Raw genomic sequence first — 144,179 nt, 5'->3', positions numbered from 1 at the left:
AGTGTTTGTAGCTTCATAGGTGTCCAATTATTTCTCATATTTCTGCAAAATTCTCTTTCATCAGAAGCTCTTTTCTGTCTACAGCCATATCACCCTGAATACGCCCAATCTTGTCAGAAGCACTTTTCTTATTTTAAAATAAAATAAATGCATTTATTACTTTATTTTTTTCTATTTTTTACAGTATTGGGGATTGAACCTAGGATCTACAGACCAAGCTATGTCCCCAACTGATTTTCAGCTTTTATTCTGTGGCATGGTCTGATTATGTTGCTTGGGCTGACCTGGAACTTATTATTCTTGCCTCTGCCTCATTGAATATTAAGACTACAGGCATGTGTCACCAAGCTAGGTTGAATATTGTGATGGTTATGCATGCTGATACAGGTTGTCACTAGGCCACAGGGAGTAAGTCTTAACTATAGTGTGGAGACTATTCTATTTGCACTGGTAGCTTTAGTCTTTTCTAGTGAGATAGAAGGCTGTTGTATTTCATATGACTGAGGGAAAATGTTTCTTTCAGTGAAACACAAGAATTGTGCAGTAACACGGTATTTGGTGGGATCCTCATACATTTTTACATTTGAACCTCCATGTCTTCCTCAACTTACTTATAAATGGTTAAAAAAAAAAAAGGAAGGAAGAAAAGTGGCATGTTTTGTCAAGTGCTACCTGTTTGCAGCAGTGCTTTGCCCTTAGAAATCCCAAATTCTTAATCTTGGGGTGACCATGACGGAGAGGAGATTGCAACCAGATATTGTCAGTGCACACAGCTCTACCATAGCACTCTTATGACATTGCCCTTACACCTCTGTTGGAGCTATTGAAGTTGAGTACATGTGCAGTGCAGTGGCATGGTCCGGGCATGGCTGAATTGAGAATTAGGAGACACCTCATGGAGCAAGATAGACCACAGCTGAGGACACCTAGAGACTTTCTCCTAGGATAGTTTTCCTTAATTAACATCGTCTGTAGCTCTGAGGAGTTCTTGAACCCCCACCCTCAAGGTCCTGCTCAGGTTTCCTGCATTTTCCACTCTAACCTCTTCCTTGTTTGAATACTAAATAAAGACAGGCCCTAGAGACATTGTCTCAGCCACCAGAGTTAAGAACTCTACAGAGGGTCTTGGTCTTCCTACAGCCCTGAAAATCATACCACATTTCTCATTTATTTGGCCCTTCACCATGCACTCATTTGGGAGACTGGGGAACTAGACACAGAGCCCAACACACCTCCCCTTCCTCTCATTCACTGCCAAGATGACTGAGGCTGTCACTCACTAGGAAGAGTTCAGTCCATCTTATTATACAGATGAGTCAATTTTTAGGAGCATCCATGTCTTCTCATTTACTGAAATACTTATCTCCCAGGACTGGGGATTTAGCTCAGTGGCATAAGTGCCTGCCTTGCAATTGTGTGGTCGTGAGTTTGATCCCTGGTACCAATAAAAAACACACACACAAAAAAAGAAATACTTATCTCCCAATTCAGAAGAAATGCACAGTTATAAGGAAATAAAGATCTGAAATTGTAGAAATGACATGCATAAAACAAAACACATACAGAGAAATATGTTTCTTTGTTTGTTTGTTTGTTTTAACAGAAGCTCCTATCCCCAGAAAGGAAAATATGCAGAAAAGATTGTAAAGCAACCCTCAGCTTCACTCCTTTTTGAGTAACAGGCTGAGGACTCAAAAATTCCCATAGATACAATCTATGGATAACTGTCTGCACCTGTATCCACTATAGGACCTTCCAACATTACTTAGAAACCTCTCAGTGACTGTCATACAGTCTTGTATTTCTGCTACTATAGGATTAGGACGTAGATTTACAAACACTCCAGGAGGTGTGAATGGCCTCAGCCATGAGGTGCCTTCTGCCTGTAAGATTATGCATAGACAGAGAGCCACACACAAGTCTCTCTCCATGAAGCAGCACCATTCATGGACTGCAGAGAGAGAGAGCCAGGCCCCATGGGAGAAGATTCCAGCCCAGATACCAGCACAATGAGTGGGCTGCTGCTGGTCTGGGGAAAGCCAGACCCAAGCTTCTCTCTGTGACTCAGTGCCATTCAAGGACTGCAGAGGGAGAGGGCCAGGCCCCATGGGAGGAGACACCCACAAGGAAACCATGTCATTTTCATTGCTTTGTTGAGCTTTTCTTTTCTCTTGTTTTCTTTATGTTAACTCTGATGGCATTAGCAGATGTTTGAAAGGTAGCAAGATGTTATGGAAGCCATTATGTATATACTATTAGCTTGTTTTGATGTTTTTTATTGCATTCATTGTTTTGTTTGTATTGTTTTTATTCTACTCTGTTCTGATCAATTTTTAACATGTCTGAAAGTGTTTTCTGCACCTATTTTGTAAATAAAGGCATTGTGAAAACTAATTTTGATTTCATAAAGTTTGGAAGTCCTGTATCATTTATTCTGGTTTTATTTTGATTGATTTTATTGTTTTATTTTCCTTGGTTTCACATTTTTAAAATACAATGCAATTAAATTAAGTTTAAAAAATTGTGCATAGACAGTAAATAGTCATTGGTTCCTAGAGCCATTACCAATGGTGATCAGAAATTTCTCAGTCAGGGAGAAATTTCTCAGATGTCAGAGAGCTGACATCTTCATAGAAATAGAAACAAGATCTTTAGTACAGTTTTCCAGGTGCCTGAGGTTGATGCTGGCCAAGCTCCATCCTGACTCAGTTTCTCCATGTAAAGACTATCACAAAGCCATAATTCCATGGAGTGAGACACAATTGTTCTGCATACAATGACGCAATAAGCATTTTTCAAAGAAGCTCGAGGTCTAGGTAGTAGTCACTCTTGTTATCCTGTAATTTAGTTGCTGCAGGATAGCAAGTATTAAAATGCATAAATGGCATGATGAGAAGTTAATTGATTTTGTTATATAAAAAAGAAGATAAAAAGAAAAAAAGGTCTGATGCACACACAAGCAGTAACAAGCAATAATCAAGACAATCACAGTCCTCATTTCTGTATCTTATCATGCAGTGATAGCTGGTTTTTAGACTCACTCATTCTTTTACTAACTGCTTTGAGTCAGAAGCAGCTCAGCTGGTTGTGCTTCTTTTGCTGGTGAGAAGATCCCAAGGTTTCTTTACCAAGAGGGTTTGGATATCAGTAGCACTTCCTGAATTCAGTTCGTAATGCATTTAGCAGCTATAAGAAAATATTGATCAAGTGGCTTACACTGTGGCAATCAAATCACAGTTTTGGGAACTGAAAATCCAAAGATTAAGATGCCGGCAAGACCTGTGTTGTGTGAAGGCTCTGCCCTTGGGGTTCAGCTGGCAGCCTCCTTCTTGCTTGTGTTTCCTTTGCTTTGTGAAAGGTCAGGGAGAGAGAAAACTTTGGTGTCCTTTATTATAATACATGAATTTTTTAGCTCAAGTCCCACTCTGTGACAACATGGAACTAATTTACACAAATGTTCAGTCCATAACAGGCATGTATTTTTCCATTGACACACAGGACATGGCAATTTTAAAAGATAGCCCAAGGGATCTACTGTATCCTAGTAGTGATTGTTATCCTAGTAGTGAACCTTGCACTCTACCTATCTTGGGTATACCTGTATTTGTAATTCCCAGGTCAAGCACCTTCTTTTTCATTCAATCTTGCTCTGTAAAAATGTATAAAGCATACCTTCCCTAATTTATACAGCATAATTTTTAAAGAACGGTGTGTATCTTTGTTCTCCTGGTAATTCTAGGTAGCCATTCTGAGTTTGAAATTAATGAAAAGAAAGGAAAGTACAAGAGGTGGTAACTAACAGTAGTAACTAACAATAGTCATCCAGGGGGGTGGGGATTTAGCTCCGCAGCATAAGCGCCTGCCTTGCAAGCAGGCAGTCGTGAGTTCAATCCCTGGTACCGATAAAAATGAAAAAGACAAAAAAAAAAAAAAAAAAAAAAAAATAGTCATCCAGTAAATGTCCTGAAAATATCTACTCGAAGACTGTGGCTTGTAACAGCTGTTTCTAGAAATGATTCCTTTTAGGGAACATACTATGGAAACTCATTCCTTCATAGTTCTCTGGCACATGCATCATAAAGGGCATTAAAAACAGTATAAGCCTCAGTAGGAAAAGTTTTATAAACCAAAACTTGAACAGAATAGGCTTAGCAGGGAAATCTGAAACTTGAAAAGTAAAATTTCAGCACAATCATTATTATTGTGAAGGCACAAAATTGATATGTAGGACAGTAACAGAGGTTATAATTTTCAGTACTCACAAAGGCAACTATTTACTATTACATACTAAGCATTTTACATTTAGTGAATAGACATTTTACATTTAGTGATATTTTGCTTCCTCACAATGCATTTAAGTGTAAATTCCAATTTGTATTTTAGAAAAAAGAAACCCAGAATTTATCCAAGACCAAAATTTCACAGAGCTTATAAAAGAAGAGACAGGATTTGCACTCAAATACTCCAGACATAACTCTGGGTATGTCTACCGCTTATAATTATTTTCCTCTCCTGCAATCCGAGATAAACTTGGGGTATCATAAAGTGGTATTTGTTTAATGAATTTTAAGTTCTTGTGGCATGGTTCATGAGGGTTATTCTTATGGATTACTGTAAAAATAACATGAATAGCTGGCTAACAGCTTTTGTCAGTTATCCTCAGATCAGTGATAAAAAGAAATATGGAGAACTGGAAGATTATAGATCTTACACAAATAGAGACCCATCTTTGGTAGGGATTGATGTCTATGAGAACATGAAGTGGAGTAAATTTACTTCTCTCTTCCTGCAGCAAGATACAGTGTGTGCCTTGAGGATGAGTAAAAATTCCCAAGTAGTGAAGGGAAACCACAGGGAAGAGGCAGTCTGAATGTACAGATGTGCTCTGATGCCAGAGATGAGCTGAAGACAGAGAAAGGAGTCCTACAGGTAGATGTAGGAATGGGGAAATTCAGGAGCTCGGAGGGCACAAAGTCAAGGGGGCTGGACAGTCCCAAGGATTGAAATACGGATAAACAGGCCGAGAATAGTAACATTTACAGAATCTGTAGATGAGAGACCCATGGTTTGTGATGTTGAAAAAGGAGACAGTGCCTGCTTCAAAGTTGAGGAAAACCCCAACACGATGGAGAGGAAGAGCCACAGAGAGAGCCAGAACCTTAGGGTCAAAGGCAGAGGATTCATCGAAGGCATAATACTCAAGTTTCTTTTGTAAGCCTATAACCCAGTAGCCATGCTGAGGTGTGTACCTAGAGAAAGGATTTGAAAGGATTGTGCTGCGATTAACAGCAAACTTTACAGGTTTTCTACAGTATATGCCCAGGACCCAGGCAGTCTTGCTAGACACATCTATTTCCCAATAATGTTTTCCTGAGGAGAAACACTGGGAGCCTAATATACCATAATTATCACACCTAACCGGCCAAATTGGCACAGGTCTCACTTGTCTGTGATCTTCCGACAGGACAAGATTCAAATTTAAGTTGACTGGATTCAGTGTAAAATCCACTGCAGGAGAAAAAAGGGAAATAAAAGGTCAGGTGCAGAGATAAAGCAGGTTCATCCGGTGACAGTGTGAAGAGGGAACTTGGGGAAGATTGTGTTAGTGGTCTGGGGAGGAGGTACAATGCTAGAGAAACGCATTTTGCACTGGTGAGAACACACAAGACAAGCTGATAAAATTATGTTGAAGCCACAAAGTTCTAACAAATTATCAGACCATAGTGATTTGTGTGTGTGTGTGTGTGTGTGTGTGTGTGTGCGTGTGTGCGTGTGTGTATCTGTGTGTGTTAGTGAGGAGAGAACTCAGGATGTTTTGCACTAAGCTACTTTCCCATCTCTTCTTAATTTTTTTTTTTTTTTTTTGAGACAGGATCTCACTCTGTAGTTCAGGTTGGACTGGACACACTATGTAACCCAGTCTAGCCTTGAACTTGTGGCAATCCTCCTGCCTCAGCCTCCTAAGTGCTAGAATTATAGGAATGCACCATGATATGCCCAGCTTGTGTGTTTGTTTGTTTGTTTGTTTTTGAAATGATGTCCCTAAGTAGTCTTGGCTGGGCTTTTACTTGCCATCTTCCTGCCTTATTCTCCCAGAATACTAGGATAGCAGGTATGTACCACCACTTTCAGTAGAATACATGATTTCAAGACCCAACAGCTTCTTACCCCAGTAGCCTTGGATATCTTTGAGCTCTGAAATGATAAAACATTCAATGATTTTGATTAGAAGCATGAAAAAAATCGAGGCACAATAGCTCTTCTCTGAAGTAGAGACTATGGAGGGAGAATTGTGACAATGCATACTGGTAAATGAGAGGCTCAGCCAGATGCCTGAGACATAACTGCAACCTCTTCAGCACAGAACACCTCTTCCCCATCTCCCACCGTAGCTTTTTAACTGTCCCACATGCCCTGATGTCACATAGTCCCACATCTGCTCCCTTCCCCTGGCTTCCTCACCTCTATTCAGTTCCAGCATCGTTGTCAGGTCTGAAGCACAAAGCCCTCTCTTCTTCAATCTCTTGGAAGGAGTTTTTGGCTTCCTTAGTGTCCAGATCTCACTCCTAGGGATGACAAAGCCTCCTAAGCTCCATATTTGGCTCATCTCTCCAAACCGCCCACTTGCCTTCTGTCCTCATCATAGATGCATTTCATGCCTCCTCTCTGGGGAGACTGAGGACAGGCCTGACTATGGATTGAGGAGAAAGGCTTGTGTGGATGATGCTTGCACTAACTTCCTTTGTGACCTTGGACCTTATTTCTTGAAATCACAGTTCCCTCTTCTCAAAGTGTAATTACCCTTCCTTGGATATTTGATGGAAATAATACAAACTGAGGTGAAACAGTATGTAGAAAAGGCCTTTGCTATGGTGATATGGAAAAGTTATTGCTTCTCCATGAGTCCTCCAGAGAAGGCTAGAGAGGTGGCAGCCTAAGCAAATCAAGCGATGGCTCTGGATCCTAGCTCTGCTGTGGGAATCCATAGAGGATGTCTGTGAGTCTGTGCAGCCTGGACACCAGTGGTGATCCGTAGATTTCACATTATTCTTGTGGGTAGGGGGCACATTACATATACTTTTCAAAGCAGGAGTTATGACTACAAAAATAAATATGGTTAGACTTTCTTGTGTCTGCATGGGATATGATGCCAACAGGTGGGTTACACAGAAGTAAGCACTATATCACATGAGCTTCTGAAGTATGGAAACAGAAAGAGATTCGTTATTAGCAGGCTAGGTCAAAGCCAATCAAGGCTTACATTTGGTTTTAGGTATTCAGTGGGGAAGTATGAACCGTTCTCTTCTCTCTCATACAAGCAAATGCATATAAAGGAGGCATCCCTGTGGCATCTTTCAGGACTTGACTAATCCCTTTTACACTATCAAACAAGTATCTAAGTAGTGGAGGATATAGGGGCAGACGGTATATTAAATGAGTGAAGTCTCAGAAGTCTGATTGTGAAACCTCTAATCATCAATATCCTCTCTAGCTGTAATCTTGAATATCAAACACCAAATTCACCTATCATAGCAATTTCCTCCATTTTCTAAGTAGATGGGGACCACACAGACCCTCACTGTGACCATTAATTTAAGGTAATATCACATTCAAATTTCCTTGATCTGGTGGGTTGTTTTTTTTTTTCACTTTGAGCAAAATGCTTCTAATAATACAAACCTCTCTTCATAATACAAAAGCACCACTCCTGCTTACCCATACATACCATTTCATAATTCCACTCATGTCCTAGGGAAAAGAGAGACAATGTTAATTGAAAAATAAAATGACTAGAACAGAACTCATGAATAAAAAGTGAAGAATAAAGAACAAAGAAACAAATCAGAGAAATTAAAGTATATCATTTAAAAATAAACCTGTCAAATGTTTCAGTAGGCACATCAAGAAAAAAGAGAAAGGAAGTGAATTACTCAAATCAGAAATGAAGTATAGGATACTATTAACTGTTCTTAGAAAATGAAGATTTACCAGGGGTGGGAATGTAACTCACTGGTAGATCCCTTGCTTAAGAAGTGCAACACTGTGTGTTTAATTGCAAGTATAACACACACACACACACACACACACACACACACACACAATCTGTAAATTATAAATATCTGTACACCAACAAATTAATTTCGATGAAATGAAAAAGTTCCTGGAAGCACAGACACTACCAATAGTGATTCAAAATGACAGAAAAGGTAAAGAGACTTAAAATATTTAAAGACTCTCGATTGGAAGTCACAGACTTCTTAAAAAGAAAAGCCAGACTCTGAGAACTTCATAGGTGAATTCTGCTAAAGGTTTAAAGGCATAATAGTTATAACTCAGAAATTCTTCTGAAAAGTAAAAGAGGAGGGAACCAAAGAATTATATGAGGTCAGTCCCACCTTGATACTAAAATCATACAAAAGTAACACAAAAAAAGATAGGCCAAAATTCCATATAAATATAGAAAAAAAATGTCATCAAAATAGTAGAAATTTGAATACAGAAAAAAAATGTTGGTCATTATAATAATGGTCAAGTGAGATTTGACTTAAACAAGAAATGAAGATTTGGTTTAGCAAAAGGAAATTTAGATAACCCAACTTATATTAGACTATAGAATAAAAACCATACAGCAATTTCAACACAAGGCAGAAAAAATGTCTGAAAAAGTCCATACATTTTCAAGACAAAAACAAAAGTAAAGAGGTAACAAACCCAGAACAGAAAGGAGCAAAAAAAAACTGGAGTATTTGGTTTCACGAATTCTTTCCACCCAGAAAACTACAGCCCAAATAAAAGACAGTAGCAGACTGGGTTTCCAACACAACAGGTTTCTTGTCCATGCTCACCTGCAGCAGCTCCACTGCTGACCACAGACTGCGGCGCTCCAGATCTGAGATTAGCTCTGTCACCACCTGGCTCTGCTGTACCAGCTCAGCCTCAGCTTGTGCCAAAATATCCAGTTTCGCCTTCTCTTCTTTCTCCAATCTTCGCAGCTCCCTCTGTTCCTCATTTTCTAGGATGTGTCTAAACCAGTTAAATTCTACTCGTATCCTTTGTTTCTCATTCTGCATCTGATACTGCAAGGACAGGCAAATAGAGATACAACAAATCCGTCAGACTGAGGGCATACCGTGCAAGAATTTAGGAGCCAGGGGGATAATAGCTTTCAGGGACTTCAAAAACAAGGAGGGATGAACAAGCTAGAGAGCAATTAGCCAGGGGTGGGGGGAAGGTTGTGTTTTTTTCCACTTTTATCTTTAGCAGCTACCTAAAGACTCCCTCTATCTGTCTTGTCTAGGGCAACCCTTACAAAACAGCCAACTGAGGTCTCTGTGGTAGACAGTAATCTTGGGCACTATGGTTCCCTGCAGTATTGCACTCCCCATTTTAAGCCAGGAAAACTTTAGTCTTTTCCTAGTGTCCTCCCATGAAGTATGAGAGCATCCTTGGAGAATAGTGTCCTCCAGCCTCACCCCCATCACTCAGTCCATTTCTGTACTCACTTGCAGGTATCTATATGCAGTGATAACATGTCTGCGCTCTACACCCCCACCCCCACCCATACAAGGACAAAACAAAGAAAAGGACTAATCTGATGACTTCTGAATTTATGAAACTTTGCAGAATAAAGATAAAGGGACTCCTGAAATTAGAACCAAAGGTCCTGTCAAGAGGCTGGTCTGTGAATGCCTCATCTTGCCTTCCAAGAAAGTTTGTCTTCTCTGATGTCAGCTTTCAATTTCTCAGCTTCCTGCTGCTCTTTCCTCAGCCTCTTGAGAGCTGCCTGTAGCTTCTCCTATAAGGAAAGAAATCACACTGGAGTCAAGTTTTGAGCTTTCTCAGTATCCAAACAGAGGGTTAGTAGGAAGTAAATCAGGTTGATTTTAGATGAGATTAATTTTTAGGAACTTTCAAGTTGATGATTAGAATTCTGTGAAGAATTCTGAGGGTGTGAATGTATTCATTATTCCTGAGAGAGAGAATTCATAATCCTCTCACCAGCAGGAGCCTGCACCTCCTTTTCCTCTGACCCTGTTGTGAGTGCAATTACTCTTTCCAGTACCATTTCCACATCCAATCTACAATGCTCCCCAGCAATCATCGAGCCAAGAGGAACACTAAGGGCAACACTCAGGAAGAAATCCCCGCTGACGTAATGAAGTGAGGCAGAAGTGACTCCAGACTCCCTACTCTGAGCCAACATACTCTGATTATGTAAGGTTCACTCTCTTATGTAAAAGGAAAGACTACACTGAAATGTACCCTAAGTGGTAGAAGCTGAATATAGAATAAGAGACATGTAGGAAAGTCATCCCAAGCTTCTGGGTTTTGGTGTCAATGTGAGTAAGGAAGGAAAAAAGATGATACTTCTTAGCAAAGCCTTGCTCAGTCTCTCAGTCAGCCCCATACCTGACACTCCTGGGCTACCTCCTCCATGAGGAATGTATGGTGACCACGGTGCTCCTGAGAACGCTCGCAGAGCCAGCAAATGACTTTTCCATCATCCTTACAGAAGAGTTGAAGTTTCTCTCCATGGAGGGCACAGAAATCTCCCTTCTTTCCAATGCCAGTGCTCAACTTCACCTCCCTGAGTTTCTCCACTATGTCAGCCAGGTGGTGATTAGGCCACAGATTTCCACGGGGGTCCCTGATTCCACACACAGGACAGCCGCTGTCTTTTCCTGTCTTCTCGTTGTGCAGAGTGACGCAGGCTTGGCACAAGCTGTGGCCACAGCCTAGACTCAGGGGTTCTGTCAGCAGCTCCAGGCAGATGGGGCAGGTCACCTCCTTCTCTAGGTTTGCCAGGGTTTTGGAAGCCATTATAACTGCTCCCTGGGCTTCTTCCTGTCCTACCCCGTGAGGTTCTTCTCACTTAAAAGATTTCTTGGTGGCTACATAGATTAAAAAATAATGGCGTTAGAATAGTAAAAGTAAGGAGGAGTCTAACTGTGCAAAGATTAGTAACTGGACAAGAGCACAGAATTAAACAGTAAAAATGACAAGGGAGAAAAACTATAAGCAGCATTCAAAGGACTGTGTAAGCCATTAATGCTGAGAACCTCTGCTGTTCCTCCCATGTTACTTAGATGACTTCCTCTCATCTTTCATTTAGCTCTTTACTTGCACAGCCCCTCATCAGAAGAGCAGCTCTGACCTAAGAGAGCACAACCACATACAACTTTCAGTGTACAGTTGCTATCTTTCTCTTATCATTACAGTATCTATATCTATTTCTCTTTCTAAAATACAATATATGCACAAATTCAGCATTTTTCTCCAAATGATTTCTTGCCAGCCCCTGGAATGCACAGGAATATGACATTTAATTGTTGGGAGCCATTGAAACTGGTTGTGGACCATGTATGTGGGGCTAAGGCAAGGTCAGCCCAGAAAAAAACAGAGACCAAACCAAGCTATGTAAACAAGTTGTTCCAGCAGCAAGAAGGCAAGGGGCCCAGGCCTGCCAGGCTTGGCTGCTAGGCAGAGGGGCTGAAATTGACATCAGCTTTCCCAATATATACATAAAGGTGCTACAGTGGTTGAACAGTTCCTTTCCTCCCATCAGGAGGATATGGGCTCCACCTGTCCCCAGCTTTGTCTTTTCTTTATTTTTCTCATCCTCTTGCCAGTCCTTAACCCGAAGAACCTTAGGAGTCACATTGGGTCACGGCACTTAATAACTAACATAAAAACCTGTCTATAATTCGACCTTTCTGATTAATGTTTCTTTTAGCAGTCTTCCAGGAACTGAGCTTTGGAATCATAGGGGTGGTTTCCAGTGAAGAAGTATTGCTCTTTTAACTCACCTATGTAAACAATCCCCCTTATGTTCTCACTGGCTTCCCAGAGATATGATTGAAACAGGAAATGACCACCCCAGAGAGACAATTTTATCACAGTTTTATAATCTCTTTAAAATTTGGTCATCATTTTACTAATTTATTCCTCATATGAAAACTCTTGAGAAGTAAAAGTCTTTTTTTCTAATGAATGAATAGTATTAAAAAACTTAGAGCAGTGGTGTCAAGCCTCCAGCACGCATGCTGCAACAGGCTGTTTGTATCACTAAAGCTCTAAAAGGTTCATCATCACTGACTGAGAGTATCATCAGCTCAATAGGTACAATTAGAGTAAACACGTCCTTAGGCTCGTACTTCAAATGGATGCATGCTACCCCACATATTTCAGCAAAGATAGACGGAACCAAAGTCTAAAAGAAAAACTATCCAACTACTACAAATTAACAAAACAGTGCAGAAATGGAAGGGTTCGGGTAAGTTTGCAAGGTAGGAGAGGTCTTATGTTTGTATCCTGATCTGGAAATAGGTTTAATTTTTTTTTTTTTTTTTTTTTTTTTTTTGAGACAAGGTCTCCTTATGTAGTTCAGGCTGGTCTTCTATTCAGTACGAGCTTAAACTGGCCTTGAACCTGTGGCAATCTTCCTGCCTAAATTTCCTGAGTGCTAAGATTACGGTCTGTGCCACCACACCCAGGTGTCAAAGATATTGATGGGAGCCTCAATCTGTGTTTTTGGGAGAAGGGAGAGATGATACACATAATCACGGAGTAACACCCATTTTAAATATATAAGGAACACACATACTATTGAAAAGGCTCTTGGTCATATGAGAGAAGTTTCAACAGACAAAGGGAAAATCCACATGCACAAGGTGAATGCCAGTTATTCTTTCATTCATTCATTCAGCAAAATATTAGCACAGTAGATTATCAATTATGCTCCGTGCTTAAAATTCTGGAAAAGGGTAAATATTTAAAAATCAAAAGTTGAACATGAACAGATGATATTGCACATAATAAAGTTACAGTCACCTAAGCTAGACATAAAATAACTAAATAATCTTTCCTAAAAATGTTAAGTGTCAAGTGGCAGAAACCCTCTACACAAAGTGATATGGTTTGGGAAATCCAATAAAAGACTCCTAGGTCCAAGAGGTCAGAGTACCATGAAAATGTGGGGAAGGGAGACATAAGTTTTTAAAATCTAACTAGTGCTAAGAGAGATGGGATCACCACAGCCTGAGAATGCGCTTTGATAGCTGGGCTTCCTTCTCTGAGCGGCAACTGTCACCTAGATCTTCTGGGGCTGCAAGGAGGACATGCAGCACCACAGGGATTGGGACAGGATTTCACCTAAAATATCAACATGCATTTAAGAAACTAATTTGGTCTTTAGCTCTTGGAGACCAATAGCTTATTACTAACTTCCTTCTGGCTTTTCTCTCTCTCCGGCTCCTACCTTTGTAATTAAATTTAGATATAAACTTTCTATATCCTCATTCTGCAGGGCCAGTAATAGATTTATTTTTGGTACGGAGAACTGAACTCACAACCTCACACTTGCCAGGCGGGTGCTTAACCTGCTGAGCTAAGTCCCCACCTCCTTGTAATTAAAATTTGGAGCATCTAATACTTTTTCCTTCTCACTACAACAGGTGTTGTGTGCTGCTCTCTGTCACCTAAGTCCCCTCCTAATATCTGGACACATGATGTCATAAACTCTGTGTCTTTGTTTCAGTTACATGGTAAAATCAAAGTATGTCTAGGAAGTATGGGGAAGTTTTAGATGTTATCCTGGAAAACACTGATCTCTGGGCACTGCTAGTGAAGAAAGTAGGGGGTGTGCCTGCACCCAGGGACCTTGCAAGCTCAGAGCGACTGCACTCCCTTCTGTTTGCCCCTTTCCTCTCTGCTCAGAGGTCTGTCAACCACCCCACAGAGTCTAAAGCTTGTCTTTTCCACAGGAATCACCCTTCCTCAAAGAGCTCTAGCTTCCAGTTAATACGCTTCAGTCAAACATGGGACCATTTTTAGTAAGCAAGCCCTATACTGATCCTGTTCTCTCAGTTCCTCAGAATAGGCTGACAGTGTTTTCTTCAAGTTAGCTCCAGCCACTGCCACTGCTTGCTCTCTAAGAGAATTTACCTGTGTCTGCATTCTGGATTCCCGGAAACTGCTCATTGTCCCCAACTACTCCATCTTCTCCATCCTTTCATTGGCCTTTCTACTGTGCCTTCACCATTGTTCTTAGGTTATTGGCTCCAGCAATCTCTAATATCAATCATGTCACACCTCTGTCCAAACTCATAGCATTTGGTGTGAGGCCAGCCTTAATCAGTTCCATTTAGGTCCAAGTTCCAAATCCCCCTTAGTGTAGTACCCCCTCGAATCCCACCCTTTTCTTCTCCTCACACTCCTCCCAGCCAGTACCATCCTTTAGGCCCAAGGAAAACTCCAAACCTTCTTAAATTCTTTACCATTCAGACAGGGAGAGTTGCTCATGCCTATAATTCCATCACTCTAGGAGACTGAGGAACTAGCATCCCAAGTTGGAGCACAGCTTAGGCAGCAGTGATTTAGAAGGCTCTTTCTCAAAATAGAAAATAAAAAAAGGGCTGGGATATAGTTCAGTAGTAAGGTTCTGAGTTCAGTGTCCAGGATCACACACACACACACACACACACACACACAATATTTTTTTTTTCTCTTTCACCCTTTTATCGGTACTGGGGATCGAATTCACTACTGCCTGCTTGCAAGGCCAGTGCTTATGCCCCTGAGCTAAATCCCCAGCCCCCCCCACACACACACACAATCTTTATGAAGCTGTTAAAAGGTTTTCTCCCTAAAGTTACTTAAAGTTGAAAGAATTGGGCCAGGGATTTAGCTCAGTGGCAAAAGCATCTGCCTGGCAAGTGCAAGGTCATGAATTCGATCCCTGATACTTAAATAAAATCAAAATAAAGCAAAGCTGAAAGAACTTTATCAGGTTTATTCAGAGCCCTTATCTTACTTCAGTTTTTAAAATATGTGCTTCCATAGCACCAGCTACCTTCTTGTACATTCTATCAAACATTCACTGTTTACTGTCATTCCCTAACAAGAAGCTAAGGGTTTATACATGTTATATTTATTGAATGTTGAATGGATATCATATTTATTGAATGCTGAATGAAATATTATTCATACCAGAATTCTGTTAGTTACTGTCAATTAAATTTTTATGAAGAAATAAATAAATCCATTGTATCCCGTGGGGTGGGTTTTGTGCATGACCTGCTGAGACAGCTGGAAACTGGACAGAAGTGTCCCTTCTGCAGCAGTGCAGTGGAGACTCCCAGCAAGGCCAGCATGGTGAATTCTGGAATAGGCAAGTGTGGCAAAATGATGGCCATCAGAACGTACCTTAAATACCTGGGAAGCAGAAAGTTAGACACTAGCAGTCTAGAGACCAGCTGCTGGGGATTTTGTACAAACACAGAAGACATTTGGTTTTCCTTTGTCTTTTATCTCTAGGCACTGTTTTCTTAATCAGTAGCTAAAGATGAAATCATAGCCTGTGAGAATGTAACCTCCTCTGAGTGTGCTGATAAAGTCCAGGCCCAGATAAAGCTCAGACCAAGGACCAAGAGGTAAAACCTCAAACTCTCAAAAGAAGCTTTATTGAAAATATCTCCTTTACTCTTTAGGAGTAAACAAGAAAAATTCTTCCTTCTGAAATTGGTCAAAAGAGCCCATTGACCTAGTAAAGAAAATGACCTTGGAGAAGGAAAATAATATTTCTCGACCCACTTAATCTGATTAATGTAGTCTGACCTTTAATCTCATGCAACTATGATCCTGCTGCTTGCACACCTTCATATGAAGGCGTATTTTCTATCACTGACAATCAATCACTTTGCCATAAATTTGCCTATATTCTTTATGAGTGGCTAGATGACTTGTTGAAATTCTTTTGGCAAAGATACAAAAACACTCAAGCATAGTTGCTGGGTCTTAGTGATTTCAGAATCTCATGGTGTTAGAACCTGGTCCCTGGTGACAATACCCATAAGATGTAGTTGTCCCCCCGTGTGCCAGCAGAGGCCCTGCCGCCTGGAGAGAACCAGCAAAGAAGCCCTCCCTCACCCAGTAAGCAACAGGACATGACACAGGCTGAGAGGAGAATAAGTGAAGCAAAGAAGCAACCTGACTTTTATGTTGTTTCATTGACTTTGCAGCCAGGGTCCTGCTAGTCTGAGCAACTGCTTAGAGAATAACAATATGCAATATAGAAACAACTGTAGATTTCCTACTGTCCCTTCACTGTTTTATTTGTTTTGTTTCATTTTACAGTCCATTTCACTCCCTTAATAAAACAAATTCAGGGGTCAGGTCAGGGATTTAGCTGCTAAGGTTTTAACAGAAGGCTTAAAAATATGAAGGACATATGACTTAGAAAAGAAACAAATGCTGGGCATTTAGCTCACAGCGCCAAGGTCATGAGTTTGATCACCAGTACCAACAAAAAGAGAGAGAGAGAGAAAGAGAGAGAGAGAGTTAGAGAGACAGAGAGAGAGAGAGAGAGAGAGAGAGAGAGAGAGAGAGAGAGAAAGAGAGATGCAGTTGTCCTCAAGTGAGCCTAAAATGGAAAATGCTCAGAGACAACAGAAAGCCAGATTCATAGTAAGGTTGTTGAAACTTCAGGCCCTTCCTGAGCAAAGCCAACTCCTTTTCATGAGCTCTGAGCAAAGAAAACTGGTAAATGGTGGTAACAGTCAGTAGAAATCTGTGCACAGTGGGAAAGATGATGCAGTTCTAGAGCAGGTGAGGACACCAGTGTTCGATGCACACTACTCAAGCGAGCAGTAGCAAGTTAGGCCTGGCTCTGTGTCAGTTGTTCCAGCTCCTAAGAGGGCTGAAACAGTAGGATCATTTGACTCCAGGGCCTTAAAGTCAGCCTGGACAACATAGGAAGACTTGTCTGTTAAAGGAAGAAGAGTAACAGGTTTACTCAGAGCAAATCAAGTGGATCCTGACACTGGCCCTCCAGGACATAGGATAAAAGGAATCACACAGCAGCAGTCAGGGGTCATCCTGCTGGCTTCTGGCAGGCCAAGGGCTGACAATATCACAAAGGCCCCAACAACCCTTCCAAAGTTGTCAGCTGGAAGAGAAACAACGTGCTTCAGTGTCCACCCTGACTGCTCCAAGGCTGCAATCTGCCTTGGGAGCAGATTGGAAGGCAGGGGCCTCCCCCCAGCTAGCCTTCTGGGTAGTGAGAGGGGTCAGCAAAGGCCAAAGAGAGGGAGAGAATAAATTCCAGTTTCCCTTGGAAGACAGAAAATTGAAACTACAGAGCAGGAAGCCTGTAAGAATGCATTCAACTCGAAGAAATATGGGCTCTTTCAGGCTCTTCCTCCTCTGACTTTAAGGTGGCCTCCTGTGCACTTGGTCTTTTATTGCCTTCAGAAAAACCTCTGAGCACAAATTACACTCCACCAACCTGGCTTAGTGTTTTGATTTTGGACTCTCCCACCCTGGAGCGCCCCCTACCCCAGACTTCCCTACACACCTTCAGGCCTCAGTGGACAAATCTTCACTCCTGGTTGAAGTGGTGAAGTCAGGGTGGAATTCACCCACCCTCCAAGGGGCTTGGCCTGCCCGAGGTCCCTCCCTCCTTCTGTGGCTGCCTGCTGACAAATGAAAGTGAAACTCCTGTGGCTGGCAGGAAAGGGAAAGAGGAAGAAGCCTCAAAACTGTCAACTGCAGTCCTCTGCCCCGGAGAGGGTAACACGTTAACTCTACATTCTCTCCAGAGGACCAAGATTTGCCCTTCAGGGAAATTTCCCGGTGTTTGAAGAGGCTTCTGGGTGTTCTAACTAAGAATGGCTTCTGACCTCCAGTGGGTAGGGGCCAAGTATGCTGCTAAACCTTCTACTTTGCAGGGAAGAGTTCTCAGCACAGAATTAGCTAGACCAAAATGTCAGCTGTGGTGGACTCTGATAAATATTATTTAACCCTTTCTGCTTCCTAAGCCAGAAAGGCACTCACTGTCTTCTCCTTGCCCCTGCAACTTTAATGGCTATACATAGGTTCCCAAATCCATGTGCAATTTGTTCCAATTGCTCCTTAAAAATAATCTATTAAAAAAAATCTATAGTATCAACTTCAAGGGGATGGGAGATAGAAAGTGGGTGGAGTAGGAGTAGGCAATGCTGAGAAGCATTAGCTACAGGGACCAATCTGGGGAGCTTTTTACAATGTCATAAATGCTCAAAGTATTGATTATGCGGTCATTAAGCAGGCATAAAACTTATGCAAAACCCAGCCAGGTGTGGTTGTACAATACTATAATCGCAGCACTCAGGAAGCTGAGACAGGAGGATCCTTGCAAGTTCAAGACCAGCCTGGGCTACAAAGTGAGCTCAAAGTGAGACAGCCTGAACTGCTGCAGAGTGAGACCTTATCTCAAAAAGACAAAAAAAAAAAAAAAAAAAAAAAAAAAAAAGAAAGAAAGAAAGAAAAGAAAAAAAAGCCACTCATCAGACTGCGCATGCTAAATGAGTACATGTAACATGCCCCTCAGTAACACTGATCGTAACAGGAGTTTTCCGGGTGAATTCTTCTTTGTTTACTGCTTGTTTGGGAGGGAATTGGTTGTATTTTGAGACAGGGTCTCACTGTTTACTTCAGGTTGCCCTTGAACTCACTATGTAGCCCAGGCCGGCTTGGAACTCTTTCAGCCTCTCAAGGCTGTCGTTACAGGGATGTTGTCACTACTTCCTTCTTTTTTCTAGGTGAATTCTTAGGTAAACCTGAGGTTGAATATGACTGACCTCAGGACTGAATATCACTGACCTTGACAATGTTATAAATGCATAAAGTATCGATTACAGGTCTTTCAGGCCTTAACAGGGCATTGAAAGTAAGATAACCTTGAATCCTCTCCTTATTGGGGCAAACTGGAACAGGAGAGTTCTCTCTCGGATCAGAACAATCTCAGCTCTGTAAAGAACTTGCTGTTTTCCATGAAGAAAATAAGTGAATGGATTGTCTATGGTGTAGACAAGGAGATTCTACCTACCTACCTCCTTTACAGCTTATTATGTAAGAGCTAATTTGTTTGGAAACTGCTTGCCAAAGTACAATTGCCCATTCTGCTTCTCCCACCCTCTGAATCCAAGCAAAAGCCCCAAGCAAAAGGACAGTTACAAATTTTGGGGAAGTTTAGCAACCATCTTGATTGTAATCCCAAATATTGATAGAGTTCTCCAAGTATTGTAACCCCTTTTTCAGTCTTCCTCACAATCTAAAAAGCTATATTTATAATCCCATTGAGACATTATTGGAATCCCAGCAAGTTAATTCCAAGCTAGCACCTCTAATGCAACCCACAGCAAGAGTAAAGACACCAAGACATATTCAAAGTTAAAGGTGGCCAAGGGGCCCTAAATCCAATCCTCATGAGGATGTATGGACAAAGGCCCTAAGCCTAAACCTTTCCCAGAATTTATTATCTTCTGAAGAAGGGGATGGCTTGAGGAATGAATGACAATGAGGATGGTGGGAACCAAGTGAGTAACTTGAGCTGACTAGTCAGGTAGTGAGAAAAGCATCTCTGCAAAATGCAGAGATAAAGATATGCAGAAAGATCAATGTGCATAATTCAACTAAGGTAGCAACTGAATTGTTTATGGTGGCTGTTGCGTCAGTTTCTTTTTTTTGCCCTGGGGAGTCATATTTTCTTTACCCTGAGGCTCATACTCAGTTGACATTCCTGGAGCTGATTGGTTCTACCATCCCATTGTGCCCATATCTTCTATAGAGAACAATATTTGAGGAAACAGAAGACTGTCTGATGGCTTTACAGATTACACACCAGTACCTTGACTAGCTTTATTTGCAATGATTAGAGCCAGTTGAAGAGAGAAGAAAATACCATAGTCAGCTCTATACATATCAGCATAAGGAAATAAGTGTCCATATAATCAAAGTTGCAGCAATTGTTCTACATTCAAGGGGAGTCACTCAAGTTGTCTCCTGTACATCTCGGAAAAATATCTGCACCCAATATCATTGAACATATACTTTAACTGTGTTTAAGGGAGTATTTTACTTTCTTGTTTCTGGTTTCTGCTCTTTTCTCAATATGGGGTGACTCATCATTCAGATGGTAAATCATTAGCTGAATATGTGAAACCATTAGTCAAGATGTTTATTAACTTAGTCCATCAGTTCTGTGTGTGTGGCAGTATTTCATCACTAGTTTTGTTCACTAAATATTTTCCTTTTTTTGGTTCATCTATGTATGAATTCAACAGACTACAATGATTATGTGCTTTTAATGTTTTTATTTTCTTTTTTATTATTTTGAAGATAGTAAAATACAACAGAACAAGACAGAAAAAAGCCAATTGAGACAATGCAGTGAAATTGGTACAGAATGTCACAGCACGTTACCAGGATAACAGTAATAGGTACCATACTATATCTCATTATCTTCACAATAATTGTCCTTTCGATCAGGTATAGCAAAATCAAACCAAATACAGAACATTATAGAACTTATAAAAGAGAATATTGAAGAGAATTAATCAAATACAATTAATCAAATATAAGCAAACTAGTTATAACAATATTTGCCTGCAAAGAGATGGTAGAAGGAAATCCCCTATATTTGCTACATTGCATATGGTAAACCTCCCAAGAGATGCTCAGGTCCCTGGCTCCCATTTGCTAAAGGGAGGAGGGAGGGGGAATTTGATTCTCAGCCTGCATGCCAATAGGCTCAAGGCTGCTTAGCAGGAGGTGAATGTGTTGCTTTCTTTCCCAGCACCCTAAGTTCCTCCATGGCAGGATCTCAGGAGATGGTGGCTGGTTCTCTTCCTGGGGAGCTCATCACTTGCTTGAACCATGGCTGCTTACCTCAGAGTCAAGGGGAATGGCAAGATCTCAGGAGACTCTGGATAGTTCTCTCCCTGGGGGAGCTGCCCCTTGCTGGAACCAAGGCTGCTTACCAGGGAGGTGAGCAGGTTGCTTTCTTTCCCAGGCCCTAGGTTCCAACTGTTGCTATTTTCTTAACAACTATCCACCAGCATATGTTAAATGTAGAGAAACCACCCCTTTAGAAGCTGCCCTATGGGATCAACAGTTCCTCAGGTCCTTTCCTCTCAGCTGAGCCACTTCTGGGGGGCACCAAAGGCCTAGACAGGAAAGTGGACAAGTTCAGTGCTTTCAGGAATCTGGAACTGCAGTTGGAACTCTAGATAAACAGGGGAAAGACTGAAAAATGAGGAAAGTTCATATCCCCAAGAGTCATTTCTATAGGTGGAGAGATATAAACAAAGGGCTGGGAATTATCTGCTGATATCAGTGCAGAAATGCAGCATCAGTTTTCCTTGATCTCTCCAGGTTTGCTCATTCATTTCCCCTCAGTGCATAAGCCTCCCCAGAGCAAGGCAAAGCAGAGCTCTCATCTCAGCTGAGGTCTGCTGCAAAACTGGTTCAGAATCCTTGATTCTCACAAGTGAATAATTGTGTGTATCCTTCAATTCATATTATCTTAGGAAACTTTTCAGCAATTTTGAAAATATTGGACTTTTAGAAACTTATTTGCTTATTTATTTATTTTGGATGCTAAGGGTTGAATTCAGTGACTCATGCATGCTAGCCAAGTTACATCCCTACATAATTATTTTACAGAGATTCTATAGCTTATTCACCTGAAAATGTATAACAACTATTAGTATTGCAATTATACTCAACACTTCCCTTTTTTTTTTTTTTTTTTTTTTGGTCTTTTTGAGACAGGGTCTCTCTATGCAATTGAGGCTGACCTTGAGCTCACTTTGTAGCTTAGGCTGGTCTTGAACTCACAAGGATCCTCCTGCTTCAGCCTCCCCAGTGCTGGGATTACAGGTGTGAGCCATGACACCCTGCTTCAACCACTTTTCATTTGCAATAATATTGAACGTGCTAATTTCTGCATTGTTTGCAGATGGGTAAAATGTACTTTTGGTCCCACTAAAATTTATATTGGTATTTTATTCAATACTTTATTCCATGAAAAAGCAAGTTTTTAGTTTGGCTTGCTATTGTATTCTTGAAAGTCAGGACTCAAGAGATTAAGGTAGAAGGACCACAAGCTCTTGGTCTTTTTCCTTCTTCCTCCAATTTTTTAACTGTGCTTGTGCAATTGCAATTGTGATATGCAATAAATATATACTATTATATACAGCTAAATTAGGTAAAAATATTATAGGCAGTCAGAGAAGTCTAAGCCCAAACCAGAGTCAGTGCAAAAGATGAAAGAAAACACATTACAACTGTGACTAGAAATATATTTGCCAAAGGCTAGGCTTCAGTTAAAGACAAAATAGCTGAACTTGGTGGTGCACACCTATAATCCCAGTACTTGTCAGGTGGAGGCAAGAGAATTGCTGAGAGTTGGAGGCCAACCTGGGCTACAACAGTAAAAAAATTGTTGCAAAATGAATAAATAAATAAGTAAACAAGTACATCAAATCCAAAAACAAAAAATATAAAGACAAAATGACCAGGCCTGTATGCCTCTCTGAGCAAGATGCAATAAATGAATGATTACACTACAATTGATAGCACTGGGTCCAATCAAATCTAAACAGATATCAGTCACACAGGTGGGTGACCAAGACCTCCTCAACTACCACTTCCCAAAAAGTTCTTTGTTCATTCCATGCACATTTGCTATGTGACCTGCTTTACCATTGGACCGATATTACTTAAGTGGCTATACTTGTAGGTTGATCATAATTTTGACCCACATTATACCTGATTTGGGAATTCCTATATAAAACTCCCTCTGTGATGTGGGGTCTATGATAATCCACTTTTAGGTCCCTCCTATGTCTTAGGAGTTATTTCTCTTAATAAATTTTTCCTACTCTTATCCTCCATTGTTTCTTAAAATCCATTCTTCGATTTTAAAAATATATATACCAATGGCATATCTGATGTCTAACAGGTTGAGAGTTATATTATTTCCCCTACAACAACAAGTCCTGGGAAACTGATGCCTAAACATATTGTTACAGGCAACTGAGTTAGATAGAATATAGGCAGTCAGACAGGGCTAAGTCTTCAAAGGAGCCAGTGCACAAGACAGATATCTTGCAACCTGGGAGGAGACAGACACCTCCCACAGTGGACCACAGCTCAAGACAAAAGATCAAACAAACACATCCACATCCTAAGAACTGATATTCTAAATAGGTCTCTATGACCCTGAGGAAGCCTGGAGTCACCATTCCAACCCCCTACAGGAAAAGTCACTGTTCTTTAAGCATGCCCACTTGCTACCTGACTCACTTCCCCATTTGTACCTGATTTAATCAATTTTACCTGAGCAGTTAATCTTACTGGTTCACCACAGTTCTGTCCCACCCCATGCCCACCTTGTCAGTTTTGTTTTCCCCTGCTTAGATCTGCCTCATTTTGTGGTTTCACTCTTCAAAATTCCCTAGAAAAGACATAATCCTTGGAAACCCACTTGGGAGCCCTTCTGTCACCTTCTCGGACAGAAGCTTTCTTGCTCTCAACAAATACATCCTGCTCTTATCTTCCATTTTCCCTAAAATTCATTCATCAATTTTAGAGAACACAAAGTCAACCAGAAATCTCGTAGGTTGGGAATGTCATTCTCCTATATCAATATGACATCTTGATTTTCTAAAATTTCCCCTCTCTTCCCTCCACTCATCCACAGAGCTCCTTCTAATCTTTACAAAGTCTCTATGTTTCCTGTCATCTTTCATTTTGTTTTTAAATTATTATATTTTGGGTTTCCTATATGAAGGAAATTGTGAGATATTTAACATTTTTGCCTGATTTATTTCACTTAGCATGATGGTCTCAAGGTACATCCATTTCCTACAAAAGACTTAAATGCTTCCTTCTTTATGGCTGAGTAATGCTACTATAAATATTATAAATATTACAGGCTACTAAGTTAGGCAGAAATTAATATGCAGTCAGAGGGGAATTTGATGCTTTGAAGAATTCAGTACAAAAAAATAAAGGCATTAGAGTCGTGGCTGGAGGCAAACATGAAGTGAACCAGACTTCAGGATGGAGACTCAATAGCCAGACCTGTAAAATAAAGAGCAATTTGAAATTATACTGTAATTAGCACAACTGGTCCAATGAGCTTAGGTGAGCATCAGACTCCTAGTTGGATAGACAGAACATCCAGAACCATACTCTCCTTTTCCGAAACTTCTTTTCATCTTTCCATCTACCCTTGCTGCATGACTTGTTTTCCTATTGGATCAGTATTAGCTAAGTGATGATAACAGGAATCCTATAGGCTGGTTAGAGTTGGACCCACCTTGTACCAATGTTGTGATTTTGCTATATAAATCACCCCTGATAAAGGGCTTGATTGGTCATCCTTTTGAGAACTTGTCTTGACATCCAAAAGCTTTTCTTCTCCCTTTTTCCAATAAAACTCTCCTAACTTCCTGTTGGGAGCTGTTGAAACTGGAAACTGAATATCAAATGCAAAGCTGCTATATGGCTGGGGTAAGATAAGATAACCACTGGCACACCTGGCTCCCACTCCAATTAACAAAATAAAGACTGTAGCCACAGGCATTTCATCCCTGTAGTGAAATGCAACATGATTTTCTCTTAAAATACTTCTGCTTAATATAATTTGTTACTTGCAAAGTCCTTGAACCTTGAACCAGCCCAAGGTTTCAGTTTCTTGTGTTGATTGAAAAAAAATTATAAATATTGGCAGCCCAGAGGCATTCCTTGTCTTAGTCATCAGAGTCCCAGAACTCCGAAAAGTTTTGATCCTCCTGGAGCCCTAAAATAATACCACTTACTTCATTTATTTAAGCCTCTGGGAGGCTCCTTTGGGAGATTAGAGATCTAGACCAGGTCCTGATAACCTCCTCCTTTGTTCTCAACTTCATTCCTCAAGGTTGTGAAACCACCAACTCTTCACATTTGATATCTAACGGGTTAGAAGTTGTATTTTTTCCATATTGCATATATTACATATAACCTATTCATTCATCTGTTGATGGGCAGGTAGGCTGCTGTGAAGCCAGCCTGTTACATAATGAGATACTGTTGAACATAAATAAATAAATAAGCAACTCTTCCCTGTTTGAACCACGTGACAGGACATATCAGTTTGACTTAGAGAGTCTGGGGTAACTTCTCCCAACCTCAAACTGTGCAGTTGTTTCTCCTAGTGACAGCAGCCTGGAGTGGTTTGAGAGGGAATGACTCGTGGTGCGGGGGTCAGAACAGGGTACTAACCCTGCATCACTCCTATGCATGCAGCTCTAGTCCCTCAGAGCAGGAAAGAGATCTTTCATCCTTTTGTGCTGCACAGCTACACAAAGAAGCCCAATACTTGGAGGAGGAGGAAAATCTGGGGCCTCTGAGAACATCTCAGTGCCACGCATGGATGGTACCCGTAGAACTCCATCTACTCAATAAAGCTTTCCTACCAACATCAAACAACACAAACATACTTGAAAGGTGTGTTCTGAAATTATATGTTTTTTAAAATGATGACCTGGGGAAACAGAATGTGTGATATAGAAAGATCAAGCTTAATTGTCTACTATCTCATATTTTTTCCTTCAAAACTTTAAGGTAGCATACCTGTAATCTCAGTACTATGGAAACTGAGACAGGAAAGTCTCTATGACTTTCAATCCAGCCTGAGCTATATAGTGAGTTCCAGGCCAGCCTGGACTACATAGCAAGACCCTGTCTCAAAAAACAAACAATAAACAGCGAACTTGAAGATAGTATGACTTTTGACATTGTTTCCAAAATTCCAAATATTGGCACACTTAAAAGCTAGGACCATGGGGCTGGGGATTTAGCTCAGCGGCATAAGCACCTGCCTTGCAAGCAGGCAGTCGTGAGTTCGATCCCCCGTACCTATAAAAACGAAAAAGACAAAAAAAAAAAAAAAAAAAAAAAAAAAAAAAAAAAAAAACATAATTCTCCTTGATAGAGGAGAAATGTGATCCTGATCCCTTAATTTTGCTTTTTTAAAAAAAATTTAATTCTCCTAACTTCTTCCTTTGGTTGGAGACTTCATTCCTCCATGCTGTGGGAACACAGACTTGGTACATTTGATATCTAAAAGGTAGGATTTGCCAAGTCTGTGATCTCACAACTTTGAGGAACAGTCTCCAACCAAAGGAAGGAGTGAGGAGTGTTTTATTAGAAATAAAGAGAAGAACAGAACTTGGATTTCCAGGAGCAGTTCCAAATGGGTGGCCACCGGGGTCAGATGGATTGCTACAGCAAAGTCACAACACGGGTACAACATGGGTCAGACTGCAGCCAAACTACAGCATGACAAGTATAGCTGCTTACCTAATATTGATCCAATGGGGAAAGAGTCATGCAGCAAGGGTGCATAGAAAGAGCAAAGATATTTTTGGGAAGGGAAGGGAGTGTGAGTAGAATAGTCTGGACACACCTACCTGTGTGTCTGATGTGTGTGTCTGGGCTCAGGGAACCAGCAGGTACTAATTACAATAAAATCTCAAGTTGCCATTTATCTTCAGGGAGATATGCAGGCCTGGCCACTGCATCTCCATTTTACCTCTAGCCACAATCTTGACGTCTTCATTGATAGGATTATATCCAAAAGATGAGAAGTATAAAACAAAAGAGGCCTTTATTCTCAGAACACGGAGAGAGAGAACTGACATCCCCAAACACTGGAGTCCAGCCTTCTCTCTGGCGGACACATTGCATGGAGGGTATCTAAGTAGCCTCGGTTTGGGGTGGAACCTAAGGGGGCATCAGGGATGCACGGGTAGCCCATTGGTCCTAGGTTTGGCACCATAGGTAAGTTCCCAGGGGCAGGGAAGATGGTGTCACAGGTAAATTTCTAGGGCTGGGAGAGATAGGAGCTCTTTGGTTCCGCCTTTAAGGCTTCACCAGCTACAGTGTAGTGTCTGGGCCAAAACCGTTTCATTCTTGAGGGCTCAATCCCTCTGACTCTGTATTAATTTCTGTGTAACTTACCTGCTGGAATACTCTCTTCCCAATGCAGGGAGAACAGGTTGAGCCACTTGAACTGAGAGGATGCTAACCTCAGGAGAGATACTAAGGAGGTGGAAGGTTGAAACTGGTGAAATTCAAAACAAAACAAAAAGGTCTGGGGTTCCTGGAGTCAAGATCATTGTCTGCACATTAAAAAAAAAAAAAAAAAAAACCTGAAATCTCATGAAAAATGAATGCACACGGTGTACCTAATACAAGGATGGTTTGAGATTCCCCAGATAATTAACTCTGCTCATGATCTAGCAGTGATGCTAGCTAGTGTTAATAAGAAAGACTGGTCCTGTTTCTGGGATCAACTAGCATTCATGAACCTCTTTAGTCCTTGATGAAAGAATCCAGGCAAAACACACAGGCAGCTACGCAGAAGTATGGCTAGGATTCATAGTAAAGTAGAAATAGAGTTAAGTTTTCAAGGAAAAGGCTGCTAGTGTTATGAAGCCACCTGCCTCATTTAGAAACTAGAATATGGTGGGCACATAAGAGTTACCCTGGGGGTCAGGGACCTGCGGTAATTGGGACCCTTAAGGACCGATTCTTAGAAAGCACTTTGGAATTCCAAAAAATCTTCCTGGCCTCTGCAGATGGTCAGAGCTCCCTCGGAGGCGTTAACCATGTAAACTCACTAACCAAATTTACAAAAGTTTTCAATTTAAAGACAGCATCACCCAGGGCTGGAGTACATTTAAAACATGTGCAGATTTGGTTTGTGCTGCAATTTGAAGTATTTGTTTTGAATGACCAGTTTTTTATCTTGCCTAGGATACACAGAATTTTGAGAATGAAAGTTGTCAATATCCTTGGGAGTTATTTGTCAATAATTTCAATGCAGATGTTCCTAGGGAATCAGTCTCAGGCAGAGTAACAAGAGAGTGACAAGAGCACAGAGGTTGAAAAGACATTTAAATGACTTTTCCCATTTCCTTTGATTCCTAAGAATCACTTTCCTACCCAAAATCACCAAGAAATGGAGACTAAAAAGGCCCTGGTAAAACTGACAACAGAGCAGGAACTCAGCAATGCGGCCCAGGTAGGTAGAAGAAAGAGCACAATAAAACACCGGAAGAGATGTCATATGAAGAAATGCAGCAGCCTTTCCCCTTCCGTATAACTGCAGGGCAGAAGGAAGACTTTCCTTCATTCCTAAGCCTGTTCACCTTTCCATTCACTGAGGGCTGGGTGTGGGGCCTTGACTGGAGGAAAGAAAGCCTGGCTGACTTCATTGCCACCAAGTCCAGGACAACACTCTTTTTTCTACATTCTTCTTTTTATTTATTTTTTTTTTTCTTGAGAATACTCTTTGCTCTCTGTTATCACTGTGAGCCTAAGATGAACCAGCAACCTAAATAATGGAGACACAGGTGGGCAGAGAATGGGGTTACCAACAAAAGAGTTACTGCACACTCAGAAACTTCCAGTTTGAGTTGAGGCTCATTATTCTCATCCTTTAAAAAAAAATTGAGTCAATCAAATGACACCTTTCTTACACTTATCAGAGAATTAAGGTCACAGTGCACAATGGTCTTAACTGTCACTAGGATATCCGGAAACACAAACATAGAGAAAATAAATATATAGAGAAAAGCAGTTTATTGTCTATATCTATAGAAGTTGCACGTTCCATTAAGTAGTTGTTGTAATCAGAGTTTAAATGGGAAAAAATTTAACACAGGACACATAATTTATAGGATGATTATGATTATTTTTCATCCCGGGAATCCAACTTACAACCTTACACTTGCTTGCCACACAGTAGTTGTGCTCTGAATTATATTCCTATGAGATTATTTTACAATGACCTCTCATAGAATTAAATGCAAAAGAGTTAGGAGATTTGTTTGTACACTAGAGGCTCAAAGAATCCAGCTGAGGTGTTGGATCTGATAGCAAAGTTCTACTCAAGTCCTAGAACTCAAAGCAATGTCATCCACAAATCTAATTGGAGGCCTAGAACCAATAACATCTCACACAAGTATGCATCAGAGATCTGCATTGGGAAGGCCCGAAGGTCACTGCAGAGCCTAGAAAGTCTGTGCCAGTGAGATGAAAGATCTGTGTGTGCAGGCTGAGGGAACTACAGTAGAGCCAGATAGTAAAGCTCAAGGTAAGGACCAGTGCTCCCCCAAAGAGAACCACAGTGACAGTGAGGACAGGAGCTCTTCTGAGGATGAGAACAGCTGAGATCTTACCAGGAAAGCCAGTGTGACATGCTTCATCAGGAAGACAAACAGCACATCATCTTCCCCTCTAATTCTGCTTTTATGCTCTTGGCAACAGACCTCAGGTAGGCCTTCCACAGCTAGCATCATGCTGATTCAGTTCAGCCGGTTGTTACAAGTTATCCATTAGTGAATCTATCACATTGACCACAGTTGTAAGGGCTAATTCAAAATCTTTGTCAGTTGATTCAAACACTGGCTCATCTTGAAGCACTTGCTTGATTTTTACTTGTATATGCATAATGCTACAAGATTGGTGTTCAAATGGTTCTACTGGGGAGTGGGTGAAGCTTCAGAACATGGGACCTAACTAGAGGACCTTAAATTACTGGATGTGTGCCTAGCTTTGTACCTCCTTTTGTGGCCTGAAAGGAACGGGTACAAACAGTGAATACGAAATTATGGGCCAAAATAACCCTCTTCATAAATTAATTATTCCAGACATTTTGTTACAATAATGGTAAATTGAGAAGTCAAGGAATTACATTGTTCAGTTATATTCTATAATATTACATTATGTCAAAACCCACATACATTTCAGTCCACTATCCTGTATGTGATGAAAATATTTCAATCTGTCTCCTGTCAAATGAAAACATTTTTTTGGATAAATGAAAACTAAATCTATAGCAATTAGATCATAAAGAATGTGAGAGAGGAAATGCAAGTGCTTTGTTTAACAAGTTCTGTTATATGCAAAGTGGTACTTGAATGTAGATAATGGATTAAGAGATTAACATATATCTGTGTTTAGTAGTATAAACAGTAAACCACTCCATAAATAGGAAGAGAAAAAATAAATAAACAGGAAGAGCATCATCTCTAAAATCTCTGAGGATACCAATGCCACTTTGAAAGCACCATCAGTTTCTATAGATGTCTTAAAATATACACATATGTATGAGTCAGCATTCCCATTGCTGGACACCCAAAGATTTAAGAAGCAGCATGTGGTGACAGGGCACAGATGAAATTCCAGTCTAGTGATGAATGGAAAATTAGCTCACTTCAACCTCACTGTCATTCCAGTGGATTGCTAAAACCTCTTGTGAGGAATGTCCCATTGCTAGAATATATAATTGGAATAGACATTCACCACATGGCACAATCTCAGCACTTCTGAGTGGGGGCTTATGAGATAGAAAAGGTGAAATGCAGTCTTTACCTAAGAAAAAGTAACACTAATTCCTCAATCGATTATACAATTTAGTGCCACATTAGGGATTTAAAAGATGTAGGAAAGGTGATTCTCACCCCATCTTCTACAAAGTGACTCATTTCGACTGTGCACAAGATAGACTTTAGAAAAGCATAGCAGATTATTGCCAGTTTAATCAGGTGGTAAGTACAATCACAGCTTCCATATCAGGTGTGCTTTTATTCCTTCAGCAAACTAATGCATCAATCTATAGATATTGGTGTAACTCTCTTTACCCAGGCACCTCTGTGATTATCAAATGTATCCATGAACAAAATGAGAGTAGTGCTAGGAATGGAGGTCAGGCATCAACTCAGTAACTCAGCTTCCAAAACTGAGAAGGCTACAGCTATTCCTCCAGTCTCTCAAAAGTCAAGACTATCTCCATTCCAAAAAATACCACTCTCCATGGTGGTCATCCACCATCATGGTTTCAGACTGCAGTACTTCCAGTAGAGCAGGATTAGCATGTTCCTTCTATTAGAATGCATCCTCTGAATATAGACTTGTCTTCCCCACATGCAAATCTTGAGCCAGAACTATTATCCTTAGACTTATAAAATGTCTTACCCTCTATCAAGGTACCTTACACAAGATTGCTTTCTATTCACAGGAAATGCAAGGTGACAGTTGCCTTGTCTACCTTTCTCCTTGCATCCTATTGAAATAGGAATCATAGAGAACTGAGTTTGTGTTCTCTAAATTGAAGAATAAATTCTAGGAACAATGGACCTTTAGAATAGGAAGTATTTTTAAAACAACAAAACCCTTCTGTCTGAGGGACACAGAAGGGATCCCAAGTAGGTGGCCAGGACCCTTCTCAAGAAGCCTTATACAGCAAAACCATGAGGTGAGGAGGACATAAATATTAGGACATAAGTACATTCAACCAATAAAATTACAAGTATAGTCGTGTAGGTAATATTGATCCAATGGAAACTTCACAAGGTGGGTGTGATGTGGGACAAAGCTCTGGTTAGCCAGCCAGTATAGTTGCTTAAGTAATATTCAGTAAATGGAGATAAAACTGGGAAGCAAGTCACATAGCTAGCACCCAAGACCTTTCCCAGAAAGGCTGGGTTAAGGAGGTCTAGTCCCCGACCTGAGGTGATTGAAGCCATTTTAGATTATCAGTCACTGCTGTTCATCCAAAGGGAAGTATGTGGACTAAATCTTTCCACTTTCCTGCAGCCTTCCAGGGAATGGGACGACAACTTCAGTAGTCTTTTGCATTGACCTGTGCAGAGCCCATCCCTGTCTAAGTGCCCAAATATTTTTAAATAGTAGAATAGTATGTGCCACCCAAAAGCAAAACGCAGCTCACAGATCAGAAACAAGAGCAGCCCGTGGCAGGAATTCCGTTAAGGGTCACCTCTTCTAATTTACAATATTTTGCAGGGTTAATATGAATCACGGCAGATAAAGTAAAAAGGTAATTTCTGAGACCCTTGGGAAAAGGAAATGTGGTGGAAGGGGACAGAGGGCAGGTGTGATAGAGGAGGACAGAGAGGGTGGGAGCTGGGATACACAGCATCCATGAGGAGGTCACTGCAGAGCTAATTTGTGGAGGATTTGAGGGGAGGGAAGGAGAATAAAAGAAACAACTACTCTGTTATATACAGGTACCAACTCCCCACAGTGAATGTAATCATAATGCACTAAAAATATGCAGCAGTAAAAGCTTTCAAACCAGTGATTTACACAATTAAGACATCTTGATAATTACAATTTAAAAAATCATTTGTGATAACAAAATATACCGTCGCACAAAAAAGACATTAAAAGAATAATATCCCTGTAAACTGCATCAAACACCTCTCCCCCTCTCCCCTTCTCCCCCTCCCCACCTCTCTCTCTCTCTCTCTCGTCTTTTTCAGACAGGGCCTCACCATGCTGTCGGTTCAGGCTGGTTTAGAGCTCACTTTACAGCCCAGGCTGGTCTGGAACTCACAATCATCCTCCTACCTCACCTACCCGGTGCTGGGATTACACGTGTGCGCCACCCGCCCGGTCATATCAAACATACTTCAAAGCTTCACTAATCAGGACAGTGCCCGAGCCACAGACACTAGGTTGAAACAAGGCAAGAGAATCAAAAAGAGCCTCTTTCTTTGGCAAGCGCTCGGCCAGGAACACCCCGGGACTCACAGAGCCCGCCTGGCACAGGGGCGTCCCACTGGCCCGCAGCCCCACTTCCTTCTCCTGCAGCCACTCGCGCCCCGCCCCCTCCCGCCCCGCCCCGCCCCGCCTCCTCCCGCCCCGCCCCGCCCCGCCCCGCCTACTTTTTTTAGCTTCCCGCCTGGCTGCCTTTCTCGGTGCGTAGGTCCGGGTCGGGAGGCAGGCTGGGTCCCTCTTCTGCCCGGAATCGCGACTCCTCAAAAGGTGTCCAGTCCAATCCTGTGTTAAGCAGTTCGTGGTGGGCAGAGCTCCGAAGACTTACAAGACAAAGCTGCATTTCCTCGGGTGCGTTTCCTTCCTGGTTTTGAACCCTTTCTTGGAGCGGCGGGAAAGGCCAGCTATCACTGCACAGATCTTGAGAGCGGGAAGCGGGGAGGTTTACAGCAGGATTCCCACTTCCTGAGGGATGGCTCTTTCTCCAGGCTGAGAGCCACTCCTCTGCTCCTTCCTCTCCTTGCTAGCCTGTACTTGTGATTTCATCTTGGCCAAGTGTGCCAGGATCTTGACCTGGACAAATAGTCATATCCTCACCCCCTAGACAAAGTTAGACCCCCAAGGATGTTTCTTTTGCAAACTGACACTAGAGGCTTTCGGGGTCACAAAGTCTTTCCACCTGGCTGTGCTCATCCCTGTTTGCCTGGGAGGTGGAGTACTTGGCATGATAACTGACAGTGCTAATTGCTCCTTATTCTCAAAGAAGGTCCCTCAGTGTTTGGTCTCTTGAGAGGTGAGACGTTTTCTCTTCCCTGTAGGCTTATCTGGTACTCCTAACCTAGCAGCCCTTTTCATAGTAGCCATACTGGCATTATCAAAATCTTTGAGATGCTTTATTTCTAGCAACAGGCCATTTGTATGTGTCATTTCTTCTCCTAAACATTTGTCTCCTCTTTAACTCTAATGTCCTTCATATTGTTTTGCTTCTGTTAAAACCTTGTATGTTGTAATTCTAGGATAATAAGTAAGACCCACCGTTTAATTTTGTAACTATAGATATATTTTTCTAGCACTGTTTTTCACTTTTTCTCTTTCTGATTATTAAGTTCCTATGGTTTTCAAGGTGAGTGTCAAGTCCATAACAGTGCTTTTACATCATGTGTGTCCTCTTTTGGGCATCGTCTTTTATTTTAGATTTAAGTCTGGCTGCTAGGACACAACCCATCATTAACAATGATTTCCCAGATGATCACATCTACTATTTGGGGACTTCTCTAAAATACCAAAGTCCAGGTTCTCTAGGATTCTTTTTGTCATGTCATTGACACATGGAATTCTGCAAGCATATTTATGTCATCTCCCTCCCTAGAGTACATATGTACACATACCTTAAGGCTCCTTTCCATGTCCTTGCTAAATTTCAAGGACAAGATAAAATCCTACCGTTTAGAGTCATGATTCTGCAGAACCAATAATATTGAGAAGCCTACTTTACATCCATATTGTCCTGAATGTTTTTATGCCTATGTAGTTACCTGTGTTTTTTAATTCTGTGAGGTAGAGGAGACACTTTTGATTAATTCCAGCTAAGAGTAATGAAAACATGTAGAGGTACCTGGGTGCACAAGCTCAACTTTCTCCACACTTCAGGTTGAACACCTAACTGGATGAGCACTCAATCAGATTCCCCCATAAGGTCAGCATTAAACTTAACAACTGAATTTGATTCTTTTCTCTTCCAATTCAGTTTGCAACCAGCGTCATTCAACCAATCAAGTTCATGAACCAAGTTACCACCATACTGTTTGGAAGTCATTTACAGTTCTATTTTTACATCTTACAAAAGAATTAACTATTTTATCTTATTGAAAATACAAAACTGCATATGAATAGCAAGCAGTAAAACCATTTAGATGAGGAAGTTAGAGCTGCTGTGAGAAGATGACTTGGACAGGAAGTACAAGAATGGTAACATGTTGCTAACAAAGCTATCACATGAGTTCTGTGGTATAAGAAGTTTGGTGGGCAAAGGGTTTAGCTTAGCAGCATAAACACCTGCCTGGCAAGCATAAGGACTTGAGTTTGATCCCTGGTCCCAAAAGAAAAAAAAAGAAGTTTGGTGATTTCAACAGGAGCCTGTGATTTTGGTGGGGGAAAGAAAAGTGAAGATTATGCAAGAATTTTGGTAGAGAAATATACTACATTTATCCTGTGCAATAAAGAAAGGGGAAAATAAAAATCATTCTAGATACAAATTTGATCATATATAAACTGAGACTAAAGTACCTGAAATTACTGTGACATAATTGGTGTGATGGCAGCAGACAACTTTTATTTAACTTCTGGGATTTTGTTTTGTTTTTGAGTTTTACTATTTTGATCTTGATGCCTATGTGATTTTTGCCTACCCAGTATTCATTCTACTCCAATCTTTGTTAATCTGTCCCATTTTAATTTTCCCAACTTCAGGATTCAGAGCAGAAGAAAGCTCAGAGTCAGGACAGAAAGGAGCACAGAACCAGCATCTATGGCTTTATCCATGCTACACAGTGTCAAGGAGGAGGTGACCTGCCCCATCTGCCTGGAGCTCATGACAGAACCTGTGAGCACTGACTGTGGCCACACTTTCTGTAAACCATGTATCACTGCAAACTACGAGTCCAGGGAACATGAACAAGGAGTGAGCCACTGCCCTGTGTGCCGAGTCCCTTACCAGTTTGAAAATCTGAGGCCCAGTCGCCAGGTGGCCAACATAGTGCAAGGGCTCAGGGAGTTGACACTGAGCCCAAAGGTAGATCACTGTGACCTCCATGGGGAGAAACTGCTGCTGTTCTGTAAGGAAGATGAGAAGGTCATTTGTTGGCTGTGTGAGCGTTCTCAGCAGCACCGTGGTCACAACGTGGTTCTCATGCAGGAAGCTGCACAGGAATGTCGGGTGAGAGATCAGGGTTTTGGGAAGATAGAACAGCAAACAATACCTGGGAGAAAACTTCCATTTTGCAGTATCATTTAATTTGTTTGCAGCATAGAACTGAGGTCTGTCATTTCTGTCCATTTCTTTAACTTCTGCAGTCCTATAGACATATTGTACACTCTACTTAATTGCAATAAACAAAGGCTAGAGTGAAAGTTGCTAGACAAAAGCAAAATTGTTTTAACTGTTACTTGATGGCTAGATATTTGGTGTCTACTGATCACCTGTTTAAGCAGAAAAATAAATGAGATGGGTTCAGATACAGATTCTTTCCTTGGTATAGAGTCATTTCTGGGACAGAAAAAAATCAGTCTACACTTGGTAAAGGGGACTTGACTTTACTATTTGAAGACAAATTACCTAGAAAGATTCAGAAAACATTCACCCCTCAGAACAAATTCACCCCACATTGCCTTTTTCTTCGTTTTACTAAATTCAAGTTTCTGCGTAGTTCAACCAGATTTCATGTATATTTATCCACTTTGAGGTGCTGAGAAGGTCATGGCTTGACTGCAATGTGATTCCTCTCTCACAGGAGAAGCTCTATCTAGTGTTGGAGAAACTAACTAAGGATGAGAAAGAGTGTGAGACGTGGAAAGCTCACATCGAACAAGAAAGAACTTCTTGGAAGGCAAGAAATTACACTTGCTAAGGCTGGTAGCCATAAATCTGACAGGATCTTGGGAAAGAAATCCTTTCTTCTTTATTCTCTGGCACTTGTTGAGTCCAGACATTTGATGAGTCCTATGCATGCTCTTCCTTTTGGGAGTGTGGTCTGGAGCAGGACTGTCACCAATGAGTACTGCTGTTGGGAGGGAGGTGATCACACTGAGGGTTCAGGGGAACACAGCTAATGAACGCTGTCCTATGTGCCTGTGGCGGTTGTTGAGACGGACATTTGACAATGGATTGTGATTCTGTCTTCTGTATTCAAGTTCTGGCAGAGAGTGCACAAAGGGAGTGAGGAGTACAGCAGGGAAATGGGAAGTGCTGAATAGCTGGGAGTTGTGGGTGTCCCGTTTGGGGAAGGGGGAACCTTGATGAGGTTGATTTATTTAATGGCAGGAAGAGAAACTCACAGGAACACTGCTTCCCTAAGTACTTCTCCTGGGCTGGAGATACGGCTTAGTTATACAGTGCCTGCCTGGCAAGGCAAAGTTCTGAGTTTGATTCCATGTATACACACTCCCCCACCCCCACCAAAAGAACTTCTTCCCTCCCTTCTGAGAACTTCCCAGTGAAAAGAATTAATTTTGCTGGCTTGCAACCTCGCATGACAGAGTATGTCTTTCTTTCTCATCCCTGAAGCGTCAAATACAGGGGGAGATAGAAAGTGTCCAGACTGCGTTCAAGCAAATGAGAGCCACGCTGGACTCTGAGGAGGAGATACAACTGCAAAAACTGAAGACAGAGGAGGAAGGTATTCTGAATGGCCTGGCCGAGTCTGAGAGGGAGCTGACCCAGCAAAGCCAGCTGGTGAGAGAGCTCATCTCAGATGTGCAGCATCGGCTGCAGGGGTCAGTTATGTCCATGCTGCAGGTAAGACCTTACAGGAAGTTCCACCTTCTGAGATCCAGAACAGATGGAAATTATTTCCCTCTCTCTTCTATTGCCATACTTTCGAGTGATAGTAATAAAGTCTTTTGGGCTAATGAGTACCACACTGAAGTAATTCAGTTCCAGAGTTTATGGGAATAATGGCATATATATATATATATATATATATATATATATATGACCAAGAATTCCATTTCAATTCTTTATTTTATTTGGTACCAGGGATTGAACCCACAACCTTGTGCTTTTTTGTGTTAGGAATTTTGTGTCAGGATCTGAGTCCCTCATGCCTAGCAGGGTTTGAACTTGCTATCCTCCTGGCTGTCTTCAGTGTGCTGGAGTTGCACACATGGCCCACCACACCTGGGTTTCCTCTTTTCTTTAGTTGAAATTTGTCGTTTTTAAGACCCAGCAATCATGTAGTAGTTAAGCACCCTACAGTGAGGTGTGTACCCTTCTTCCCGATTGAAAATTGTTTTTAGACACATCTTCAAGTTCAGCCAACCTTTCATCCACTATCTTTTTTGTTTTGTTTTGTTTTTTGTCTTTTTCCTTTTTATCAGTACCAGGGATCAAACTCACGACTGCCTGCTTGCAAGGCAGACACTTATGCCACTAAGCTAAATCCCCAGCCCCGATCCACTATCTTAATGTGTTGTTAAACGCATCTAGTATTATTTTGTTGTATTATTTTACTTAAAACTCTAAAAAACTTTCATTTTCAAACATGTCTTCTCCATCAAATCTCTACTTTGAGTACTTTTTCATGCTTTACTTCCTCTAGCATAGAGTTCTCTACACTTTTAACCTAATTAGAATAGTTCCTTGGGAGTCTTTCTTAAATCCAATATCTGGGATCACTGTTATTTCCAATTTATTCTGTTCATCATTTCCCACTGTCTCTGGGTTGTACATCATTTTTTTCCTTGTATTTCTCATTAATTTCAGATGTAAAATTGATTTTTTTTCTTTTTTGTTTTCATACTGGGAATTGAATTCAAGCCCTGGCACATGGCAGGCAGGAACTTATGTCATTGAGCTTTATCCCTGATTCTGCCTGGTTTTACATTTTTGTTTGTTTGTTTGGGTTTTTTTTTTAACTGTTTAGTAAGATTTTATTACTCTTGCTTCTTATTCTTCCTTCCTAAAAAAAGATAGTTTTTCCTCTCCTATATAGTTATATTCCTTTAGTCAATGTCTCTGCTGAGTTTGAAGATAAAGACCCATTTCTAAGGGTGGTATTCTAGATTGGCCTTTAGTGTCAGTGTATCCTTAGGTGACATCCACACTTACACAGAGGCTGTGCACCATTCCCATTAAGTTTATTGCCCACATGGATGCCCATTTAGGTAGGAGAATACATTCAAATTGTAAGCTACAGCTCTAAGAGAAGCAACAGGCAGCCTTGCCCCTGCACACACACAGGGCAAACACTGATAAAGCTTCAGGCAGGTAACCAGCACCAACCAGGAGAAGCAGCAGCCAGCTTTGCACCTACATACACACTAGCCACCAGTGCCCATAGAGAGCAGGACCAAGAGAACAGATCAGCCATGCTTCAGAGAAGTCATAGCAGATGCTGCAAGTGCCTGGGAACCCATAATTATCCATTGAGAGAAAGCCAGGAGAATGTCAAGACAAAGAAGCAAAAGGCAGTCTCTGGCCTCCAGTCCTTGCATATCAACTCCAGAAGACATAGACATGGAAGACAATAGAAGTTACATACCTAAAGTTTCTGAAGTGCTGCAGACTGAAGTCACGAAAGAACTTTATGAGGCTATAAAAGAAATCAGCTCAGAAGTAATATCTGAGGTAAAAGAAGGAATGGAAAACATAATAAAAGATTTGCTGCAAGCATCTAAAAAGAGATAGATTTTAAAAACAGGGGACCTTAGAAAAATGAGGGAAAGCATGAATGGAAGAAAAAGATTGAAAGAGATATCCAGGAATTAAGAACTCCACTGAAAATTGGCTTAGACACTTGAAAGAAACTGAAGATAAACTTTCAGATCTTCAAGACAGGTTTGAGCTAGTGATTGTGAAAGGAAACAGCTCTTCAAAATAATAAGGAACCAGGAAGTAATAATGGGAAGGCTGCAAGATGATGCAAGGAAAAATAACCTAAGAGTGATAGGGATCAGTGAAAGAGGAGGGGTCAACACAAATGACATTAAAATAAAACTACAGAAGTAATAGCAGAAATCTTCTCATCCACGGAAAAGAAACTGACATACAGATACATGATGCATATAGAACTCCAGCAAGTCATAACCAAAATAAATGTACACCCAGACATAAGATCCCAGAAATTCAGCACAAGGACAGAATAAGAAACATCAAAAAAAGAGGAAAAACCATGAGAACCACAGCAGCCCTCTCAACACAAAACATCAATGGAAGAAGAACATCAAGTGTTTCAAGTTTTGAATGAAAACAACTTCCAACCCAGATTGACGTACCCTGCAAAGCTACCTTTCACAGTTAATGGAGAAGTAAGATACTTCCATGACAAAGAACAACTGAAGGAACTCATGACCACCAAACCAATCATGCAGATAATACTGAAGGCTATTCTAGAGAAAGATAGAAGTGATCACAGCCCCAGAAATAGTAGCAGAGTGTGATGGTTGAGCAGGATAAACAGTTAAATAGACAGGGGAGAAAACTAGGGAGTCAATGGCAGAAAAATAACAAATCAGAGACAAGCCAGTGCATGTTGACTATGACTTATTAACTGTATGGCCTCAGTTCAGGAATTAAAAGAAACAGGCCAGCAGATCAAGAAACAAAGTGCTTCAATATGTGGAATTGAAAAAACATTTAGTTTGAAAGACAATTCATAAACTAAAAGTCAAAAGAAAACAATTCTGCAGGTGACAGGGTACCCGAAAAATGCTGGGATATCTTGCCCATCAACTGATAATGTCATTTTTATTCAATGGAAAGCTACTCAGCTATAACAAAGTGTAACCCCGAGGCTCTTATGGGTAAATGGATGCAACTTGAGATCATGCACGTTGGTGAAATGGTTCAGACTCACCTGGGTGAATATTGTGTTTTCTCCCTGGTGAAAAGAAAACTGAAGGACTTAGTGGGATCTAAAATGGACAGTAGGTATTATGAAAGTGAAAGGGGAGGAAACATCTAATAAAGAGAGTTGGTAGCCATTGTTAATTTCAGATTGTTTTGAAGTCCTGTATTATTTTCATGGTTCTGTTTTGTTTGGTGGTATTGTTTTGTTTTTTTTTATTTTATTATATGTGATGATATGGATAGCTTTTTTGAAGATAACAGGATACATTATGGTAGTCACTGTTGATTTCCTGTCATCTTGTTTTAAAACGCTGTATCACTTTTGTTGTTTTGTTTTCATTCATTTTATTCTGCTTTGTTTTTTGTTTTGTATATATATATATATATATATATCTGCTGGTATAGGCAGCTACTTTGAATATAACAGAAGGCATTGTGGTAGCCATTGTTGACTTCCTGTTATCTTGTCTTGAAGTCGTATATCACATTGTTTGGTATTGATTGACTATTCTGTTTTGTTTTGTTGTTTTCTCTTCAAAGTAAAAAAATTAAAATTAAAAAAAAAAAAGAAAGATACAAACTCGAGCCATTTTCAAGCTGGCCATACCTTACCTGATGCATTCTATGCTCCTCTTTTATTCTTATGGGTGCATCTTTAGCTTGTTCAGAATTATGTGCCACGTAGTCCTCATTTAGCAAGTATATCCACTTCCTGTGTTTGTAGGAGTAACACAGGTGGATTTTAAGATGGTAGCTGTTGTGATGCAGACAGGTGTCATATATGCTCCACGCTTTTTGTAAAGCTTAGTTAAAGCTTTGTTAAAGCTTCCGCAAAGTTTGTATCAGGAGAGTCCCATTGCCTTCATGTCCTAGGAATAAAGTCCATGTGGATGGAAAACTTGAATTTCAAGAAACTGCTAGACCCAACTGTAAAAGATAACATTGAGCTATTAAACTCAGCAGTTGCCAGAGTTATAACTTCCTGCAACAGACCTGTTTTACTTCTAAACATAATTTTCTTTAGTTTATATAGAATTTTGTTTGGGTTATACTACCTTATTGTGAAGAGCAAACTCTGTACATGTACTTAGACCCAGCTAGTGGCTTATTTTTTGTGTAGACTTACAGGGAAGAAGGACATCTAGGGCAAGAGCAGCAAGTACATTCCAGATTTCTGTCCAAACAAAGGTGTATCTGCAATGGTAAAATGAATAAAAACCGTGAAGGATAAGGCCTGAACTGGGCTAGTACAGCTGGAATACAGGGTGAATATTACAAATTTTAGGAGAAAGAATTGTGAGAAAGAAGGCCTCATGGTTACTATTCAGTATTACACATCCTAGTGTTTATTTTATGGCTTCATTATTGGTGAGATTGGGCATGTTTGGGGAGGTATGGCCATAGACTTCTTCATTACCGAATATATTAAACTGCATTTAACTGACAAAGCTAAGTAGAAGTAGATTTGGAAACAATTTCCTGTATATGTAATTCAAGTAATGGTTAAGTCCATTTGAGTTAATATGTAAAGTCAGAAGAAATCCTTGTTAAAATACTTGTTTACATGTCCCCTCAGCAAAAACCATATAAATATTTCTGGCATTATTATTTGTTTATATTTGATTCTGCAAGGCATATTCATACCCTGAAATTATAGTATGCATGTGTAATATAAGCAAAAGAACCACTTATTAATTTAAACCATCTCATGGGTAGCGACGGGTGGTTGGATTTAGTTTTATCGTAACTCTGTTCTCTTTCATACTGTAAAATCTCCATTTCCAATGTATCAGGTGCTCCTTAGAATGTGATGAAACTTTGTAAGTGAGGAAAATCTATTATTTTTCACTGATGTTCTTTTTTCTCACTAGGATATGAAGGACACAGTAGAAAGGTACGTGAGTGATGGCAAGGACTGAAAGTTTGTACAAAAGACTTGTGATTATTAAAATTAAGGAATGTTCACTGGGAATAGAACATTTCCAAGGTGAGGGTATTTTAGGTGCAGTGCTACATAAATGACTTGTCGTAGAGTTTTAGTGTTTTGTTACTATTGAGAATAAACTGCAATGGACCAAATTATATAGTAGGAATTTGATTTGCAGAGTCATGGTATAAATAAGTAGTGGAATTAAGCCTAATGTGTTACATCATCAACTTTCTTGCTGTCACCATTTTATTCCCTGTGTATCTCCCTAGCTCTAGGCTTCAGATTTAATAGGGGCTTGATTTATTGTAGATGGAATACATCTTCCATACCAAGTGGCAAGAGTTGTCCATTAGAATAATGCCTACGTAAAGTATTTATATTTTGCTCCTGAAAATGGTAGAGATTACTTCCAGAAACCTGAGTGTGAAACAGAATTTTGGCCCAGCTGCAAACAAATGAAGCACCTTAGTCTCATCATTGAGGAGAATTTGGGAAGATCTCATCCTGCTGGCTACAACTGCATACCTGCCTGGCAGCATCAGGCTTTTCCAAACTCACGGAATTCAGATCAGTATTAATTTGGTTTTGTGAAGGTTTGCAATTTTTCCCAGGGGTTTTGGGGGCTTGAAACATTAGGTGATCTCTGAAGACCTTTCTGTTGACAAAGAACTTTGCAGTTCTCCAGGTGGGGTTCCTTCTCATACGCACAGACCCATAAGAGCCGGGTGTTGCAAATATACATACTGATCCATTTCTCAGGAACCCACATCCATGTCAGAACCTCTGCCATGCATTAGTTTGTTTTTTTTAATTGTAGGCAGCAGTTGTTTTTTTTTTTTTTAAATCCATCAGAAAGGAAAACTCTGTTTCTGACCAGTTTCAATCTTCCAAAGATCACACAGAAAGACTGAGAAGGCAGGTATGTTTCTTAGGACATAGGATCAGTAAAGAGTTTGCCTTGATCCTTCCTAGGATCCCCAGGGAAGAATTCAAGTGTAAACATGAGCAGTGCTGGGCATGGTGGTGTATGTCTGAAACCCCTGCACTTGGGAGGATGAGACAGAAGGATGGTTGCAATTTTGAGATCAGCCCGAGCTATAAAGTTAGTTCAGTGCCAATCTGAACTACATAGCAATAGCCTGTCTCAAAAAGACAAAGAATGAAGAAAAATTAGATGAAATGATAGATGTGAGTCGTGTTTGTGAAACAAGCAAGTATAAGATGTGGAGTTCACTGTTCTTCCCTTCTTAGGAGTAGGTTATTGACTGTGAAGCAACCGAGAACTTTTCCCAAGGAACAGCGGATCACGTTCCAAGCTCCTGATCTGAAAGGGATTCTCCAATCACATCAAGGTGAGTAGAGCTAAGTGGATGATGATCCATGCCTGCCTATAATCCTGGCTGCTCAGCAGGCTGAGGCAGAAACATTACATGTTCAAGTTCAGTCTGAGCCTTTTAGCATGTTAAGGAGACTGTCTCAATGTAAAAATTTGAAAGGGATGGAGATGTGCTTGATGGAAGACCACTTACTTAGCATACAGCAGGTACTGGGTTCAATTACTAATACCACCCATATGGGAAGAGAGTGTAATGAGGAAAGGTAGGCTACGTGTCTGATTATAGGATTCTAGAAAGATGAGGAGCTAAGTGAGAGCGTAGTGTATGTACTGGAGACAAGGGAAAATTAGTGTCTGCTGATGACGTGATCGTCTTATTGGGAACTGACCATACATCCTCATTCACCAGTTCACTGACCAAGTGTAGTCTGTTGCCTTCTGGCATACTGGAGAGGAAAAAGATGGGAATGTGACTCCTTTGTCTACATATAGTGTTATGAGTTTTTGTCATTTCAAATTTAATGGATGTCAGTAGTTGAGAGTTGAACAGCGAATTCCAAAGATGCCGCCCAAAGGAAAGAGTTGTGCTGGAAAAGGTAGGGGAGGGGTGAGCAGCCTCTGGAGTGATAGTGCTGACAAGAAGGCTAAGGGTTCCAAAGGTGGTGGCAGTGCAGTAAAGGTCTGGCACAATTTATGTGACAAACCAGCAAAAGTATGGAAGACATGGAGTAGTTAAATTCAAGGAAGTGGCTGCACAATATAGTGAAGATAAAGCCAGGAAAGAGGGTAACTTGGGTTGGATGACCAGAGGGTCCACGGTAGGACCACTTCAAGAAGCAGCGTTTGCCTTGCCTGTGAGTGGAATGGATAAGCCTATCTTTACAGACTCGCCAATTAAGACAGAATTTGCATATCATATTAGTATGGTTGAAGGGAGAAAATAAAATTATACAAAGTTAGTGGATGTACTGATACAATATCATCTTACTCTGAAGGCCTACTATGCTGTTGATCTTTGTTTCCATTGGCTCTATCATGTACCTTATTGGATTGTATTGCATGTGAAAGTATAAAAAAATTTCCTATGGAAAAATGAGATACTATAGTAGCCATTGTTTGTTTTCTGTTATTTGGTTCTAAAAGCCCTGTAATACTCTCATTCTCTTGAATGTTTTTATACCATTTTGTTATGTTTGATACTATTATATATGAAGTCATACTCAACTATTTCAAAGAAAGAGACATCGTGGTGGCTACTGTTAATTATCGGTTGTCTTCTGGTGAAATACTGTATTGCTTACATTGTTCTGTTCTGATCTACTCTGTTATGTCCTGTTTTGTCTTAATCTCTTTAAAATTTAAAAAAAAAAAAGATAGTGGATGTCCAATGCTACTGTTAAAGGGAAATCATAGTTTCATAAGCCTTCCTCTCTTCAATATATTTCATACTTTATACCTCGTATTTTGATACTTATATTTCTCCTTTTCACACACACATGCAAATGTACTGCCCCTCCTTCAGACTACTAAATCAACTTCCTTCTAGTTCTTTTTTAAAGTCTTCGCAATGATGCTCTTGTAACATCACACATGGTATATTATCATGTCCTATTGTAATCCCGAATACTGCGTATTATAACCCAGGTATTGGAATTCCTTCTTCAGTCTTCCTCACAATCCAAAACATTATATTTATAATCCTATTGAGATGTTACTGGAATCCCACCAAGTTAATTCTGATCTACCACCTCCAATGCAACTCAAGGTGAGAGTAAAGGCACCAAGACATATTCAAAGTTAAGGGCAGCCAAGGGATCCTAAGCCCAATGCTAGTAACGATATGCAGACAAAGGCCCTGACCTAAGGCCTCTCCCAGAATTCATTATCTGGTGAAGAAGGAGGTGGCTTCAGGATGAGTGATGGTGAGGAAGGCAAGAACTACATGAGTAACTTGAGCTGCCTAGCCAGGTGGGGTGAAAAGCATATTTGCAAAATGCAAGGACAATGACATGTAGAAGGTTCAATCTGCAGAATTCAAATAAGGTAGCAACTGAATTGTATTGGGAAAGTGTTGCATTAGTTTCTGATAAGTAAAGTTTTGGCCCTGGGGAGTCATAGCCTCTTGCTTTGAAGCTCTTACCCAGCTGACATTCCCAGAGCTGATGGCTCTGCCATCCCATTGAGCTCATCTTTTACAGAGAGCACTATGCACAGAAATAGGAGACTTTAGAGATTTCATATCATTACCTTGGCTAGCCTTATTTGCAATGCATATAGTCAATTGAAGAGAAGGGAAATACCATAGTCCGCTCTGTACATAATCAGTATATAGAAATAAGCCTCAGTATAGCCAATGTTGCAGCAGTTGTTCTGGACTGGAGAGGTGTTGCTCAAATTGTCTCCTACAATGCCCTTCACCAACTTTTTTAATTTTTCCACAGCTCCTGTGACACTGACTCTAAGCCACTATCCAAGTGGTTGTTTTTCTGTATCTAGCAAACCGAAAAGAAAACCACACCAATCATCTGGATTCTCATTCCTAAGCACAACTCAAGGCACAGTCCGGAACAGCACAAGTCAAGTCAACACACATTACAGGAATAACACCCCCTTTAACTTCAGTTTTCCACATTAGCAACCTAAACATAGCTCCTGGGTCATAGGGCTGCTGGATAAAGTCAAGTCCATGCTTCTGGGGAATCTGAAAACTCTGATCCCTGGTCTCTGGCCCTTTTGCTGCCTGTTCCTCCAAGTTGTTTGGGAATTTTTCCAGACTGTCACACTGCCTCATTCTACAGTGTGACTGACCATGGATTTCTCCTCTAAATTCTCTCAGTGTTCCTTTCCTAGTAATGTTGTTCCATTTGTCAATCCTGAAGGATGTTCAGAGCCTGTGGCATTATGTGGGCCAAACATGTGACCTTTCTTAAACCCTCTCCCTCTTCCCATCCATCCCTCTGGCTGAGGTGTGCATCTCCTGCCTCTGAGTGCCCTGCTCCATTTTAACTACTTGTCTCCTCGTCTTCCATTTGGACGTCCTTCACTCACTGTGGGATCTGTGCATTCTCTGGCACCATTTTCTTCTCAATTCATCATTTGCTCAGGAAAGAATCTTTATTACTTTCCACATTCCCAAGGAAATGACTGAGTCCTCTTAACAAAGACCACTACTGAGGTAACTGCTGGGCCCAATTTTTACAGCCTCATTCTCTGCCACTGAGAAAAGATGAAGGAAAGTGTTCACCTAACTTTCTGTACACTGAAAACTATGCATTGGAGTGTTATCACTAAACAATGAGCCTTAGGAGTAGAGTAGATCACTTTCATCCAGGGATTAAAAAAAGTCTCATACAATTGTGTCATCGGTGTTTTTCAAACAGGACAGGAACTAAGAGATGCTGGTGGGGAGAAGGGAACATCAGAAAATCACAATGTTTTATATCTGTGTACCGTCTCCCTATGATGATTTTAACATTATATACTGCAAATGCATATTAATAAAAAAAATTTTAAATATTATCTTTGATGTATACTCCAGAAAAACAATGTTGTTTTCATAATATCCTTGTTCAAATCCTATTTCTGCATATCTGAGCAGTGTAACTTTGAATAATATGCCTAGCTGCTCTGTGTGTTTTCTTTTAAGAGTTTTGCATAAGCATTGTACCAAATAAATTTGATCACTGTGAGAATAAATTGAGTAGAAGCACCTACTGAAGTGTCTCAATAAATACTTGTTCTAGTAATAATAGAAAAACAAAAACCACAATAAATAATTCCAGTAGTCAGGAGACTGAGACAAGAATCAGTGAGAGTTCTAGGCTAGCCAATGCTACATAGTGAACTCAAGGCCAACCTGAACTATACAGTGAGACCCTGTCTCAAAAAAAAGCGGTCACCCTGTCCCATGGAAACAGGTTACCCAAAGGGGAATTACAGCTGACTCTAGTGAAGCCTCGTTTTGGTATCATTATCAACTCTACTAATATTATGCCATATATATTTTTTCTCAAAACTTTATAGAATGTTGGGTGCATGTATAATACTGGTATTAACCACATATTGATCCCCATGAAGTACATTCTGTAGGAATCTGGTTACTATTTACAATTAATAAAGAAATAATAGTGAAATTTATCTCATAGCATTTTAAAAACCAAACAACACACATACTTTTAAGTGATTGGCACTCAAGTAATATCCCAGCTTGGTGTCTAAATTTTTGGCTCATTCTCATTTGACTAAAATAAATGATTTTAAAGCATGTGTATCAGTTGACTTATGGAAACTTCACACACACACACACACACACACACACACACACACAGTTTTTCTAAAATTAGAATACAGATAGAGATCACAGATTTAGAACTTAGGATATAGCTCAGTGGCACAATGCCTTGTAGCAAGTATGCTTCCCAGTACAAAAAAAAAAATTTTTTTATTAGCAAGTTGGATGTTTTTGTTTATTAAATGAGTGTTTCTAACTTCATAGCTACCTAGGCCATGTGGAATAAATCTCAACAATAGTGTGTTGAGTTTTGTTTGCCCTGCTTAGCTTTAGTAATTCCACTGAGGTAGAAGGTTCTGGTATTTCAAATCAGTGAGAAGAAACTTTTGTTCTCCTTCAATGAAAGAAAAGGAGAATTGTGCAGTGAATACAGTGGTGAGAACTTCCTATATTTTTACACTTAGATCTCCATCTCTTCCTGAGCCTAAGGTGAACTAGTCACCTGAAAAATGAGACAGCTAGGCAGAGAAAGGAATTGCCAACAAGAGTTACTGCAGACATAGAAAAGAACATCAGAAACTCCCAGTTTGGGTTCCAACATGTATCAGGCTTGATACTCATTGCTCTCATTCTTTAAAAAAAAAAAAAAATTGAACCAACTAATCTCAACAACTTTGCTTAGACTCATGAGAGAATTAAGGTCACAGTGTACCATGACATTAATTGCCACAATGATATCTTGAAACATACGGGAAATAATATAGAGACGAGAGTTCATTATCTATATTCATAGAAGTTGCATGTTACATAAGTTGGTTGTTATAATCAGAGTTTACAGGAGAAAAGATTTAATACAGGACACTGAATTTAAAAGATGATTTTATAATGACTTCCCAAAGAGTCAAATGTGAAAGAGTTCAGGAAATATGTCCAAACCATAGAGACCCACAGTATGCACCTGAGAGCCTGGATTCCCTGGCAACATTCAGATTCAGTGCAGGTGGAGACTTACAGCTCAAAGCAATGTCCTCCACAAGTCCAACTGGAGGCCTAGGACCCATGAGGTTTCATACAAGTCCATATCAAAGATGTGCATTGGGTATTGGGGATTTAGCTGAAAGGCACAAGCACCTGCCTCACAAGCATGAGGTCATGAGTTCAATCCTCAGTACAAAAAAAAAAAAAAAAAAAAAAAAACAATGAATCCATGTTTAGCCAGGCATGGTGGCACACTCTTGTAATCCAGCATTTGGGAGGCTGAGGTAGGAGGATCATCACAAGTTTGAGAGAAGCATGGGCTACAAAGCGAGCCGAAAGCCAGCCTGAACCACATAGCAAGATTCTGTCTCAAAAAGACAAAAATTTTAAAAGGATCTGCATGGCAAGGTCCAAGAGTCGGTGGTGGAAGCTAGAAAATTTGCAACAGGGGGATGAAGGATCTGTGTGAGCAAGCTGAGGGAACTACACTGGAGACAGGAAACAAAGCTAAACATAAGGACCAATGTTTCCCAAAAGAGAACTGCAGTGACAGGACCTGAGGTACTCTGACGGTGAGAACAGCTGAGTTCCTATCAAGAGAACCAACATGACAGGAGGACCAACAGGACACCAGCTTCCTCCACAGTTCTGATTTAATGCTCTTGGCAACATTCCTGAAGTGGACCTTCTACACACAGAACCACACTGATTCAGTTCAGCTGAGTGCTACAAGTAGACTATTGGTTAATCTACCACATTGACCACAGTTGTAAAAACTAATTTAGAATCTTTGTCAGTTGAATTAACATCTGGCTCATCTTCAAAGAGTTGCTTGGTTTATCCTTGCATATGGGTAATGCTAGAGGATTGGTCTTCAAGTGGTTCCATAGGAAGTGGGTGAACCCTCAGAAGATGGGGCTTAATAAGAAGTCCTTAGATAAATGAGGTGTACAGGTTTGCACCTCCTTTTGCTACCTAACAACAGTGAGTCCACCCACAATGTGAATACTCAAGTTATCAGCCAAAATATCCCTCTTATTTTCGTAAGTTAATTATTCCAGGTATTTTATTATAGTAATGGAAAACTGAGAAGTCAAGGAATTACATTTTTCAATTATATTATATAATGTTATATTAAAGCTCACATATTGTTCGTTCCACAATCCTGTATATGATAAAAATGTTACAGGCGGTTGAGCTAGTTAGAAATATTATAGGCAATCAGATAGGGCTGGGCTCTCCATCAAAGGAGCCAGAGCAGAGTTGAGATATCTTGCAGCCTTGGAAGAGACAATCACCTCTTGCTGTGGACCAGAACTCAAGACAAAAGGCACAGCAAATACAACCACATCCTATGGATCCACAGTCCAAGGTGTTCTTTATTACCCTGAGGAAGTCAGGAGTCAGCATCCCACCCAGCAACAGGAAGAGTCACTGCTGTTAAGCGGGCCCAATTACTATGTGACCCGCTCCCTCATTTGCTCCTAATTTAATCAATTTTACCTGAGCAATTAATCCTATTGGTTGACCACAGTTCTGTCCCGCCTTATGCCCAAATTGACAAGCTCCTATTTTCCCCCACCTTTGACTATCTAACCTTATGATTTTACTCTATAAAAGTCCCTAGAAAAGAAAGAGTCCCTGGCAACCCGCTCGAGACCCCTTCTTTCAGATAGAGGCTTTCTTTCTCTCAATAAATATATTCCACTCTTAACCTCTGTTGTTCCTAAAATTCACTCTTCGATTTTAGTGAACACGAACTTGTACTGGACATACAGTAGGATGGGAGTTTCATTCCCCTGTATCAAAAATATTTCAGTCTGTCTCCTGTTAAATGAAGATATTGTTTTCAGATAAGCTAAAACTAGCAATTAGAACATAAAGAATGTAAACAACGAAGTGGAAGTGCTCTGCTTTATAAATTCTATACACAAGGTAGTACTTAAAGGCAGATCATGGGTTAGGAGACTAACATATATCTCTGTGCCGGGGCCTAACTAGTAAACTGTTTCTATTGCTGTCTTAGAATGTATAAATATGTATGTCATCTTTCCCATTGCTGGACACAGTACTGGAAAACCACAGATTGAAGGAGCAGGGTGTGGTGATGAGGCACAGCTGAAATCTGAAAGGATTTTGCCCTGGACACTGCAGCAGTGGGAGGCTGAGAGGCTGAACCAAGGGGCTCTGTCTTGAGGTTACCTTCCCCGCCCCTAGGCAATTTACCTGTGGCCCGAAATGAGTTCCAATGGGGCTACTTGTGCATCAGTAATGCCCCTTAAGCACAACCCAAGATCAAAGCTATATGTATGCCCCCACAGCACATACCCAGCAGAGAGAAAAGCCAGACCTCAGTGATGGAGGTGGTGGGGGGGTTCTCTCCATATTCTTAGAATAAATGTCACTTTTATTTCATATTTCTATCTTTCTAGCCATGCCAAAAATGCTATCAAAATCCAGTGATGGATGATGGTTGGAAAAATAGCTCACTTCTGCCTCACAGTGGTTTCAGAGTCCCTGACACCATCCTATGATTCTCATCCCAGTGCTGGAATACATAATTGGATTAGACAATCAGCACATGGCAAAATCTCAACATTGGTTTTCTCACTTGTCCAATGAGGGCTCCTAAGAGAGAAAAGGTAAAATTCAGGCTGCTGGATCTGACTTTTCACCTGAAAAAGTACACAAAAGTAGTAACACTAATTTCTCCATTCATCATACAGATTAGTGTCGCAATTAAGGATTTAAAGAAGGCAGGAGTGGTGATTCTCACCTCATCCTCTTCAAAATGACCAGTTTACACTGTGCAGAATAAATATCACAAGGCAGGTATGAGGTGGCACAAAACTATGGTCAGCCAAGATTATAAGAGTAGTCACTTAGATAATACTGAAGAAGTGGGGATTAAATAGGGAAGCAAGTCACACAGCAAGCTCACAGGGGAAGGACAATGACTTTCCTGGATGGGGTGGGTTAAGAAGGTTTTGGTCTTACACCCTGATAGAATTTTCGGCATGACTAAAAAGATAAGAAGTATGAAATAAAAGTGGCCTTTATTTTAAGAATGTGGAAAGGGATTCCATGACCTCCCCGGGGTCTGGCATTCTCTGGGCCGGACAAGTGGTGTGGAAGCATACATGTAGCTTAGGTTTGGGGTGGAGCCTAAGGGGCATTACTGATGCCCATTGGAATTCATTTCCCGCCACAGGTAAATTGCTTAGGGGTGGGAAAGATGACCTCAAGATAGAGCCTCTTGGTTCTACCTCCCAGGCTCCCACCGATGCAGCTTCCCATCAAGAGCAAAATCCTTTCACACCCAAGGTGGTTGATGCCTATTTAGAATATCAGTCACTGCTATCCATCTCTAGAGGAAATATGTGGGCAAAATCCTTCCACTTTTTCCTAAAGCCTGGTCGGCAGTGAATGGGACTCTAGCCACAATTCTCTTCTGCACTGACCTGCCCAGGGCCCTCCCATGTCTAACTGCCCACAGTATTTTTAAAGAGCTTAGCTGTATACAATAGTATCTGCCACCCAAGAGCAAAACACAGCTAACAGATCAGCAGCAAGGGCAGACCATGGCAGGAACTCCCTAGAGAGGCACCTCTTCTAACTTCTAATGCTTTGTAGAGTTAATATGAAATATGGTAGAAAAAGTACAGTGATAATTTCCCCTTCCACCCCATTTCCTTTTTCCCAAGGGTCTCAGAAATTATCACTGTACTTTTTCTACCATGACCCTTTGGAAAAAGGAAATGGGGTGGAAGGGGACAGAAGGCAGGTATAATAGAAGACGACAGAGAGGGTGGGAGCTGGGATATGCAGCAAGATAAATGCATCCATGATGAGGTCACTGCAGAGCTAATTTGTGGAGGATTTGAGGGGAGGAGAAAAGGAGAATAAAAGAAACAACTATTCTGTTATGTACAGGTACCAACTCCCCACAGTGAATGTATCCATAATGTAATAAAAATACGAAGCAATAATAAAAACTTTGAAACCACTAATTTGCACAATTATGACATTTTTTTTTTTTTGTCTTTTTCCTTTTTATTGGTACCGGGGATCAAACTCAGGACTGCCTGCTTGCAAGGCAGGCGCTTATCATGCTGAGCTAAATCCCCAGACCCCAATTATGACATCTTAATAATTACAATTTTAAAAATCATATCTAGGTAACAAATACATCATCGAAGAGCAAAAGACATTAAGTGAATAACATCTCCGTAAAATACTTATCAAGCAACTTCAAAGCTATAGTAATGTGGACAGGGCCAGGGCAGAGACTGGAGGTTGAAACAAGGAAATAGGGGCAGAACTTGTTTCTTTGACAAGAGCTCCTGGCAGCATCACCCCGGGGATTCACAGTTCCAGCCTTCTACACAGGCACCCCATTGTTAGCCAGTGGGTCTTCCAACTCCACCAAACCCACCCAGCCCTCCTTACTTTCCTTTCTTGCCTGGCTACTCCCTTGATCAGAAATGGGAAACTATGTAGATTGGTCTCCTTCTCTGCACTAACTCACAACTTCTCCTCAGGTATCCAAAGCTATGGTAAGCAGTTCCTGGTGGGCAGAGCTGGAAGACTTTAAAGACAAACCTGCATTTCCTTGGGTGCGGTTCATTCCTGTTTTGAAATCTTTCTTGGGAATGGGGGAAAGGCCCAGCTTTCCAAATTCCTGCTATGCAGATCTTGAGGCCTGGGAGGAGTGAGGCTCACAGCACAAAGGATCCCTCTCCTTCAGACACAGCTCCTTCTACAGCCTGAGAGCCACACCACCACCCCTTGCCTCCCTTGCTAAACTGTACTTGTGATTTCACCTTGGCTAAGTGTGCCAGGATCGTGACCTCCAGGGCAGATAGTTGTTTCCTGGAGCTAGAGGGTCAGAGACCCCAAAGCTGTTTCAGTTGCAAACTGACAGGGCCTTGCTTTTCCATCTGTAACAATGTCTTTGGACCTCACTCTACCTGTGACTTTCCCAGTGGGTCCAGTAGTTAAAGTAATAACTGACAGAGTAAATTACTCCTAATTCTTAAGGAAGAGTCCCTAAGTGTTTGCTCTCTTGAGAGGTGACCCATTGTCTCTCTTTAGGCTTATGTGGTACCCCTAACCTAGAAGGTTTTCATTGAGTAACCATACTGGCATTTTCAAAATCGTTGAAGATGTTTTACCTATATCCCCAGGCCTTTTATCTCTGTGATTTCTTCTACCTAACGCACTTGTCTCTTTGTTTTGCTTTTTGTGAGTTGGTTGTTTGTTTGGTGCTAGGGATGGAACTCACAACCTTGCAATTGCCAGGCAGGCACTTATGCCTAAGAGATAAATGCCCCCCACCCTGCATTTGTCTCTTTTCTAACCCATAGGTCCTTCATATTCTTTACGCTTCTGTTAAAACCTTGTATGTTTAGGTTGTAATTCTAGCATAACAACTTTATTCCGGCATTTAATTTTATAACTACCAGAATATTTCTCTAGTACTGTTTGCCACATTTTATGTTTCTGATTTTTTTTAAAAGATTAAGATAAAAGAGGACATAACAAACCAGGTCAGAACAGAACAATTTAAGCAACATAGTGTTTCACCACAAGACAACCTAACATAACAGTAGCTACCATACTGTATCTTTCCTTGAAATATTTGAGTATACCTTCACACACTATAGTATCAAACAAAACAAGACAGGGTAAAATCATTCAAGAGAATGAAAGTATTACAGGGTATTCAGAACCAGCAAACAGAAAACCAACAGAAAATGGTTACTATATTATCTCCTTGTCCATAAAAATTTTTTATACTATCACATATAATAAAATCCAATAAGATACAACATGATAAAACCGATGTAGACAGAAGAACAAAGGCTTGGTGACACAAGATGAAGTTAAATCAGCACCAGCTATTATATTGTCTTGTTTTCTTCAAAATAACTGTTCATACCATCACAGAAAATAAAATCAAACAACACAGAATAAAACCATTCCAACTAATGAATGAAAACATTATAAGGCTCCAAAGCAATATAATGGGGAATCGAGATTACCACATACTTTTATGTATTCTTACCATTTCTTACAATAGGGAAATTATTCAGTATTTATGCATGTGAGTTTGATTTATTTCACTTATGAGTATGGTGGCAAGCCTCATCCATTAATTTATAAATATCTCAATGTGATCATTCTTTATAGCTGAGTAGTACACCATTGTATAAAAATACAACATCTTTTTTATTATTCCTCAGTTGATGGAGATATAGGTTGTTTCCAAGATCTGGCTATTACAAATTGTGCTGCTACAAACGTGGGTTCACATACATCACAGCGGCATGATGTTTTCAGTTCTTCAAGGAATATGCTTAGAAGTGGAATAGCTGGGTCAAGTGGGACTTCCAATCCCAGCTTTTTGAGAAATCTCCAGACTGACCTCCACAATGGTTGCACTAGTTTACAGTCCCACCAACAGTGCAGGAGAGTTCCTTTCCCACAACCTCTCCAGCATTTGTTGTTGGTAGTTTTCATGATGCTGAGAATTCTTTCAGGAGTGAGATGGAATCTCAGTGTGGTTTTAATTTGCATTTCTCTAATGAGTAATGATGATGAACATTTTTTTTAATGTATTTATTTGCAATTTGTATTTCTTCACCTGAGAACTGTGTGTTCGTCTCAGAAGCCAATATTTGGATTGGATCTTTGAATTTTGGGTTCTAACTTTTTTAAAGTCTTTGTATGTTTTAGACAGAAGTCCTTTGTCTGAGGGACAGTTCACTAAGATTTTTTCCCTGTTTTTGAGTTTTCTTTTCACTACTTGGAGATTTCTTTTGACATGCAGAAACTTTTTAATAAGACATGATTCTAGTTATTGATTCTGGGAAGTATTTCCCATGCAGTTTGATTCCGGATCATGAATTCTCTACCTTACCTTACATCTTCAAGGTTTTTACTCAATTTGTCTTCCAATAGATTTAGTGTTTCTGTTTTAATATTCAGATCTTTGATCCATTTAGATTTTAATTTAGTACATGGTGATAGGCATGGGTCTACTTTTAGTTTTTGGCATATGGAGAGCCAGTTTTTCCAACACCATTTATTAAAGAGACTGTCCTTTTTCCAGTGAAGATGTTTGGCCCCTTTATCAAAGGTAAGGTGGTTGAGTGTATTTCTAGTTGTGGTTGTATCTTCTAATCTATTCCATTGATCTTCAGCTCTGTTTTGATTCCAATACCATTTTGATTACACTACAGTTGTTTTGTAGTATAACTTCAAGTCAAGGATTGTGATGCCTCCTGCCTTGACTTTGCTGCTTAGAACTGTCTTTGCTATTCTAGGTCTCTTCTGGTTCCAGATGAATTTTAGGAGTGATTTCTCTAGATCTATGAGGTATGTTGATGGTATTTTTATTGGGATTGCATGGAATCTGTAAAACAGTTTTGGGAGAATGACCATTTTCACAATATTTATTTTTCCTATCCATGAGCAAGGGATGTCTTTCCATTTTCTGAGATCCTCTTCAATTCATTTTTCAGAGCATTTTAATTTTCCCTATGTAGATCTTTCACTTCTTTTGTGAGAATAATTCTTAAGTATTGCATTTTTTTGGATGCTAGTGTGAAGGGTGTGGCTTTTCTTATTTCTCTCTCTGTGATTTTGTTTTAGTGTATAGAAATGCCATTGATTTTTGAGTATTGATTTTATATCCAGTTACATTGCTGAATTTATTTATTATATCTAAGAGTCTTTCAATGGAGTTTTGGGGGTCTTCTATGCAGAGTATCATGTTATGTGCAAATAATGTTAATTTATTTTCCTCTTTACCTATCTTTACCCCTTTTATTTCTCTCTCATCTAATTGCTCTGGCTAGTATTTCCAGTCCTATATTAAATAGGAGCAGTGATTAGGGATATCCTTGTCTTGGGCCCGATTTTAAGATAAATTCCTTCAGTTTTTGGCCATTTAGTATGATACTGGCTGTTAGTTTGTCATAGATGGCCTTTAGTATATTGAGGTAAAGACCATCTATTCCAATTTTCTGTAAGGTTTTTACCATAAATGAATGTTGGACCTTATCAAAAGCTTTTTCTGCATCTATAGAAATGATCATGTGATTCTTACTTTTGGCTTGATTGATATTGTGGATTACACTTATTGATTTATGTATGTTGAACCATCCCCACATGCCTTGGATGAATCCCACGTGGTCATAGTGTATAATTTTCTTGATGATTTGCTGCATCACATTTGCCATTATTTTAATGAGGATTTTTGCATCTGTGTTCATTAGGGAGATTGGCGTGTAGTTCTCTTTTTTAGTTGGGTCTTTCTCAGGTTTTGGTACTAGAGTAATATTTACTTCCAAGAATGACTTAAGAAGGATTGCTTCCCTTTCAATTTCATTGAATAGTTTGAGAAGTGTCAGTATTAAATCTTCTTTGTATTTCTTGTAGAATTCAGCAGTGAATCCTTCTGGGCCTGGGCTCTTCTTTGTAATAAGAACTTAGTTACAATTTCAATTTCATTAATAGAAATTGGGTTATTCAGCAGTTTTACATCTTCTTGATCTAGATTTGGTAGTTCATATGTTCCTTGGAATCTGTCTATTTCTTCTGTGTTATCAAACCTATGAAAGTAGTGGTTTTCAAAATAGGTGTTGATGATCTTCTGTGTTTCTACAGAGTCTGTAGTGACTTTTCCTTTTTCATTCCTTATTGCATGAATTTGAGCTTTTTCTTCCCTTTTTTAAATGAGATTGGTTAGGGGCTTATCAATTTTATTTATTCTTTCAAAGAACCACCTCTTTGATTTATTGATTCTTTGGATTGTTTTCTGAGTCTCTATTGCATTCATTTCTGCTCTGATTGTTATACGTTCCTCCCCTCTTTTGGCTTTGGGCTTGACTTGCTCTTCTTTTCCTAAATGTTTGCGGTATAGCATCAGGTAATTTATTTGTATTCGTTCTCTTTTTCTGATATAGGAACTCAGTGCAATAAATTTTCCTCTGAGGACAGCTTTCATTGCATCCCACAGATTCCGGTAAGTTGTATTGTATTTTTGTTTGCTTATAGGCATTGTCTAATTTCTTCTTTAATTTCCTCTGTAACCCACTGATTGCTCAAGAGTATGTTATTTAATTTCCATGTGTCTCTGGGATTTTTGCAGTTTCTTTTATCATTAATTTCTAGTTTCATGTCACTATGGTCTGATAACATGCAAGGAATAATTCCAGCTCTTTTGCATTTATTTAAATTTTTCTATGGGCTAGTATATGGTCTATTTTAGAGACTGTCCCTTGTACTGCTGAGAAGAATGTGTATTCTCATGTTGTTGGATGCAACACTCTGTATATGTCTATCAAGTCAATTTGTTCACAGGTGTGATTCAGTTCTATTATTTCTTTGCTGATTTTCTCTCTTGTTGATCTGTCTCTTGGTTTTAGTGGTGTGTTGAGGTCTCCTGTTATAATTTTGTGTTATTGCTAATTTGGTTTTTCATTTCTATTTATACTTGCTTTATATAACTGGGTGCACTGGAATTTGATGCATATATATTTAAGATAGTTATCTTTTCCTCTTGAAGTTTTCTCCTAACCAGTGTGTAATGATCTTCTTTATCTCTTCTGATCATTCTTGAAGTTCACATTATCTGAAAACAGAGCAGCTACCCCATTTTTGGGGGAGGTTCCTGTTGCATGAAGTATTGTGTTCTGTCCTTCAACTTTCAGTCTGTGAGTATTCTTTTAGGTTAGATGGGCTTCTTGTAGACAGCATATGGTTGGATGTTGTTTCTTGACCCATTCTGCCAGTCTGCTTCTTTTAATTGGTGAATTGAGACCATTTTCATTAATGGTTATAACTGTTATATGTTGGTTTATTGTTGACATGTTATCTTTCTGCTGTTTCATCTTTATCTTTCCATTCTGGTTAATTGTCTGCTTTGCTTAGTGGTTTTTTCCTAAGTGTATCTAAACTGTCTTTCAGTATTCTTTGCAGGGTTGGCATTGAAGTTCGTCAAGCTGTTCTTTATCAGAGAAGTGTTTTATTTCTCCATCCATTTCGCAGGGCACTTTTCAGGATATGTCAGTCTAGGTTGGAAATCATTTTCTTTAGGATCTGAAATACTTCACTCCGTGCTTTTTTTGACTTTTTTGTTTGTGCTGAGAAGTCTGCTGTGCTTGTGATAGGTTTTCCTTTATAAGTGATCTGTCTTTTTTTTTTTTTTTTTTCTTTTGAGACAGTGTGTCACTATGCAGTTCAGGCTGGCCTTGAGCTCACTTTGTAGCCCAGGCTGGTCTCGAACTTGCATTGATCCTCCTGCCTCAGCCTCCTGAGAGCTGGGATTACAGACATAAGCCACCACACCTGGCTCTAATATTCTACTCTTATGTTGGATTTCTGGGATGGTGATTATTATATTTCTAAGTGTAGTTTTATTTTGGTTATGGCTATTTGGGGTTCTATATGCTTCACTGATCCTGATGTCAGTTTCCATTCTCATGTTTGGGAAATTCTCAACTATTACTTGTCTAAATATCCTTTTGACATCCTTTATGTTGTTCTCTTCTTTTTCATTTATACATATTGATCTTATGTTGTTTTTTCTTTGCATCATCTTGCAGCTGTTGAATTGTTATTTCCTGATTCCTGCTATTTTTAAAAGATCCTTTCTTTCCTGTTCACTAGCTGCAATCTTGTCTTTGAGGTCTGAAATTCTACCTTCACTTTCATTGAGGAGGTTTTGACAGCTTTAAATCAAATTTTTGATTTCCTGTATATCTCTTTGAATCATCTTCATGTATTCTGTTTGTTTCTTATGTTGTTCATCCAGGTGGTCTATCTTTTTGTCTTGTTCCTCTAATTTTTTAACTGTGTCTTGTTTAGATATGTTCAGCATCTCTTTCATTTCTTTTATCATTTCTTCTTTTACCTGGAACATTATTTCTAATTTGAATTCCTTTAAAGGTTCCCAGAGTTGCTTCTTTATTTCAGTTGCTATTATGTCTGATACTTCAGGTGTATGTCATATATTTTCTTCTATGTACATTGCTCCCAAGGTTTCCTGGGATGGGCTGGAGGTTTCAGATTGTATTTTCATCTTTCATTTTGTCATTTTCCTATATTTCCATGTTTCAAGTACATATTCCAAGGCTTTCCCTGGGCCTGTTGGAAATCTTCTTCTCTGCCCTCAGCTCCTGGGACTCTGGCCACACAATTCCCTGGATTGAGAGAGGGTCACACAGGGTGGGGCAGGCAGGCCCAAGACCTGCAGAGCCCTTCGAGTGTGGCAGGAAGCTGGGAAGTTCCTTGAAAAGAGGGTGCGATGATCCCATACTCCTGGGGGCTTGGGATGGTGTGGGGACACTCACCTCAGGCTGCCCAGTATCCAGAATTGAGTGTGCAAGCAGGTCCAAGATCCCCGGAGCCAGCAGAGCACTGCAGAAAGCCATCTTTCTGATTATTTAATTCCTATGATTTCCAATTGAATGTCAATTCCATCAAAGTGATTTATACCATGTTTGGCCTCTGTTTGTTATCATCATTCATTTCAGCTATAAATAAAGCTGCTAGAACACAATCCATCATTAATAATGATTTCCCAGATGATCACATCTAGTATTTGGGAAATTCTCTAAAATACCAACATCCAGTGTCTCTGACATTTTGTTTTTCATGTCTTTGATATCTGGCCATCTAAAAATATATTTTTTCATCTCCTTCCCTATCACACATATACACAGATACTTTAGACTCCTCTCCTCATTAATGGTAAAGTTCAATATTTTAAGACCAAGATTAAATTCAGTCAATCAAGTATCAATAACTGTAATTTTCTTTTAATTGTGGATAGAGGAGAGACTTCTGAAGGGAGAGTGAATGTGTTACCTCCAGGTGAAAGTAATGAAAACTCACAGTAGAACATTCACTCAAAAATCATTTTTCTCTCGGATTCAAGTTGCAAAAAAACTGAACTGGACAAGAATTAAATTAGCCTTGTGGTGTGTGTGTGTGTGTGTGTGTGTGTGTGTGTCTGTGTTTGTACTGCGAATCGAACTTCCAACCTTGCACTTGCAAGACAGCTGCTCTGCCACGGTGCTAAAATCCAGGCAAGAAGTACACTGCGTTTTTGTATAATTGAACTTGATTCTGTTCTTCAACTCAGCTTGCAGCTAGCATGGTGTAGAAATTCAAGTTCATGGACAAAGGTACCAGTCTTTTTTCTTTGGAACTCATTTACTGTTGTATTTGTATGTTTGCAAAAGGATTATCTAATGTTTTCTCATTAAAAATAAATTACTGCATATGAATAACAAGTGGTGAAATTGTTTAGAGGAGGGAGTTCGAGCCGCTGTGTTGGAGAAGATGCCTTGTACAGGAAGTATAAGAATGGGAACATGTTGATAGCAAAGGTATGACAGGTGTCCTGTGATCTAAGAAGTTTGGTAGTTTTAAAAATGAGCCTGTGATTTTGGTGGGGGAAAGAAAGGAAAGGATTGTGTAAGAATTTTGGTTGAAAATGACTCCATTTATTCTTTCTAGAAAAGGAAGGAACATTAAAAATCACTTTGTATATAAATTTAATCATATGAGGAACATGAAAAATCACTCTGTATATGAATTTGAGAATAAAGTGCCTGAAATTATTATGACACAATTAGTATGATGTCAGTAAACTCCTTCTGTAGTTTCACTCCTTTTTCTTTTTGACTTTCAATATTTTGGTCTTGATGCCTATATGATTTTTGCCTACTCACTTTTCATTCCATTCCTACTTTTCTTACTCTGTTCCATTTTAATTTTACCAACTTCAGGATCCAGAACAGGAGAACCTCAGAGTCAGGACACATAGGAGAAGGAACCAGTGTCCATGGCTTCATCCATTCTGGAGAATATCAAGGTGGAGGAGATGTCCTGCCCCATCTGCCTAGAGCTCATGACAGAACCTGTAAGCACTTACTGTGGCCACAGTTTCTGCAAACCATACATCACTTCAAACTATGAGTCCATGGAACATGAACAAGGAGTGAGCCACTGCCCTGTGTGCCAAGTCCCTTACCAGTTTGAAAACCTGAGGCCCACTTGCCATGTGGCCAACATAGTGGAGAGGCTCAAGGAGTTGACACTGAGCCCAAAGGCAGATCACTGTGACCTCCATGAGGAGAAACTCCTATTATTCTGTAAGGAGGGCAGGAAGCTCATTTGCTGGCTTTGTGAGCATTCTCAGGGACACTGTGGTCACAATGTGCTTCACCTGGAGCAGGCTACAGGAATATCAGGTGAGAGATCAGGGTTTTGGGAAGATAGACCAGCAAACAATACCTGGAAGAAAACTTTCACTTTGCACTATAGTTTAATAAGTTTGCCACCATTGAACAGGTCTCTGGTTTGTGTCCATTTGAGCTCATTTTCTACAGTCTAACATACATATCTCTGCACTTCAGTTCATTGCAATAAAATAACCCTAGAGTAAAATTTCCTACAAAAGAGCAAAAATTCTTGTGACTTCTACTAGTTGGATGGTTTGTTGCTTAAGACAAGCTCTGATTACCCCTATTTCAGCAAAAGTATAAAGGAGATGAGTTCAGATACAAGTTGTTTCCTTGATGCAGATCAAATTCCACTTCTAGGACAGAAAGAATCAGCCTACACTTGGTGACGTGGAGATGAATTTATTAGTGTAAGAAAAGTTAGCTGGAGATAAAAGAAGGCATCTGCTCATATGTTTTTGTGATGCACTTTTTCTCAGTTTCAATAAACTCTATTTTCTGTGGAGATCAACCAGATTTTTTTCCTTTTTTTTTATTTTAAAAGAATCAAAAAGAACAAAACCAGATAGATTAAAACCAGTGAGAACAGCATAATGAAAGCAATACAGTAATTCAAAATAAGATAACAGGCCTGGGGATTTAGCTCAGAAGCATAAGTGCCTGCTTGGCAAGTGTGAGGTCCTGAGTTCGATCCCTGGTACCAAAAAAAAAAAAAAAAAAGATAACAGGAAATCAACAATGAATGCCACAATGCCACTTCTTTTCTTCAAAATAACTGTACAAAGGGGCCAGGGATTTCGCTCAGCACCGTAAGTGCCTGCCTGGCAAGCACAAGTTCGTGAGTTCAATCCATGGTACCAAAAAAAAATAGTTGTCCATAATATCAGACATAATAAAATCAAAATAAATAAAACATAATAAAAAAATCAAAATAATATAATAAAAGGATTACAAGACTTCCAAACTAAATAGAATATCATTATCATAATATATCTTGTTATCTTGAAAATAACTGCCTATACCATCAGATATAATAAAATCAAAATAACAAGACAATAAAATCAAAACAATTGAAACAACAAAAGTTCAAAACAAGATAATAAGAAATTTACAATGTTACAATCTTCAGTCTTCCCTTTTTACATATTTCCTCTGCTTTGAATTTCACAATATATGTTGTATATGTTGACTCCCACTAACGCCTTCAGTTTTTCACACTAGGGAGATAACATGATGTTCACCAATGTGAGGCCAAACTCTTGCACCCATAAGCATGATTTCAACTTGCATCCGTTTACCTACAATATCCTTAAGATTATCCTTCTTTATAGCTGATTAGTGTTTTATTGTATTAAAATACTGTCTCTTATCAATTTGTGGTTGATGGGCAAGCTACCACTGTTTTTGTCTGATTTCCTGTTGCATGGAACCTTGTTTTCTCTCCTTTGACTTTCAGTCTCTGAATTGCTTTTTGAGTAAAATGATTCTTCTATAGCACATATAGGTGGATCTTGTTTCTTGATCCACTCTACCTGAGTTTCTTTTAATTGAGTCCATCTACATTAATGGTTGCAGCCAACATGCACTGGCTCATCTTTGCCTTGCTATTTTCCTGCCTTTGTGCCTCTACTACTCACCTCTATTTAATTGCTTGCCCCACTCAGTGATCGCACTCTGCTGCTTTACCTCAAACCGTGATAATCTTGATCTTTCTGGAATATCCTTTGTAGAGTTGGTTTGACAGTCATGAATTCCTTCAGTTGTTCTTTGTCATGCAAGTGTCTTCTTTCACCATTAATTCTAAAAGGTTGTTTTGCAAGGCATATCAATCTGAGTTGGAAGCTGTTTTCATTCAGGACTTGAAACATTTCATTGCGTGCTCTTCTTACCTTGATGGTTTGTGTTGAGAATTCTGCTGTGGTTCTGATGGGTTTTCCTTTATAGGTAATCTGTTTTCTCTAGCATCCTTCAATATTCTGTTTTTGTGCTGAATTTCTGGGATGTCTTTTAAAATTTTGAGATCTTGATTATTATATCTGTCAGTGTAGATTTGTTTTGGTTATGTCTAGTTGGAGTTTTTTATGCCTCTCTTATCAGTATGCCAGGTACATTTTCCATAATTGGAAAGTTTTGTGCTATAATTCTGTAAATACACTTTTTATATCATTCCTACTAATCCTTGCTTTTTCACTGACACCTATGATTCCAAAACTATTTTTTTATTACCTTGTAGCTGTTAAACTGTTATTTCCTAGTTTCTTGTTATTTTTAAGAGTTCTTTACTTTCATAATCACTGGCTGAAAACCTTACTTGAAGGTCTCAATGTCTATTTTCAGTTTTTTACCAATAGTTTTGCCTGGTTTCAGTGGAGTTTTTAATTTCAGGGATATCTCTTTGAATCTGTTTCATGCATTGTAATTCCTTTCTATATTATTCTTTCAAGGTTACTCTAATTTACCTATGCTTTTTTTTGTACCAGGGATCAAACTCATGACCTCACACTTGCCAGGCAGGCACTTTGTCATTGAGCTAAATCCCTGGCATTGCTCTTCTTTTTTATCTGAGTCTTTATTTTAACTATACTCAGCAATTCTTTTTTTATGTTTGTGATTTCTTCTTTTACTTCAGACACTATTTCTGACCTGAATACTTCTACAGTCTCTTAAAGTTGTTCTTTTGTGTTAGTTGCTATACATTCAGAAATTTTGTGTGTGACTTACATTTTCTTCCATAGCTGTATCCCTTAGACTTGTTCTGTGTGGGTTTGAGGTCTGAGATGACCTTTTTGTCCTTCATCTTGACATTCTCCCAGGATCTTCTGGACAAGCTAATTGTGGGACCCCAGGCACTTCCCATGTTGGCTGACTCTGTGATGTAGGGGAATGTACTGGGCAGCTCGGTTTCTCTGAACCCAGGTTCCTGGAGAGGCAGTGGGATGTGGGGTGGGCTTCTCCAGACTCATGCATCTACACCAAGGTTTTCTTGATGACTATATGTGTTTGGTGGTGTGGCTGCTTTTTCTCTCTGGCTGCATGACTACATTGAAATTCCCACGATGGCAGCACTCATGCAGGGGTATGTATGGCTGTTTCTCCTGGCCCACGCTCACTGTCTTTAGGAAACAAATGTCCCAATACTAACAGGCAACCAGATTTCATGTACATCTTTCCACTCTCCATGTGCTGAGAAGCTTATAGCTTGTTTTTGGTATGATTCTTTTCTCAGAGGAGAAGCTGTGTGAAACACTGGGAAAGTTCATGACGGATAAGAAAGAATCTGAGAAGTGGAAAGCTTACATCAAAGAAGAAAGAACTTCCTGGAAGGCAGAAAAAAACACTTTGTAAGGGTGTTAGCTGACAGGATCTTGGGGTGAAAGTCGCTTTTTCTTTATCTTTGGCCACATGTTGTATCCAAAAGTCATTTGATGAGTGCTGTGTACACTTTTACTTTTGTGAGTATGGTCTGGAGAGTGATTATTACTATTCAGTATGGCTGTTTGGAGGGAGGTGTTCACAGTGAGGAGTGTTTGGGAAGATGTCTAGTGAACACAGTTCTATATGACTGTTGGTTTTTGAAACTGACATTAGACATTCGGTCATGATTTTGTCTTCTACATTGAATTTTTGGCAGGTAGCGCACAAATGTGATGAGAAGTAGATCAGCAATATGGGAGATCCAGATCAGCTGCAAGGTGTGGGCGTCCTGTTTGGGGGCAGAGTGAGCCTTGATAATGTTGGCTTATTTAATGGCAAGAAGGGAAATTCACAGGAACAGTATTTTTCCTTAAGAACTTCCCTTGGGGGGTACATGGCAGATAGATAACAGCAGCTACGGAGGCTCCCTGAGATACCCAGCTTAGAATCCAGGAATGGTGTGGTGTGAGGAGTCCTAAGCAAGGGGCGATATACCCTGCTGACCCAGGAATGAACTAAGCTGAGAGAAACCAATTGGAAATGCAATCCCAGTGTTATAACTGGAACAGATAGAATCTCAGTGCTGAAGCTGGAACCCTCACCTCTGGAAGCCGCGATTTGAATTTCCTGTTGCTGCTGCTACATCTGAACTGCCATAGCAGGGACAGAGAGGTGAAACCTCTGAGAGCAGGAATCTGTGAGCAGAGTTGAGAGTGGGACTGGCTGGGAGCCCTGCATCATCCTGAGGTGAGTGACGGGAATGAGGACCCTTCCATAGACTAGGGAGTCTCCAACAGAGGGCATTCTGGGATGGGGCAGACTAGCTGGAACAGGATGTTGCAGTGACATAAGTCACATATTCCCCTCTCAAGTGGGACTGGTAGAGAACACTTGGCCTGGGTGACACTGTGGACTAAGTCCAGTCGGCTAGCCCAAACCAGGTCCCAGTGCCCGGTGGTAAACCCCAGCAGGGAAGACTTCAGTAGGTTGACTGACCTGGAGGGGTGGGCCCTGCAGAAGCTGCCCGAGTCTGTGTCTCCTTAGTACACTGCTGTGGGTGGGAACACCTAGCTGGTGCAATTCAAACAAACTGTAACCAACAAAGAAAGAAACTGGGCCTCCTATATACGCTTGTATGGAACAATCAAAAGTATGGGAAGAGGGAGCAACAAAAAAGGTTCCTTGGCCCCCAGTGAGAACACTGATCCAGGAAAGGTAAATGCAAAGGAGAATGATGACAGAAAACATGCAGTATCAGACACGGCACCAATAGACATAAAGGAATATCTCCGGAGCCTCATAGACAAGTTCAAAAGTGAAGTATTTAATGACATAAAGCAAGATATAAGTAGAATAGTTAGAGAAATACTAAGCACCGCCCAAGAAAACACAGATGGTGGAATGGAAGAACAGAAAAAAAGGGGAGAATTGTTTGATAGAGAAAACATAGAATACGTGAAGGAGATTCAAAGAGATTACCAGGAAACTAAAAACTCTATTGAAAGCTGGCATAACAGTTTGAAAGAAACTAAGGATAGATTATCTGAACTGGAGGACAGATTTGTAATGTGGGAGCATCAAATGAAAAACTTCTTAAAAATAACAAGAAAGCAAAGCAATAATATAAAGGCTTGAAGATGATAAGAGGATCTATAACTTAAGAATTAAGAATGTAAAAGAAGAAGTGGGGACACAAACAAATGGACTCCAAAAGCTATTCACAAAAATAATCCAGGAAAATTTCTCTAATTTAGCAAAAGGTAAAGATACTCAGATATATGAGGCATACAGGATCCCAGCCTATAACCCAAACAGAACAACACCCAGGCATATAATAATCAAAATTTCAGAAATCCAATATAAGAACAGAATATTAGAAGCTGTCTGAGACAAGAAACAGATCACTTACAAGAGAACACCCATCAGAATTACAGCAGACTTCTCAGCACAAACCATCAAATTACGAAGAGCGTGGGGGGAAATAATTCAAGCTTTGAAAGATAATAACCTGAGCCAAGATTGATATATCCTGCACAACTGTCCCTAAAAATTGATGAAAAAACAAGATGCTTCCAGGATAAAGAAGAATTAGAGAAATTTGCAACCTCCAATTCAACTCTACAGAAAATACTGCAGGACGTTCTACAAAAAGAAAAATATCAAGATTCCAGAAACAGTGGCAGAGAGGCCACAATGAATAGAGCAGAAAGCAAAATGAAGAAGACAAACTGACTAATGACAGAGAAAGAGCTCAACAGCAATGAAGCAGAGGAGGTTGGATGGTAGGAACAGCTATTTTGGAGAAAACAAGACATCATAATAGCTAGTGCTGATTTAATATCATGTTTTGAAGTCTCATCAAGCTTTTGTTCTTCATGACTCTTAACATGTTGTATCTTATTGAATTTTATATGTGATAATATAAACAAAAAATTTCATAGACAAGGAGATTATACAGAAACCATTGTTCATTTTCTGTTAGTTGGTTCTAAATACCCTGTAATACTGTCATTCTCTTCAATGGTTTTACATTGTCTTTATATGTTTGATGCTACAGTATACGAAGTTATACTCAAAGATTTCAGGGAAAGAGACATTATGGTAACTACTTTTATGTCAGGATATCTGGTAGCGAAACACTATTTTGCTTAAATGGCTGTGTTTTGACCCATGCTGTTTTGCTGTTATGTCCTCTTTTATCTCAATCTCCATTCTTTATTATTCACTTTTCTATTTTTATCTTTTTAATTAAGGGAAGAATAAAAAATAGCAGGATATATTATAGTACCCATTTTGATTTTCTATTAACTTGATTTGAAACGCTGTATTGCTCACACTGTCTTGTTTTGACTGATTTTCCTCTATTCTATTTTGCTTGATACTACCAAGTTCGAGAGTATAGGCAACAACTGTGAAGACAGTAAGATTCATTATGACACCCATTCTGGTTTGACTATTAACTTCTTCTGAAGTCCTGTAATGTCTCCAATGTTTTGGTTTTATTGGTTTTGTTCTTTACTGTTTTGTTCAATTGCCTGATGATATAGGCAATTCTTTTTAAGATAGCAAGAGGCATTATGGTAACCACTGTTGATCACCTTGGTTTTTGTTTTTACAGTATATTTTATGTCCATCCTTTTGATTTGACTGACTCTGTTTTGTCATGTCACATTTGGTTTTGTTCTCTTCAAAAAAAGTAATAAGAACTGTGGGGGTAATAAAACCCAAAATGTGTAATTGTCATTGTACAAAATAGAGGAAAAGAAAGTGCTCTAAAGGATATAACTGTGTGTATATTTTAAGTGTATAAGATAGATAACCACATTACTGAGTTTTGTTGGATCATTGAACAGAATTGTTTGCAATCTCACTGTTTGAATGTCAACTTTCAATGCTTTAATTTTGTAACTTGAACAACTATTTATAAGATGACAATATGTAATCTATTAACTAGTGATTTCCTACTGTTAATTTTTTCTGAAATTCTGTATAACTTGTACCCTTTTTCTGTTTTTTTTTTGTTTGTTTGTTTGTTTTTCTCCTTAAATAAAATTAAAAAAAAATAAAAAAGAACTTCCCTTGGGCCAGAGATATAGCTTAGTGGCCCAGTGCCTGCCTGGCAAGTACAAGGTCCTGAGTTTGATTCCTGATATCAAAAAGAAAATAAATCTTCTTCTTCCTACCTCCCTTTCCCTAAGAACTTCACAATGAAAACAGTTATTCTGTTTTGCATCTCATGTGATTGAGGGACTCTCTTTTTCATCCCTGAAGACTCAAATGCAGGAGGAGAGGAAAGTGTCAAGGATGCATTTTAAAAAATTAGAACCACCCTGAAATTGAGGAGGAGATGAATCTGAAACCACTCGGTAATTATCTCATGGATTTTGTCATAGTAATGGAAAACTGAGAAGTCAAGGGATTATACTTTTCAATATTCTATATTATCTTATGTTTCAGTCCAAATTCCCATGGATGATAAAAATATCTGAATCTATCTCCTGTCAAATGAAGACACTTTTTCAGATAAACTAAAACTGTAGCAATTAGAGAGAAATGTTAGAGAGAAAATGGAAGTGCTCTGTTTAATTAAAGTTCTACTATGTGCAAGTGGTTCTTGACTGTACATCATGGAGTAGGAGATTAACATCTATCTTGATAGGATTCCAAATGATAGGATTATTTCCAAAAGATGTAAAGTATAAAACAAAAAAGAGGCCTTTATTCTGAGAACATGGAAAGAGATGACCCACACCCCCGGCCGCTGAAGTCTGGCGATTTCTCTGGGGGACACATGGTGTGGGGGGGTCTATAAGTAGCCTAAGCTTAGGGTAGTGCCCTAGGGCCATTAGGGATGCACAGGTATTTCATTGGCACATGTTTCGTGCCAAGGGTAGATCCCTAAGGGGGGGGGGGAGATAGAGTTACAGGTAAATCTCTAGGGGCAGGGGAGGTAGGAGCTCCCTCATTCTGGCTGAGGCTTTTTCTGGCTACAGTGTCTGGTTTGGGCCAAAACCCTTTCATATATGTGTTCAGTAGCATAAATTTTAAACTGCTTCATAAACAGGAAGAGAGGCAGCTCTAGAATCTCTGAGGGCACAGATGGCAATCACAAAGCACCATTACTTTCTATAGCTGTCTTAGAATGTAAGCATATGAACCAGTCAGCTTTCCCACTGCTGGGAACAGTACTGGACATCCACAGATTTAAGGAACTAGGAGTGGTACTAGTGTACACCTGAAATCCCAGTCTAACTATGGATGGGTAAATTGTGTGTGTGTGTGGGGGGGGGTTCTGCCTCACCACGGTCCCAGGGCATCACTAAACTCATTTTGTGATTATCATCCCATTGCTGGAATACATAGTTGAAATAATCACTCAGCAGGTGGCAATATCTCAACATCATTTCTCTCATTTGTGGGGTGGGGACTCATGTAGCAGAAAAGATAAAGTGCAGTCTGCCGTTACCTAAGAGAAAGTAAACAAAAGCACTAAAACTAATTCCTCAAGCAATTATTATATAGATTAGTGCCACAATTGGGGATTTAAAGGATATGGGAGTGGTGCTTCTCACCCCATCTTCTTCACGGGGCCTAAGCAAGAGGAAGGGCATATAATAGGCTCTGCTAGCCTGGATTTTAGCTGCATCTCCCAACTTGGTACCAGACCCAGAGAAACAACTTATCTCTCCAAGAGTAACTTCTGTGTTCTCCTTGTCATTCCAGAGATAAACCCTGCTCCCTTTTTGCACATGCGCCAACCCCTCCCCTTTCCAACCCCAAGACCCCACAACCACCCAAGCCTCCACCTCCAGCCTGCAGTAAATCTTTAAAGGAGCATCTGCCTGTTTTACACAGGCAGATGCTCCTTTAAATCAGTGGTTAACATAACATTTTGCCCAGCCCAAACTGATAAAAATAGTCCCACTTCTTTGTTCTCTTTTGAAGCCTCTATACGCCCTACACTGAGAAGCTCACGCATGCTCACCCAGGCCTCATCCTTTGTCTCCTTATCTCTCTTGTGTTCTCTGCTCCACTTCCAATTAAATGCCAAAAATACTCAATGAGACTAGGCATCAACCATGGCTACACAAGCAGGTTGCAACCTGGGGAATTTGTTCCCCAAACCTCGTTCAGCTAGGTAGGTCTTCAGCACAGATGCCTGCTTTGTTTCTTCTGTTTGTTTTCTTTGGTTTGAGACAGTCTCATTATGAGGCCAAGCTGGTCTCAAAATCCTGGTGATCTTCCTGCCTCAGCGTCCCGAGTCATGATATTGCACACATGTGCCACATGCATGTCTGAGTGACTGCTGTCTCAGCTACACTGCTGGCCAGCAACCCAAGCTCCCAGGCCTGCCACCAGGGAAGATGCTTCAAATCCAGGAACCCCTAGGCCTCTCTGAACACCTCTGCCACTCCAGGGCCTTGGGTATGAGGCTCTTGACACTAAGCTATGTCATCAGCACTTCATTGTATTTGCATTTTGATACAAGGCCTTTATAGGCCACTTTTTGCTGTTAACTAGGGATCCTCCTGCCTCAGCCTCCAGGAGCACTGGGAATACAGGTGTGTGCCACCACCATCACAAACCTGAAAGCTGCTTAATCAAGGCACTTCCTCCAACCTGAAGCACAGCGTTTTGCTCTTGGTGGGACCTAAGACATAATAAAGGTAGCACTTTCAGTACAGTGCTGGATGTCCCCTGCCACCCATCCCCCATCCCCAAAATGGAAACTCTGACCACAGAATATCTGGGTGAAGTGCTCTTGAATGAATTAAAAATAACTTCCCATATGGGGAAAAATTACTTTAATAATGTGGGTTTGAGTTCATCACCTTGCTGTTGGTGTTTTAAATGATCTAAAAAATCTCCAACCTCTTTTGCATACAAGTACCAATGGCTTTTATCATGAACCTAACTTCAGCTTTATGTTGGCTGACTGACAGTGCAACAAGTGACATTACTATGCCTGTCTGTCTATCACGACTGAAATAAGGTAGCACAAGTGATGGGAGCATGAACTTATCAAGGCTGCATAGGCAGGTCTAAGGAATGAAGTAAGCATCTATCATTGGTTGTTTATTACAGTGACATCAATTTCATATTCACCAATCCAATGAGAGTTTTGTTACTCAATTTGTCAGTACTTGTAGGAAGTGAAATGCCCTAGGAAAAATACTTGGTTGCATGAAGGCTAATTTTTTTTTTTTGCTTTTTTTTTTTTTTTGTCTTTTTTGTTTTTATTGGTACCAGGGATCAAATCACGACCACACACTTGCAAGGAAGGTGCTTATGCCACTGAGCTAAATCCCCAGCCCCTGAAGGCTCATTTTTAACAGGTTCATGCTCAGGGTTAGGGCAGGAGTAGTAATTTCAGTGGGAATCAAAATTTCCTTTTTTTTAACTCTTAGTGTAAGGAGCCCGGGTAAATCTAATTGAGTAGTCTGGCTGAATGAGCCAGGGAAAGAGGGGACATGGAGAGATTGTTGCTAGTCTGATTAGGACTGGATGAAACTGGTTTAATTGGTTATGAATTACTGAAGTATAGGCTGAAGGATCTCATTCTTATTGAGGTATTTTCTTTGGTCACATGATCTAAATGTATGCCTTTCTTATTGTTAGAGTACTCTGGTGCAATAGAGAAGTAAAAGCACAAAATGAACAAGTTTATTGAGTTGAGGTGTGGGAAGGAGCACACAACCCGTGGTGGCTAGCCTGTCCCCTGCAACCAGATACAGAAAGGCACAGGGTTATATGACCTCTGGTGAGAAGTGCCACATGGGGCGGGTATTGATGACACACAAGGAACCTATTGGAATTCTCTGTGCATGCAATCAGGAAGGAGATTTGCAATTAGGGCTGAAGAAGAAGGAGGAAGAGGTAAGTGTTCCCAGTTTGGCCTTTCGCCACTTTAGGCTACTGCCATAATTTTGCATTTATACCAGGGCAAGAATCTTTCACTTATGAAATTTAGATTTACAATGTTTCTTCCAGTGAAACCCTTTCATACAGCATGGATACAGACCAGGCACAGCCTGAGTAAAGGATCTGGAGCCTTTAGAGATGCTGCATAGTTTTTGCTAGCATGGTCTCCTTTGACTCAATTAAAGCACTGAATCACATTTAACCTATTAGTAAGATGTTGGATATAGACCGTGCTATGGGTACTAAAACATAGGTGGTGGATCTAGGATTTTGGCACATTTGAATACACATGGACAAATCTGTTGTGTGAAGGACTGATGCTATGGCTCTTTTGCAGTCTTCATTAGTGCTAGGATTATTTCTGAAAGATGAAAAATATTTCCAAAGATGAGAAGTATAAAATAAAAAGTGGCCTTTATTCTGAGAACATGGAGAGAGATGACCAGCATCCCCCCACCGCTGGTGACCGGCAATCTCTCTGCCTGACACGTGGCGTGGGGTTACGTAAGTAGCCTCAGTTTGGGGTGGAACCTAAGGCGGGCATTGGGGATGCACAGGTAGCCCATTGGCCCTAGGTTTGGCACCATATGTAAATTTCCAGGGGCAAGAAGATGGCGTCACAGGTAAATTCCTAGGGGTGGGGGAGTTAGGGGCTTCCTGCTTCCAGTTGAGGCTTTCCTGGCTACAGTGTCCTGTCTGGGCCAAAACCCTTTCATATCCCGTCTTATGATTATTATTATGAAAAGGGCGAAGATTTCTCTCTTTACCTCCTGCTGGCAGAGGGCGCTGTACTGGAGCCTAGGGGAGTCGACGGGATGAAGCTTGATGCCCAGGTAGACGCTGGTGCCAGGTATTTTGGCCAGGACAACTTCACTGGTGAATGCATGTATGTCAGACTGGAAAAACAAAGAGACAAGATGTTATGAGGAGACATGGCACTGTTATATTTAAGGACCCAGGTGAGGTAGAAGGGAAGTTGCCTTTGATTTAGACATCATTCTATCAGGACGATGTTGAGGTAGGAACATTTCCACTGTAAGGCAGAATTCTGAAAATTAAATGTGGGGTTAGGAGGAATGATGTTATGAGAGGTGAATACTCCCCCATCTGAAAGCATAAAAGTTAAGAGGTTGGTCGGTAAGGCTTGTCTCTGGTATGCTTGACATTGGAATCTGTAGGCAATACTGTTAGAGTCCTGCTGTAAAAATGATCATTAATAGAATGTAAGAAATTAGGAACCAAAGCGGAGTTGCTGGGAGAGTTATGGGTCCCGGAAGGCAGAGAGGGAGAGGATCGCACAGCGGGAGGTAACTGCAATGCATGGGGACCAGAACTGCTGAGAGAATCAGGATTAGGGGGAGGGGAGAGCGGTCCAGCGGGAGGTAACAGCAGGGAACGAGTTTGGGGGTAGGCAGGTGGCAGCAGGGAAAACACCAGAGGGCAGGACAGAAAAGTTTGCAGTGCAGTACAGTTAGCTAAAAGTATCTGAGCGGGAGCACAAGACTTAATGAGAGATGGGCGTGTTCTCAGAACAAGAAAGGCCTGAATATAAGGGAGTTCTAATAATTTGTTGCCCGCCTGACAGAAACCATACAAGTTCCTGAGAATGCAGGCGTCAAATGTTCCTTCTTTGTGCCAAAGCTTGCCGATAAGCTGGTAGGTTGGCCAGACCTCCTGGCAGTAAAAAATTAATTCTTTAGTTTTTATGGTACTTTTAATTTTTAGAGTACGTAAATTGGAAATTAGGCATTGTAAAGGCGTCTTTTGGGAGTTAGAAAATACGTTTCCCATGACTGATTCAGGCAAGACGTAAACCAATGGTTCAGAACAAGCCATTACTCGTTTGTGGGACCACACGGCGGCTATGGTTCCAAAAACTTGTATATTCCAGCCTTCACTGAGAGATTTACGAGTGGAGCCCACATGGGGACAGTAACAGTTTTGCCCATGAAAACTCCAGGCTTTAAGGGAAGTGAGGCGGTCCTTTCAGTGTGGGCGGTCCAAAAATCTCTGCTTTGGTCCCCAGCCTGACTTCCCACTCCTCCCAGCCCACCTCACTCAAGTTCACTTTCATTTCCTGCCTCACCAGTCCCTTGGTGAGTACATCAGGAACTTCACTAAAGACTTGTTTCCTCCTCTACAGGGACTCAGGACTTCTCCACAGGTATGCAAAGCTTTGTTAAGCAGTCATAGTGGACAGAGCTCCACAAACTACAAGAAAATCTACAAGCTGCATTTTCTGGGTGCGTTTCGAAGCCTTTCTGGGGGAGGGAAAAGCCCAGCTTGCAGGATTCCTGCTGCACAGATTCTGAGGCCTGGGAGGAGCAAGGCTTGAGGCTGAGAAGGCTCCCTCTCCCTGAGGGAGGTCTCCTTCTGCAGCCTGAGAGCCACCCACCACTCCTAGTCCTCCTTTCTAGCCAGTATGTGGGATCTCACCTTGGCTAAGTGTGCCTAGATCCTGATATCCAGGGCAAATAGTTGTTTCCTGGAGCTAGAGGGTCAGAGCCCTGGGGCTATTTTCTTTGCAAGGTGATACTAGCATCTTTTCAGAGTAACTGTGTTTGAACCTTGCTGTGCACATGACCGGTTCCCTGGAAGGAACCATACTAGCCTAGATAACTGACAAATTTCTCTTTATTCTCAAGGAAGAATTCTTAAGTGCTTCTCTCTTAAGAGGGGACATATGTTCTCTTGCCTGGGGACATATCTGATTCCCTCAAACCTGGCATCTCTTTGCAGAGTAATCACACTGGCCTTTTCAAAATTGTTCAATATGCTCCTTCAACAGGGCATTTATATATGTCATTTTTTTTCTCCCTAACACATTTGTCTCTGTATTAACCTCTGCGTTCTACTCCTTTAGGTTTCATTTGAAACATTGTATATTTTGTTTGGAATTCTAGAGCAAAAACTTTGTCCCATCATTTAATTTGGTAACTACAGGTACATTTTTCTAGCATGGTTTGTCACACTTTATCTTTCTGACTAGTGAGTTCATATGACTTTCAAGTTGAAAGTCAAGTCCATAACAGTGCTTTACACCATGTTTGGCCTCTGGCATCATCTTTCATTTTAGATTTCAGTGAAGCTGCTAAGACATAACCCAGCATTAATAAGGATTTGCCAGATAATTACATCTGATATTTGGGAACTTCTCTAAAATACCAACATAAAATTTCTCTGGGATTATGTGTTTAATATCTCTGACACATGGGATTCTGCAAGTATGTTTATGTCATCTCCCTCCCTAATCGACATATGCACACAGACCCTGTAGGTTTCTCCATGTCCTTGGTAAATTTCAAGAATCAGATAAAATCCTACCATTTACAGTCATGCTTCTGCAGAATCCATAGGACTCAGAAGACCAGTTCTACATTTACATGGTTCTGAGTGTTTTGATGCCTATGTAGTTACCTCTGTTCTTTTTATTCTGTGTGGTAGAGGAGAAACTTCTGAAGGAGGACTAAATGGGTCAATTCCAGCTGAAAGTACTGAAAATATATGGGAAAAATTGGGTTGAAAAACTCAATTTTCTCTCCAGTTGAAGTTGCACACTGAACTGTTTGAGAACCAAATCAGATTTCCCCATAAAGTCAATATTGAACTGAGAATTGAATTTGACTTTTTTGTCCTCAAACTCAGTGTGCTCCCAGCATCATGTAAAGAAAAAATTCATCAACCAAGGAACTAACATATTACCTTTGAAAGTCATTTACAGTTCTGTTTATTCATCTAATAAAAGGATTAACTTTGTTTTATCTTTTTAAAAATACAGAACTGCATATGAATAGCAAACAGTGAGACCATTTAGATGAGGGAGTTAGAACAGCTCTGCTTGAGAAGATAACTTGTACAGGAAGTATTAGAATGAGAACATACTGATAGCAAAGGTGTCAAAGATGTCCTGTGATATAAGAAGTTTGGTGGTTTTTAACCACCAAAGGCTATGATTTTGGTGGGAGAAAGAAAAGTCAGGACTATGAAATGATTTTGGTAGAAAAGGACTACATTTATCTATGTGTGCAATACACAAAGGGAAAATAAAAAATCACTCTAGGTATAAATTTGATCAGATGATACAAACTGAGACTTAAAGTGCCTGAAATTATTGTGACGTAATTGGTATGATGGCAGTTCTTGTAATCCACAAATGAGCCTCTAAGCTTGAGATTAAAAAATAAGGCAAAAACATATTTTAAAAAGCAGCGCTGATTTATTTAACTCTGGGCCCAGGGACACAGTGCAGCTGGAGACTGCAAAAGCTGTGTGTTGTTCCTTTACACTTGCCACATTTAAGTGCATATCACAATTTACAAAGTAAGGGGGTCGTAGGCCTGGGTCAGGAAAACTGTTAATGAAGAAGACCTTTGTTTTCCTTAGGAGAGGACAGAGCAGTCTGACAGTAAATAACAACCCCTGTTAACTTATTTTAGCACCATATCTACTATTTGTAGAGGGCAACAATGGTTAATGTATCAATTGGGTAAGATTTTACAATTCTTTACAGAGGAGAGCATTGATTAACATATCAATTAGGTCACCCAGAGGGGGGAAGAAAACACATATACTTTATGGCCACATTACAGGTATTTTGGTATAATACAAATATAACAAAGTTCTTTTTCCTAGTGTACAACAGCAGTAACACATTTTAGTTAATTTCTGGGACTTTTTGTTCTTTTTTTTTTTATTTGAGTTTTACTATTTTGATCTTTATGCCTATGTAATTTTTCCCTACTCACTATTCATTCTACTCCTATCTTTGTTACTCTGCCCATTTTAATTTTCTCAATTTCAGGATTCAGAGGAGTATAAACTTCAGAGTCAGGACAGACAGGAGCAGGGAAGCAGCATCCATGGCTTCATCTGTACTGGAGAGTATCAACGAGGAGGTGACCTGCCCCATCTGCCAGCAGCTCATGACAGAACCTGTGAGCGCTGACTGTGGCCACACTTTCTGTAAACCGTGCATTACTGCAAGACACGAGGCCACGCAACATGAACAAGGAGAGAGCCACTGCCCTGTGTGCCGAGATGTTTATCAGTTTGAAAACCTGAGGCCCAGTTATCTTGTGGTGAACATGGTGGAGAAGCTCAGGGAGTTAACACTGAGCACAAAGGCAGATCACTGTGACCTCCATGGGGAGAAACTCCTGCTGTTCTGTAAGGACGATGGGAAGGTCATTTGCTGTCTGTGTGAGCATTCTCAGCAGCACCATGATCACAAGGTAGTTCTCATGGAGGAGGCTGTAGAGGAGTATCAGGTGAGAGAACACAGTTGTGGGAAGATAGAACAGCAAACAATACCTGGGAGAAAACTTCCACTTTGCAGTATCATTTAATTTGTTTGCAGCATAGGACTGAGGTCTGTCATTTCTGTCCATTTCTTTAACTTCTGCAGTCCTATAGACATAGTTGTACACTCCAGTTAATTGCAATAAACAAGGCCTAGAGTGGGTTCAGATACAGGTGCTTTCCTTGGTATAGAATAAGTTTTCACTTCTGGAACAGAAAAAAACCAGTATACACTTGGTGAAGGGGACTTGGCTTTACTATTTAAAGAATTAACTAGGGACATTCAGAAGGCATTCATCCTCTCACGTGTATCTTTCCTTGACATTTTTTTTTTGTTTCAGTAAATTCAAATTTCTGCATAGATCAACCAGATTTCATGTACATTTATCCACTTTGAGGTGTTGAGAAGGTCATGGCTTGACTGAAATATGATTCCTCTCTCACAGGAGAAGCTCCATCAAGTGTTGGAGAAACTAACTAAGGATGAGAAAGAGTGTGAGAAGTGGAAAACTCACATCAAACAAGAAAGAACTTCTTGGAAGGCAAGAAAGTACACTTTCTAAGTCTGGTAGCCATAAATCTGACAGGATCTTGCGGAAGAAGTCCTTTCTTCTTTATTCTCTGGCACTTGTTGAGTCCAGACATTTGATGAGTCCTATGCATGCTCTTCCTTTTGGGAGTGTGGTCTGGAGCGGGACTGTCACCAATGGGTACTGCTGTTGGGAGGGAGGTGATCACACTGAGGGGTCAGGGGAACACAGCTAGTGAATGCTGTCCTGTGTGCCTGTGGCGGTTGTTGAGGGGGACATTTGACAATGGATTGTGATTCTGTCTTCTGTGTTCAAGTTCTGGTAGAGAGTGCACAAAGAGAGTGAGGAGTACAGCAGGGAAATGGGAAGTGCTGAAGAGCTGGGAATTGTGGGTATCCCGTTTGGGGCAGGGAGAACCTTGATGAGGTTGATTTATTTAATGATAGGAAAGGAAATTCACAGGAATACTGCCTCCCTATGTACTTCTCCTGGGCTGGAGATCAGCTTAGTGGCACAGTGCCTACCTGGCAAGGCAGTTGTGAGTTTGATTCCATGTAAACACCTCCCACCCCAAAAGAACTTCTTACCTCCCTTCTTCTGACAAATTCATAGTGAAAAGTGTTATTTTTCTGGCTTACAACCTCATGTGACTGAGTGACACTCTCTCTCATTCCTGAAGCATCAAATACAGGAGGACATATTTAGTGTCCGGATTGCGTTTAAGCAAATGAGAGCCATCCTGGACTCTGAGGAGAAGACTCAAGTTCATAAACTGAAGAGAGAGGAGGAAGGTATTCTGAATGGCCTGGAAGAGTCTGAAAGGGAGCTGACCCAGCAGAGCCAGCTGGTGAGAAAGCTCATCTTAGATGTGCAGCATCGGCTGCAGGGGTCAGTGATGTCCTGTCAAGTCTTACCTGATACTGCAGGTAAGACTTGACAGGAAGTTCCAGCTTCTGAGATTCAGGACAGATGGAAGCATTTCCTTCTCTCTTCTGTTGCTGAGCTTTTGAGTGATAGTAATAAAGTCCTTTGGGTTAATGAGTACTTCACAGAATTAATCCAGAGCTTATAGAAATAATTGCATGTACATATAAAATGGAGAATCTCATTTCAATTCTTATGAAGTACAGTGCAAAAATCAGATATTGGAGGGAAGATCCATTGTATCCTGTGATGTTTTCTGATTCCTTGTTCTCTGTGATTTAGTACTAAGAATTTATCAAGCATCATTTCTTGATTCAGAGTAGTCACTGGTGATCAAATGAACTTCAGGTTACAAATGATGTTGTTTTTCCCTTGTAGAATCAATGAAAACTATTTCCATTTTAGTCACCCCCCAAAAAAAACAATATTAGCTGACTAGTATTTTTTTCTTTAATATTCAGTAAAATTCAGCATAGAAGCCATGTCACAGCTGTGGGGTTTTTTGTTGTTGTTGTGGGTTTTTTTTTTTTTTTTTTTTTTGGTGAAATTATAAATTTTGAATGCTTTTTTCTTGCCTAAATGAGATAATCTATATGTCTCGAGTCAGTTTTTGGAAATCCATATTTTTGTAGGAATTTTTTCATTTTTATGTAAGTTGTTGAATCTGCAGACATAGTCCTAAGAATTATTTATAATTCTTTTCCTATTTTTTTTTTATCAGTACCAGGGATCGAACTCACGATCCCCTGCTTGCAAGGCACGAGCTTATGCCGTTGAGCTAAATCCCCAGCCCCTAGAATTCTTTTCATTTCTATGTCATGTTGACTTACTTTACTTGTGAAGTAAAAATTGTTTGTATGTATCACACATACCATGTTCATTTGAAATATGCATACATTGTGGAATACCTAAATGAAGACCTGAAGATCAGTGTTATAGATTACAAGTTGCAAAAATAACTGAAGACACACTAAACTGCCTTATGTTTGGCAAAGGTGCCAACAACATTCATTGGAAGAGAGATAGTCTCTTTAATAAATGATGTTGGAAAAACTGGTTTTCCAAATGCTGAAGATTAAAAATGGATCGATATCTTTCACCATGTACTAAGCTAAAATCAAAATGGATAAAAAATCTTAAATATTGGGGGCTGGAGGTTTAGCTCAGCGGCAAAAGCTCCTGCCTTGGAAGCAGGCAGTCATGAGTTTGATCCCCAGTACTGATAAAAAGGAAAAAGACAAAATAATTTTTTTAAAAAAAGATCTTACATATTAAAACAGAAACATTAAATCTGCTGGAACATAGAATAGCTAAAACTTGAAGACACTGATGTGGACATAGACTTTAAGAATAAAACCTAGAGTGCATAGGACTGCAAAGCCTTTGCACAGCAAAAGAAATCACCAACAGAGTACAGAGTCAACCTGCTATCTAGGAGAAAATGTTTGCTAGCTGTTCCCCAGGTAAAGAATTATTATTGAGAGCATATGAAGAACTAAAAAAATCAGCCCTCCCAGATTTGAAGACCCAGCCCAAAAACGGGCATCTGAGATTAACACACACTTCTCAGATGGAGAAGTACAAACAGCAAATAATTATATGAAAAACTGTTCTACTACACTGGCCATTCGAAAGATGCAAATTAAACAACACTGAGACTTCACCTTACCACCAGAAAGAATGGCTACTATTAAGAAATCAACCATTAATAAATGCTGGAGGGGCTGTGGGGAAAAGGGAACACTTCTCCATTGTTGGTAGGAATTCAGATTGGTGCATCCACTGTGGAAATCAGTGTGGAGACTCCTCAAAAACCTGGGATTACAGGTCCCATTTGACCTAGCTATTTCTCTTCTGGGTATCTTTCCAAAAGAATTAAAAACATCATACTATCATAGTGATATATGTGCACCCGTGTTTAAAACTGCTCAGTATATAATAGCCAGATCTTGGAGACAACCTAAGGCCCATTGAATGAGGAATGGATAAAAAAAGATGTGGTATTTCTAAACATTGGGATAGTACTCAGCCATAAAGAATAATGAACTGGACACTTTTATAGGTAAATGGATGCACCTTAAGAATGTTCTCAGTGGTGAAATAAATACGTCACGAGTGCATGATCACCACATTATTTCATTATTATACTAAGGGGAAAATGTATTTTGTCCAAGAGAGAAAGACTTCAGTCAAGCAGTGACTCAGGCTATACCTGCCTATACTTTAACTAACCCACTGTGAGCCATTTTGAGTTGACTTTTGGATGTTTTAAGAAATTTTTGATGTGCTATAACTTTTGGGTTTTTGCATGTGGATAATCTATATGAGGGATGATGGTGGTGGTTTGGTGGGGGATTGTGTTTTCTGATCTTTGTTGTCTTCCTCTGTTTGTTTAATTCTGTCTTATTTTTAATTTCTCAGGGAAAGACATGGGAATGTTTTGTCACTTTGTTCTTTTCTGATGTACTTGTTAAAACAAATAAAAAATTTTTAAAAATGGAGAAAGCAGAGAATGATCTATGTAATTTTCAAAACTTAAAACAGAAATCAAAGGCAAACTGAACTGTTTTAAGTTTGAACCGCTGAAAGGATCATTCTATTTGGTGTCTCAATTTACGTTTTCATTTTTTTATGGATTCATTGAAAACGGCAACATGTGGGCTGGGGATTTAGCTCAGTGGCATAAGTACATGCCTTGCAAGCACACGGTCATGAGTACGAACCCTGCTGCCGATAAAAAAAAAAAAAAAAAAAAAAAAGAAAAGAAAAGAAAATTGCACCATGTAATAGGGAAGAAAAATCTGGGTTTCCCCAGGCCCTTCCACCCATAGGTGACCCCTGTTGTTTCCTGCATGGACTGTAAGTTTTATTTTCATGTCCAAAAGTGGGATTGTGAGAAATAAGGAGTTTAACATAAAAAATGAAGCTAAGTAATTTATGCATTACTTTACATATTTATTTTATGATAAGAACAAAGTTTGTTCTTTATGCAATTTATAAGCATTGTGACAGATGAGTCAGTGCATATTCACCATAATCATTACTGTAGATGGCCTCAGTTCACCAGTAAAAGAAACACAGGCAAGTGGATCAACTAAGAAGATCCTTTAATTATGTGAAATAGAACAAATATTTACCACAAAATCTTTCATAGACAGAAAGTCAAAAGAGAAAACAATTCTCCTGGCAACAGTGAACCAGAAAAAGGCTGGGGTATCTCACCCAACACCCTCAAAATGAAAAAGAAAGATACATTATTTTTGTGCAGTGGAAAGCTAGTCAGCTATAAAGAAGGCTAATCTTGAGGCTCTTACAGGTAAATGGATGAAATGAGATATGTTCAGCATCTCCTTCATTTCTTTTATCATTTCTTCTTTTACCTGGGAGATTACTTCTAGTTTGAATTCCTTTAAAGCTTCCTGGAGTTGCTTCTTTATTTCAGTTGCTATTATGTCCGATATTTCAGGTGTATGGCATATATTTTCTTCTATGTACATCGCTCCTAAATTTCTTGGGATGGGCTGGAGGTTTGAGATTGTAATTTGGTGTTTCATTTTGTCATTTTCCTATATTTCTGTGTTTCAATTGTTATTCCAAAGCTTCCCTAGGGTCTGTTGGAAATCCTCTTCTATGCCTTCGGCTCCTGGGACTCTGACCACCCAGTTCGCCGGATTGAGAAAGGGTCACTGGGGGTGGGGCAGGCTGGCTCAGGTCCAGCCTCTGGCGCCGATGCTGCTGCTTGCTTAGAACTCCAGAGTCTGCCAAGCATGGCCCAAAGCAGGGAGGCATTGCAGGCCCGCTCATGACCCGCCAAAATGGATGAAATTGAGACCATGCTTCTGAGTGAAACGGTTCACTCACCTGAGCAAATATCATGTGGTCCTCAAAGCATAAAAAGCTGAAGGAGTTAGTGGGATTGAAAATGTAAAATAGATATTGCCAAAGTGAAAGGGGTTGAAAGTCTAAAGAGGAAGGCGTTTGAATTGGCATTTTATCTTAACTCTTATTGTTGGTACTGTAAAATCTCCATTCTCAACATATCAGGTTCTTCTGAGAATGGCAGTTTCAGAGCCATTTCCTCTTGTGTTGAAGCCCTGTATCACTTTTATTTTTCCTTTTGTTTGACTTTATTGTATCTGATTGTATGAGCTGCTATTGTGAAGACAGCAGGATACATTATGGTACCCATTGTTGATCTCCTATTATCTTGTTTTAAGGCCCTATAAAACTTTCCTTGTTTTGGTTTGATTCATTTTAAACTATTTTGTTTTGTTTGCCTTTATTATGACTGATGGTTTAGGCAGCTAGTTTGACTATAAAGAGGCATCATGGTAGCCATTGTTGATTTCCTATTATTATGTTCCCTATTGTGTTTTGATTGACTGTATTCTATTTTATTTTTTTTGGTTATATTCTCTTCAAAATAAAACAAATTCTTAAAAAGATACAAATTCAAACCATTTTCGAGCTGGCCATACCTTACCCGATGCATTCTTTGCACATCTTTTATTCTTATGGGTGCATTTTTGGCTCGTCCAGAATTGTATGCCACTTAATCCTAGCTTAGCAATTATATCCAGTTCCTGTGTTTGAAGCAGCAACACGGGTGAATTTTAAGATGGTTTAGGATGATCTAATGCAGGCAGGTGTCATACATGCTCTACAACTTTTGTTAAAATGTAGAAGTAAAGTTCTCATTTCTGCAAAGTTTATATCAGGAGAGTCCCATTGCTTTCGTGTCCTAGGAATAAAGTCTAAGGAGATGGAAAACTTGAATTTCAAGTAACTGGTAAACCCAACTGCAAAGATAACTTTGAGCTATAAAACTCAGCAATTGCCAGAGTTATAACTTCCTGAAACAGACCTGTTTTACCTCTAAACATAATTTTCTATAGTTTATACAGAATTTTATTTGGGTGATACGAGCCTATTATGAAGAAGAAACTCTGTACACATGCTTAGACCCAGTTGATGGCTTATTTTTTGCATAGACTTACAGGGAGGAAAGACATCTAGAATGAAGAGCAGCCAGTGCATTGCCAGATTTCTGTCCTAACAAAAGTGTATCTGCAATGATAAAATGAATAGCTGATTAAAAACCATGAAAGGTGGGGACTAAACTGGCATAACAGAGCCTGAAATTCAGAGCAAATATTATAAGTTTTAGGAGAAAGAATTGTGAGAGAGAAGGCATCATGGTTGTATTAAATATTACACATCCTAGTGTTTATCTTCATGGCTTCATCATTGGTGAGATAGGGCATGTTCAGGGAGGCATGGCCATAGACTTCTTCATTACTGAACATATTAAGCTGCATTTGGCTAGCAAAGCTAAGGAGAAATAGATTTTGAAACAGTTTCCTGTACATGTAATTCAAGTGATGGTTAGGTCCATTTGAGTTAACATGTAAAGTCAGAAGAAATCCTTGTTAAAATACTTGTTTACTTGTCCCTTCAGCATAAAACATAGAAACATTTCTGGAATTATTATTTGTTTATGTTTGATTCTGTAAGGCCTATTCATACCTGCAAAATAATAGTGAGTTGTCATATGCATATGTAACATAATTGAAAGCATCATGTATTATTTAAACAACATCATGGGTAGCCATGGGGTGTTTGAATTGCATTTTATCTTAACTCTTATTGTTGATACTGTAAAATCTCCATTCTCAACATATCAGGTTCTTCTGAGAATGACAAACTTTGTAAGTGAAAAAAGTCTATTTTTGTTACTCATATTTTCTTTTTTTTTCTCATTAGGATGTAAAGGACTTTGTGGAAAGGTATGTATATGATGGCAAGAATTGACATTTTGTGCATGAGAAGAAATTTATAGTTATTAAAAGCTTTAGAGTGTTCAATAAGAATAGAAATTTTAGTTGTAGTGCTACATAAACATCTTGTCACATTTAGAGTTTGACTGTTTTGTTACTAATGACAATAGACCAGAAATGACCAGTTGTATGGTAGAATTTGATTTGTGCACAGTCATGCCGTAGAACACTGGTGGTATTAAGCCTAAGGTGTTACTCCATCAAGCTCCTTGGTGTCAACATTGTATTCACTGTGGACCTCAATCTAGCTCTAGGTTTTGGATTTAATAGGGGCTTGATTTGTTGTAGATGAGATACATCTTCCTTACCAAGTGGCAAGAATTACCCATTAAGGTAATTCCTACAGACAGTGTTTGTATTTTCCTCCTGAAAATGGTAGAGATCACATCCAAAAACCTGAGTTGAGTCTGTGAAACAGAATTTTGACCCAAGTGCAAAGAGATGAAGCACTTTATTCACATTGTTCAGAAGTATTTGGGAAGGTCTCATCCTGCTGTCTACAATTGCATACCTGTCTGGAACTGTCAGGCTTTGCCAAATTCATGGAATTTAGATCGGTATTAGTTTCGTGTTCTTTCTCCAAATGTTTGTAATTTTTCCCAGAGAAAAAAGAAACCTGAAACCTCAGATGGTATCTGAGGACCTTTTTGTTGACAGAGTTTTGGAGTTCTTGGATATCTTCAGGTAGGGTTCCTACCCTGATATCCCATGATCTCTAAGAGCCAGATGTTATAAGTGTAATTAATGATCAGTTTCTCAGGAACAATCATGGCAGGAGCTCTTGCATGCGTTTTTCTGTCTTTTAATACAATAATGCATGGGAGCAGTTTTGTTTTGAAATAGTTCAAAAAAAAAATACTCTACTCTGACCAGTTTCCATCTTCCAAAGATCATACAGAATGATTGAGAAGGCAGATATGTTTCGTAGAACTTCAAGATCAGGACAGAGTTTGCCTTGTCCCTTCTCAGGATCACCAGGGAAGAAATCAAGTGTAAAAACATGTGATGGCACATCACTGAAATCCCAGCACTTGGGAAGTTGAGGCAGGAGGACACTTGAAATTTCAAGACCAGCCAGAACTACAAAATGAGCTGAAGGTCAGCTTGAACTGCATAGTGAGACTGTATCTCAAAAAGACAAAAAATGAAAAAAAAGTTAAATGAAAAGATAGATGTGAGTGGTGTTTTAAACAAACAGGTATGAGATGAGGAGTTCACTGTTTTTCCCTCCTTAGGAATAAGTTATTGACTGTGCAGCAACCAAGAACTTTTCCCAAGGAGAAAAGGATCGTGTTCAAATCTCCTGATCTGAGAGGGATTCTACAATCACATCAAGGTGAGTAGAGCTAAGTGGATGCTATGATACATGCCTACCTATAATACCAGCTCCTCAGGAGGTTGAGAGTTGAGGCCGGAGCATTCCAAGATCAACTTCAGCCTAAACAATTTAGCAAGTCAAGGAAACTGTCTCAGTGTAAAAGTATAAAAGGGTTGGAGATGTGCTTGGTGAGAAAGCACTTACTTTGCATAGAGTAGGTACTGGGTTCAATCACTAATACCACCCAAATGGGAAGAGGCTACAGTAAGGAAAGGTATGTTAAGTGTGTGGCTATGAGATTCTAGATAAGGGAGGAGCTAATTGGGATTGTGCAGTGCATAGTATGGGTGTAGGACAAAGGAAAATTATTTTCTGCTTGTTGATATGATTGTATTGTTGGGAACTGACCATTTATCCTTATTCACCAGTTCAACGGATGATTATAGTACCTTGCCTTCTGGTCTACTGGAGAGGAAATAGATGTCACATTTAGTGTGACATCTATTTAGTAGTATGAATTTTTGTCATTTCAAAGTTAGTAGATATTCAATGCTTGGGTTAAAGGGAAATCAACCTTTCATAAGCCTCCTTCTCTTCAATATATTTCATGCCTTATTTCTCATATTTTGAGACTTGTATTTCTTCTTTCCACACACACATGCAAATGTACTGCTTCTCCTTGAGTCTCCTGAATGAAGTTCCTTGCAGTTCTTTTTTAAGGTCTTCCCAATGATGCTTTTGTAACATCACACATGGTGTATTATCATGTCCTGTTGTAATCCCGAATACTGCATATTATAATCCAGGTATTGGAATTCCCGTTTCAGTCTTCGACACAATGCAAAGAGTTATATTTATAATCCTAATGAGATGTTACTGGAATCCCAGCAAGTTAATACCGATCTACCACCTCCAGTGCAACTCACGATGAGAGTAAAGGCACAAAGACATATTCAAAATTAAGGGCAGCCAAGGGATCCTAAGCCCAACCCTAGTGACGATATGCAGACAAAGGCCCTGACCTAAGGCCTCTCCCAGAATTCATTATCTGATGAAGAAGGAGGTGGCTTCAGGATGAGTGATGGTAAGGAAGGCAAGAACTACATGAGTAACTTGAGCTGCCTAGCCAGGCAGAGAGAAAAGCATCTTTGCAAAAAGCAGGGACAATGACTTGCAGAAGGATCAATCTGCATAATTCAATTAAAGTAATAATTGAATTGTTTTAGGAGGCTATTACCTCAGCTTCTGATCTCTAAATTTTGTGCCCTGGAGAGTCATAGCTTCTTGCTGTGAGGCTCTTACCCAGCTGTCATTCCCAAAGCTGATGGCTCTGCCATCCCATTGAGCCCATCTTTTACAGAGAGCACTATGCAAAGAAACAGGAGAGCATCAGAGAGCTTTAGAGTTTACACAGCAGTACCTCTGCTAGCCTTATTTGCAATGTTTGCAGCCAATTGAAGAGAGAAGGAAATACCATAGTCAACTCTGTACATATCAGTATATTGAAATAAATCTCTGTTTAACCAGTGTTGCCGCAGTAGTTCTGCCTTCAAGGGGAGTCACTCTGTTGTCTCCTACAGTGTCCCTCACCAAATTTGTCATTTTTCCACAGTTTCTGTGACACTGAATCCAAGCAAAAATGTTTTCAGTTCTGCATGTAACAATTCAACAAAGGTAGCAAATGATCCATTCCAGCCAGTTCATATTTCATAGAAGAAGCAAAGCCACAAAACCTGGCAATTCAGGCCTGAATTTCTGGTCGAATAACTGGGCATTGGATTATGTGATGGAAGATGCTTCAAAATTCCTTTTAACTTCAGAGTTCCAAGTTACCAACCTAAATGTGACTCCTGGGTCATATGGAGACAGGAAGTAGTTAAGTACCATGTTTTTGAATGTCTGAGAAGTCTAATTCCTGCACAGTAGCCCTTTCACTGCCTGTTCCTCCAACTCGTGTTGCAGTTTCCAGACGGAGACTCATACTTTCTCATCCTTTGGTGAGACCAAACATGGGTTTCTGATCTATGAATTCTCTCAGTGTTTCTTTTCTGGTACTGTTTTCTATTTTTCAGTCCTGGGGGATGTTCAGAGCCTGTGCCAATGTGTGGGCCAAATATGTGACCTTTCTTACACACTCTCCCTCTTCCCTGCCATGCCTCTGGCCCAGCTGTGCATCTCCTGCCTCTGAGTGCCCTGCTATTTCCTGGTCTTCCATTTGGACATCCTTCACTCACTGGGATCTACATGCTCTCTGGTGCTGTTTTCTTCTCAATATCTCACTTGCTCTGCAGAGAATCTTACTTTATCATTTTCCATATTCCCAAGGAAATCACTGAGTTTTCTTAAGAAAGACCACTACTGAGGTAACTGCTCCGCCCACCTCTTACAGTCTCACTCTCTGCCACTAAGAAAAGAAGAAGGAAAGTTTTCATCCAACTTTCTGAGCATCAAACACACTTTATAGGGTGTTCTCAGTAAAAATGAGCCCTTCACAGCAGAGTAGGTCATTCATCCTGGGGTGAAAATTAGTGTCATCACAGAAAACAAGTGTCATAGATCTTTTTCAAACAGGATAGGAACTAAGAGATGCAGGATGGGAAGGGAGGAGGAGACATCAAAAACTTATAATGTGTTATGTATGTGTACCCTCTCCCCATGATAAATTTAACATTATATAATGCAAACGTATACTAATAAAAATTTTTTTTAAAAATTCCAATGATCTATACTCCAGAAAACAAATGTTGTATTCATAATATCCATGTGCAATGCCTATTACTGCATATCCTTGCAGTGTAACTTTGAATAATATGCTTGTGTGTGACTGCTATGTGTGTTTTCTTGTGAGAGTTTTACATAAGCACTGCACCTGATAAATTTGATCACAAGAGAATAAACTGAGTATTAAGTACCTACTGAAGTATCTCAAAAAATACTTGTTTTAGTAATAATTGAAAAATTAAAAATGCAAGAAGTAATTCCAGCAATCAGAAGACTGAGAAAAGAATTAGTGAGAGTTCAAGGCCAGCTTGTACTACATAGTGAGCAGAAGGCCAGCCTGAATTACATAGTGAGACCCTGTCTCAAAAGAAACAAAACAGCCACATAATCCACTGCCAGGGGATTAGCTCAGCCACATAATCCCCTGCCTGGCAAGCACAAGGTCATGAGTTCAATCCTCAGTACCACAAAAAAATAAATAAATATATCAACAGAAAACACGTAAGTAGCCCTGTCCCAGGATATCCAAAGGGTAAATACAGTTAACTCTAGAGAAGCCTCATTTTGGTGCCACTATCAGCATTACTACAGCTTTGCCATATATATTTTTGTTTCTCACAAATTTAGAGTGTTATGTGTGTGTATACTTCTGGTATTAACCACATATTGTTCCCTACAAAATACATTTTGTGGGAATCTGACTACTATTAACAAAAAATAAATAAGAAATAAAAAATAATAAGAAATTTATCTCATATAAGTGCTCAGCATACAAGCAATAAACCAGCTTGTTGTCCAAATTTTTGGCTCATTTTCACTTGAACAAATTAAGTGATTTTAAAGCATGTGGATCAGTTGACATATAGAAGCCTCATTCAGTCCAAATAGTCTCTTTCTGGGTATTTGCCCACAAAAATTGAAAATGTCATGCCACAGTGCTATAGGTGCACCCATGTTTATAAACAGCACAATTTGTAATAGTTAAATCTTGGTAACAACCAAAATGCCATCAACTACAGAATGGATAAAAAAGATGTGGTATTTTTATACTGTGGAATATTACTTAGCTATAAAAAAGATAGTCTTGAGGCTTTTATAGGTGAATGAATGCAACTTGAGACCATACTTATAAGTGAAATAAGTCAAACTCACACTCGTAAATTTCATATTATATCCCTATTGTAAAAAAATAATAATAAAATGAAAGAGTAATAAGATCCAAAATGTACAATAGATATTGTAATAATGAAAGGGAAAGAAAGTGCTCAGAAAGAAAGAACAACTGAGATAGGGGAAGGGACAAAAAGAAAAAATGAAAACGTTGTCTGTGTGTAGGTATACACATACAACTATGTATACATATGTTGTAAGACAGCTATGCTACTAACCTCTTAGTTCATCAAAAAAATATTTATGCTGTCACTGTTTGATTATTTGATCAGTTTTTACAGCTAGATCTTGTAACCTGAACAACCACTTCTAATAAAACAATATGCAATATATTAACTAGTATTGATTTCTTTTTTTTTTGAAAGTCTGCATTATTTCTATCTTTTTTCTGTTTTTTTATATAAAATGAAAAAAGAAAGATAGAAAATGCACCCCCACACCCAGTTGTACTTTTAAAAACAGAGTACACTTAATGATCACAGATTTACACCTGAGGATATGGCTCAGTGGCACAATGCCTGCCTGACAGTGCAAGGTTTTGAGTTTGCTTCTGGATACCCTCCCAAAGACAGATTATAGACTATGTATTAGCAAGTTTTATGTTTTTCTTTACTAAATGAATGTTTCTAACTTCATAGCTATCTAGTCATTTCTCATATTTCTGCAAAATTCCTTTTCATTGGCAATCCTTTTCTGTATTTTTTTTAAATTTTAAAGAGATTAAGACAAAACAGGACATAACAAACCAGATCAGAACACAATGTAAGCAACACAGTATTTCACCAGAAGAAAACCCAAAATTAACAGTAACTACCACAATGTCTCTTTCTTTGAAATAGTTGAGTATAACTTCATATTTTTTGTATTTTTAAATGAAAGTATTCATTATTTTCTTTGTCTATATTTTCGGTATTGAGGATTGAGTCTAGAAACCACGCTGAGCTCCATCCTGCTACATCCCCACTATTTTTCATTTCTTATTCTGTGGCAAAGTCTCATTCTATTGTTTAGTCTGATCTAGAACTTATTATCCTCCTGTCTTAGCCTCCCAGACTATTAGGATTACAAGCTTGTGCTACCATGTCAGGCTGAGTATTATGTTTGTTATGTATGATTGTGCAGGTAGTAACAAGTCCATTTGGAGTAAGTCTGAATAATGATGTGCTGAGTATTCTGTTGGCTCTGCTTAGATTTAGTCATTTCACTGATGTAGAAGATGGTGGCATTTCACACAAATGAGGGAAAATGTCTGTTTTTCAACAGACGGAGAATTGTGCAGGGAATACAGTGCTTAATGAGAACCTCCTACATTTTTACACTTAGATCTGCATCTCTTCCTCAGCTGAGCCTAAGATGCACCAGCAGCCTTAAAAATTTAGGAGACGCGGCTGGGGATTTAGCTCAGCGGCATAAGCGCCTGCCTTGCAAGCAGGCAGTCACGAGTTCGATCCCTGGTACCCACAAAAAAAATTTTTTAAAAAATGGAGGAGACACTGGGCAGAGACAGGGCTTGCCAACAAAGGAGTTACTGAAAATGTAGAAAAGAACATCAGAAACTTCCAGTTTAGGTTCCAACATGTAACAAGATTGAGATTCATTTCTCTCATACTTAAAAAAAAAAATGAACCAAATAAGTATCAACAAGTTTTCTTAGACTCTTCAGAAAATTAAGGCCACAGTGTACCATGAGATTAATTGCCACGGTGAAATCTGGAAACAATTATGCACAGAAAATAAACATAGAGAAAAGCAATTTATTATCTATATTAATAGAAGTTACATGTTCCATAAATTGGTTGTTTTAATCAGAGTTCAAGGGGAAAAGACTTAATACAGGACACCTAATTTATAATGTCATGTTATAATGACCTCTCGAAGAATCCAATGCAAGACAGTTCAGGAAATCTGTTCACACACTAGAGACCCAAAAATTCCAGCAGAGAGCCTGGGTCCCATGGCAAAGTTCTACTCAAGTCTAGCTGGAGCCCTAGAGTCCAAAGCAATGTACTCCACAGGTCCAACTGGAGACCTAGAACTTACGAGGTTTCAAGCAAGTCTGTATCCACGATATGCACTGGGAAGGCCCAGGGGTGAGTTGTGGTAACTAGAATATTTGCACCATGAGAATGAACAATCTGTGCGAGGAACCTGAAAGATCTATAGTTGAGGCAGGAAGCAAAGCTCAAGTTAAGGATCAGTGTTTCCCAAAACAGTACTGCAGAGACAGGTAGGACTCAAGGTACTCTGAGGGTAACAACAGATGAATGACAAGCTTCTCCAGGAGGACCAACAGGACACCAGCTTCCTCTCCAGTTCTGACTTAATGCTTTTGGCAACAGTCCTGAAGTAAACCTTCTACACACAGAATCACACTGATTCAGTTTAGCTGAGTGCTATAAGTAGCCTATTAGCTAATCCCCCACTTTGACCACAGTTGTAAAAACTAATTTAAAATCTTTGTCAATTGATTCGAACATCTGGCCGATCTTGAAGCAGATGTTTGGTTTTTCCTTGCATATGGATAATGCTTGATAATTGCTCTTTGTCAGGGTTTTATGTCTGTGGCCCCCCAGCCTCATGCACTTGCACTGTGCATTTGTGATTGGCTTATTGTCTAGCACTTAAATTGGGGGTGTTAGTGTTATATCGACTTAGGGGTGGAGCCAGGATGTAATATAATGACAGGAACAAGGTGTGTGTCTCTCTCTTGCCAGTTTTTGCCTTACTATTTGCAGCCCCATAAACTGTGGCCCCACCATGTCACCCCGCTTTGGAGCCAGCTATGGATAGACTAAAACTTCCAAAAACTGTAAGAAATAAAGCTTTCCTTTCCCAACTTTGAGGATCAGGTATTTTGTCTCAGCAACAAGTAAAAATTAACTAAGACAGAATTTGGCACCAGGAGTGGGGTTGTATGTTGTGAGTATACCTGACTATGTTTTTTGAGAGTCTTTAAAAATAGCTTGTGGGCAAAGTTTTAAATAGTTTGGACAGGTTGCATGGATGCATAGAGCTGGAGCAGCTTAGGCTGTTCTGTAGAGGAGATTCTGGTCAGAGCTCAGGAGACCAGAATGCTGATAGAAAGCCTGATGGTAAAGACCAGGCTTGGAAGGTTTCTGCTGGGAAGAAGGACTGCATTGGTTGTTGGACTCCCCATGATATGTGTCATGGCTTGGCAGAAAGTTTGTCTTCATTTTGCTCAAACCCAGAGACTTTGCCTGAGACTGAGACTAAGGGCAATGAACTAATTAATCTGGAAAAGGAAATTTCAAGGCAGTCAAATGTTGAGGCTGTGGCATGGCTATTGTTGGGGGCTTATAGCCAGCTTTATGTGGCAAATCAAGAGCAAAGAGCCATCAGGATAATTTATAATGATGTGAGTTTGGCCAAAAGGAAAACTCCAGTAAAACTATAGATTATAAAGATAGTTAAGACTTTGCTGAAAAAACAGGAAGTAATAAAAAAAAAAAATATGGCCATTGGGCATCCAAGGAAGCAGTGAGTATCCACCCTTTGCTGCCTCAAAAATGCAAAAGTGAAAGAATTTGCTCAGAGGAAAAAGCTTCAGAGCACCATGCTCCAAAATAGCAATTGAGGCCACATGAAGTTCTAAAATGGCAGCAACATAGAAAAGCTTTTCTTTACAATCAAGTTCACAGAGCCCAGCAATCCAGACAATCGACCCCTACAGCCAAGAGACAAACAAGGCTAGCTACTGCTCCAGCTGGCAGCAAACATTGGTGGCATCTACCTGGTGCTGATTTTAGGTGCAAAAAAATGCACAAATTCTGAGAGTAAGATGGCTTCCACCTTGATTGCAAAGGGCCTGGGACACCAACCAGTATGTCCCTGAGAGAGCAATTTTTAAACATGTAAAGGTAAAGCCAAAGGTGAAATAGAGACTGCAAAAGTCTAAAAAAGCCAAAAACATGGATCATCCAAGGAAAGCTGCAAAAAGTGAGCTGAGAAGGTTTAAAAAAAAAAGCTGCCACAGCTAAAATCCCTAAAAGTGCCATTGGAGTGAAATCACCCAAGTCTTTTAGAGCTTACAACCAGATTGCTTCAGATGCTGAGCATAAAATCTAAGACTTAGTGTTCACTGTGCTGGATGTTGGACTTCCTTTGTTTACAATGCTTAATGCCCCAACTTAAAATGGTAATGTTTATCTTGGACCTTTCAAAAATGTTTAACCTTGTTTCATTTGTACAGGGGCTTACCATTAAGAGTTTGCCATAGATCTTAAAAGAAACATGAGACTTAGACTTTTCAGCAATGCAAAAACTGTTAGGACTTTGGCAATTCTTGGAGATGGACCAAGTGTCTTTTGTATAAAAGATGTGCATGAGTCCTGGGGCCAGGGGTAGAATGTCATGGTTTATGTCAGTGGTGCCTAGGCCTCATGCACGTGCATTGTGCTTTTGTGATTGATTCACTGTCTAGCACTTAGATTGGGGGTATGAGTGTTATATTGACCTAGGGGTGGAGCCAGGATGAAATATAATGCCAGGAAAAAGGTGTGTGTGTCTCCCTCTTGCTGGTTTCTGCCTTGCTGTTTGCAGCTGCCATAAACTATGGCCCCACCATGCCACCCTGCTTTGGAGCCACCTATATATAGACTAAAACCTCCAAAAACTGTAAGAAATAAACTTTTCCTTTCCTAACTTTCAGGAGTTGGGATTACTGTCACAATTAGTGATTTAAAGGATTCTGGAGTGCTGATTCTCACCCCATCCTCTTCAAAATGACCTATTTGGACTGTGCACAACTAACATCACAATCCAGGTGTGAGGTGGCACAAAACTATGGTCAGCCAATCAGATTACAAGAGTAGTCACTTAGGTAATACTGAGGAAATGGGGATCAAATAGGGAATCAAGTCATACAGCAAGCTCATGGGGAAAGGACAATGACTTTCCTGGATGGGGTGGGTTAAGAAGGTTTTGGTCTTACATTCAAGGTGGTTGATGCCTATTTAGAATATCAGTCACTGCTGCCCGTCCCTAGGGGAATTATGTGGGCAAAATCCTTCCACTTTTTCCTGAACTCAGGTTTCTGGAGAGGAAGTGGCTGGGGTAGCTTTCTACAGACCCGTGCAGCTACACTTAGGCTTCCCTCATGGCCATGGGTGTGTGATTGGTGTGGGGGTGGGGGGGCTGCCTCATCTCTCAGCCTGCCTGGCTGCACTGAAATGCCCACGATGGCAGCAAGCATGCAGGAAGCTGAGGAAGGAACATCGCATGTTCAAGCAGAACCTGAAGAATTTTGCACGTTAAAGAAACCAGTCTCAAAGTAAAAGCTTGAAAGGGTTGGAGATGTGCTTGGTGGAAGAGCACTCACCCAGCATGCAGTAGGTACTGGGTTCAATCACTAATACCACCAAATAGGAGGGTGTAGTGAGGAAAGCTAGTTACTTGTGTGGCTATGGGAGTCTAGAGGAGTTAGAAGCTAACTGGGGAAGAGAGAGCAGTATCTAGTGTGAGTACAGAAGACGGGAAATTAGTATCTGCTGGTGATGAGATGGTATCATTGGGGAATGACCATTCATCTGCATTCTCCAGTTCACTGACCAAGTATAGTTCCTTGCCTTCTGATGGACTAGAAAGGAAATAGGATGTGAATGTGACTTCTTTGTCTACATTTATTATTTTCATCATTTCAAAGGCAATGAATGTTCAATGCTACTTGGTTAAAGGGAAATTATAGTTTCATAAGCCTCCCTCCCTTCAATATATTTAACACTATTTCTCATATTTTTAGACTCACATTTCTCCTTCCCACAGATATACACATACACTGTATGTCTCTGCAAATGTATTACCCCTCCTTGAGACTCCTGAGTGAAGTTCCTTTCAGTTCCTTTTAAAGATCTTCCCAAAGATATTCTTGTAACATCACTCATGGTGTTGTATCATGTCCCTCACCGACACTGTAATTTTTCCACAGCTCCTGGGATACCGGCTCCAAGCAACAGTCCAAATGTTGTCCTTTCTGCACCTAGCAGACCAACAGCAGTAACAAACTATCCATCTGAGTATTCTCTTGGAGGCGCCACAGCCACAAATCCTGTCACAACCTCTGTTATACCAACTGGATCTTGGATTAGATGATGCAAGATACTTCAAAACCCCCTTATCTTCAGTGTTCCAAACTATCAACCTCAGCATGGCTCCTGGGTCATAGGGCTGCAGGACGAGGTTAAGTACCATGTTTCTGGGTGTCTGACAACTCTAATTCCTGGACTGTGGCCCTTTCATTACCTGCTCCTCCAAGTCGTGTGAGGGTTTTTCCAGACTGTGAGGCTCATACTTTCTCATTCTACAGTATGACAGACCATAATTTTCTCATCTATAAATTCTCTTTGTGTTCATTTCCTGGAAATGTTGTTCCATTTTTCAGTCTTGGGGGATATTCAGAGCCTGTGACATTTTGTGGGCCAAACGTATGACTTTTCTTAAACCCTCTCCCTCTTCCCAGCCAGGCCTCTGGCCAAGGCCTGCATCTCCTGCCTCTGAGTGCCCTGCTCCATTTTAGTCTCTCTGTCTACTGTCTCCTGGTCTTCCATTTGGACGTCCTTCACTCATCCTGGGATCTACACATTCTCTGGTGCTGTTTTCTTCTTAATATCACATTTGCTCAGGAGAGAAACTTTATCACTTCTCAGACTCCCAGGAAATCACTTCTTTAAAACTTAAAGAGAACAAAACCAAAAAAAAAAAAAAAAAACAAAAAAAAAAAAAAAAAAAAAAACAGGATAAAGCCAGTCAAACAAACCAATGAGAACAATACAGGACTTCAAAAGAAGAAAATAGAAAATCTAAAATGGCTACTACAATATACCCATTATCTTCAAAACAATGGGCCATACTATCAAACATAATAGAATCTAACAAAATAACACAGAATAAAACCAAAGAAAACAATGAAAATGATACTGATAAAAGAAAAGTAATAGCAAATTAGCACAGGGAACCACCTTCTCTTTTTAGACATTTGTTCCTCTTTAACCTTCACAGTATCTGTTGTACATTTTTGGTTCCTACAAATTACTCCAGGGTTTTTATCTCTATTTAATTTTAAAGGAAATAAAGCAGATCAATAAAACAAATGAAACAGTGATAAGATAATATGTGATCTACAACAGAAAATATTGCATATTATTGTCCTCTAAATAGCTGCGAGGCTTCATGGTTGCAGACTCAGATAATACAGTACCTCCAAATCAGCTGGTTGCTGTCTGTGGGTCGGAGGGGCTGTTCTCCTCAATCCCGCCTGGGCACTGAGGAACTCACAGGCAGGAGCTTTGCTTCTGTCTTGGGTCTCCCCAATCCACCAACCGAGTCCTCTTAAGAAAGACTGCTACTGAGATAACTTCTGGGTCCAATCTTTACAGCCTTGTTCTCCACCACTGAGAAAAGGTGGAGGAAAGTTTTCACCTAACTTCCTGTACATGGAAGATTGTTTATAGGGATGTTCTCAGTAAAGAATGAGTCTTTCGCATTATAACCATGTTTCTTTTTCATCCAGGAATGAAAAACAGAATCTCATCATAGAAAACAGGGTCGTATATCTTTTGTAAATGGGGAAGAGACTAAGAGATGCAGGCTGGAGCAAGGAGAAAAGAAGGGCACATGAAAAAATTATAATGCATTATGTACATGTACCATCTCCCCATTATGAATTTAACATTATATACTGCAAACATGTACTAATAAAATAGAAATTAACAATAAAACCCATCAATGATCTAGACTCCAGAAAAAAGCTGTGTTCACACTATCCATATTCAAATCCTATTTCTGCATATCCTAGCAGTGTAACTTTGACTAATATGCTTGACTGTTTTGTGTGTTTTCTTGAAAGAGTTTTATATAAGCACTGTACCTGGTAAATTGGATCACTGTAAGACCATAAACTGAGTATTAAGCTCCTACTGAAGTATCTCAATAAATACTTGCTCTAATAATAATTGAAAAATAATACAAGTAATTGCAGCAATCAGGAGACTCAGTCAAGAATCACTGTGAGTTTGAGGACAGACTGTGCTACATAGTGAGCTCAAGGCCAGCCTGAATGTACAGTGAGACACGGTCTCAAGAAAAAAAGAAAAAACATGAGAAGTAACCCTGTTCCATGAAGCAGGTTACCGACAGAGGAACTACGGTAGACTCTAGAGAAGCCTCATGTTTTGGTCCCATTATCAACACTACTGCCGTTTTGCCACATAAATTTCTTCCTCACAATTTTAGAGTGTTGTATGTGTGTATACTTCTGGTATTAGCCACATATTGGTCCCTATAAAATACATTATGTTGAAATCAGATTACCATTTGTAGAAAATAATAAGCATGAAATTCACTTCATATAGCATTTTAAAAACCAAACAAACACAGAATTTTTAGTGCTTGGCATGCAAGCAATAAGCCAACATGGTGTCTAAATTTTTGGCTCATCCTCATTTGACTAAAATAGATGATTTTAAAGCATTTGTATCAGTTGACTTATGGACACTTCTCCCCTCCCCCATTGAATTTTTAAAAATAGAATACAGGTTGGCTGGGGGTTTAGCTCAGCTGTACAAGTGCCTGTCTGGCAATTGAGAGATTGAGAGTTTGATCCCTGGTACCAACAGGAAAAAAAAGAAAAAGAAAAAGTAAAATACAGTTAAAGATCACAGGTTTAGGGGCTAGGAATATAGCTCAGTGGCACAACACCTGCTTAGAGGTCTTAAGTTTGATTCCCAGTACGAAAAAAAAAAAAAAAAGAAAAGAAAAAAAGGATGACACATTTTTTTATTAGATAGTTGTATGTTTTTGTTGACTGTTTCTAATTCCATAGGTATGTAGTAATTTTTCATATTCCTGCAAAATTCCTTTTATTGGAAGCTCTTTTTTGTATTTTTAAATAAAAGTATTCATTATTTTATTTGTTCTGTTTTTTCAGTATTGGGGAGTAAATCTAGGGACTTTACAACAAGCTCCATCCTGCTACATCCCTAGCTACTTTTCATTTCTATTCTGTGACATGGTCTCATTATGTTTCTTGGGCTGAGCTGGAACTTATCCTCTTGGCTCAGCCTCCCAGACTATTAGGGTTATAAGTATGTGCCACCGTGGCAGGCTGAATATCATGTTTATTATGCATGATTGTACAGGTAGTAACAAGTGGAGTATGTCTCAACAATAGTGTACTGAGTATTCTGTTCACCTCGCTTAGCTTTAGTCATTTCATCGAGGTAGAAGGTTGTAGTATTTCAAATGAATGAAGAAAAATGCCTGTTCTCCTCCTTCAATGAAACAGGAGAACTACGCAGTGGATATGGTGTTTGGTGAGAATCTCCTGCATTTTTACATTTGGATCTCCATCTCTTCCTCAGCTGACACTGAGGGGAACCGGCAGCCTAAGAAATGACAGCTGGGCACAGAAAGGAGTTACCAACAAAAGACTTACTGCAGATGTAGAAAACAACATCAGAAACATCCAATTTGGGTTTCAAAATGTAGAAAGCTTGAAACTCTTTACTCTCATCCTTTCAAAAAAACACTGAAGCAACTAAATATTAACATCAATATAAAATATCTTAGATTCATCAGAGAATTAAGGTCACAATACACAGTGACATTAATTGCCACAATATCTGGAAACACATAGGTATACAAAATAAATATGAAGAAAAGCAGTCCATTATCTATATTTATAAAAGCTGCATGTTCCATAAATTGGTTGTTATAGGGCAGGATGACACATGCCTGGCAAGCCTGAGGTACTGAGTTTGATTCCCTTACAAAAAGAAAACAAAAATAGTTGAGTTTACATGGGAAAAGATTTAATACAGGATCCCTAATTTATAAGATTATTTCATAACAACCTCCCAAAGAGTCAAACGCAAAAGAGTTTAAGAGATCTCTCCACACACTACACACCCAAAAACTTCAGCAGAGGACCTGGATCCCATGGCAATGTTCTGCTGAAGTCAAGCTAAGACTTACAGCCCAAAGCATTATCTTTCACAAGTTTAACTGGAGGCCTAGAAGCCATGAGGTTTCATGGGAGTCTGCCTCCAGGGTGTGCACTGGGAAGGCCCAAGGGTCAGTAGTGGCAGCTAGAAAGTCTGCTACAGTTGGGATGAAGGATCTGTGGGAGCAGGCTGAGCGATCTGCACTGGAACCAGGAAGTGAAGCTCCAGGTAAGAGCCAGTGCTCCCCGAAGGGAAACACAGTGACAGGGAGGCCTTGAGCTCCTTTAAGGATGAGAACAGCTGGGATATTACTGGGAAAGCCAGTGTGACAAGCTTCTCCAGGAAGGCCAACAGCACACTATCTTCCCCTCCCGTTCTGCTTTTATGCTGTTGGCAATAGACTTCAGGTGGCCTTCCATACCCAGCAAAACCCTGACACAGTTCTGCTGGGTGTTACAAGTCAACCACTAGTTAATCAACCATGTTATAAGCTCAAAAACTGAAAATGTGCTATACTTATTGTAAATCTCTTCCTGTAAAGCTTGTGCAATTGCCAGTTAAGTTGCAACCTCATAGCATACCCACCATGTAACCCCCTCCTTGCCTCCCTGGTTCTTATAACTGCTTGTGTCCTCCCCGCCCCCACCGTTCCTGTAAAACTAAACCAAACCAAATTACTAAACTAAACTAAACCAAATTACCTTTTATGGGGAAAAACTGATCCTAAGACCCTGATCCCTTGCCTTGAGACTTGCTACTTTATAACTCCCTGCAGCCCCTGGCTCCGCACTCACTTCCCTGGCTGCTTTTCTGGGACAGTGTGGCCACTGAGCTCAGCTAATAAACCACTTCCTTTTTAATTTTGGAGTGCATCATTTTTCTGCCCATATCAAACCACATCAACTGTAGTTGTACAAACTGCTTTAAGCTATTTGTCAGTTAATTCAAACATCTGGCTCATCTTGAATCAGCTGCTTGGTTCAAGCATAATGTTAGACAATTGGTCTTCAAGTGCTTCTCCTGAGAAGTAGGTGAACCTTCAGAAGATGGAGTCTAGTTAGCAGTCCTTAGATGACTGGACACTGGCCCAGCTTCGCACCTCCTTTTGTGGCCTTAAAGGAATACCTCTACAGACTGAAAACTCAAATTATGAGACAAAATAAACCTCTTCTTTTCTTATGCTAATTATTTTAGCTGGGTTTGTTTTTTTGTTTTGGTACTGGGGATCTAACTCATGACCTCCCACTTGCCAGGCAGGTGGTTGTGCAGCTGGGCTAAACCCCTGCTTAATTATCTCATGGATTTTATTATAGTTGTGATAGCTCGGACCCCAGAATAAAACCCAAGGAAGCAAGAAATTAAAATTTGGGGAGCAAAGTCTTTATTTCCAGGCCTGGTGACGCAGTCTCTCTAGGATCAACCCAAAGACTGCGCACCTTACAGCTAAAGGCAGTGACTTATAAAGCAAAAAACCACAGAAATGCTAAGGCTATTGACACAATTAGATTGCAGCTGGCAGCTGGACCTTACAGAATTCTCGGTAATGTCCTGAGGTTAATCATTTCTTGCAGAACAGCAAGCACTTCTTTTGTAAAGAACAGCACAATTAGCACAATTAGGGCAATTTATGACAGCGCAGCAGTTAGGGGCTTAGGTTATAACAATAGTAACAGAAAACTGAAAAGTCAAGCAATTACACTTTCAATTATATTTTATATTATTGTAGAGGCTAGGAATTTAGCTAAACACAAGGTCATGATTTGATCCCCAGTAACTCATATATATTACAGTCCAAATTCCCATTTATGATGAGGCTATCTGAATCTATTTCCTGTCAAATGAAGACATTTTTTCAGATAAACTAAAACTGTAGCAATTAGAGCATAAAGAATGTTAGAGAAAAAATGAAAGTGCTCTATTTAGTAAGTTCTACTATATGCAAGTGGTACTTGAATGTAGATCATGGAGGAGATTAACATCTCTCTGTGTTCAGTGGCATAAATAGTAAACTGTTTCATAAACAGGAAGAGCAGTAGCTCTAATATCTCTGAGGACACAGATGATAATAAAGCACCATTACTTTCTATAGCTGTTTTAGAATGCACGTGCGCCGAACCCGTTCCAAGTTTTGCGCATGCGCATACCCCTTTCTAGTTCCAAAACTCCACAGCCACCCAAGCATCCACCTCCACCCCCCAGTAAATCTTTCTGTTTCTTGTTTTACACTGGCAGATGCTCCTTCAAATCAGCGGTTAATATGTCATTTTGCACACCTCCCAAACTCCTTCCCCAGCCAAAACTGATAAAAATTGTCCCACTTCTCTGTTCTCTTTTGAGAGCCTCTGTACCCTCTGCCCCAAGAAGCTCTCCTATGGCCACATTAAAGGCCTTCTCCTTTATCTCCTTCTTATCTCTCTCATTTTCTCTGCTCCACTTTCCGATTGAATGCCAAAAATAATCAGACTAGGCATCAACCATGGCTACACAAGCAGGTTACAACCCGGGGAATTTGTTCCCTAAACCTCATTTCAGGTAGGTGGCTCTTTGGCACAGATACCTGTTTTGTTTCTTCTGTTTGTTTTGAGGCAGAGTCTTGTTATGAGGTCAAGCTGATCTCAAACTCATGGCGATCTTCCTGCCTCAGCCTCCAGAGTCATGGTATTGCACGCATGTGTCATGTGCCTGTCTGAGTGACTGCTGTCTCGGGTAACAAAACTCACCACCATTCAAGCTCTAGGGCCTGCCGCCAGGGGAAGATGCTTCAAACCCTAGAACTCCTGGGCCTCTCTGAACGCCTCAGGGGCTCCAGGACTTTGGGTCCGAGGCCCTTGACACTGAGCTATGTCACCAGCACTTCGTTATATTTGCGTTTTGATGCATGACCTTGGCGGGCCACTGTGTTGGCTGTTAAACTGCTTCAGCCTCCAGAGCACTGGGATTACAGGCATGTGCCACCGCTACAAACCTGAGATCGGCTTAACTTCAGCATTTCCACCAGCCTGCAGCACAGCGCCTTACGCGTGGCAGGACCTTAAAAATGCTAAATGTAGCGCTTTCAATACAGGGCCAGATGTCCTCCCTCCGCATCGTCCCCACCCCGCACCTCCTTGGCAACTCCTCTTCACCATGGCACTCTAACCCTAACCCCCAGCCCCCTCCCCCATGGAAACTGTCCTCCCGGAATGTGGTACCACTGATGACCACCAGGGAGCGGGCGGTTCCCAGAGCAACCCAGGAAGCGAGGGCATGGGAAGAGTGGGAAACTGATTCTTAAAAAGAACTGGGACAGGGCGGGCTGCATGAGTCCTGGGCAGGGGCAGCAGCGTTCCTCAGAGAGGACACTCTGGAAGCATTCGGGGTGTGCTGGTCCCAGTACTTGGGACTGACCCCTGGGACTTTGCGCTGAGCTACATCCCAGCCCTTTCTAGTCTTTTTTACTTTGAAAATGTGTTGTGCAACTGGGAAAAGATTTTAGTGAACTCTCTCTCAGACAAGGGCCTCTTGTCTAAAACATATAAAGAATTAAAGAAACTCAGACCTCCGAAATTCAAAGATCCAATCCAAAAATGGGCATCTGAGATGAATATGCAATTCTCAGATGAAGAAATGCAAATGGCAAATAAATACATGAAAAAATGCTCATCATCATTGGTCATTAGAGAAATGCAAATTAAAACCACACTGAGATACCATCTCACTCCTGAAAGAATGGCCAGGATCAAGAAAACCGACAACAAATGCTGGAGAGGCTGTGGGGAAAAAGGAACTCTCCTGCACTGCTGGTGGGAGTGTAGACTGGTACAGCCTTTGTGGAGATCTGTCTGGAGATTTCTCAAAAAGTTGGGACTGGAAATCCCATTTATTCCAGCTATTCCACTTCTAGGCATATTCCCAGAAGAACTGAAAGCATCATACCACAGTGATATATGTGCACCTATGTTTATAGCAGCACAATTTGTAATGGCCAGATCTTGGAAACAACCCAAGTGCCCGTCAACTGAGGAATGGATAAAAAAGTTGTGGTATTTCTATACAATGGAGTATTATTCAGCTATAAAGAAGGATCACATTGAGATATTTATCAATAAATGGGCGCAGCTTGAGACCATACTCATTAGTGAAATAAATCAATCTCGCATGTGTGAATACCGAATAGTTTCCCTAATGTAAATAATGATTCAAATATATAAAAATATGTGGTAATCATGATTCCCCATTAGGTGGCCTTGAAGCCTTATAAAGTTTTCACTCATTAATTAGAAAGGCTTTATTCTGGGCTTCTTGATATGAAAATATTTGAAGCTAGAGTATATGAAGTTTTATCCAAATATTTCAAGGAAAAAGACACTATGGTAACTACTATTAAGTCAGGTTATAAGGTGGTGAAGTACTAGGTTGTTGAAACAGTCATGCTGTGACCTCTATTGTTATATTGTTATGTCCTGCTTTATCTCAATCTCCCCCTTATTGTTTCAAAAAAAAATTATTTAGTCATTTCTTATGTTTGTCTTAATTAAAGAAAAAATTCAAAAAAATTAGGATATATAAATAGTAACTCTTTTCGATTTCCTATTAACTTGTTTTGAAGTCCTGTAGTACTCCCACGATCTTGTTTTGACTGATTAGACTGTTCCATTCTATATGATAGTATCAAGTTTGAAGACATAGGCAACTACTTTGAAGACAATAAGATTCACTAAGATACTCATTCTGGTTTGACTATTGTCTTCTTTGGAAGTCCTGTAATGTTTACAATGCCTAAGTTTTATTGGTCTTGTTCTCTACTGTTTTGTCCAACTTTATAATATCTAATAAGATAGACAATTCTTTTTAAGGAAACAAGGGACAACGTTGATAACCATTGTTGATAAACTGGTACTCTGTTCTACACCATGTGCTATGTCTATCCTTGGTATTGACTGACAGCTTTGTTTTGCCATATTTGACTGTATTCTTCCCCCCCCCCCCCAAAGAAAGTAATAAGCACTAAGGAGTAATAAAATCCAAGATGTGTAAATTTTGTTGTAAAAAAGAGAGGGGAAAAAAAAAAAAAGAAAAAGAGCTCTAACGGATATAACAGCAAGTGTGTTTGGGGGTGTTAAATAGCTGACTTTATCAATGTTTTTGGAACATTGAACACAGCTGTTTGCAGTCTCCCTGTTTGAATGTCCACCTTGTGTTCTTTGATACTGTGATTTGAGGAACTATTTTCAAGAAGATAGTGTGTAATCTACTAGCAGGTGATTTCTTACTGTTATGTTTTTTTGTTTTGTTTTGTTTTTTTGTTTTGTAGTTCTGTATTGCATGTACCCTTACGCCGCTTTGGTTTGTTTTGTGTTTTTCTCTTTTTCCTCTTAAATAAATAAAAAAAAAAAAAAAAAAAAAAAAAAGAAAATGTGTTGTGCAATGTAGGTACATCAATTCCCTTCGACCGATTTTACTTTGGTGCCAGTTCACTCAACTAATGTAATCAGAACGTCTGGATGAAGTGCTCTTGAATGAATTAAAAATAACTTTTCATATGGGGAAAAATAGTGTGGGCTTGAGTTTTATCACCTTGTTGTTGTTGTTTTAATGATGTAAATAAGATCTCCAATCTCTTTTGCACAGAAGTACCAATGGCTTTTATCATAAACCTAACTTCAGCTTTATATTGGTTAACCTAGGGCCAACAAGTGACGTTACTATGCCTATCATGGCTGACATAAGGTAGTGGCAGTAATTGAGGGAAGCCTGAACCTATCAAAGCTCCGGAGGCGGGCCTAAACCACCAAGTAGGGATCCATGACTGGTTGCTTCTTACAGTGACATCAGTGTTCATATCCACCAGTCCATTAAGAGCTGTGTCATTTAATTTGTGTTTGTATGAAGTGAAATACTCTAGGAAAAAAATCGACTTTGTTGCTTAAAGGCTCATTTTTAACAGGTTAATGTGCAGAGTTAAGGGCAAGAATGGTAATTTCAGTGGGAATCAAAATTGTATTTTTTTTTATTCTTAGTGTAAGGAGTCCCAGGAAAATCTAATTGAGTACTGTGATTGGATGCAGGGGCCAGGGAAACAGGGGACACAGACAGATTGTTGCTAGGCTGGATAAAACTGGCTTAACTGGTTATTAATTACTGGAGTATAGGCTGAGGGGTCTCATTCTTATTGAGGTACTTTCTTTGGTCACGATTTAAGAGTGTGCCGTTCTTATTGTTAAGAGTATTCTGGTACCGTGGTGACAGGGCTGTCTCCTTCGACCAGATACAGAGAGGCAGAGGGTTATAGGACTTCTGATCAGAAGTGGCTCATGAAGGGGGCATTGATGACACATGAGGAACCAATTGGAATTCTCTGTGCATGCAATCAGGAAGGAGAGTTGCAATTAGGGCTGAAGAAGCAGCAGAAGTGGTAAGCATTCCCACTTTAGTCTTCCACCACTTTAGACCACCGCCATGATTTTACAGTCATTCATTCAAGAACCTTTCACTTATGAAATTTAGATTTACAATGTTTCTTCCAGTGAAACCCTTTCATACAGCATGGACACAGTCTAGGCACAGCCTACATAAAGGAACTGGGGCCTTTAGAGATGCTGCATAGGGCTAGCATGGTCTCCTTTGCCTCAATTAAAGCACTGAATCACATTTAACCTATCAGTAAGATGTTGGGATATAGACTGTGTTATGAGTACATAAGCATGGGTGGTGGATCCAGTATTTTGGCATGTTGGAATACACATGGTAAATCTCTAGTTTGAAGGACTGATGCTAAGGCGCTTTTGCAGTCTTCGTTAGCATTGTCATATGCTAACGAAGGATAGACACCTGTCTATGTGTTGCTTCTGTAGTCTAGCTACAAACTGTGTGTAAGTTTCTGTAACTAAATTTTGAGTAAAGGAACTATTTTTTAGGTCAACCATCTTCTGGGACAGAAATCCATGTATGACATCAAAGTTGTTTACACTGTATGAAAGAAAAAGTGGGATATGGACTTGAACTTTTAAGTCAGCGACTTGTCCCACACCAGACAGCATTGCTTGTGTTGTGGTCTGAATGTTTGCATCTCTACTGTCTTATTTTGTGCTTGCTCTGAAATCAGTGTCCTTACTGTAACATCATTTGGCACCATTTGAAAACCTTGAAGTTTATTGTCTAACAACCCAAAGTTTCAAAACCCTGAACCCCTTTATGTAGGACAATCTGTCTGAGTTCTTTGAGGAGTAGGAAATTAAAAGCAGTTCTGTGTGTCATGTTTTCTTGTGGGATTATCCAGATTAATTTCGTCAGTTACTGGGAAACACGTAGCCTGAGGATAGACCATGGCAGGTACCTGAGTGTTTTTGTGAGTGAGGAAGTGGGAGGTGTGCTGTGATCAGTCTGTAGTATGGGAGAGGGAGGGCTGTACCAACCACACTAGGGGCTTCTGAGTTAGGTGTCACAAGTGAAGCCCAGTATTTAAGACACTGGAAAGATTTTGTATTTCTTTGTGAATATTTTGCAACAGTGAACTCATTTGATTACCTGCATTTTTAAATATGCACCCTTTATCTCTATCAACTTATTGGAGGCGAATTACTATGGTACTCTGAATTGTTTGCTACCACCACTTCAGGGCTCTTTTCTACTTCAACTAGCCACTATGTTGTCTTTTGTAATGTAACTTTGATGGTGGTCACTGTCTTTTTTCAAGTTAATTTGTAAGGACCTGAGGGCTATTTTTCCTAAAGGAAAGGAAGCTACAGTTTCAGGTTAGAGTTGTTCATTTTTATTTTTTGTGTCTTTCAGAAGGGTTTTATCTAGTTTATCCCAAAGTTTCCTATCAAGTGTACAGGCTTTTGGGAAGGAAGGGTAAAACAGAGGTATTTGTTGGAGCAGTTTAAAAACTTTTAGTTGACACAGCGATGTTTGCATCTTTTAATATCTTTATAATCAATAGACTGAAGCTTTTTTTCTTCCGCACATAATGAATATTTCTGGACCACAGTTAAATACCCATGACCCTTAGATTATAGTTACTAGTTTCATCTGAATAATATTGAAAGGGTTTTGGCCCAGGCTGGACACTGTAGCCAGGAAAGCCTCAGTGGGAACCTCCCCCACCCCTAGAGATTTACCTGTGACTCTATCTCCCCCCACCCTTAGGAATCTGCCCCTGGCGCCAAACGTGTGCCAATGAGATACCTGGGCATCTCTAATGGCCCTAGGGCACTACCCTAAGCTTAGGCTACTTATATACCCCCCATGTCACGTGTCCACCAGAGAGAAAGCCGGACTCCAGTGCTGGCGGGGGGGGGGGGGGTCGGTTATCTCGCTCCGTGTTCTCAGAATAAAGGCCTCTTTTGTTTTATACTTCATAACTTTTGGAAATAACCCTATCAAATATAATTAGGAAAATGCTCTACTTACCTTAAAATTTATCACACAAGGTCCAGTACATTGATGATCCATGCTTGTGCTATGAAGATCATGTGTTCTTGCCATGTTGTGTGCTAAATATCGTAATCCCACATACTGAGTATTGTTATCCAAGGATTGTAATCCCTGTCTCAGTCTTCCTCACAATCCAAAAAGCTTTCTTTATAATCCCATTGAAACATTATTGGAATCTGGGCAGTTAATTCTGATCTACCACCTGCAATGCTGCCCATCGGAAGAGTAAAGACACCAGGACATAATCAAAGTTAAATGCAGCCAAGGGGTCCTAAATCTAATCCCCATGAGGATATGTGGACAAAGGCTTTGATCCAAGGCCTCTCTCTGAATTTATTGTCTTAGGAAGAAGGGGATGGGGCTCCAGGATGAGAGATAGTGAGGACTGCCTGAACTGAATGAGTAACTTGAGCTGGCTAGGTGGGTAGGCACTTTGTAAAAGTCAGGGAGAATGACTTGGAGAGGGATCAATCTGCATAATACAATTAAGATAACATTTGAATGGTTTATAAGGAAGCTGTTGCTTCTATTTCTGATCTGTAAATTTTGTGCCCTGAGGAGTGATAGCCTCTGGCTTTGAGGCTCCTACCCAGCTGACATTCCTAGAGCTGATGATGGCTCTACAATCCCATTTGGCTCCTCTTTTACAAAGTGTACTATGCCAGGAAACCTAAAACTGTGTGACGGCTTTAGGGATTATATATCAATACCTCTCTTAGGTTTATTTGCAGTGGTTAGAGCCAATTGAAGAGAGAAAGAAATAGTCAACTCTTTACATATCAGTATATGAAAATAAGTCCCAATATAATCGGTATTGCAGCAAATGTTCTGCATGCAAGGGGAGTCACTCATATTGTCTCCTACAAGGTGGGGTAAGGCCAAATTGGTTCTCTGTCCAAAGTGATTGGTACCTATTTACCTGCTGTTAATCCCTAGGAAAAGTATGTGAATAACAGTCCTTTGACTTATTCCTGAAGCCTGGCACTCAGTGAATGGGACTCCAGCCACAGTTGTCTTCTGCACTGACCGGTGAAGGGCCCTCCCTTGTCTAACTGCCCACAATATTTCTAAATATCTTAGCTATATAGAATAGTATCTGCCACCCAAAAGCAAAACTCAGCTAAACAGATCAGCAGCAAGAGCAGCCCGTGGCAGGAATTCCATTAAGGGTCACCTCTTCTAATTTTTAATACTTTGCAGGGTTCATATGAATTACGGCAGATAAATTAACAAGGTAATTTCTGAGACCTTTGGGAAAAAGAAAAGGAGTCAGAAGGGGCCACTAGGGAGGTGGAAGAGAGGAGGAGACAGGGAGTGGGCGCTGGGACACACAGCAAGATAAATGCGTTTATGACAAAGTCACTGTGCAGCGCTGTTTTGTGGAGGACGGGAGAAAAGGGAAGGAGAAAGAAAGAAAAAAAAATTACTGTGCTTACAGGAACCAACTCGCCAGAATGTAATCATAATTCACTAAAAACCGTAGTCATAAAAAAATTTCAAAATGCTAATTTGCACAAAACATTCTAATAGTTACAATTTTCAAAATCATATCTGGATAACAAAATAGTCGCAGAGCAAAACATATTAAAAAAGGATGATATCCTAATATAATACGTACCAAACACATCTGAAAGCTACAGTAATTGAAACAGAACCCTGGACATAGTAGGTAGAAACCAGGAAATAGAATGGGGCAGAGCCTCAGTCTGAGGCAAGGGCTCTTCCAGTATCACCCCGGGGAGCACAGCTAAGACACAGGGGCCTTCCATTGGCTCTGAGCCTCCATCACGCCCAACTGTTACTTTCATTTCTCGCCTCGCCACTCCCTTTGTGAGTATATCAGGAACTTCTCAGAAGACTTGTGTCTTTCTCTGCAGGGACTCACAACTTCTCTTGAGGCCTCCAAACCTTTTCTGAGCAGTTCGCGGTGGACAGAGACCTACAAACTTTACAAGAAAAAGCTGCATTTGCTGGGTGCGTTTCCTTTCTTGTTTTGAAGCCTTTCTGGGGGAGGGGAAAGGACGAGTTTGCAGGCTTCCTGCTGCACGGATTCGGAGGCCTGGGAGGAGCAAGGGCTAAGGGCAGGGAAAGCTCCCTCTCCCTGAGGGATGCGTCTTCTGCAACCTGAGAGCCACCCACCACCCAGTCCTGCTTTTTAGCCTGTACTTGGGATCTCACCTTGGCTAAGAGTGCCTGGATCCTGATATCCAGGGCAAATATTTGTTTCTTGGAGCTGGAGGGTCAGAGCCCTGGGGCTGTTTTCTTTGCAAGGTGATACTAGCAGCTTTTCATAGTAACAGTGTGTTTGCACCTGGCCGCACACATCACTAATTCCCTGGAATGTACCATACTTGGCAAGGTAACTGACAAATTTCCCTTTATTCTCAAGGAAGAAATCTTAAGTGCTTCCACTCCTGAGAGGGGACACATGTTCTCTTCCCTGTGGGCATATCTGATCCCTCAAACCTGGCAGTTCTTTGCAGAGTAACCAAACTGGCTTTTTCAAAATCATTCAAGATTCTCTATCAGCAGGACATTTATATATGTCATTTCTTCTCCCTAACACGTTTATCTTTTCTTAACCTCTGTGTCCTGCTCCTTTAGGTTTCAGTTGAAACGTTGTATATTTAGGTTGGAATTCTAGGACAACAACTTTGTCCCATCATTTGATTTTATAACTACAGGTATATTTTTGTAGCACGATTTGTCACATTTTATCTTTCAGATTAGTGAGTTCATAAGACTTTCAAGTTGAAAGTCAAGTCTGTAACAGTGCTTTATACCATGTTTGGCCTCTGTTTGGCATCAACTTTCATTTTAGATTTCAATGAAGCTACTAAGACATTACCCATCATTAATAATGATTTGCCAGATCATCACATCAGATATTTGGAGATTTCTATAAAATACCAACATCCAGTTTCTCTGGGATTTTGTTGTCAAGACTCTGACACATAGGATTCTGCAAGTATATTTATGTCAAATCACTCCCTAGAGTACTTATGCACACATACCTTTGGGCTCCTTTGCATGTCCTTGTTAAACTTCAGAGCCAAGATAAAATCCTATCATTACAGTCATGATTCTGCCAAACCAACTAGTACTCAAGCATGGTTGCATCCACATGATTCTGAGTGCTTTTATGCCTATGTAGTTACCTCTATTCTTTTTATTCTGTGTGTTAGAGGAGAGACTTCTGAAGGAGTATTAAATGGATTAATTTCATCTGAAAGATTGAAAATATATGGGGATATCTGGGTTCACAAACTCAATTTTCTACACACTTCAGGTTGCACACTAAACTGTTTGAGAACCAAATTAGAGTTTCCCATAAGGTCAATGTTGAGTCTGAGAATTGAGTTTGATTCTTTTCTCTTCAAGCTCAGTTTGCTATCAGCATCATAGAAAAAAATTGGGTTCATAAACCAAGTTACCACCATATTGTCTTTAGAAGTTATTTATAATTCTGATTATACATCTAATAAAAGGGTTAATTTTATTTTATCTTATTAAAAATACAGAACTTAATATGAATAGCAAACAGTGAAACTTTAGATGAGAGGGTTAGAGCAGCTCTGTTTCAGAAGGTAACTGGTACAGGATGTATTAGAATGGGAGCATAATGATAGCAGAGGAGTCAAAGGTGTCCTGTGATATAAGAAGTTTGGTGGTTTTTTAACTTGAAGGCTGTGATTTTGGTGGGGGAAAGAAAAGTGAAACAATGAAATAATTTTGGTAGAAAAAGAATACATTTATCTTTCTGTGCAATACACAAAGGGAAAATTAAAATCACTCTATATAAATTTGATCTTATGATACGAACTGAGAGTAAAGTGCCTGAAATTATTATGACATAATTAGTATGATGTCAGTGAACTCCTTTTCCTTTTTTGGGTTTTAATATTTTGGACTTGGTGCCTATGTGATTTTTGCTTATTCTGTATTCATTCTATTGCTACCTTTCTTACTCTGTCCCATTTTAATTTTTCCAACTTCTGAATCCAGAGTCAGGACAGACAGGTGCAGAGAACGAGTATCCATGGCTTCATCCATCCTGGAGAATATCAAGGAGGAGGTGACCTGCCCCATCTGCCTGAATCTCATGACAGAACCTGTGAGCACTGACTGTGGCCACACTTTCTGTAAACCATGCATCACTTCAATCTACAAGTCCATGGAACATGAACAAGGAGTGAGCCACTGCCCTGTGTGCCGAGTCCCTTACCAGTTTGAAAACCTGAGGCCCATTCGCCATATAGCCAACATAGTGGAGAGGCTCAGGGAGTTGACACTGAGCCCAAAGGCAGATCACTGTGACCTCCATGGGGAGAAACTCCTGCTGTTCTGTAAGGAGGACAGAAAGGTCATTTGCTGGCTTTGTGAGCGTTCTCAGGAACATCATGGTCACAAAGTGGTTCTCATGCAGGAGGCTTCACAGGAGTATCAGGTGAGAGATCAGGGTTGTGGGATGACAGATTAGCAAATAATATCTGGGAGGAAACGTTCACTTTGCACTGTAGTCTAATTAGTTTGCCACCATAGGACTGAGGTCTGTGATTTGTGTTAATTTTTTATCTTCTGTACCCAACATATGTATTTCTAGGCTCCAGTTCATTGAAGGAGAATAAGCCTAGAGTAAAAGATGCTAGACCACGGGGCTGGGGATTTAGCTCAGCGGCATAGGGACCTGCCTTGCAAGCAGGCAGTTGTGAGTTCGATCCCAGGTACTGATAAAAGGGAAAAAGACAAAAACAAAAAAAGATGCTAGACCAAAGCAGAAATTCTTCTAACCTTTACTAGATGGGTGGAGGTTTGGTACCCAAGACAAGCTCTGATTCCCACCTATTTCAGCAGAAGAATGAATGAAATGGGCTCAGATACAGGTTCTTTCCTTGAGGTAGCATCTAGTTTCAGTTAACAAAAAATTTCCTAGATGGATAGATCAACCAGATTTCTTGTACATTTATCCATTCTCTAGCTGTTAAGACATTCGTGGCTTAACTCTGGCATGATTCCTCTCTCACAGGAGATGTTCCATGAAGTACTGGAGAAGCTGATGGAGTTGGAGGAAGATTTTGCAAGGTTGAAAGCTCACATTGAAAAAGAAAGAACTTCCTGGAAGGCATGAGAATATACTTCCTAAGGCTGGTAGCCAGAAATCTGATAGGATCTTAGGGAAGAGATCCCTCCTTCTTTATACTCTGGCACTTGTTGAGTCCAGAAGTTATTTGATGGGTCCTGTGTGTGCTTTTCTTTTGGAAGTATGGTCTTGATTGAGCTGGGTGTGGTGGCGCACTCCTATAATCTCAGCACTCTGGAGGCTGAGGCAGGCAGATTGTTGCAAATTCAGACCAGCTTGGGCTATAAAATGAGCTGAAGGCTAGCCTGAACTATATAGTGAACCCTGCCTCAAAAAGACACAAAAAAAAGAAAGAAAGAAACAGAAAATATGGTCTGCAGAGTGACCCTCACTAATGCATATGGTTATTTTGAGGGAGGTTATCACACTGAGGGGTTCAGGAGAAATGGCTAGTGAACATCATTCTATATAACCATGGTGATTTTTGAAAGTGATATTTAACAATGGGTCATGCATGCTTGAGTATCTGTATTCAAATTGTGGGAGGGAGTACATTAGTGAGATGAGAAGTAAAGCAGGGGATTGTGGGTCCTGATCAGCTGCAAGGTATAGGTGTCCCGTTTGGGGGCAGGGTGAACCTTGATAATACTGACTTATTTTCTGGTATGAAGGAAAAATCACATGAAACCTACATTTCTCTAAGAACTTCTCCTGGGTTGAGGGTATAGCTTAGTGGCGTAGCACTTGCCTGGCAAATCAAGGACCTGAGTTTGATTCCTGGTACAAAAAATATAATAAATAAATGAAAGAAGAGCTTCTCCCTCCTACCTCATTTCCCCTGAAAACTTTCCAGTAAAAAAGTGTTATTTTGCTGGCTTGCAACCTCATGTGACAGAGTACCTCTCTTTTTCATCCCTGAAGAATCAAATACAGGGGGAGATAGAAAGTGTCCAGACTGCGTTTAAGCAAATGAGAGCCACCCTGGACTCTGAGGAGGAGACACGAGTATAAAAACTGAAGGCAGAGGAGGAAGGTATTCTTAATGGCCTGGCAGACTCTGAGAGGGAGCTGACCCAGCACAACCAGCTACTGAGAGACCTCATCTCAGATGTGCAGCATCGGCTGCAGGGGTCAGCATTGGCGATGCTGCAGGGGTCAGCACAGGCGATGCTGCAGGTAAGACTTCACAGGAAGTTCCAGCTTCTGAGGTTCAGGACAGATGGAAGCATTTCCTTCTCTCTTCTGTTGCAGTACTTTCAAGGCATGGTGATAAAGTCCTTTAGGCTAAAGAGTACCTCACTGAAGTTGAATCAGTTTTAGAGGTGATGGAAATATTTACATGCATATATAAAAGGGAGAACCCTATTTCTGTTCTTAAGATGTACAGTGCAAAACAAAAATGAACCTGAGAGGGAAGGTTCATTATATCCAGTGATGTTTTCTGATTCCCTGTTTTCTGTGATCTAGCACTAAAAATGTATCCAACATAGGTTCATGATTTAGAATAGTCTCTGGTAAACAAAGGAACTTCCGGTTACAAATTATGTTGTAACAACTGAGACAGTTTCCATTTGGTCCCTGAAAATCAACCAACTAGTATTTTTTTCTTTAAATAATCAATAACATGTAGCACAGAAGCGATATCACTGTTTTGTTGTTGTTGTTGTTGTTGTTTTCTTATTTTGTCTTTTGTTTTTTGTGGAAGTGTATATTTTTAAATTCTTTTTGTTGTCTGAGGTAATCTGTCTCTATTTAGTGTTTGGAAGTCCATATTTTTTTTTAGGAATTTGTTTATTTTTATCTAAATTGTTGAATTTGCAGGCATAGTCCTAAGAATCCTTTATAATACTTTTCATTTCTATATTATGTTGACATTTACTTGTCAAATAGAAGTTGTTTATATGTACTACATACAGCATGTTCATTTGAAATATGTTTACATTGTGGAATATCCAAATGAAGCTAATTAACTTATGTATTAGTTTACATATTTATTTTTATTTTATGGTAAGAACAAAGTTTGTTCTTTAGGCAGTTTGTAAAAATTTAATACATTGTTAGTAAGAATAGCCACCACATTGTGCAGTGAATTTCTCTCTCTGTCTCTCTCTCTTTTTGTCTTTGGGACAGGGTCTTCCTATGTAATCAGGTTGGTGTTGAGCCCAGACTGGTCTTGAACTTGCAGCACTCTCCTGCCCTTAGCCTCCCAATTGTTGGGATTACAGGTGTACACCACCAAGGCTTGCACCACAGTGTACTCTTGAAACTTTCATCAAAGTTTAACTTATTGTAAATATATTAATTTCATTTTCATAGATCTCTATTCTGCCACATTGTTAAATATATGTGTTTTCAATGCCAGTACCATGTGTCTTGATTACCATGTTTCTCTATTAGATTTTAAAAGCAGAAATTGTGCTGATGCCTGTAACGTTGCTTTTTCTGAAGATTGTTTTGGCATTTTGGAGCTCATTTGTATAGTTTTCATATACACATTTTATGGTTCCTTTTTTATTTCTGTGAATAATGTAATTTTTATGTGATTGTATTGAAAGTATGTGTTTCAGTAGGTAGTACATTAAGTCTTCCATATATTCCCATTTGTTGGTGTCTTCTTCAGTTTCTTTTATCAGTTATTCAAGTTTGCAATGCCCAGAGCTTTCACATTTTTATTCAATTTATTCTTAAATATTTTATTTTATTTTAGCTGTTGTAAGTGGGTTGTTTTTGCTCTTCTTTGGCCACTGTCTTTCAAAATTAATGGAGAAACAAGATACTTCTGAAGGAGTTGGGCATCGTGGTGCACTCTTGTAATCCCAGCAGTGGCTGAGGGAGGCAGACTGTTGCAAGTTAGAGAACAGCCTAGCTACAGAGTGAGCTCAAGGTCAGCCTGAAATGCATAGGGAGACCCGGTTTCAAAAAGAAAAACAAAACAAAACCCCTCGGGCCTGAGGCCTGGGATTTGGCTCAACAGCTGAAGTGCCTGTTTGGCAAGTGCTAGGTTGTGATTCGATCCCCAGTACCAGAAAAAAAAAAAAAAAAAAGACACCTGAAGGAATTAGTGGGATCTAAAATGTACAACAGATATAGTAAAAGAAAAAGGGGAGAAAATGTCTGAAAAGGAAAGATGTTAGCCAGTGTTAATGTCCTATTACATTTTGTAGCCATATATCACTTCCATTGTTTTGTTTGATTTTATTGTTTTTGATTTTATTATGTCTGATGGTATAGGCAGCTACTTTGAATATAACAAGAGGTATGGTAGCCATTGTTGATTTACAATTATCCTTTTTTTGCGACAGGGTCTCACTATGCAGTTTGGGCAGGGCTTACACTCACTTTGAAGCCCAGGCTGGTCTCAAATTCACAGAGATCCTCCTATCTCAGCCTCCTGACTACTGGCATTACAGGCAAGTGCCACTATACCTGGCCTCCATTATCTTCTTATGAAGTCCTGTATCATGTTCACTGTTTGTTTTCATCGGCTCTATTCTATACTATTTTGTTTGGTTTTATTCTCTTCAAAATTCTAATTAAAGGCAGAGAAAACAAATTTCAAGCTATTTTCAACCAGGCCACAGCTTACCTCATGGATTGATTTTGTGCACCTCTTCTGTTCTGATGGGTGCCTCTTTAGCACATCCAGAATTGCATGCCGCTTAATCATAGCTGAGCAATTATATCCAGTTCTTGTGCTTGTCGCAACAACCAGGTGGATCTTTTTTTTTAAATTTTATTTAAAAGGAAAAAGAGAAAAAAACAAACAAAACAAAGCAGTGTAAGGATACAAGTAATACAGAACTACAAAAAAAAATAAATAAATAAAACCACTAAGAAATCACCAGTTACTAGATTACACATTATCATCTTAGAGATAGTTGCTCAAGTCACAGTATCAAAGCACACAAAGAGAACATTCAAACAGAGAGACTGCAAACAGTTGTGTTCAATGATCCAACCAAAAACATTAATATGGTAAGCTATTTAACACCCCTCAACACACTTGCTGTTGTATCCTTTAGTGCACTTTTTTTTCCCTCTCTTTTTTACAACAAAATTTACACATTTTGGATTTTATTACTCCTTAGTTCTTATTACTTTTTTTTTTGGAAGAGAATAAAGTCAAATATGGCAAAACAAAGCTGTCAGTCAAAACCAAGGATAGACATAGTACGTGATGTAAAAGCAGAGTACAAGGTTATCAACAATGGTTACCATAATGCCTCATGTTTCCTTAAAAGGAATTGTCTATCTCATTATGTATGATAAAGTTGAACAAAACAGTAGAGAACAAGACCAATAAAACTTAAACATTGTAAACATTACAGGACTTCCAAAGGAGATTATAGTCAAACCAGAATGGGCATCTTAGTGACTCTTATTGCCTTCAAAGTAGTTGCCTATACCCTCAAACTTGATACTATCATACAGAATGGAACAGAGTCTAATCAGTCAAAACAAGATAGTGGGAGTATTACAGGACTTCAAAACAAGTTAATAGGAAATCAAAAACAGTTACTATAATATATCCTGCTAATTTTTTAACTTTTTCCCCTTAATTAAAAAAAACAAAAAATAACTAAATAATTTTTTTAATGGAGAGATTTAAGGGAGAGATTGAGATAAAAGAGGACATAACAACATAACAATACAGGTCAAAGCATGACTGTTTCAGCAACCTAGTGCTTCACCACCAAATAACCCAACTTAATAGTTCACCAAATAACCCGACTTAGTAGTTAACATAGTGTCTGTCTTTTTCCTTGAAATATTTGAATATAACTTCATATACTACATCTTCAAATATTTCCATATCAATAAGCCCAGAAAAAAGCCTTTCCAATTAATAAGTGAAAACTTTATAAGGCTTCAAGGCCACATAATGGGGAATCAGGATTACCACATACTTTTATATATTTGAATCATTACTAACATTAGGGAAACTATTCGGTATTCACACATGCGAGATTGATTTATTTCACTTATGAGTATGCTCTCAAGCTGCACCCATTTATTGATAAATATCTCAATGTGATCCTTCTTTATAGCTGAATAATACTCCATTATACAGAAATACCACAACTTTTTTATCCATTCCTCAGTTGATGGACACTTGGGCTGTTTCCAAGATCTGGCGATTACAAATTGTGCTGCTATAAACATCGGTGTACATATATCACTGTGGTATGATGCTTTCAGTTTTTCTGGGAATATGCCTAGAAGTGGAATAGCTGGAATAAATGGGACTTCCAATCCCAGCTTTTTGAGAAATCTCCAGAATGACCTCCACAGAGGCTATACCAGTCTATACTCCCACCAACAGTGTAGGAGAGTTCCTTTTCCTCCACAGCCTCTCCAGCATTTGTTGTTGTTAGTTTTCTTGATCCTGGCCATTCTTTCAGGAGTGAGATGGTATCTCAGTGTGGTTTTAATTTGCATTTCTCTAATGACCAATGATGATGAACATTTTTTCATGTATTTATTTGCCATTTGCATTTCTTCATCTGAGAAGTGCCTATTCATCTTAGATGCCCATTTTTGGATTGGATCTTTGAATTTTGGGGGTCTGAATTTTTTTAATTCTTTATATGTTTTAGACAAGAGTCCCTTGTCTGAGAGAGAGTTCACTAAAATCTTTTCCCAGTTTGTGGGTTTTCTTTTCACTATGCTGGAGATTTCTTTTGACATGCAGAATCTTTTTAATAAGAAGTGGTCCCAGTTATTGATTCTGGGAAGTATTTCCTGTGTGGTTTGAGTCCTGTTCATGAATTCTCTACCTACCCCTATGTCTTCAAGGTTTCTACCCAATTTGTCTTCCAATAGATTTAGTGTTTCTGTTTTAATATTCAGCTCTTTGACCCATTTAGATTTTAATTTAGTACACGGTGATAGGCATGGTTAAAGCTTTAATTTTTGGCAAATGGAGAGCCAGTTTTTCCAGCACCATTTATTAAAGAGACTGTCATTCTTCCAGTGAACCTGCTTGGCTCCTTTATCAAAGATAAGGTGGTTGAGTGTGTTTGTAGTTGTGGTTGTATCTTCTAATCTATTCCATTGATCTTCGGCTCTGTTTTGAGTCCAGTACCATGTTGATTTTACTACTGTTGCTTTGTAGTATAACTTCAAGTCAGGGATTGTGATGCCTCCTGCCTTGCCTTTGCTGCTTAGAATTGCTTTGCTATTCTAGGTTTCATCTAGTTCCAAATGAATTTTAGGAGTGATTTCTCTAGATTTATAAGGTATGTTGATGGTATTTTTATTGGGATTGCATTGAATCTGTATAACAGTTTTGGGAGAATGGCCATTTACACAATGTTTGTTCTTTCTATCCATGAGCAAGGGATGTCTTTCCATTTTCTGAGATCATCTTCAATTTCTTTTTTCAGTGTATTATAATTTTCCCTATATAGGTCTTTCACTTCTTTCATAAGAGTAATTCCTAAATATTTCATTTTTTTGCTTCCTAATGTGAAGAGTGTGCTTTCTCTTATTTCCCTCTCTGTGAATTTGTTGTTAGTGTATAGGAATGCTATTGATTTCTGAATATTGATTTTGTATCCAGCTACATTACTGAATTTATTCATTATATCTAAGAGTCTTTCAGTGGAGTATAGCGGCTCTTGTATGTAGAATATCATGTCATCTGCAAACAATGATAATTTAACTTCTTCTTTTCCTATCTTTACCCCTTTTATTTCTCTCTTACCTAATTGCTCTGGCTAGTACTTCCAGTACTATATTAAATAGGAGTGGTGATAAAGGACATCCTTGTCTTATGCCTGATTTTAAAGTAAAGGCTTTCAATTTTTGGCCATTTAGTATGATGCTGACTGTTGGTTTGTTATAAATGGCCTTTATTATATTGAGGTAAAGACCATCTGTTCTAATTTTCTGTAAAGTTCTTATCACGAATGAATGTTGGACCTTATCGAAGGCTTTTTCTGCATCTATAGAAATGATCATGTGATTCTTACTTTTGGCTTTATTGATATGGTGGATTACATTTATTGATTTATGTATGTTGAACCATCCTTGAATTCCTGGAATGAATTGCACTTGATCATGGTGTATAATCTTCTTGATGATTTGCCGCATCCTATTTGCCAATATTTTATTGAGGATTTTTGCATCTGTGTTCATTAGGGAGATCGGTCTATAGTTCTTTTTTTAGTTGGGTCTTTCTCAGGTTTTGGTACTAGAGTAATATTTGCTTCCAGGAATGACTTAGGAAAGATTGCTTCCCTTTAAATTTCATTGAATAGTTTGAGGAGTGTCGCCATTAGGTCTTCATTGTATTTCTTGTAGAATTCTGCAGTGAATCCATCTGGGCCTGGGCTCTTCTTTGTAGGTAAGGACTTAATTATATTTTCAATTTCATTTACAGAGATTGGGTTATTCAGCAATTTTACATCCTCTTGATCTAGCTTTGGTACTTCATATGTTTCTAAGAATCTGTCTATTTCTTCTGTGTTATCAAACCTTTGAGAGTAGAGGTTTTCAAAATAGGTGTTGATGGTCTTCTGTATTTCTGTAGAGTCTGTAGTGATTTCACCTTTTTCATTTCTTATTGCATGAATTTGAGCTTTTTCTTCCCTTTTTTTAAATAAGGTTGACTAGGGGCTTATTGATTTTATTTATTCTTTCAAAGAACCAACTCTTTGATTCGTTGATTCTTTGGATTGTTTTCTTAGTCTCTATTGCATTGATTTTTACTCTGATTTTTATAATTTCCTCTCTTCTTTTGGCTTTGGGCTTGACTTGCTCTTCTTTTTCTAGCTGTTTGAGGTGTAGCATCAAGTTATTTATTTGTATTCGTTCTGTTTTCCTGATGTGGGAACTCAGTGCAATAAATTTTCCTCTGAGGACGACTTTCATTGCATCCCACAAATTCCGGTAAGTTGTATCTGCATTTTCATTTTCTTATAGGTATTGTTTAATTTCTTTTTTAATTTCTTCTGTGACCCACTGATTACTCAAGATTGTGTTATTCAGTTTCCATGTGTTTGTGGGATTTTTGCAGTATCTTTAATCATTAATTTCTAATTTCAGAACGCTATGATCCGATAACATGCAAAGAATGATTTCAACTCATTTACATTTGTTTAAATATTTTCTGTGAGCTAATATATGGTCTATTTTAGAGAATGATCCATGTACTGCTGAGAAGAATGTATATTCTGATGTTGTTGGGTGGAACATTCTGTATATGTCTATCAAATCCATTTGTTCACAGGTGTGATTCAGTTCTCTTATTTCTTTGCTCATTTTCTGTCTGGTTGATCTGTCCCTTGGTGTCAATGACTTATTAAGGTCTCCTGTTACCATTCTGTTACTGATAATTTGAGTTTTCATTTCTGTTAATAGTTGTTTTATGTAACTGGGTGCTCTGGAATTTGGTGCATATATATTTAAGATAGTTATCTCTTCCTCTTGGAGTTTTACCCTAACGAGTATGTAGTGACCTTCTTTGTCCTTTATGGTCATTGTTGGTTTAAAGCTCACGTTGTCTACAAACAGAATGGCTACTCCTGCTTTTTTTTGGATTCCTGCTGCATGAAGTATAGTTTTCCGTCCTTTGACTTTCAGTCTGTGAGTATCCTTCTGGGTTAGATGAGTTTCCTGTAAACAGCATATGGTTGGATTTTGTTTCTTGATCCATTCTGCTAGTCTGTTTCTTTTGATTGGTGCATTGGACCATTTACATTAATGGTTATTACTGTTAAATGCTGGTTTATTGTTGACATGTTATCTCTCTGCTGTTGCATCTTTATCTTTCTGTTCTGTTTAATTAACTGCTTTGCTTAGTGGGTTTTTCCTTTGTGTATCTAAACTGTCTTTCAATATTTTTGCATGGTTGGTTTGGTGTTCATGAAGTTCTTCAGGTGTTCTTTGTCATGGAAGTATCGTATTGCACCATCAATTTTGAATGATAGTTTTCCAGGGTACATCAGTCTAGGTTGGAAATCATTTTGCTTTAGGATCTGGAATACTTCACTCCATGCTCTTCTTGACTTTATTGTTTGTGCTGAGAAGTCTGCTGTGATTCTGATAGATTTTCCTTTATAAGTGATCTGTCTTTTCTCTCTGACACTTTTAATAATCTATTGTTTTGTTGGATTTCTGGGATGGTGATTAATATATGTCTGGGTGTAATTTTATTTTGGTTATGACTATTTGGAGTTCTATATGCTTCACTGATCCTGATGTCAGTTTCTGATCTCATGCTTGGGAAATTTTCAGCTATTACTTCTCTAAATATCCTCTGGACATCCTTTATGCTGTCTCCTTCTTTTTCATTAATCCCTATCATTCTTATGTTATTTTTCTTTGCATCATCTTGCAGTTGTTGAATTGTTGTTTCCTGATTCCTTGTTATTTTTAAAAGATCTTTCCTTTCCTGTTCACTAGCTGCAATCCTGTCTTCAAGGTCTGAAATTCTATCTTCACTTTCATTAAGGCGGTTTTTACAACTTTCAGTGGAGTTTTTTATTTCCTGTATATCTCTGTGCATCTGCATTATGTATTCTGTTTGTTTCTTATATTGCTCGTCTAGGGATTCTATCTTTTTGTTTAGTTCCTCCAATTTTTTATCTGTTTTCTTTAGATATATTCACAATCTCTTTCATTTCTTTTATCATTTCATCTTTTTCCTGGGAGATTATTTCGGGTTTGAATTTCTTTAAAGCTTCCTGGAGTTGCTTGTTAATTTCAGTAGCTATTATGCCCAATATTTGAGGTGAATGGCATATGTTTTCTTCTATATACATCCCTCCTAGGGTTTCTTGAGATGGGCTGGAGGTTTGAGGTTGTAATTTGGTCTTTCGTTCTGTCATTTTCCTATATTTCTGTGTTTCAAGTGTTATTTGAAAGCTTCCTTAGGGACTGTTGGAAATCCACTTCTATGTTCGCAGCTCCTGGGACTCTGGCATCCAGTTACCCCAAGCCACTGGGCCTGTAGAACCAATAGCCCTCTTCTGCCTGTTTAGAACTCCGTAGTTCCAGATAAGCTGGGCTTCAGGGACACTGTGCGCCTGCCTACTTGCTGGAAACTCCACAGTTCTCCAAGCGCAGCCTGAATGGGGAGGCGGATGTAGATGCCTCAAACCCACTTATGCACTTCACTGCACCCGGAAACCTGGAGGGTCCCGAACAGTCTGGGCTTTGGGCAGAGTGCCCTGAGCACTTACCGCAGGCCATGGGGCCTCTGGAACCTGCGATGCTCCCCTGCTTGCTGAGATATCCACAGTCCTCCAGACACATAGGGAGGTGGATGCTCCAGGTGGATCTTAAGATGGCTGTCTGATCTAATGCAGACAGGTGTCATACTTCATCCTTTTGGTTAAAACTTAGAAGCAAAGTTCTCATTTCTGCAAGAATTGGTTTTCTTTTCTTTTCTTTCTTTCTTTCTTTCTTTCTTTTTTCTTTTTGTCTTTTTGGGACAGGGTCTCCCTATGCAGTTCAGGCTGTCTTTGAGCTCAGTTCATAGCCTAGGCTGATCTTGAACTCACAACTATCCTCCTGCCTCAACCTCCTGAATGCTGGGATTACAGGAGAGTGCCACCATGCCTAGTCATTTATGCAAAGTTTGTATCAGGAGTCTCATTGCCTTCATGTCCTAGGAATAAAGTCTATATGGATGGAAAACTTGAATTTCAAGAAAGTAGACCCAATCATATAGATAACTTCAAGCTATAAAACTCAGCAGGTGCCATAGTTATAACTTCCTGTTACAGACCCATTTTACCTCTAAATATTGTTTAGTTTAAACAGAATTTTATTTGGGTTACACTGTGTGAAGAGCAAAACTCTGCATATGTATTTAGACCCACCTGATGGCTTACTTTTGCTTAGACTTATAGGGGGGAAGGACATCTAGGGTAAAGAGCAGCCAGTGCATTGCCAGATTTCTGTCCAAACAAAAGTATATCTGCAATGATAAAATGAAGAGCTGACTAAAAACTGTGAAGGATAGGGACTAAACTCAGTACACACAGCTAGAATTCAGGGTGAACATTGTAAACTTTAGGACAGTCAATTCTGGTTGGTATTAAATATTAGACATCCTAGCGTTCATAGTTTCTTCATTATTGATGAGATTGAGTACATTCAGTGCAATATGGCCTTAGACCTTTTTCATTACTGAACATATTAAACTACATTTAAGTGGCAAAGCTAAGTAAAAATATAATTAGAAACAATTTCCTATACATGTACATCAAATGGTTAGGTTCATTTGAGGTAACATACGTCTGAAAACACTTGTGTCCTCGGCAAAATCATCTAAGCTTTTTCTGGGATTATTATTTCTTTATCTTTGATATTGCAAGACCTGTTTATACCTAGAAAATAATAGTGAATTATAGTATGCATCTGTAAAATAAGTGAAAGCACATGTATTTAAATCATCTCATGAGTAGCCATGGGGTGGTTGGATTGAGTTTCATCTTAAGTCTTTTGTCTCATACTGGGAAAATCACCATTCTCAATATATCAGGTGCTTCTGAGAATGTGACAAAACTTTGTAAGTGAGGAAAGCCTGTTATTTGTTACTCATATTTTCTTTTTTCTCACTAGGATGTGATGTTGTACATCAATCAAAGGTATGTATGTGATGGCTTAGTTTGGAATTTTGTACTTGAGAAGAGATTTGTAGTTATTAAAATTGTGGAGTGTTCAATGGGAATAGAACATTTCTGAGGTCAGAGAATTTTAGATGCAGGTGCTACATGAACGTCTTATCACCTTCAAAGTTTTAGTGTTGTAAGGACTCAAAGTTTTGAGTTGTAAGGACTCAGTGCAGAATAATAGTGGCATTAAGGATGGGGTGGGGTCACCATTATATTCTCTGTCTACTTCCATATAGCTCTAGGCTTTGGATTTAATAGGAGCTTGATAAACCGTAGATGAAATACATCTTCCTTACCAAGTGGCAAGAACTGTCCATTAGGATAATGCCTACATATAGTATTTATTTTGTTGTTCCTGGAAACAGTAGAGATCACATCCAAAAACCTGGGTTGAGTCTGTGAAACAATTTTTCAGCCCAAGTGCAAACAGATGAAGTGCCTTAGGCACATTGTTTAGAAGAATTTGGGAAGGTCTCATCCTGCTGACTACAACAGCACACCTGCCTGGCAGCATTAGGCTCTTCCAAACTCCTACATTTCAGATCAGTAATGATTTGGTGTTCCTTTGCAAAATGTTTGTAATTTTTCCTAGAGGAAAGAATAAAACCTGAAATGTCAAATAGTATCTGAGGATGTTTCTGTTGATAAAGAACTTTTGAGTTCTTGGGCTTCTCTAGGTAGGGTTTCTACTCTGATATCCTTATACCCTCTAAGAGCCATTGGTTGATAATATTGATCACTTTCTTTGGACCGCACATTCATGTCAAGAATTCTTCCATACATTATTCTGTTTTTGATTTATGGCAAGGGGTTTTGCTTTAAAATCCTTCAAAATGGAAAGCTCTGCGTCTAATCGGTTTCAATCTTCCAAAGATCACACAGAATGATTGAGAAGGCAGATGTGTTTCTTAGGATTTCAGGATCAGGAGATTGCCTTGGACCTTCCCAGGATCCCCAGGGAGGACTGTGCAAGTGTAAAACTGAGATGAAATCATAGAAATGAGTAATGTTTGAAAGAAACAAGCATGAGATGAGAAGTTCACTGTTTTTTCCTCTCTAGGATTAAGTTACTGACTCTGAAGCCACTAAGAACTTTTCCCAGGGAGCAGCGGATCATGTTCCGAGCTCCTGATCTGAAAGAGATTCTACAGTCATATTAAGGTGAGTCAATCTAAGTGGATGATGATCCATGCCTGCCTATAATCCTAGGAGGCAAGAACCTTATGCATTCAAGTTCAGCCTAAGTTTAGCATATTAGGGAGACTCTCAAAGTAAAATTTTGAAAGGGTTGGAGATAGGCTCCATGGAAGAAGCACTTACTTAGCATACAATTGATATTGGGTTTCATCACTAATACCATCCAAATGGAAGGAGTGTGTGTAGCAAGGAAAGCTACGTTAAGTGTGAGGGTGTCAGATTTTAGAGAAGGTCAGAACTAATTGGAGAAGAGAGAACAGTGTTTAATTGGTTAGCGGAGACAAGGGGAAATTAGCATCTGCTGGTAATGTGATCATATTATTGGGAATGACCATTCATCCTTATTTACCCTTTCACTGGCCAATTGTTAGACTTGCCTTTTGTTAGACTGTAGAGGAAACAGATGCGAATGTGACTTTTTTGTCTATATGTAGTATTATGAATTTTTGTCATTTCAAAGTTAAAAGATTTCCAATGCTACTGGGTGAAAGGGAAATTATAGTTTCATAGGCCTCTTTTTCAATATATTTTATATCTTACTTCTCATGTTCTAAGACCCGTATTTCTCCTTCCCACACACACATGGGCTATATGTTTCTGCAAATGAACTGCCTCTCCTTAGGGCTCCTGATAAAACTTCCTTCAAGTCCCTTTTCAAGGTCTTCCCAGTGATGCTCTTATAGCATCACACATGGTATTGTATCATGTCCCTCACCAACTCTGTAATTTTTCTACAGCTCCTGCGACACTGACTCCAGTCAACCATCCAAATGTTACCATTTCTGTACCTTTTGGACAAAGGCCGGTAGCAAATAATACATTAAGCTCATTGCTATCTCAGGGAGGCGTCATGATGTGTTTACCATCTGTCAATTCAGGACTGAATTTCTGGTAGAATAACTGGGTCTTGGATTAAGGGAAGGAAGATACTTCAAAACCCCCTTTCACTGTTCCAAGTTATCAACCTAAACATGGCTCCTGGGTCATAGGACTGCAGAATAAAGTTAAGTACCATTTTTTTCCAGTGTCTGAGAACTCTAATCCCTGGACTGTGACCCTTTCACTGTCTGTTCCTCCAAGGCCAGTCGGGGTTTTTCCAGACTATGAGGCTTATACTCTCATTCTACAGTGTGACCAACCATGGGTTTCACATCTATAAATTCTCTCCTCGGTGTCCTTTCCTGGTAATGTTTTTCCATTTTTCAGTCCTGAGGGATGTTCAGAGTCGGTGACATTTTGTGGGCCGAACATGTGAACTTTCTTACATGCTCTTCTTCTTCCCTGCTGAGCCTCTGGCCGAGGTGTGCATCTCCTGCCTCTGAGTACCCTGCTCCTTTTTAGCCTCTCTGCCTGCTGTCTCCTGGTCTCCCATTTGGACGTCCTTTACTCACTGTGGGATCTATGCATTCTCTGGCGCTATTTTCTTCCCAATCTCTCATTTGCTCAGGATAAAATCTTATCCCTTCCCAGACTTCCAAAGAAATGACCAAGTTCTTCTAAGAAAAACCATTACTAAGGTAAATTCTGGGCCCAATCTTTACAACTTTGTTCTCTGCCACTGAGAAAAAAACGAAGGAAAGTTTTCATCTAACTTTTTTTTTTTTTAATCGGTACCGAGGATCGAACTCAGGACTACGTGCTTGCAAAGCACGTCCTTATGCCGCTGAGCCCCTTCTCCATTCCCTTCACCTAACTTTCTATACATGGAAGACTGTTTATAAGAGTATTCTCACTGAAGAATGAGACTTTAATAGTAGAATAGCTCAATTTACCGTGATGCTTCTTTTTCATCTAGGGGTGAAAAACAGTCTGTCATAGAAAACAAAGTCATAGGGCCGGGGGTTTAGTTTAGCGGCCCTATGCGAGGTCATCAGTTTAATCCCATAGAAAATAGGGTCAGAGATCTTTTTCAAGCCAGGAAGAGACTAAGTGATGGGAGGGGAGAAGGGGACATCAAAAAATTATACTGTGTTATGTATGTATACCATCTCATGATGAATTTAAGTCTGTATATACTGAAAACATGTATTAATAAAAATAAAAAAATTTTTAAGGAAAAATATATCAATGATACTTAAGAGATTTTGTGTTCAGAGTATCCATGTTCAAATCTTATATCTGCTTATCTTGGCAGTGTAACTTTGAGTAATGTGCTTGAATGCTGTGTGTGTTTTCTTGTAGGCGTTTTGTATGAGCACTGTACCTGCTAACTATGATCACTGGGAGAGAATAAATTGAGTATTAAGCACCTTCTGAAGTGTCTCATAAATATGTGTTCTAGTAATAATCTAAAAACACAAAACCATAAGAAGCAGTTCCAGCAGTCAGGAGACTGAGACAGGAATCAGTGCAAGTTTGAATCAATCGTGCCCTACATAGTGAACTCAAGGCCGGCCTGAACTACATAGTGAGACCCTCTCACAAAACAAAACAAAAGAAATAAGAAGCAACCTTGTTCCGTGAAATGGTCCACACAAAAGGGAACTACAGTCGATGGCAGAGAAGTCACATTTTTAGGCTGTATTGTTAAATACTACTGCAATTTTGCCATATATATTCTTTCTCACAGTTTCAAAATGTCCTGTGCGTGTGGGTGATTCTGGTATCACTAAATATTGGTCCCAATAAAATACATTCTGTGGAAATCAGATTACCATTTGTATAAAATAAATAATAAAAAAATGTATCTCACATCTTAAAAATCAAACACTCATCCTGTGCTTGCCACAGAAGCAGTACCAACCCAGCTTGGTGTCTTAAGTGTTGGCTCATTTTCACTTGACTGAAATAAATTATTTAAAGCATATGTTTAAATTCACTGACAGAAACTTCACCCTGAAGTATTATTTTAAAAAACAGACTATAGGCCAGGGATTTAGCTCAGTGGCTTAAGTGCCTGCCTGGCAAGTGTGAGGTCATGGGTTCAATCCCTGGTACCAAAAAAAAAAAGAAAAAAAGAAATAAAGTAAAAAACAGACTATACTTAAAAGATCACAGAATTTCTATTATTAGCAAGTCTTTTGTTTCTGTTTACAAAATGAGTGTTTCTAATTTTATAGGTATCTAGTCATATTTCTGCAAAATTCTGTTTAGAAAGCACCGTTCCATATTTTTAAATCCAATATTAATAAGTATTTATTAATTCATTTATTTGTTATGTTTTATTGGTATTGAGTATTAAACTTAGGACCTTCATGTTGAGTTACATCTTACTACGTCCCCATGTTTTTTCAGTTCTGATTCTGTGACATTCTCAATCTGCCTGGGGTAAGCTGGAAGTTGGTATCCTCCTGGCCCTCAGATATTAGGATTCAGCCATGCCAGGCTGAATATTGTGTTTATTAGGCATGATTCTACAGGTAGTAACAAGTCCATGGGGAGTAAGTCTCAACAATAGTGTGTTGAGTATTGTTTGCCCTGCTTAGCTTTAGTCATTTCATTGAGGTAGAAAGTTGTGGTATTTCACATCAATGAGGAAAATGTGTGTTCTTCAATGAAATAGAAAGAGAATTGTGCAGTGAATACAGTGTTTGGTGAAAACCAAACATTACATTTTTACATTTAGATCTCCATCTCTTCCACAACTGATCCTCAGGTGAACTAGCAGCCTAAAAAATGCAGAGAGCTGGGCAGGAGAAGGGATTGCCAACAAAAGTTATTTCAGATATACAAAAGAACATCAAAAACTTCCAGTTAGGACTCCAACATGTAACAAGCTTAAGAATCATTATTCTCGTCCTTCAAAAAAAGAAAAAAATTGAAGCTGGGTGTGGTGCTGCACGTTTGAAATCCCAGCACTGAGGAGGCTGGTGCAGGATGATTGTTTAGAGTTCGAGACCAGCCTGAGCTATAAAGTGAGCTCAAGACCAGCCTGCACAGCATAGCATAGCAAGACTCAAAAAGACCAAAAAAAAAAAAAAAAAAAAAAAAAACCAAACAAACAAACAAAAAAAAACCCAGGAAAGAACCAAATAAGTATCAACAACTTGGACTCATCGGAGAATTAAGGTTACAGCACACTGTGGTGTTAATTGCCACAGTGATATCTGGAAACTCATACACAGAAAAAATAATAGAGAAAAGTAATCTGTTTTTTGTATCTACAGATATGTGTTCATTAAACTGGTTGTTGTAATCAGTTTACATGGAAAATGATTTAATGCACGAGTCGTAATTTATAAGATTATTTTATAATCTCCCAAAGAATCAAATGCAAAGGAGATCAAGAGATCTGTCTGCTCATTAGAAACCTGAAGAATCCATGAGTCTGGCTGAAACCTACAGCCCAAAGCAGTGTCATCAGCAAGTCCAATTGGAGGCCCAGAATTCACGACATCTCACACAAGTCTCTATCAAAGATCTGCACTGGGAAGGCCCAGGGGTCAGTGGTGGAAGCTAGAATGCCTGAACAAGTGGAATGATGGATCTGTGTGCGCAGGCTGAGGGATCTGTACTGGAGCCAGGAAGTGAAGCTCAAGGTAAGGACCAGTGGTCCTCCAAAGAGAACCGCAGTGACAGTGAGGCTGCAAGCTTCTCGGAGGATGGAACAGCTGAGATGTTATAGGGAAATCCAGTGTGACAAGCTTCTCCAGAGGGCCAGCCACACACCATCTTCCCCTCCAGTTCTGCTTTTATGCTGTTGGCAACAGTGCTCAGGTGGGCTGTCCACACCCAGCACCACACTGATTCAGTTCAGCCAGATGTTACAAATCCACCATTAGTTAATCTACCACATTGACCATAGTTGCAAGAACTGCTTTAAAATCTTTCTCAGTTGATTCAAACATCTGGCCATTTATGTGTGTCATTTCTAATGCCTATCACATTTGTCTCTTTTTTAACACATATGTCCTTCATATTCTTTAGACTTCTGTTAAAACCTTTTATTTTTAGGTTGTAATTCTAGCATAACAACCTTATCACAGCATTTAATTTTGTAACTATAGGTATATTTCTCTAGCACTGTTTGTCACCTTTTCTCTTTCTGATTATTTAATTCCTATGATTTTCAAGTTGAATGTCAAGTCCTTAACAGTGCTTTATACCATGTTTGGCCTCTTGAGCATCATCTTTCATTTTAGATTTGTCAAGCTACTAGGACACAACCCATTATTAATAATGACTTCCCAGGTGATCAGATCTAATGTTTGGGGACTTCTGGGAAAAAAAAAACAGCACCTAATTTCTCTGAGATTATGTTTTTCATGTCTCTGATATTTGGTATTCTAAAGTATATTTATGTCATCTCCCTTTAGACCCCTTTCCACGCCCTTGGTAAATTTCAAGGTTTCAAGGCTGAAATAAAATCCTACAATGTACAATCATTATTCTGGAACTAACTAGCATTCAGAAGCCTGACTCTATATCCACATTTTTATGAGTGCTGTTATGTAGTTATCTGTATTTGTAGTTATCTATATATGGGGTAGAGGAGAAACTTCCAAAGGAGGATCGAGTGGGTTAATACAGGAAAAAATAATGAAAATACACAGTAGTAATGTGATTCACAAACTAAACTTTCTCCATGATTCAGGTTATATACTGAACTAAACAAGAATCAAATCAGCCTTTGTGCCTGCAACAGGTCCTCTGCTACTGTGCTAAACCCCAGGCAAAAACCAAATCAAATTTCCCAATAATTTTAGCATTGAACCAAACTACTGAATTTGATTCTGTCCTCTAACTCAGTTTGTAATCAGTATCATGCAGAGATTCAATTTCATGAATCCAGGTACCACCCTTTTGTCTTTGGAAGTCATTTACTGTTCCATTTGTACATTTAATAAAAGGATTAGTTTATTTTTCTCATTAAAAATAAAATTACCACATATGAATAGCAAGTGGTGAAACTGTTTAGATGGGGGAGTTAGAGCGACTGTGTTTGAGAAGATAACTTGTACAGGAAGTATAGGAATAGAAACATGTTGATAGCAATGGTATCACAAGTATCCTGTGATACAAGAGATTTGGTAGTTTTGGTAATTACTGTAATCCCAAATATTGGGTACAGTCATCCAAGTATTGTAATCCCTTTTCTAGTCTTCCTCACAATCCAAAAGACTATAGTTACAATCCCATTGAGACGTTACTGGAATCCCAGCAAGTTAATTCCAATCTACCACCTCCAGTGCAACTCATGGCGAGAGTAAAGACACCAAGACATATTCCAAGTTAAGGGCAGCCAAGGGGCCCTAAATCCAATCCCTGTGAGGATGTGCAGACAAAGGCACTGATCCTAGGCCTCCCCCAGAACTTATTATCTTGTGAAGGGGGGTTTGAGGATAAATGATGGATGGTGAGGATGGCAGGAACTACATGAGTAATTTGAGCTGGCTAGTCAGGTAGGGAGAAAAGCATCTCTGCAAAATGCAGGGATAATGATATGCAGAAGGATCAGTTTGCATAATTCAATTAAGATAGCAACTGAATTGTTTTTAGAGGCTGTTTGCTTAGGTTACACTGATATGTAAACTTTTGTGCCTTGAGGAGTCCTAGTCTTGAGGCTCTACCTAGTTGACATTCCTGGAGCTAATGGCTCTAACATCTGGCTGTGCTTATATATTTTAGAGAGAACACAATGTGAGGAAACAGGAGACTGATGGCTTTAGATATTACATACCAGTATCTCCATTATTTGCAGTACTTAGAATCAATTGAAGAGACAAGGAAATACTGTAACCAGATCTGTACATATCAGTGTAAGGAAATAAGTTTCCATATAATCAAAGCAATTGTTCAGCAATTGAGTGCAGCAATAGTTCTGCACTCAAGGGGAGTCACTCAAATTGTCGAAAGAAAAAAAAAGGACTGAGCAAGAATTTTGGTAGAAAAGGACTCCATTTCTCCTTTCTAGTAAAAAAGAAACACTCAAAATTATTCTATATATAAATTTGATCATATGATGAACTGAGGGTAAAGTGCCTGAAATTCTTATGACATAGTTAGTATGATGTAAGTAAATGTTTGCTGTTGTTTCAATCCTTTTTCTTTTTTGGCTTTTGGTATTTTGGCCTTTATGCCTATGTAATATTTGCTTACTCAGTATACATTCTATTCCTACCTTTCTTACTCTGTCCCATTTTAATTTTCCCAACTTCTGAATCCAGAGCAGGAGAAAGCTCAGAGTCAGGAAAGACAGGAGGAGAGAACTGGCATCCATGGCTTTGTCCATCCTGAGGAGAATCAAGGAGGGGGTAACCTGTCTCATCTGCTTGGAGCTCATGACAAAACTTGTGGCCACACTTTCTGTAAACTGTGCATCACTTCAAGCTATGAGTCCATGGGACATGAACAAGGAATGAGCCACTGGCCTGTGTGCTGAGCGCCTTACCAGTCTGAAAATCTGAGGCTCGGTTGCCATGTGGCCAACGTAGTGGAGAGGCTCAGAGAGTTGACACTGAGCCCAAAGGTAGACCACTGTGACCTCTGTGGGGAGATACTCCTGCTTACCAATTGGCTTTCTATGTTTATCTGTGAGTCTGTCTGAGGCCCCTTTCGATGGGAGCTGATTCATAGTACATGAACCTCTATGAATCACCAGTCCTGACTGAGGCCTATAGTGGCCTGTGAGGCCAGAGATACCTTAAGGGCAAGATAAGGCCACAGCTGAAGACAACTTGGCTCCTCCACTAATTTAGTAAATAGAGACAGCAGCTAAGGAATTTCACTCCTGCAGTCTCAATCCTACCATAAATGTTATCTTGGAGATAAGATGTTCTCCTAAATTGGCCTAATTTACCACTTGGAAAAGTCTGAAGTGACTCCCAAGGTCCTACTCATTTCCTGTGCTTTTCTCAGTTTCCCTGCCTTTTGTCCTTGGTCCTAATAAAAGTGCACTGATCCAGACAAGTCTTTGTCATAGACATCCGAGTCTCAATTAAAGGGTTTTGACCCTCCTGGAGTCCTAAAACCCGTATAATTTGTCTCTTTTTATTTAACCTCTGCCGTACACTCTTTTGGGAGATAGGGGATCTAGGTCAGGACTGGATACTCAGGGAGACCGCGGTCACAACGTGCTTCTCCTGGAGGAGGATGCACAGGAGTATTGGGTGAGAGATCAGGGTTATGGGAAGATAGACCAGCAAACAATACCTGGGAGAAAACTTCCACTTTGCACTCACTATAGTTTAATTAGTTATGTGCTGTAGAACAGCTCTGTGATTCGTGTCCATTTTGGGTTATTTTCTGCAGTCTAACATACATATCTGTGCACTCCAGTTAACTGCAATAAACTAATTTTTGAGTAAAAGTTCTTAGACAAAAGCAAAAACTTTTAATCTTTACTAGATGCGTGGAGATCTGGTGCCCAAGAAAAGCTCTGATTACCACCAATTTCAGCAAAAGTATAATTGAGGTGAGTTCAGGTACAAATTATTTCCTTGGGGCTGAGTCAGGTTTCATTTCTAGGACAGAAAGAATCAGCTTACAGTTCATAAAGGGCTCTTGATTTTATTACTTAAGGAAAAATTATCTAGAGATATAAAAAAGACATCTCTCAGATGTTTTTCTCATAGACTTTTCTCAATTTCAGTGAAAGCAAGTTTCTGCAGAGATTAGCCACTTTTATTTTTGCTTTACAGAGAATAAAACTGAACAAAATAAGACAGATTAAAACCAACAAGAACAAAACAATGAAAGCAATATTGGACTTCAAAATGAAATAATAGGAAATCAACAATGGCTACCATAATATCTTTTTTTTTCTACCTAATATCTATACATAGTATCAGACATAAGAAAATAAAACAGAATCAAATCAAGCCAAACAACACAATAAAAATGATATGAGTTCAAAACAAGATAATATGAAATTAACAACAGCTACCACCTTTCCTTTTAAGAGGTTTCCTCCCCTTTCACTTTCACAATATCTAGTCTACATTTTGAATTCCACTAACCCCTTCAGTTTTTCATTGTAGGGAGATAACACAATGTTCACCCTTGTGAATCTGAACCATTTCACCCATGAGCTTGATATTTAGTTGCATCTATTTTCCTGTAAGAGCCTTGTGATTATTCTTCTTAATAGCTGAGTAACTTTCCATTGTGCAAATATCAGGTCTTTCTTATCTATTTTGTGGTTGACAGATAAGCTACCTGTGCTTTTTTTCTGTTTTCCTGTTGAATGGAATATTTTTTTATCCCTCTTTTGACTTTCAGTCTATGGATTTCCTTTTGAGTTAAATGTGTTTCTTATATCCAGTATATTGAAGGATCTTGTTTCTTCATCTGCTCTCCCTATGTTTCTTATTTTTGGTAAATTGAGGCTATCTACATTAATGACTGCAGGGGTCAGTGATGATGATGCTGCAGGTAAGACTTCACAGGAAATTCCAGCTTCTGAGATTCAGGACAGATGGAAGACATTTCTTTCTCTCAGTGATGATGATAAAGTCCTTTGAGCAAATGAGTACCTCACAGAAGAGTGAATCAGTTTCAGAGCTTATGGGAATAACTGCATGTGTATATAAAAAGAGATAATCCTATTTTAATTTTTGTGAAGTACAGTGAATACTGTAAATATTGGTGAGATAATCTGGTGATGTTTTCTGGCTTCCTGCTTTCTATGATCTAGTGCTAAACATTTACCAAGTATGCTTTCACGACTCAGGGGTAGTCATTGATAAACAAAGGAAGTTCAGGTTATAAATGATGCTGTGTTTTCCCTCATAGAATTAATTGAGACTTTTTCCATTTTAATCTCCCCCCCCCAAATTGTGACAGACTAGTATTATTTTTGTCTTTCAGTATTCAGTAAAATGCAACATGTTAGAGATATCACTGTTTTTTGTTTGTGTGTTTTGTTTTCATTTTTGTTTTTTGCTTTATGTGGAAGTATAAAATTTCAAATTCCTTTTCTTATTTCAGGATTATTTTGATAATCTACACTTCTTAATTTGTTTTTGATAATGTTTATTTTTTAGGCATTTTTTCATTTTGTCTAAATTGTTGAATTTGCAGGCATAATTGCAAGAATTCTTTATAATCCTTTTTCTTTACATGATATTATGTTGCCTTTATTTACTTGTCAGATAAAAATTGTTTATAAGTATCACATCCACCATGTTCATTTGAAATATATATATATATATATATATATATATATATATATGAATATCTAAATGAAGCTAATTAAGTTACACATTACATTGCATACTTTATTTTATGTAATCAGAGCACTTGGAAGGCTGAGGCAGGTGGATCATTGCAAGTTCAAGACCAGCCTGGACTACAAAGTGGGCCCAAGGCCAACCTGAACTTCATAGAGAGACTCTGACTCAAAAAGACAAAAAATAAAGTCTTTAAAGGCATCTTTAAGTTCAGTCAAACTTTCATCTACTATCTTAATCTGTTGTTAAATCCATGTAGTATTATTTTGGTGTATTTTTCATTTTTTGGTCTTTTTGAGACGGGGTCTCGCTATGCAGTTCAGGCTGGCCTTGAGCTCACTTTGTAGCCCAGGCTGGTCTTGAACTTGCCACCATCTTCCTTCCTCAGCCTCCCAAGTGCTGGGATTACAGGCCTGTGCCATCATGCTAGGCTATCTTTGTTGTTGTTGTTATTTTACTTAAACATCTGAAAATTTTCATTTTTAAGCATCTCTCCTCACTGCAAAATCTCAACTTGAAATTATTGTTTTCATGCTTTATTTCCACTAGGATAGTAGTCTTTAAATTTTTAACCTACTTAGAATTTTTTTGGATAAATATCTGAAATTTTTCATTCTTAAATATCTCTTCTCATTGAAAAATCTCTACTTTTAATTATTTTTCATGCTTTATTTCCTTTAGCCTGGTGGTCTTTACATTTTTATTCTACTTAGAATCATTCCTTGGAAGTCTTTGTCTCAAGTCCAATATCCCAGGTCACTCATAGTTATTTTCAATTTATTCTGTTCATATTTTTCCTCTAAGTATGGGTCATGTATTCTTTTCTTCCTGAGTTTCTCATCAATTTTAGTTGTAAGACTGAAATTTTTAATAATGCTTTGCTATTTCTCTGGATTCTCATCCTTATATCTGCAAAGGAGATTTTTCCTCTCTTATGTGGTTATTTCCCTATAGCCTGATGTCTCTGTGGAGTTTAAAGAAAAAGCCTCATTTCTAAGGGTGACATTCTAGATTTTCCTTGAGAGTCAGTATGTCCTTGGCTGACATCCCAGCTTAAACACAGAATATAGTCCATTCCCAGTAAGTCTTCTGTCCCCCCTGGTTGTGCTTTTGAGTAGGGGAGTATATTCAAAGTTGAAGCCATTTTCAAGCTGGCCATAGCTTACCTGATGGATTTTATGTACCTCTTCCATTCTGATGGGTGCACCCTTAGCATGTCCAGAATTTTGTGCCAGTTCATCTTAGCTTAGCAACCATCCAGTTCCTGTGTTTGTAGCAGTAACACAGATGGGTTTTAAGATGGTAATCTGATCTACTGCAGACACACATGTCATACAGGCTCAATTCTTTTTGTTAAAACTTAGAAGTGAAGATTTTGTTTCGGCAAAGTTTGTATCAGGAGAGTCACGTTTCCTTCATATCCTAAGAATAAAGTCCATATGAATAAAAAACGTGAACTTCAAGAAAGTTGTAGACCCAAGTCTGAAGGTAATTTTAAATTGGAAAGCTCAGCAGTTGCTGTAGTTACAACTTCTGCGACAGACCCTTTTTATCTCTCAATATATTTTTCAAAAATATAATTTCATTTGATTTACAGTATGAGGGTAGTATTTTGAACAGCAAAACTCTGTATGTGTATGAGAGCCCAGCTCTTGACTTATTTTTTGCTTAGGACTTATAAGTAGGAAGGACCTCTGAGGTGAAGAGTAGCAAGTGCATTCCAGATTTCTGTCCAAACAAAGTGTATCTGCAAAGATCAAATGCATAGATGACTAAAAACCATGAAGTATAGGGACTAACCTGAGTGAATACAGCTGGAATTCAGGGTGAATACTATAAATTTTAGGACAGTGGATTGTGAGGGAGAAGGCATCATAGTTAAATATTATACATCCTAGTGTTTATGACTTTTTCATTGTTAAACACATTAAACTGTATTTAACTGGCAAAGCTAAGTAAGAATAGAATTGAAAAGAATTTCTTGTACATGTGCTTGTTTAAAACATTTGTTTACTTGGTCCCTCAGCAAAAGCATGTAAATATTTTCTGAAATTATTGTGTATCTTTGATTCTGTATTATCTGTTCATACCTAGAAAATAATAGTGAATGCATCTGTAAGTTTTACTGTATTATTTAAATCACCTCATGATTAGTGATGGTGTGGCTGGATTGAGTCTTGTCTTTACACTGTGAAAATTTCCATTCTCAGCATACCAGGGGCTTCTGAGAATGTGATTAAACATTGTAAGTGAGGAGAGTCCATTATTTGTTACTCATGTTCTTTTCTTTCTAAGAGGTGAGGACACCATGGAAAGGGATATGTGTGATGGCATGGATTGAAATTTTGTGTGTGAGAAGAGATTTATAGGTATGAAAATTAAGGACAGCTCACTTGAAAAAGAACATTTCCCATGTCAGGGAATTTGAGATGTATTGTACTGTTAAATTCCTTGTCACCAACCAGAGTTTGAGTGTTTTATTACTATTGGGAATAAAACAAAATGGACCAACATATGTAACAATTTGAGTTGTGAGGACTCAGTGCAGAATAATAGTGGCATTAAGGATGGGGTGGTGTCACCATTTTATTCTTTTATCTCCTCCATATAGCTCTAGGCTTTGGATGTAATAGGAGCTTGATAAACCATAGATGGAATACATCTTCCTTACCAAGTGGCAAGAACTGTCCATTAGGATAATGCCTACATATAGTATTTATTTTATTGTTCCTGGAAATAGTAGAGATCACATCCAAAAACCTGGGTTGAGTCTGTGAAACAAAATTTTGGCCCAAGTACAAACAGATGAAGCACCTTAGTCACTATTAGAGTATTCTGGCACAATAGAGAAGTAAAAGGACAAAATGAACAGGTTTATTGAGTTGAGGACGTGGGAAGGAGGACACAACCCATGTTGGCTGGGCTGTCTCCTTCAACCAGATACAGAGAGGCAGAATGTTATAGGACCTCTGATCAGAAGTGGCGCATGGAGTGGGCATTGATGACACAGGAGGAACTGATTGGAATTCTCTGTGCATGCAATCAGGAAGGAGAGTTGCAATTAGGGCTGAAGAAGAAGCAGGAAGAGGTAAATGTTCCCACTTTGGCCTTCTGCCACTTTAGACCACCACCATAATTGTGCATTTATACCAGGGCAAGAACCTTTCACTTATGAAATTTAGATTTACAATGTTTCTTCCAGTGAAACCCTTTCATACAGTGTGGACACAGACTATGTGCAGCCTGAGTAAAGGGACTGGTGCCTTTAGAGATGCTGCATAGTTTTTGCTAGCATGGTCTCCTTTGACTCAATTAAAGCACTGAATCACATTTCCTATCAGTAAGATATTGGGATATAGACTGTGTTTATGAGTACTAATGCATGGATGGTGGATTTAGTATTTCGTTATCTTTGGATACATGTGGATAAATCTCTAGTGTGAAGGACTGATGCTAAAGTTCTTTTGCAGTCTTCATTAGCATTGCCATATGCTAACTAAGGAAGGATAATTTTAGCCCCTCCTCATGAGAGATCTGTCTAGGTATTGCTTCTGTAGTCTAACTACAAACTGTGTGTAAGTTTCTGTAGAGTCTTGTAAATTTTGAGTAAAGGAACTATTAGGTGAACCATCTTCTGGGACAGAAATCTGTGTATGACATTGAAGTTCTTTATACTGCATGAAAGAAAAGGCAAGATGTGCTCATGAACTTTTAAATCAGTGAATTGTCCCACACCAGACAGCATTGCTTGTGTTATGGCCTGAATGTTTGCATTTCCACTGTCCTGTTTTGTGCTTGCTCTGAAATCAGTGTCCTTATTGTAATTCAAAATGTAGACTGTGCAAGGGAAAGTCATGTATGAGCTAGGTGGGTCACATCACTTGGTACTCTTTGAAAACCTTCAATTTTATTGTCTAAACAACCCAAAGTAAAGGACCATGAACCCAGCTATTCAGGACACACAATTAGGGCTGAAGAATAATAATAAGAAGAAGAAGCAGGAAGTGGTAAGCCTTCCTCTTTGGCCTTCTGCCACTTTAGGCCACTTCCATAATTGTACAGTAATTTGTACTAAGGCAAGAACTTTTCAGGCACATCATTCAGCAGAAGAGTGTGGAAAGGCCTCATCCTGCTGTCTACAATTGCACACCTTCCTAGTGGCATCAAGGTTTTATGGAATTCAGATCAGAATTGGTGAGGTGTTCCTTTGCTGAATGTTTGTAATTTTCTTCAGAGAAAAACAAAACTTGAAACCTCAGATGATATCTGAGGAATTTTCTGTTGACAGAGACAATTGGAGTTCTTGGGCTTCTCCAGGTGAAGTTCCTACCCTGTTATGCCCAGACCACTAAGAGCCAGATGTTGCAACTATACTTAATGACCCCTTTCTAAGGAGTATGCATTCATGGCAGGAACTCTTCCATACACTTTTCTGTTTTTTAGTTTTAAGCAGGAGTTTCATTTAGAAATCCTTCAGAATGAAAAACCCTGCTTCTAATTGGTTAAGATCTCAAATATGACACACAATGTTTGAGAAGGCAGATATATTTTTTATGCCTTCAGGGTTAGGAGATTACCTTGTCCTTTCCCAGGATCCCCAGGAGGGGAGTTGAAGTGTAAAATGAGATGAAATGATAAATGTGAGTGGTGTTTGCAAGACACAAGTGTGAGTGGTGGGGTCAGTATTTTTCCTCCCTAGGAGTAAGTTAGTGACCATTAAGAAGTCACAAACTTTTCCCAAGAAACAAAAGATCGAGTTCCAAGCTCCTGATCTGAGAGGGATTCTACAATCACATCAAGGTGAGTAGAGCTAAGTGGATGATGATAGTATAAATCAACAACAGTTACCATAGTGCCTTTTGTTGTCTTCAAAATAGCTGCAAATACCTTCAGACACAGTAAAAATCGAACAGAACAGATACAATAAAAACGAAACAAGGAATGCAATAAAGGACTTCAAAATAAGCCACTAGTAAATCCAAAATGGCTACCATAATATGTCTGTCTTTTAAATAGCTTCTCATGCCAACAGATTTAACATAAAAGAGAATAGAATTCGGGAGGCTGATGCAAACGTAGTTGTGAATTTGAGGCCACATGTGCTACATAGTGAAGTGAAGGTCAGCCTGAACTACATAGTTAGACCCTGTCTCCAAAAATAAAAAAGGAATAAGTAGCCTTGTTCTCTGAAATAGGTCACCCAAAGGGGAACAACAGTCAAGTGTAGAGAAGCCCATTATTAACACTGTACCACCACACCTGATTAAGTAACTGAAGTCTATGCTAGCCAGATGTAAAAAGGCACAACTATTTAGAAAACAGCTTGACACCTTTTAAAAAAGTTAATTATATACTTACTATTCAGCATATTTCACTATTTGCCATTTAACCAAGAAATGGAAGCATAGCTATTGAAAGACTTTTACAACAAATGTTCAAAACTATTTCTGGTAGGCAAAAAAAAAAAAAAAAAGTGAAGTGATCTACATCTACCAAGCAGGTGAATGAATTATATAACCATAGGGTGGAAAACTATTGAACGATAAAAAAGAATTGACTCTCAATATTCCCAGTGACTTGGTGGCAGTATCATGATTCAATTTATATACAGTTCTAGGAAATTCAAGCTATAGTGACAAACAAGAGCAGTGTTTGCTGGAGGACAGACACAGGTGGGAAAAGGAGGGATTACCAAAGGGCACAAGGAGACTTCGGAGGATGGTAACTATGTTTACTGTTTTAATAGCAATGGCTTCACAAATCAAACCTTATCATATTACACATTTTTTTGTTTGCTTTTGAGGTAAGGTCCCCCTATATAGCCCAGGCTGCACTTGAACTCACTGTGTAGCCCCGGCTGGCCTAGAACTTGCAGTGATCCTCCTGCCTCAGCCTCCTGAGTGCTGGGATTACAGTCACGCACCATCACACTCAGTTTATACTGTTATATATATGAAATATATCAGTTAAATAAAGTTGATATGAAAGCCACCTTTAGCCACACACACACACACACACACACACACACACACACGGACATTAAATTCGCATTAAATTAGAATCAAGTTTAAATGCCAGTTTTAGCATTTGTTGAAAAATATTATGACGACTACACTTGTACGGAACTCTGATGACAATATTGTTTTAAGAGCTATGCATTAAGACAGAGTAGAATAAACAGCTATATAAGAGAAGTTAGGATGCTAAGTGCTCCACAGTGAGAGAAGTTGTTTAAGAGTCCATGTTCTTCTTCTAGTGTTTATAGGGTACTGTGGCTCCAACAAAATTTTCACTTCTTTGGAAATCTAAGGGGCAAAGGATACAGCTCAGCAGTACAGTGCCTACTTGATAAGTGCTAGGTCCTGAGTTCGATTCCTGGAACCAAGAGATAGAGAGGAGAGAAGAGAAAGAGAGAGAGAGAGAGAGAAAGAGAGAGAGAGAGAGAGGCAGAAAGAAATTTGATTGTATGTATATGGCTAAACAATTACAAAAAAATCTTCCTTTCTTTTAGGAATGGCCACATAGTTACTCTCAGCAACAGAAAATAAGCAGACACTGAATCTTAGCTATAAGCCAAGAATTAAAAAAAAAAAAAAAATAAATTGACTAAACCGGGTGTGGTGGCGCACACATGTAATCTCAGCACTTAGAAGGCTGAGGTAGGAGGGTCACTGAGTTCAAGGCCAGTGTGGACTAGACAGTTAGTTCAAAGCTAGCCTGACCCACATAGTGAGATTATTTCAAAAATAAAACTAAACAAACACCCTCAACAACAACAAAACCACTAAAAGTTGCCTCGTCAAGGTTTTCTTTACCCTATTGCTGCCTCAAAGCTAACAACAACTTCTCAGCCATAGTATAAAGTAAACCCCACAGAGAACAGAGCCATTCATCCATCATTAACAATCATGTTAGATTTCTTACATGAACGAGAAAATATTCAGTATTTAATCCATGGATACTTACATGTATTTTAAGTATGCTTATATGTCATTTTTAACAGGGCACTGTCTATACCAGAATTTGTATATATGTATAAAATTTCATATATATTAATCATTATAAGTATACATATACTACACATAAACTTTATTTTTATAGAAACTTCCAACACTTATCATGCCAGAAAGTCAAGGCCAGAGGCCTCTGCCCAAAATCCCTCAGGAAAAGGTGTCTAGGCTGCCTACTTATGCTAGTAATTATCCTCAGTTTCAGTCCGGGCAAACCTTCCCCAGGTCTCTCAGGTTTCCAGGGAGGACTTGGCTTGCATGATGACCTGAGGTCATTCCCAGGATACCTTTTTGGGTTTTCCCAGTGAACTTCAGGTTTACTTTACAAGAGAGCTGTATGCTCCATAATGAGAAGCCCAGGAACTCACTGTGTGGGAAAATAAGTGGGTAGGGAAAACAACTCAGGCTGGTTATTTCTCTTCTCTGAACCTATGCCAGACCTGTCCATGCTACCTCCTT

The 144,179-nt window shown here is 39.4% G+C and overlaps 4 protein-coding genes, 1 long non-coding RNA gene and 1 pseudogene across 5 annotated transcripts; 5 read left to right on the top strand and 1 right to left on the bottom strand.

Annotated features, from left to right (window-relative positions):
- Positions 1 to 2,428: 2,428 nt before the first annotated feature.
- Positions 2,429 to 17,474, bottom strand: Trim34 (tripartite motif containing 34). The gene is made up of 8 exons (XM_003465340.5): positions 17,354 to 17,474; positions 10,411 to 10,892; positions 9,701 to 9,796; positions 8,847 to 9,077; positions 7,727 to 7,749; positions 6,463 to 6,566; positions 6,169 to 6,195; positions 2,429 to 5,508 (listed from the first exon to the last, which is right to left on the bottom strand). The coding sequence occupies exons 2-8, from the start codon at positions 10,819 to 10,821 to the stop codon at positions 4,952 to 4,954; spliced, it is 1,449 nt and encodes a 482-aa protein (XP_003465388.2). The 5' UTR covers positions 10,822 to 10,892; positions 17,354 to 17,474; the 3' UTR covers positions 2,429 to 4,951.
- A 15,092-nt stretch (positions 17,475 to 32,566) lies between these two features.
- On the top strand, positions 32,567 to 46,937 carry LOC100715495 (tripartite motif-containing protein 5-like). Its single transcript, XM_013147641.2, has 7 exons — positions 32,567 to 32,745; positions 34,864 to 35,329; positions 35,904 to 35,999; positions 36,677 to 36,907; positions 41,830 to 41,852; positions 43,140 to 43,240; positions 45,666 to 46,937. Exons 2-7 carry the CDS (start codon positions 34,922 to 34,924, stop codon positions 45,857 to 45,859), a joined length of 1,053 nt encoding a protein of 350 aa, XP_013003095.1. The 5' UTR covers positions 32,567 to 32,745; positions 34,864 to 34,921; the 3' UTR covers positions 45,860 to 46,937.
- On the top strand, positions 43,249 to 45,736 carry LOC134477710 (peptidyl-prolyl cis-trans isomerase NIMA-interacting 4-like; annotated as a pseudogene).
- A 27,649-nt stretch (positions 46,938 to 74,586) lies between the features above and the next one.
- On the top strand, positions 74,587 to 79,193 carry LOC134470331 (tripartite motif-containing protein 5-like). The gene is made up of 3 exons (XM_063256621.1): positions 74,587 to 74,692; positions 77,330 to 77,795; positions 78,273 to 79,193. Exons 2-3 carry the CDS (start codon positions 77,388 to 77,390, stop codon positions 78,387 to 78,389), a joined length of 525 nt encoding a protein of 174 aa, XP_063112691.1. The 5' UTR covers positions 74,587 to 74,692; positions 77,330 to 77,387; the 3' UTR covers positions 78,390 to 79,193.
- Positions 79,194 to 85,041: 5,848 nt separating this feature from the next.
- LOC100715776 (uncharacterized) lies at positions 85,042 to 99,249 on the top strand. Its single transcript, XR_010049858.1, has 3 exons — positions 85,042 to 85,066; positions 86,353 to 86,453; positions 96,271 to 99,249. It is a non-coding gene; the product is annotated as an uncharacterized LOC100715776 (long non-coding RNA).
- An 11,283-nt stretch (positions 99,250 to 110,532) lies between these two features.
- Positions 110,533 to 129,169, top strand: LOC100716056 (tripartite motif-containing protein 5-like). The gene is given in 7 exon segments (XM_063256620.1): positions 110,533 to 110,671; positions 112,703 to 113,144; positions 113,724 to 113,819; positions 114,699 to 114,953; positions 125,352 to 125,377; positions 126,465 to 126,565; positions 127,339 to 129,169. Coding segments are annotated over 5 exon segments (885 nt in total). The 5' UTR covers positions 110,533 to 110,671; positions 112,703 to 112,736; the 3' UTR covers position 126,565; positions 127,339 to 129,169.
- Positions 129,170 to 144,179: the final 15,010 nt, after the last annotated feature.

Source organism: Cavia porcellus, unplaced genomic scaffold, assembly GCF_034190915.1.
Source record: "Cavia porcellus strain 051 isolate PalLab524CR breed Dunkin Hartley unplaced genomic scaffold, mCavPor4.1 scaffold_9, whole genome shotgun sequence".
In the NCBI taxonomy this organism is placed as follows: Eukaryota; Metazoa; Chordata; class Mammalia; order Rodentia; family Caviidae; genus Cavia; species Cavia porcellus.
Note: the sequence above shows the minus strand (reverse complement) of the source record. Positions and strands in the feature narration are given on the sequence as shown.

What these genes read in the sequence shown, in the direction of transcription:
- LOC134470331 (XM_063256621.1), top strand. Translation starts at nt 77,388, where the DNA reads ATGGCTTCATCTGTACTGGAGAGTATCAACGAGGAGGTGACCTGCCCC. An exon ending in AGGCTGTAGAGGAGTATCAG is followed by an intron (nt 77,796 to 78,272) that starts GTGAGAGAACAC and finishes CCTCTCTCACAG; the next exon opens with GAGAAGCTCCATCAAGTGTT.
- LOC100715495 (XM_013147641.2), top strand. Translation starts at nt 34,922, where the DNA reads ATGGCTTTATCCATGCTACACAGTGTCAAGGAGGAGGTGACCTGCCCC. An exon ending in AAGCTGCACAGGAATGTCGG is followed by an intron (nt 35,330 to 35,903) that starts GTGAGAGATCAG and finishes CCTCTCTCACAG; the next exon opens with GAGAAGCTCTATCTAGTGTT. An exon ending in AAGAAAGAACTTCTTGGAAG is followed by an intron (nt 36,000 to 36,676) that starts GCAAGAAATTAC and finishes TCATCCCTGAAG; the next exon opens with CGTCAAATACAGGGGGAGAT.
- Trim34 (XM_003465340.5), bottom strand. Translation starts at nt 10,821, where the DNA reads ATGGCTTCCAAAACCCTGGCAAACCTAGAGAAGGAGGTGACCTGCCCC. An exon ending in AAGACAAACTTTCTTGGAAG is followed by an intron (nt 9,078 to 9,700) that starts GCAAGATGAGGC and finishes CTGTCCTTGCAG; the next exon opens with TATCAGATGCAGAATGAGAA. An exon ending in CAGCAGTGGAGCTGCTGCAG is followed by an intron (nt 7,750 to 8,846) that starts GTGAGCATGGAC and finishes TCTTTTCCCTAG; the next exon opens with GACATGAGTGGAATTATGAA.